General features: G+C 50.0%; 11 protein-coding genes across 17 annotated transcripts; 6 read left to right on the plus strand and 5 right to left on the minus strand.

The window, feature by feature from the left end:
• The first annotated feature begins 25,842 nt into the window (after nt 1-25,842).
• Nucleotides 25,843-27,986, plus strand: Rpl29 (ribosomal protein L29). Its single transcript, XM_057768191.1, has 4 exons — nt 25,843-25,864; nt 26,086-26,130; nt 26,817-26,881; nt 27,530-27,986. The coding sequence occupies exons 1-4, from the start codon at nt 25,858-25,860 to the stop codon at nt 27,872-27,874; spliced, it is 462 nt and encodes a 153-aa protein (XP_057624174.1). The 5' UTR covers nt 25,843-25,857; the 3' UTR covers nt 27,875-27,986.
• Nucleotides 27,987-29,408: 1,422 nt separating this feature from the next.
• Nucleotides 29,409-35,486, minus strand: Acy1 (aminoacylase 1). 2 transcript variants are annotated; one of them, XM_057767999.1, is made up of 15 exons: nt 35,204-35,486; nt 34,708-34,812; nt 34,003-34,067; nt 33,803-33,907; nt 33,040-33,134; nt 32,505-32,581; nt 32,325-32,414; nt 32,180-32,236; nt 31,531-31,604; nt 31,400-31,449; nt 31,118-31,262; nt 30,966-31,034; nt 29,936-30,015; nt 29,745-29,805; nt 29,409-29,658 (listed from the first exon to the last, which is right to left on the minus strand). In XM_057767999.1, exons 2-15 carry the CDS (start codon nt 34,799-34,801, stop codon nt 29,494-29,496), a joined length of 1,227 nt encoding a protein of 408 aa, XP_057623982.1. In that variant the 5' UTR covers nt 34,802-34,812; nt 35,204-35,486; the 3' UTR covers nt 29,409-29,493. The 2 variants fall into 2 exon arrangements, with proteins under 2 accessions (XP_057623982.1, XP_057623981.1); XM_057767998.1 differs by having other exon boundaries at nt 34,708-34,816.
• Nucleotides 35,487-36,776: 1,290 nt separating this feature from the next.
• Nucleotides 36,777-45,998, minus strand: Abhd14a (abhydrolase domain containing 14A). Of its 3 annotated transcripts, none has more exons than XM_057768001.1 (6): nt 45,865-45,998; nt 43,290-43,494; nt 41,624-41,839; nt 41,385-41,500; nt 37,302-37,537; nt 36,777-37,113 (listed from the first exon to the last, which is right to left on the minus strand). In XM_057768001.1, the coding sequence occupies exons 3-6, from the start codon at nt 41,815-41,817 to the stop codon at nt 36,931-36,933; spliced, it is 729 nt and encodes a 242-aa protein (XP_057623984.1). In that variant the 5' UTR covers nt 41,818-41,839; nt 43,290-43,494; nt 45,865-45,998; the 3' UTR covers nt 36,777-36,930. The 3 variants fall into 3 exon arrangements, with proteins under 3 accessions (XP_057623984.1, XP_057623985.1, XP_057623986.1); XM_057768002.1 differs by lacking the exon at nt 45,865-45,998 and adding an exon at nt 45,338-45,833; XM_057768003.1 differs by lacking the exon at nt 43,290-43,494.
• Nucleotides 45,999-48,588: 2,590 nt separating this feature from the next.
• On the plus strand, nt 48,589-51,108 carry Abhd14b (abhydrolase domain containing 14B). The gene is given in 5 exon segments (XM_057766765.1): nt 48,589-49,196; nt 50,348-50,505; nt 50,507-50,590; nt 50,930-51,029; nt 51,032-51,108. Coding segments are annotated over 5 exon segments (630 nt in total). The 5' UTR covers nt 48,589-48,985.
• Nucleotides 51,109-59,023: 7,915 nt separating this feature from the next.
• Nucleotides 59,024-62,714, plus strand: Pcbp4 (poly(rC) binding protein 4). Of its 2 annotated transcripts, none has more exons than XM_057766763.1 (12): nt 59,024-59,153; nt 59,270-59,293; nt 59,389-59,421; nt 59,624-59,740; nt 59,967-60,098; nt 60,230-60,358; nt 60,622-60,696; nt 60,861-60,905; nt 60,980-61,043; nt 61,152-61,204; nt 61,290-61,459; nt 61,848-62,714. In XM_057766763.1, the coding sequence occupies exons 1-12, from the start codon at nt 59,073-59,075 to the stop codon at nt 62,134-62,136; spliced, it is 1,212 nt and encodes a 403-aa protein (XP_057622746.1). In that variant the 5' UTR covers nt 59,024-59,072; the 3' UTR covers nt 62,137-62,714. The 2 variants fall into 2 exon arrangements, with proteins under 2 accessions (XP_057622746.1, XP_057622747.1); XM_057766764.1 differs by having other exon boundaries at nt 62,045-62,714.
• Nucleotides 62,715-62,769: 55 nt separating this feature from the next.
• Nucleotides 62,770-64,704, minus strand: Gpr62 (G protein-coupled receptor 62). Its single transcript, XM_057768544.1, has one exon. It carries the CDS (start codon nt 64,462-64,464, stop codon nt 63,388-63,390), a length of 1,077 nt encoding a protein of 358 aa, XP_057624527.1. The 5' UTR covers nt 64,465-64,704; the 3' UTR covers nt 62,770-63,387.
• A 5,550-nt stretch (nt 64,705-70,254) lies between these two features.
• Parp3 (poly(ADP-ribose) polymerase family member 3) lies at nt 70,255-76,097 on the minus strand. 3 transcript variants are annotated; one of them, XM_057767638.1, is made up of 11 exons: nt 75,807-76,097; nt 75,068-75,246; nt 74,448-74,573; nt 74,101-74,289; nt 73,791-73,914; nt 73,485-73,711; nt 73,134-73,280; nt 72,888-72,974; nt 72,482-72,659; nt 71,254-71,409; nt 70,255-70,908 (listed from the first exon to the last, which is right to left on the minus strand). In XM_057767638.1, exons 2-11 carry the CDS (start codon nt 75,242-75,244, stop codon nt 70,739-70,741), a joined length of 1,581 nt encoding a protein of 526 aa, XP_057623621.1. In that variant the 5' UTR covers nt 75,245-75,246; nt 75,807-76,097; the 3' UTR covers nt 70,255-70,738. The 3 variants fall into 3 exon arrangements, with proteins under 3 accessions (XP_057623621.1, XP_057623619.1, XP_057623620.1); XM_057767636.1 differs by having other exon boundaries at nt 75,068-75,251; XM_057767637.1 differs by lacking the exon at nt 75,807-76,097 and adding an exon at nt 75,441-75,464 and having other exon boundaries at nt 75,068-75,251.
• A 723-nt stretch (nt 76,098-76,820) lies between these two features.
• Rrp9 (ribosomal RNA processing 9, U3 small nucleolar RNA binding protein) lies at nt 76,821-85,780 on the plus strand. Its single transcript, XM_057767841.1, has 15 exons — nt 76,821-76,955; nt 77,203-77,285; nt 81,025-81,134; nt 81,484-81,551; nt 81,634-81,675; nt 82,007-82,133; nt 83,073-83,197; nt 83,281-83,373; nt 83,726-83,826; nt 83,911-84,045; nt 84,131-84,193; nt 84,394-84,539; nt 84,619-84,698; nt 85,280-85,353; nt 85,621-85,780. Exons 1-15 carry the CDS (start codon nt 76,863-76,865, stop codon nt 85,712-85,714), a joined length of 1,434 nt encoding a protein of 477 aa, XP_057623824.1. The 5' UTR covers nt 76,821-76,862; the 3' UTR covers nt 85,715-85,780.
• A 2,278-nt stretch (nt 85,781-88,058) lies between these two features.
• On the plus strand, nt 88,059-93,176 carry Iqcf1 (IQ motif containing F1). Its single transcript, XM_057768413.1, has 3 exons — nt 88,059-88,226; nt 91,152-91,253; nt 92,736-93,176. Exons 1-3 carry the CDS (start codon nt 88,059-88,061, stop codon nt 93,174-93,176), a joined length of 711 nt encoding a protein of 236 aa, XP_057624396.1.
• Nucleotides 93,177-102,435: 9,259 nt separating this feature from the next.
• On the plus strand, nt 102,436-103,461 carry Iqcf5 (IQ motif containing F5). The gene is made up of 2 exons (XM_057768415.1): nt 102,436-102,457; nt 103,022-103,461. The coding sequence occupies exons 1-2, from the start codon at nt 102,436-102,438 to the stop codon at nt 103,459-103,461; spliced, it is 462 nt and encodes a 153-aa protein (XP_057624398.1).
• Nucleotides 103,462-112,934: 9,473 nt separating this feature from the next.
• On the minus strand, nt 112,935-114,760 carry LOC130873580 (IQ domain-containing protein F2-like). Its single transcript, XM_057768416.1, has 3 exons — nt 114,743-114,760; nt 114,488-114,571; nt 112,935-113,321 (listed from the first exon to the last, which is right to left on the minus strand). Exons 1-3 carry the CDS (start codon nt 114,758-114,760, stop codon nt 112,935-112,937), a joined length of 489 nt encoding a protein of 162 aa, XP_057624399.1.
• Between the last annotated feature and the right edge of the window lie 22,150 nt (nt 114,761-136,910).

The following is a 136,910-nucleotide window of genomic DNA, read 5'->3' on the forward strand; positions in this document are numbered from 1 at the left end:
GCTCTGAGCTTTGCTGGTTCTGTCCCCTAGGGGCTCTCTCAGCCCCGCCAGCTCCCACCCCCTCATGCATGCCTCTAACTGCCCCTTGGTTTGAACCTTCTGCGATCCTCTTAGGCCAGAGCCCTAGTGGGTTGGTGGCTTGAGGCTGCTCTGTGACCTGCCCGTGGGAGATGAGAACAGAGGGGCCTGTGACAAGGCTTTTGACTGCACCCTTCCTTGTCCCCTGGCTGGCTGCTCCGTCCTGCATGCCCCTCCTCCAACTCTGGTTCTGCAGGGGCTAGGCTGCCTTGTCCTCAAACGACTGTCTGTTCATGCTCTGCTGAGCGTAGGAGAAGTGGGGAAACTGAGGCAGAAGAATGAGCATCAGGAAAAGGTGCCTGCACACTGTTCAGGTGGGCCACCTCTCGGGGCAGCTTGGCAAAAGGAAAGGTACTCTGGGCTGTGACAGGGGACAGCCCGTAGGCCAGTGTTGCCTCCAAGGCTTTGTGGTCGGGGTGGGCACAAACCCACACCTGTCGGGAGCTCTCATCTTTACTCCACTCTCCCCACCTGTGGCCTTCAGTCTTGGGGGAAAGGGTTGCAGAAACCGGCAACACTGAAGGAGCTCGGTCAGGGCCACAGGTGACCCACAGCTCAGCGACCAGCAATGGAGGCCTGGGGTAAGGGGTATCCTGAGGGCAGGAGAACAGAGTTGGAGCCTCCAAAGTGGGGCCTTGGTTCCAGCCCTTGCGAAAGTTCAACCACTGGAAGCCCCATCTTGCTTAATAGACAAACTTCTCTGTTCCCAGTCTGGCTGATTTATTTCGAGGAACGTTTCAGCATCTCTGAGGGCCTCCTTCTCAGTCAGCAGCGGTCAGCTAGCACAATCCTCTGACCCCTGACCTCTAACCCAACCTCAGCCTAAGTCCTGACCTTGACCCCTGACTGAGCTTATGCCTCCACCCTCACCAGATCTGATTAGCAGTCCTGCCCTCTGACCCCTGACTCCAGATCAACCTCTGGCTGCCAAGCAAGATAAAAACTTGAAACCTCTGACCTCTGACCTCAGCTCCAATTTAAGGCTCATCCCTGCAGCTAGATGTATTCAGGATCGCTGACCCCTGACCTGACTGAGCCTCAAACCAGTGGCAGGCCTAGGGAGACTGGCTCACCCAGCTCCCCAGCTCTGGAGGAGGCTGTGTGCTCCTCACAGCCACCTCACCCCAAGTAAGAACACGTCACACCAGGTGATTTGTGACTTGGGAAAGCAGAGGCCGGAACCGAATGCTATTTCTGGGATGAATCTTTGTGGTTTAGACTGAGGACAGAGAAGAACCCAGTAGGACAGGGAGGGAAGGAGGCAGACAGACCCTCAGACACATAAATACTGACGGGCTATAGTGGCTCTTAGATAACCCGGGGCTGGGACAAAACTCCTGGAGCCAGGAGGAAACAAATTGTAATGACAGACACACCCTCAACTCCTATACCTGTTTTGCTCTCTAGTGAAGGAATATGCATTCCTGGTGGCTCAGAGTGGAAATTGGGTATGAGTCCCGGTTCTTCTTCCTAAGAGCAATGAAACTGAGCCAAACTGCACACCTTCAGCCTATAGTAGCCTCTGTATTCCCATCTGTAAAATGGGACCCTGAGCTACCTTAGTTTCAGGATTTTACAACTTCCAAATGCAGTTGTGGAAGCAGATAGTCTCTGTACATGCCTAGCACACATGGAGCGCTCAGAAGAACTGGTTAGGTATGATGGTCAGAGTTGAGAGCAGGAGGGTTAGTTCATGTCCATCCTCAGCTACATAATGAGTTTGTGGTCAGCCTGAGCTACATGAGATCCTACCTTTAAAAAAAAATATCAAAGAAAGAAGGGAGAGTTAACTCAACTTTGGTTATGCAGTGAAGAGCCACCCACTGCCCTGCTTCTGATGTTTGTCTCGCCCTCTGGGCCACAGGGTCCTGAGAGACACACTTTGGAAGCCTTGAATGAGGTTCTTGGCCTGCAGCAGAAGCAGAAACTGACAATTACAGCAGTTGAGACAAATGGAATCTGTCGGCATGGAATTAGGTCACAGAACTTTTAAAACCAAGAAACTACACAAGTACCCAAACTCAGCATCCCGGGGGACTATGCTCATCAGATTTCCTGACCAAGCAGGAAGGACACAAACTGATCAAGAAAATATGGGCTCCTGCCTGGCAACAACAGCCTGGGTATCTCAGACTTTCCGAGTGACCGGAACATCAAGTGTGGGGGTGGGGGGCTCAGAGAGGAGGAGGGCTCCCTGGCCCCACCATGGTCTTGTTTTAATTTATTTTTGGTTTTTCAAGACAGGGTTTTTCTGTAGCTTTGGAGTCTGTCCTGGAACTCACTCTGTAGACCAGGTTGGCCTCGAACTCACAGAGATCCACCTACCTCCGCCTCCTGAGTGCTGGGATTTAAGGCGTGCGTAACCACCACCCAATATGGTCTTATTTTTTTAAGATTTATTTTATTTTTAATTATGTGTATGTCTATGCATCTGTGTAGGGGTATGCACACACGGGTTCAGGTGCCTGCGGAGGCCGGAAGAGGGCATCAGAGCCCCTGGAGCCAGAGTTACAGTTGTAAACTGACCAGTGTGGGCAACTGAGCTCTGGTCCTCTGAAGAGCAGTGTGTACTCTTAACTGCTGACCATCTCTCCAGCTCACTGCAATGGGCTTGAATCCCCTCACTTCCCGAGGATTCTTCTCTGCCAGTTCAGGTACCCTGACGGTCCAGCTTCTTCTAGACCACCTCCCTGGCCTGCCTACCCTCTTCGGACTCCTAGGATGCCACCCTCCTCTGGGTGAATCCTTGGGACTGTCCCTGCTGCCCTTGGCCTTCATGCTAGTATCCTATGGAGTAGAATTCTGGATATGCCCGTGAGCACAAGCCCTGTGCTCTCTGGCCTCCATCACAAGTGCGGAAGGTGTTGACCTGTAGGAAGAATGTTAGCACCAACAATATGTGGGGACACCCACAATGCACCGGGGTAAGGGAATTACATCCCCAAGACCACTTTGCTGACAGTGACAAGGGAATCCTGAGAGAAGAAGAGGTGTGTAGCGGCTGTCAACCATGTTGCCGTTTAAGGGGCCGCAACAGACTCCTGTGGCCTGATCTCTGGAGCAGGGGAGGGAGTGGTAGCCTCCACCAGGGCTGGCTGAGCCCTGCCCCTTGGTGCCCGTCCCCCATGACCTTTCTAGGTGGCTAATGAGGGCCTAGACAGCGCTCAGTAATTGGCCTCATTAGGCAGCCAGGGCTGCCCAGGGGATGGGGTGGCGGATGCTGGGGCCCTGTGGGGACAGGCCAGACAGCAGTCTGTTAATTACCTGAGAAATCAGACAATTAGGATTTGTGCCACCCGCGCGCCCGTGTCCTGCTGGCCCCTAATTCCCGAACGGCTGCTGAGCAGACCGGGAGTGACCTGGATTTGGACCGGGGACCAGCCTCTGCTATTTCCCTGCCTCCACTGCAGTCTACAGAGACTTGGGATCTTTTCCGGGGATCTATCCCTCCCTGAAAGATCCCTTGACTTCCATTCCTTCCCCAGTCCTGGACCCTCTTGTCCTAACTCTCCTGCCAGAGGTGGCCCTGAAAGAGAAGCGGTAGATGTCGAGGTGCCCACCATGAGGGGATGAAGCATGTGGACTGTTGGAATAGGACCCGTGGCTGAAGATCCCTGTGTATGGCTTCCTCAGGGAATAGGTGCCCGGCCATGCTCCGGAGCAGGAATGAATGTCTGAGGAAATGAAGCTGAACACTCTCATGAGAGCCCGAATGCATCCCCAGAAGATGTGTAGGTGGGGCTAGTCCTGTCCTTGGGGATCCCTTCCATACAGAAATAAGATGGATGGACTTAAAGAGAACAAGCCTGGGGGGGGGGGATGAGGAGAGGGCCACGGTGGGAATTTCTGGAAACCTACCAGAAATGGGGTGATCAGGCTGAGTCAGGTAAGAACAGCTTAACAGCACATTTGGGGGCCTGGAGGTGGATTCTTAAACAGCTGCTGTGCACTAGGCAATTGACTGGAGAGAGCCAGATGGGTTCTGCCCTGGGGTGCTGAGTGGGAAGTTGGGTGGCTCAGTGGGCAGGGCAGAGGCATGGGCAGTGCCTCATCCTGAACATACCAGAAGCTGCTGTCCATCAGGGTCTGAAGGAGGCTGCGTGATCTTGAAGAACCAGCTTGCAGGAAATACCTGGGCCACTGCTTCCCACACTGAAGCTTTTTGCTGGTTCTCTTGTGGGGCTTGAAAGTTCCATTGTCTCCCTGGAGGATTTGGGGGGGTCCCCAAAACTGCAAGCTACTCAGAAATGCACGCCTAGCCTGGAGAGGTCAGGAAGCTGAGTTAGTCACGTTAGAGATGCACTGGTTGGTAGTGGAACTGCATGAAACCTGAACATCCTGGGATCCACATAAACCCAGGAGCGCTGGCACGCATTGTAACCCCAGCATACAGGGTATGGAAGGCAGGAGGACCAGAAGTTCTAGGTCATCCTCAGCTACATGGAAAATCTGAGGCCAGCCTGGGCTACATGAAACTGTCTCAAACAACAAGAAAGAGAAATTAAGAGAAGATCTCCTGGCCAGCTGGCTGGAGGGGGCCCCAGAGAGGCCTCCCAGTGTCATCCTGGCCCAGCAGAGGAGGCACCACAGCACCAAGGTAGGAGAGAGACAGGCAGAGACTAGACTGCACTGAAAGGCTGGACGCTGGCATTTGAGAGTCACAAAGGCCCTGTGGATCCCTGTCTCTAAGTGCAGCTTCATGATGGAGGGTAAGGGCAGTCATCTGGAAGCCCTGCCCCCAACCTCCTCCAGAGAAAGGGGCCAGGAAGCCTTTGTGAGCTTCCTCTACACGGAGGCTGAATCCCGAGACTCGTGGTGGCCTGATTTCTTAGGTACCCAGGTATTTCCTGATAAACACAGGTCGACCTCGGAGATGTGGGGCCTCAAGGCTTCTGCCAACTATTTCCCAGAGAATCAGCCCTGGGACACGTGTGTGCACGTGTACGCACACACACAACCCGTAGCCCTAACTGCCCGTTGGCTTCTGAGCCCGATTGGGTTCAAGCATCACATTCATTAGGCCAGTTTGCGCCCCTCGCACCTTCAGGGCGCCATTCCAGACACTATAGTCACTGTCTCACTCATCTTATTCAACCGGCCCCTGCGTTCGCCTATCTGGCCTCCGAAGGGGCCGGGCCTTGCTCCACATCGTCTCCTTAGGGCAGCTGGCTTGGTGTACACCTCACAGAGGGAGCATCCTGCGTGTTAGGTGAATAGGATGTGTGTGTATCAGGGGATGGGAGCCATGAAGGAGTGTCTTGTCCGAAGCCCCTTAGGCAGTATAGCATATGAAGGACTTGAACCTAGGACCTGCCCTGACAAGGCTGCCTGTCTGAGCCTGCATGGAGTCAAAGTCCCCAGTAGGATGTTCTATACGATGGGGCATCTTTGATCTGTGCTCTCACTTCTAGCTAACACTGGTCAGGGTAGATCGCCAGGTTTTGTGTGTGTGTGTGTGTGTATGTGTGTGTGTGTTTTCTGATGTTTTAATGCCTAGTCAGACTCACCAAAAAGGCTGCCTGGAGAAAGATGATACTGCAGTCAGGCGGTGGTGGCACACACCTTTAATCACAGCACTCAGGAGGCAGAGGCAGACGGATATCTGAGTTTGAGACCAGCTGGTCTATATAGCAAGTTCCATGACAGCCAGGGCTACATAGAGAAACCGTGTCTCAACAAACACAAAAAGGAGGAGGAGGAGGAAGATGATGTTGATACTGCCCAGTCCAGAAGCTCCCATGTGATGTCACTTTTAGGGTCCAGAGCTAGCAGGGAGCAAAACTGGGAGAAGGGCCCTATAGTGAGAGGGTGAAGGGAGGGAGTCAGACAGAGCTGGACCCAGACGGCATGATGGTTTCAGCGCCGACAAACACCCACCCCAGCTCCGCTTCCACCTTCTCCATGCCTCAGCTCACAGCCAGCCAGGCCTAGGTACAGCGTGCCTCTGCCAATCACTGACTCTGCCTGCACTCAGGCAGCCTGCTTCCTGTTGCATCCTCAGCTGACTCACCCAGAATCAGGAGAAGGATGAGACAGACACAGAAGTTCTATGGTCTTGTAGGTGGCCCACCAGTGATGACTGCTGTGCTGGGCACAGACTCCAGGCCTTGCAGGTGTTCACGAATGATGGCCACTCTGTATTGCCCCATTTTCTAGAAGAAAAAACAGAAGCCGGGAGACGTAGGGTAATATCCCCGAAGAGAATGGCAGGGCCAGGACTGACGTTCAGGGTCTCTTGGACATGTGGCAGCATGCTGACCACAGTGACTCCTGGTCTGAGAAAGGCCCAGGGAGGCCCAGCAGCTGAAACCCACAGTTTCACTTGGCTGTGTGGAGAAAAGGCATTCATGTTCAGTGACTGTCTAGTGGCCCCATAAACAGGGCACCTGGTTACGCTCATGAGGACCGCTCTGAAACGAGACTGTCCCACACACGGTTTGTCTACAGTTGTACCTTGAGCAGTCATTGCTGAACCCTGTCCCCACCTCTGCACACCAGGCCTTCCAGATCAACTTCCCAGAAGCTATCTTGGGCCCCACTCTTGGCCTAGAGCATCTGGTGGATGTGGCTAGACACATGTCTTGCCTTTGAGGACACTGGACCAGGATGGACAACACCTTCTTGGCTCATTCTCAGAGCCGCACCAAGGTACAGGCTGTTCCTGGAAGACTGTAACACGAGCCGGGCCTGGTGGGGACTGTGCCCATGGCCCACAGGGCCCAAGGCAGTTCTCAGCCAGTGACTGCAGGCTGCGTCGTGATTTAGGTTCTGCAAACTTGTACCCTGGCAAATCAAGGCCTGGACTGCAGGGATGGTATTAGAACCTTACTCTTTGCTCACAAAAGGGGCTAAATGCCACTAGCCCTATCCCTCAGCTTCATGGAGCACAACTATGGGTACCTCCCTTTCAGTCTCCAGTATCACCTTCTCCGAGTGAGGAGTTGTATATACCAGGGCCTGAGTAATATGGGCTTCAGTAGCGGTTTCTCTGTGCCTGGGCTGTGACCCTGGGAGAAGGGCCATGCCATCATTAGTCTCTTTCCATTGGTCAAGTTGTGAAAACTCAAGAGAAGATGGTCCATAGTCTACAATCACACATTCTTCCAACCAGGCTTAGCCTGACCCCCTGAACAGTCAGGTACCCTATCCACCACCAAGAACACAGAAGGCATAGCCACTACTAGCAGATGGACTAGAAGCCCAGAGAGCCAGGCTGAGTGACAGGGTAGCCAGGGGCCTTGCACTATGGAGAAGGAGGTAGAGGTCACCCCAGGAAGACATCCCAGTTGGACCTATCTCTTTGCCTACTCAGTGGACAGGGTTAAGAGCTCTACATTCTTGTGGGGTGATGGTAGAGGCAACAAGACGGTAGCTAAGAGCAGACGGCCCTCAGGAAAGATGTTGGCTGCATAGACCCACAACTGTCTTGTAATGATCTGAGTCTTGTTCCTGTCACTAGAGAACTGACAAGCCGTGGATGCACCCATCATCCTTCCCAAATGCCTCACTCCTACCGTCAAAGCAGAAAAGATCCCCAACCGGAAACCCTGTGTCTGCCTCCCACTGGGTGGAGAGTTTGAGGCAGGTAGTCACTGTTCTCTTCCACGGCTTGGCAGCTAACGCGGAGACACTCAATATATGTGTTTGTTAAATGCATGGGTGGTTGGCTGGATGGCTCCGCCACGGGCTGAATGAATCGATGGTGTGTGTGGTTCCTACAGCTGCTGGAAGAGATTACCACAAATTTAGTGGCTTGAAACAATGCAAATTTATTCTGAAAAGGGGTGTCTCCATGGGCCGAATCTCCCAGGGCTGCAATCAGAGGCTCTCAGGGAATATCCACTTCCATGCCTTTCCAGGCTTCCCATTTTCCTCGTCTTCTGGTCCTAGTCCTTCATCTTTAGACTCAGACACGCCGGTCAAATCCTTCCCACACTGTCATCTCCCTGGACCCCTCTTTTGAGGCCCTCTTCCCTTCAAGACCCTCTTGATCACATTAGGCCCACTCGGAAAATCCAAGATAATCTCCCTATTTTGACTCCAGACAATGAGCAGCCCACATTCCAACTGCAACCTTAATCCCCTTTTGCCATTGTTAAGTAACAGTCTGGGTTCTGAGGATTAGGACATCTTGGGGAGCCATCATTCTGCCGCTCACACGTTAGCTGTATGGACCTGTGCAGGGTAGATTGAAGGACCAGGTTGTCAGACTGAGTGAGGACGAGCAGCTGGAGACAGGCCACTTCCTCCCGTCTTCTGCTTTCTGTTCAAGCAGTTAAAGAGCCTTAGGCTGTTGAGGGGTGATCAGGTGACCAGACCCTGCTTTTTTTCCATTGCATTTTATCTCCCCATCTGACCCTGGCCCCCTCAGACACAGAGAATTCTAGTCCACCTACTATCCTGACACTGGGAACTGTATCTGGACCTATTAGTGAGTGAAAGAATAGCTTCGTGAACACTCAGCCAGGGTAGGGTACTGGGGAGTGTGGTGGTTTAGATGAGAATGTTCCCCATAGGCTCAGACATTTGAGCACTTGGTTCCCAGCCGGTGGCACTGCTTGGGGAGGGAATGCAGCCTTCATTCTCTCTGCTTTAAGCAAGAGCTGTGATAACGCAGGTTGCTGCTCCTGCTGCCATGCCTACAATGCTACAGCCACAGATGCTCCTTCCTCCGGAACTGCAAGCCCAAACAACCACTTCCCTCTGTAAGCTGTCTTGGTCGTAGTGTTTCATGGCGGCAGCAGCAGCAGCAGTAACCAATACAGTCTGGAGCTGGAGCTCCCCGTGAACGTGATGGAGTATGCTGAGCTCAGGCCTTAGAACCAACTCGGTTGTGCGGGACTTTGGGCTGTCTCTACCTTGTTTATCCGTTTAAATGGAGTGGGCTTGACATTAAAGATACCTGTAATGCCGGGCGATGGTGGCGCACGCCTTTAATCCCAGCACTCGGGAGGCAGAGGTAGGCGGATCTCTATGAGTTCGAGACCAGCCTGGTCTACAAGAGCTAGTTCCAGGACAGGCTCCAAAGCCACAGAGAAACCCTGTCCCGAAAAAAACCAAAAAAAAAAAAAAATACCTGTAAGGAGAAATGGGTAATAGTATAACCGACACTTGCCATCCTCCATAGACCTAAACAAAGACAAGGCAGGAGCCTGCCCTGCCGGGGCACAAGCTCCCTGAGGTCTACGACCAGCTCTGTCTTGCTCACACCTGTGTCTCCCCAGTATTATGAAGGGTTCTTGGCATCTGTGGGCCCTGACAAATGTCCATGGATGGAAGCTTCTTGGTACGCCTCCTTCACCCATCCAGAGTGTCACGAATTGCCATCTGTCACTTCCTGGCCTTTGAATAGGTCTATCGCGTTTATATCAACCCCTCAAACTGTATTTAGTTTTGTTGGGCACTTTGAACTGAATGTAGCCCCTTGCAATTGACCTGTTCCCCTCGCTGATATGGTTTAGGATTTACCCATGTGGCTAGGGGAGCTGCAGCTGATTTCAGAATTCAGCCACTGCTATTCCTGGAGTTTCTACTTTCTGCTTAGGAACAGTGCTGCTAAAAATGTCCCCAGGGCTGGGCTGGGTTGCTGTTCTTAGAGTTAGCCCTGGTCCAGTCCCATTCAGGTAGACACACACCTTCTCTCCCTTTCCCTGGACCCCTTGTATGCACCACCTGGCCCAAGCCACTGCAAGTCAGCCACAGTGGGTGCTAGGGGTGGGGCAGGAGGGCAGTCTGGGTGGAGACACAGAAGCAGGCACTGCCTCCTATCAGAATCCATACCAAGCTGGGTGGTGGGGCCACACACTTTTTATCCCAGCACTCAGGAGATAAAGGCAGATGGATCTCTGTGAGCTGGAGGCAAACCTGGTCTACAGAGCTAGCTTCAGGAGAGTCAGGGCTACACAAAGAAACTTTGTTTTGAAAAAAACAAAAACAAAAAACACAAATAAAACAAATAAGAAAAAAATCGGTACCCAGGCACTCCACCTCCAGTCCTCCATAGACACATCAGGCCCCACTGGTCCTAAGTTCAGAAGAGGAGGAAATAGTAAAAGGACACTTGACCCTGCTTGACCCCGGATGGTGTTGGGTTCAGACGTCCAGCCACCAGGTCAGGTGAGTTCCTCTTCACCAGCTCCAGTGTCTTCACGAAGTGAGGACAGATAACCTCAGGACTGTCCCCTGGGGCAATCAGAGCATCAGCGAGTGCTCAGTCAAAGCTGGGAGCAGATGTTAGCTTGTTGACTTCCTCCCTCATGTTTCAACTCCTTCATTCCAGTCAGCCCTGCAGTGCTTTGGTGGGTGACCAACCTCTTTTCCAGACGACAGCCAGACTGAATAGCCTTGGGCTGAACTAGCCTTCCAACCACTTGTGTTCCTTCCCCATCTGTCCGGGTGGACCTGGCATATAGAGCTGGAGATGGCTGCGAATGAGGCACTGAGAGCATCACTCAGATAGACCAGTCTCAGCAGCCGCCTTGTACCACAGGTGTCCCAGCCTCCAGCCATCACTGTCTCTCCTCAACAAACTCTGCCCCCCCCCCCCCACGCTCCGCATCATGCTTCTCTAGCTGGAGAACTCCGGGTCTGACAAAGCCCCCACTATCTTGGAAGGGTGACCACAGGTCAGCCCCTTCAGCTGGCACCAAGGTTCAGGCAGTAACCAGGAGCCTGATACATTATAGACAGGTGAGATGTGACATGTGACATGCACTACGGGGACGGGATCCAGTGCTTGGTTTCATAGTCGCACCTAATTTTCGGATGAGGATGCTGGTTTCAGTGTCACACACAAGGAACAAACCTAAGTCCAGATGCACGCCTCTGCCTGATGCTGGTAGGCCTGCATTCCGGGCAGAAAGCCAAGGAAAGAGCAGGGGGGAGGGGGTTCCTGCTTGGAGGGAGGGAGGGAGGGAGGGACGGGTAGGAGAGGGAGAGAGAGAGAGATCTTGTCCAGTCTGTGCTATTGGAAAGAGGCCCCATGCCACACCTCAGCTAGACCAGTCATCCCCCTCCCCCCATACAAAAGAGCAGGGGTTAAAGCTGCCTGCCTTTGGTCCTGCCGGGAGTAGACCTGGAGGCAGGAGGGAAATGAGAAAGGCTCAGCTCCCTTCTGCAAACTATACGCTTTCCCACCTGCCAGCACTCACTCTTCTCTGCTTCCTTTCAGGGAACCCCCTCCTGGCTGCTGCCACATTCCCTCCAATACCGCCCCCGCACCCTCAGGCCCCTCCTCTGCGCCAGGGTGGGAGCCGCAGCGATTCAAGTTATTTTTAGACAAACTGCCTCCTCCAGGAGATTCAAGTCAAGGGGAAGCCGCCCCCGCGCCTCCAGGAGCTGCTTGCGGAAAGCGACCGATTAAAACCAGTGGTGCTCGGGCTGGGTGCCAGGCGGGCAGCAGGCGGTGAGACAGTCCTCTCCCCCGCTAGCTCCGAGTGCTAGAGTACGTTGTTAAGAGTGTCGGGGGTCCCCAAATGCCCTTTACTGCCACCCCTCAGCGTCTGGTCTTCAGACCAACCCGTAGGTCCTGCTCCAGCACCCTCCCCTCCCTCGCCCACACCAAGCCACACCCACATCCCTATCCATTTATAAAGCAATGCACCAAGAAGGGGCAGGCAATCTCTCTCTGATCAGGAGAGATTTGAGGGTAGGGCAGGGGAACCTCTATTTTCCCTTTCTGGCTTTCTATCCCTTCCTTCGTCCCTCGCTCCCTCCCTCCCTTGCTCCCTCCCTCCCTCGCTCCCTCCCTCCCTCCCTCCTCCCTTTCTCACCCTCTTCTTGTCTCTCTTCTCTTTCAATAGGGTCTCCTGTAGTCCAGGCTGTATCAGACCTACCGATGAGGCTAGACTCCTTGACTTCTCATCTTCCTGCCCTTAGCTCCCTAGCATTCTGGGGTTACAGATAAAGGGCTCTAGCAGGCCCGAACATGCCATCGACAGGTTTTGCCTTTTACCCTTCTCCCTGATTCCCTCTACCTTGCTAAACCGTTAGGCAGCAAGGTCTATTCCCTTATTTGGCCACTTCCTCCTCCTGAGGCTGACCACCAAGGTCCAGTTATCAAAGTATTGAGGTCCAGCAATCAAAAGCCCCCTTTTGGTCACCCTCACTAACATGACCAATGAAAATTAACCAACTCATCCTAACATTGGGTTTCCCCTTTATAAACTGCCATTTGCCTAGGGGTCAAGTCTGTCTCCTCCCTATCCAGAGGTAGCCCTTTGTCCCTCGTGGGCAAATATCCCTTCTCCCTCCCTCGTTCCTTTTCCCTTCTCCCTCATCCTCTGTCTCCTGTGTTTGTCTTTTATTTCCTCTCTCTGTCCCTCTGGGACAAATCAATCTCCTTTGTGCTGAGCACTTGGTTTTGGGGTGTCTTGTCCGGATACTGTTCCTTTCAGCAGGTGCATTGCACCCCGTATGGTTCATGTCACCCTTTGAGAAGCTGGCTGCCAGGAGTTACCAGGAGGCAAAGGCCAAAGTGGCAGCCAAACATGAGAGTAGCCTCGGGATTAACCATGGCCAGAGAGCACCAGTGTGAGCAGGTCACTGAGTCAGGGTCCTATGGGTGCTTGGAATGAATGGGTCTGGAGAGCTCACCACAACCCGCCATGGTGGGGCGGGGCTGTCTGCTCAAGCTGACAAGCTGCCTGAGAAGGATTCTGGCAATCCTGAGAATATGGAGCTGTTTCTAATGACGGGAATGGGAGCACATTTTAGGGATGAGGGGGCCCTGGATCTCGCAGCTGCCACTGGTGCCCCAGCTCCCTTCTACCTGGGAGCCAGTTCACAGGAAAAGCATCAGCTTCCTTCCTCAAGCTGGCATCAGTGTCCAAGCCCAGAGGAGCACCCAGGAAGAATTTGACAGGGGGGAAGGCTCAGTTCGCTTTCCTCAACCTCAGTCTTCTGCATCATGGGATTATCAAGAGGTCTTGGTGAGACTTGGCAAAGTCAAATCATAACCAGGCAAAGCTCTCCAGCTCCTGTCCCACAGGAAGGCCCTTTTCCCTGTCTGACCCTGGGTTAGGGTTGAGCTCAGGAGAGGTATGACCCCATCCCCAACACAAGCACAAGGCCAGGTCTCTGGAGTCTCAGAAGCTTCCGAAGTGCGGTGACAGTTCAAGGAAGTCCGGATCAGCTGGGAGAGCTGTGGGACACATTGGCCCTTGACCTGCCCATCCTGCTATGTCCTTCCTTCCTGTCTGACCCCACAAGGCCTGCCTTTTCACAGGAGGGTTCCCAGGCCTCTCCTCCATCCCCTGTGGTCCCTTTCTGTTCAACCTCTCCATTCTGGGCCTCGTGTTCCCCAGTCCCCAGCCTCTGCACCACCCTGGGTGGTGGCAGCAGTGACCCTAGCCTAACAAATACAAGTTTGGGACTTGAGCTGTACAAGGACAGTCACCTCACCAATCTGCCTGGTGAAGCCTGAAGGGCTCCCTCTGTGTCTATAGTGTCACGGGAATCTCCCAGCCTGTGTGGAGGGGAATGGCGAAACAAGAACGGAGGTTCAGCAGCCCTTGGGCAGTGTGTCTTACCCAGTGTCACCCCGCTAGGAAAGGCGTGTGCTGGGCTGAGAGCCCAAGGCTCATTGCCACATCCCTTTTGTCAGGGGACACATGAGCTGTTTAGGGGCATTCCCACAGATCCCCAGCTCTTCCTGTAACAGCAAGCAGCCTCTGTGACTAGAGGCAGGCTTAATTCTCCTTTCCTCAGTCCCTATTGCCTTGGGTTGATGGTGGAGGCAGGCACCTCAGAGTCCAGGAGCTGGTGGGGGTAGGGCAGGCTTTCTGAGGACACTGCTTCCTCCTGCTATGTTCCTCCTGTGGCCTTCCTTGCTTGGCATGCCTCAACCCTTTCTTCCCTGCCTGACCTTGCCACATACTTCCCTCCTGCCGCTGGACTGGGTCCTTCTCCCCAGCCTCAGTGTCCTCACCAATAAGCCTGTTGGTCTTGGCAAGGGAGGCTTGCAAGCCTCAGACTACTGGAAGAGGGTGGGGACCCAGTCAGGGCTTGAAGGCTTTGGGCCATGATAGTCCCTCTCATCCATTCAGAGGAATTCTTTGAAAGGTCACGTCATCCTGCCCTCTCTCCCCCTTCAAGAGCCTTCCAGAAGATCAGAAGATCCCCAGGGAGGGGCGGTCCTGGGAGGCCCGCAGAGCTTTAACCCTGGGACTGCTTGGTGAGCAGAGCCCTCCCTTCCCAACCCCCAGGCCCGTCTTCAGCCTAGGCTGGGGTGGGGGGGCAGGCAGGAGGGGAATCCAGGCAAGAAGGGGTTACAAGAGAAAGGGGAACAGGAGGGGGGTTGTGGTTGCCAAGGCAACGGCATTGCTGGGGCCAGTGGAGGCTGCTGGGGAGGGAAGGGAGAGGGGTGTCCCTCTTAGCCCTCTGCTTCATTCTTCCTGTTCTGATGCTCTTTGTGAAGAGTCGTCTTAGCCTCGCTTTGTGTCTGGGGGTGGGAGTGGGGGCCCACTTCAGGGATCCGGTCTGTCTAGCGGTGCTCACCTATTCTGCCCTTCCCTCCCTCCCTCCCTCCCACCTTCCTGGCTGTTCATTTCCTTACTCCGAGCTTCTTGCTTCTCACCTGCCATTCTGGCTTTTATGTCACCTGGATGTCATTACTGTTGGGATCCTTGCATGGTCTCATGAAGGACAAACCATCCCATGTCCTCCTGGATCCTAGTGTGACCATGGGCCACAGAACATTTCCTCTGGGCTGTGAGACCTTTAAAAGGAGCCTGTTTTCCACGCTGTGACTCCAGAACCAACCCTCGGCCTCCGACCCTCGGCCACCGCGGCACACAGTCTGGGCTCTGGCAGACTTCCTGTTCGTTCAGTGTGGGGTGCTGCAAACTGAGGGTCAATGAGGGGAGACGCTCGTCCAGTCAGTGGAAGTCAGAATTTAAACCTAAGTGCGCTGGTTTTAAAGTCTGTCCCTTTAATCGCTGGAAGGCATGGCCTTGGCTGCCTAGTGGTGCCCAGAGTCCCCTTTTCTTCTCCAGGAAAGACATCGCAACACCATCCTAGAAGTCGTTAGTCCAGGGTGACCTGACATAAGAACTAACCTAAAACCCAGGGGCCTTATCTGCACGTTTGTCAGCCGGAAAGGAACGAGAAGCGGCCTCAGCTGGGGTGGCTACAGGATCTTCCCAAGGGAGGGAGCAGAGAGCCTGCTGTAACTGAACTTCATCTATGGTCCCATGCTGCCCCCTTGTGGACAATCTCACATTCCTCATTTGGGACACAAGCCCTGAGCAGGAGGGAGAAATTCAGCGGCCAGGAGCTGCAGGGGTCTGGGATGACCTAGCCTGCACCTTCCTCTTCCACTGGTACTGACAGATCCTGAGCCCCAGGGCAACGTCCCGGGAATGCAGCACTTCTTTCTCTTGCCCAGGAGCTTTGAAATCCAGGTTCTTGACAGAAAGTAAACTTAAGAATTGTATTTTTTGGGGAAAAAAATGCATTTTTTGGGAAAAAATGTATTTTGGGGCTGCAGGACCGGCTGAGTGATAACAGTGCGTGCTGTTCTTCTCCGGACCCAAGTTGGATTCTCAGTGCCCACGTGCCTAGTAACTCACAGCTACCTGTAACTCTAGCTTCAGGGCGTCTGATGCTCTGGCATCACCCACACAGAGATCCACGTGCATTCGCATTATTAAAAATAATAAAATAGGGTTGGAGAGATGGTTCAGTAGTTAAGAGCCCTGGCTGCTCTTCCAGAGGTTCTGAGTTCAATTCCTAGCAACCACATGGTGGCTCACAATAGTTTATAATGAGATCTGATGCCCTCTTCTGGCATGTAGAACCCTGTATACATAATAAATTAATCTTTAAAAAAAATTTTAAAAATTATAAAATAATCTCAGGAGGCAGAGGCAGGCGGATCTCAGTGAGTTGGAGGCCAGACTGGACAGTCAGTACTGTTACACAGAGAAACCTTGTCTCAAAAAACAAAAACAACAACAAAAATAATAATAGTAAAATAAAATAATAATAAAATAAAGAGCTGGAAAGATGGTTCAGTGGTTAAGAGCATTGACTGCTCTTTCAGAAGATATGGATTCAATTCCCAGCATCCACATAGCCATTGTTCACAAATGACTCCGTTTCCAGGGGACCTAACAGCCTCACACAGACATACAGAGATCAAGGTCAACATGGTCTACAGAATGAATTCCAGGACAGGCTTCAAAGTTACAGAGAGAAACCCTGTCTTGAAAGGCCATAAATAAATACATAGTTGCTTTTTTTAAAAAATGAATTGTATCATTCAGCCCTTCATTCCCTGTTCCTGATTTTTTTCCTCCAGCTTCAGCTGCTGTTTGAACACCCTTTGTATTAGGAAGTCACCAGCCCTGGGAACAGACAGTGGCTTGGAAACAATTGGGGGGGGGGGGTCAGGGTCTTTCCTACCCCAAGCTGACGTGGAGTCCCACATGTAGTCAAGGATGACTCTGCAGCTGTGTCATGTGTGGATTTAATTCTTCAGACATTTATTGGGCTCCCACAGACACCCGGTACCGTGAAAGGTATCACTAACATAACCCCAGCTGCCTCCAACCATGTTACTTCGCTGAGCTGGCTCTGCTGAACTCCATTTAGGTTGGGATGTGGATCTGGAGAGGCCAAAGAAGGATGTGTGGTTTAGATAGCTGGCATGTGGATTTTTTTAAAAAAAGATTTATTTATTTATTTATTATGTATACAACATTCTGCCTCCATGTATGCCCACATGCCAGAAGAGGGCGCCAGATCTCATTACAGATGGTTCTGAGCCACCATGTGGTTGCTGGGAATCAAACTCAGGACCTCTGGAAGAGCAGCCAGTGCTCTTAACCACTGAGCCGTCTCTCCAGTCCCCATGCAGATTGTTTAGTTCAAGTTTGTCTTGTCAGTTAAGCTTCCATCCTTCTCCATCCACATACAGAATGAGACTGGCTGAGCCATGCTCTGCTAAGTCAGCAAGCGTTCTGCCTGAAGACTCAGGAAGGCGAGATGGTTTAGGCCTCTCCATGGACTAGAGTCAAGGCAAAAAAAAAAAAAAAAAAAAAAAAAGCACGTATTCAAAGATAATGCTGGACTTGGTGGCACACTTGAATCGCAGCCCTTGGAAGGCAGAGGCAGGTCTGTCTGTATGAGTTTGAAGCCAACCTGGTCACAACTCTGAGTTCTAAGTCAGCTGGGGCTACATAGAGAAACCCTGTCTCCAAAACAAATAAACAAACAAACCCACCAAACAAGACACAAGTAGAAATGGAAGGATGTTGACCATAGAGGACCCTAGAGGAAGGGCAAAGGTCTTCATTGCTGTCTTTGTGCCTGATGCTCCTTTGGCATTTGGTATTGTTCAGTCACCTCTTCTCAGAATCAATGTAATTTTTATGTATTTTTTTTTTCTTTCTTCAAAAAATCTTTTCTAGATTCGCATCAGTATTTTGCCTGTATGTACACCTTATGTGTGCCTGGTACCCACAGAAGTCAGAAGAGGTCATTGGATTCCCCTGAAGCTGGAATTACAGATGGTTATGAGCTATTATGTGGGTGCTGGAAACAAAATTCTCTGCAAGAGCAGCCAGTGCTCTTAAACAACTGAGCCATCTCACTAGAACTGTTACAAAGGATTTTCATGGCCTAGAAAAAGGTGTACAAATTGTACACATTGTAACAAGATGTAACAAATTGAATAGCAACAGGGTTCCCACTAAGATTTCCCTACAAAGACCAGCAGAGGATGAAAGAATAAACTGTTCCTAGAAAGAAAACTATCCTTGTGCCCAAAGCTGGCCTTATCACACATCAGACCCTAAAAATTATGGTCATGCTGGAGAGATGGATCCATGATTAAGAGGATCTAAGTTCTGTTCCCATCACCTAAGTTCTGCTCACAACCATCTTTAACTCTAGTTCCAGGGGACCCAGTGTCATCTTCTGACCTCCCTGGGCACCAGGACAGGTTCCAAAGCTACACAGAGAAACCCTGTCGAGAGAGAGAGAGAGAGAGAGAGAGAGAGAGAGAGAGAGAGAGAGAGAGAGAGAGAGCGCAGCGTGGCTGGCTGGCTGGTGGCTCCTGGTCATGGACCCCTTGGACAGGCCTCACTGAGTTATAGTCAGAGAAAGGTCTTGACTCTGCCTCCTTCCCAGGCTAGTAGCTGGTCTTTCATCTCCAGTCTCTTCATCTCATAGCCCAGGGGTATTGATTGCAGAGCCATCTGCCATCTTTGAATCTGGCTTTCCATCAGACTGTGGCCTTTCCATACTGTTCATTCTACAACTACCAATTTTTAAAAATGATTTTTTAAAATTTTATGCATATTGGTGTTTTACCTGCGTATATATGAGGGCATCAGATCCCCTGGGATTAGAGTTACAGAAAGTTTTGAGCTACCATATAGGTGCTGGGAATTGAACCCGGGTCTTCTGGAAGAACAGCCAGTGCTCTTAGCTACTGAGCCATCTCTTCAGCCCCCAACATTCATTTTTTAAAGAGCTATTGGAGGGCCAACTGCTCACCTGAAAGGTGAGTGTGGATGTGCACATGCCAGAGGGCACGGGCGGGAGCCAGAGGGCAACTCTGGGAAGTTAGTTCTTTCCTTTCGTCATGGGATATGGGGTTGGAACTCAGGTCACTGGGCTTGGGCTTTGAGGAATTTTACCTGCTGGGGCATCTTGCCCATTCCAGCCTGGTTTCTTTAAAGTTATCACAGTTCCCTTTGCTAAACCCTGCCAAAAATAGTTACCTTTCATTCCTCTGTTCCAGTGTCACCACTCCTGCTGATGCTGGTTTCTGTTTGTGCTGGCTGTTTCAGGGTTCTTTCCTGTTTGAAGGATTGAAACCCAAGAGCTGCTGGTTACTACCCAGGGCATTCTTTTGTGACCCAGCAGTAGAAGTTGGCTGCTAGGGGTTACGTCGAGGTATAGGTGGTGCGAGAAGTCCTTCTGTATATGTGTTGCTTTTATTGGTTAATGATTAAAGCTGTTTCAGCCAGTGGCTTAGCAGAATAGATCTAGGCTGGAAAACTAAACTGAATGCTGGGAGAAAGAAGGTGAAGTGAATGAGAATCCATGGAGCCACCACAGGAAATGGATGCCTCCACTAGAGCCCACCGAAACTTTGCCAGTAAGCCATAACTTCACGGTGATGCACAGATTAATGGAGATGGGTTAGTTTAGGATATAAGAGCTAGCTTAGAAATGTGCTTAAGCTATTGGCCAAACAATATTGCAAATAATATAAACTATAATAATAATATAAAACAAATGAGCAGCCTCTGCTGCCATATAGGTGCCTCTTTAAAAAAATGTTGAAGGGCTGGAGAGATGGCTCAGTGGTTAAGAGCATTGCCTGTTCTTCCAAAGGTCCTGAGTTCAATTCCCAGCAACCACATGGTGGCTCACAACCATCTATCTGTAATGAGGTCTGGTGCCCTCTTCTGGCCTGCAGACACACACACAGACAAAATACTGTATACATAATAAATAAATAAATAAATATAAAAAAAAAATGTTGAGCCGGGCAGTGGTGACACACACTTTTAATCCCAGCACTCGAGAGGCAGAGGCCAGTTTGATCCATAAAGCAGATGCCAGGACAGTCAGGACTGTTACATAGAGAAACTCTGTCTCAAAAAAATAAAAAACAAAGAAACAAACAAATATTGATTAAAACAACAACAAACAAACAAAAAAGGGCTGGGCAGTGGCAGAACATTTCTTAATCCAAGCACTCAGAGGCAGAGGCAGGCAGATCTCTTAGTTCAAGGCTAGCCTGGTCTACAGCGTTCCAGGACAGTAGAGGCAGACGGATCTTTGTGAATCTGAAGTCAGCCTGTTCAACACAGTGAGTTCTAGGTCATCCAGGACTATATAGGGAGACTCTGTCTTAAAAAATTAAGTAAATAAATTGAAAGGATTTATTTAATGTGTATTGGTGTGTTGCCGGCATGTAAGTATGTGTACTACATGAGTGCAGTACCTGCTGAGGCCAGAATAGATACCCTGGGTATCAGATACCCTGGGACTGAAGTTACAGATGGTTCTGAGACAAAATGTGGGGCCGGGGAATTGAACTCAGGAAGAGTAGCAGTGCTCTTAATTGCTGAGTCATCTTGCTAGTACCTATTTGGTTTTTTGGGTTTTTTTGTTTTGTTTTGTTTTGATTGATTGGGTTGGGTCATGTATGCCTTTACACACTGTGCATGTCCTTTCCCATGATGTATTTGTTCTTCATTATATGCATATCCCACCATGCATAGGCATAAGGTGGGAAATGGGAGTGTTCCCTAAAAATCCACTTAGAGGACACCATTTACCTTACAGCTTGTGCTCCCAAAACTAGCTCATCCATTGCCTCTAGTACTAGGACATGTTTCAAGATGTTTTTACCACAAAAGAGGAGTTACTGAGAGGAGTGACCAGTTTAGAGAGGAGTGTACCGGCAACTGATGCGGGCTAAGTGCTTGCCTAGTGATCCCCAGCACTGCATAAGACCAGATATGGTGGCTCATTCTGAAATCTTAGCATTCAGGAGGCAGAGGCAGGAGGATCAGACATTTAAGGTCGTCCTGAGCTACATATCAAGTTGGGCCAGCCTGAAACACTTAAGGCCCCTGAGATGAGATGGTTCAGTGGATAAAGGCACTTGGCACCATGCCCGACAACCTGAATTTGTTCCCCAGGATCCACATGATGGGACGGAGAGAACTGACGCCTGTAAGTTATCCTCTTCCTTCCGTATGCGTGCCTCGGCGTTCATCCTCTCTCTCCCCCACACCCCACTCTTTGTCAATTACACTGGCTAGGGGAGATGGCTCAGTGGTTAAGAGCACTGGATGCTCTTCCAGAGTGGCTCACAGCCTTCTGTAATGAGATCTGGTGCCCTCTTCTGGCCTGCAGGCATACGTTCAGACAGAACATTGCATACATAATAAATAAATCTTTTTAAAAAAAATTACATTGGTTAAAGAGATGGTCTTCCAGAGGACCCAGGTTCAGTTCCCAATTTTGGCCTCCCTGGGAGTCAGACATGCACATGGTACAGACATACACACAGACAAAATATTCATATACGCACAGGGAACCACTTCCTAAATATAACCCCAGCAGCATAGACACTGAGAGAAACAATTAAAAATGGGACCTCCTGAAACTGAAAAGCTTCTGTAAAGCAAAGGATACAGTCAACAAGATACAACGACAGCCTACAGAATGGGAAAAGATCTTCACCAACCCCACATCAGAGGTCTGATCTCCAAAATATACAAAGAACTCAAGAAATTGGACACCAAAAGATCACATAATCCAATTTTAAAAAATGGAGTACAGACCTAAATAGAGAACTCTCAACAGAGGAGTCTAAAATGGCTGAAAGACACTTAAGGAAATGTTCAACATCCTTAGCCATCAGAGAAATGCAAATCAAAACAACTCTGAGATTCCATCTTACACCTGTAAGAATGGCCAAGATCGTTTCCTCCTTTCCTCTCTCCTTCCTTCCTTCCTTCCTTCCTTCCTTCCTTCCTTCCTTCCTTCCTTCCTTCCTTCCTTCCTTCCCTTCTTCCTTCCTTCCTTCCTTCCTTCCTTCCTTCCTTCCTTCCTTCCTTCCTCCCTCCCTCCCTCCCTCCCTCCCTCCCTCCCTCCCTCTTTCTTTCTTTCTTTCTTTCTTTCTTTCTTTCTTTCTTTCTTTCTTTCTTTCTTTCTTTCTTTCAAGACAGGGTGTCTCTATGTAGTCCCGGCTACCCTGGAATGTAGATCAGGCTGGCCTTGGACTCACAGAGATCCTCCTGTTTCTGCCTCCTAAGTGCTGGGGTAGTGCATGTACCTCCACTCGCATCTATATATGTATTTTAATACCTGTACAAGCAAAATAAAACTAGACTTTTGTCAAAAAAAAAAAAAAGAATGGCCAAGATCAAAAACACTGATGACAACTTATGCTGGAGAGGTTGTGGGGTAAAGGGAACACTCCTGCATTGCTGGTGGGAGTGCAAGCTGGTACAGCCCCTTTGGATGTCAGTGTGGTGATTTCTCAGAAAATTAAGAAACAACTTTTCTCAAGACCCAATAATATCACTTTGGGGTATATATCCAAAGGATGCCCAATTGGGCCACAAGGACATGTGCTCAACTATGTTCATAACAGCTTTGTTTGTCACAGCCAGAACCTGGAAACAACCTAAATGCCCCTCGATCGAAGAATGGATAAGAAGGGACTGGAGAGATGGCTCAGAGGTTAAGAGCATTGCCTGCTCTTCCAAAGGTCCTGAGTTCAATTCCCGGCAACCACATGGTGGCTCACAACCATCTGTAAGGGGGTCTGATGCCTTCTGGCCTGCAGGCATACACACAGACAGAATATTGTATACATAATAAATAAGTAAATATTTAAAAAAAGAATGGGTTAGAAAAAAATGTTGTACATTTACACAATGGAGTACTACACAGCAGAAAAAAATAACAATAGCTAGAATTTTGCAGGAAAAATGGATGGAGCTAGAAAACATTATTTTGAGTGAGGTAACCCAGACACAGAAAGACAATTATCACATGTACTCACTCATAGGTGGTTTTTAAACATAAAGGAAAGAAAGCCAGTCTACAAACCCCAATCCCAGAGAACTTAGACAACAATGCGGACACTAAGAGAGACTTACATAGATATAATCTACATGGGAAGTAGAAAGTAGAAAAAGACATGATCTCCTGAGTGAATTGGGAGCATGGGGACCTTGGGGGAGGATTGAAGGGAGGAGGGGAGAGGCAGGGAGGGGAGCAGAGAAAAATGTAGAGCTCAATAAATATCAATAAAAAATTTTTAAAATTCATATACATAAGCCAACACAATTTAAAAACAGGCCTCACTGCAACATGGAGTCAGAACTATACAACAAAGAAGCAAAGGGCCACTGAGTTACTGGGATTTTGATCTCTCCCTCTCTGTCTCTGTTTCTCCCCCTGGTACAGGGATTGAATTTAGGGCCTCCTGCATATTATACAAACGGCCCATGTTACCACAGTTATATTACCACTGTAAGGAAAAATATCAGCTCAGGACCCCAAGATCAAGTTCTCAGCACAAAAAAAGATTTATCTGTCCCAGAAGAACAGAGGGCAGGGATAAGGGACAAAGAGGAGATAGAGGGAGAAGGGGAAGGGAACAAGGGAAAGGGGATGTATTCGTCCCAGAGGGACAAAGTACTGCCTCTGGATAGGGAGGAGACAGATGTGGCACATAGGCAATTAGCAGTTTATAAAGGTAAGGAAAGGAGGAAACCACGTGCTAGGATGATGTGGTTAATTTTAACTGGGCATGCTTTTTAGGTGAACCAAACCAAAAGGGGGCTTTTGATTGCTAGACTTCAATACTTTGATAGCTGGATCTTGATAGTCTCAGAAGGAACTGGCCAAATAAATTAATAGACTTTGGATATAATCTAATGGCTTTTAGCCAAGACAGAGAGAATGAGAGAGGGCAGGGCCTGCCAAAGCCACACACTCAAGTGGCTAGTGTCCCTCCGTAACTTGTCCTGTCTTTAACTTTTTTTTTTTTTTTTTTTTTTTTTGACAGGGGTCCTCCGTGTAACAGCCCTAGCTCTCCTGGAACTAGCTCTGTAGCCCAGGCTGGCCTTGAACTCACAGAGATCCACCTGCCTCTGCCTCCCCATGTGCTGGGATTAAAGGCATGGGTCACCACCACCCAGCTAGCTTTAAAATTTTTTTTAAACATTCTTTTTTTTAAAAAAAATATTTATTTAAGTATACAGTACTCTGTCTGCGTGTATGTCTGCTGGACAGAAGAGGGCACCAGATCTCATTACAGATGGTTGTGAGCCACCATGTGGTTGCTGGGAATTGAACTCAGGACCTTTGGAAGAGCAGGCAGCGCTCTTAACCTCGGAGCCATCTCTCAGCCCCTTGCTTTAAAATTTTTAACTTTGTTTTCTTAAAAAAAAAAAAAAAATTGTTGCTGGGCGATTCCGGGACAGGCTCCAAAGCTACAGAGAAATCCTGTCTTGAAAAACCAAAAAAAAAAAAAACCCCCCCCAAAAAAATTGTTGTTGTTAATTACGATAGTTGAGAGTCTGTATGTGGGTGTTTCAGGCAATCAGAGGACAATCCAGGAGGCTGGTCTACCCTTCCACAATCTGATGGGGGTCCCTTCGAATTCAGACTTGAGCAGCAAGCATTCCCACCCGCTGAGCTATCTACCTCACTAGCACGTTGTTTTTGCATTTAGAGACAGGGTAGAACACTGCCCGCCTGGTCTCAGCTATATAGTTGAAGATGACCTCGAACTCCTGCCTCCTGCTTCTGTCTCAGACTCAGGCCCTAGGTGCTGGGTGGATGTGAGAAAAAAAAATATTTTTGAGACAGAGTCTTTCTACATAGCCCTGGTCCTTGAACCCACAGAGTCTGCCTGACTCTTCTTCCTGAGTGCTGGGATTAAAGGCATGGAAGGATAAACTTTTTTTTTTTTTGGTTTTTCGAGACAGGGTTTCCCTGTGGCTTTGGAGCCTGTCCTGGAACCACCACCGCCCGGCCTTTTTTTTTTTTTTTTTTTTTTTTTTTTTGAGACAAAATCTAGCTGAGTTACTCCGGCAGACGTCAAAACTTGCAATTCCCCGGCCTCCAAGTGGCTGCTAGTCCAAGCCTATGTCACCTCACCCAGCTCCATCCCACACCTAATGCATCTATCTACAAAGAAACCACAAAGCTGCCTCCTGTCCTCATCCTGTAATCAGCACCACCATGCACCCAGTCTTTTGAACCAGACTTAGCCTATCGTTGCCTCTTTTCTCTCCCTCATCTTCTGCACCCCCAAGTTCAGTCTATTCTCTTTCCTAGTTTATTTCTCAGCAGCCACAGGCAGCCAGCACCCTTGTGTGGTGTCTACACAGCTTCTTCCTCCTCTTTTCTGCCCTCTTCAGCCCATGGTACACACAGGAGCCAGGTGAGGTTTTTAAGAACACAGATTAGCCGGGCGGTGGTGGCTCACGCCTTTAATCCCAGCACTTGGGAGGCAGAGGCAGGCGGATCTCTGTTAGTTCGAGGCCAGCCTGGTCTATAAGAGCTAGTTCCAGGACAGGAACCAAAACCTACGGAGAAACCCTGTCTCGAAAAATCCAAAAAAAAAAAAAAAAAAAAAAAAAAAGAACACAGATTCGTCGCTCCCTAACATCCATCCCTCAAAGACTCTCTTGGCTTTTGGGTTTTTTTTTTTTTTTTTTGGTTTTTTGAGACAGGGTCTCTCGGCTTTTGGGGTCTTTTAATGAAGAGTAGCCCCCAGAGCGCTGGGGGAAGAGAAGGAAGGCTGGCCCGCCTCGCAGTCCATGGCTGCCCCGCGCTCTTAACCCCAGGAGCAGAAAATTGCAGCCGGAGGATGGAGAGACCCCATCAAAAAGAGAGGGGGAGGAGGAGAGAAAAATTCGTGACGCTAAAGAGGGCGGAGCCAGGCGCAAACCGTGCGGGGTCTACGATTGAGCCCTTCCTTTCTGGTCGCGGAACCTTTCTACCCCACCAACACTAAGGGAAGCTTTTCCGTCGGTCCTTCCGGCGGTGACGGCCCTATTTCCCGTGCTGCACCGCGGCCTTTCTCTTTCTCTTCCGGTCGCAGGCGCTTCGGGAGCCGCCGATTACAGTGAGTGTTGGCCGAGCGGCATCCGATGCCATCCGTGACTCGTGGGCGGCGGCGGGGCGTGCTATGCGGGCCGCAGGGAGGACAGGGCGGCTCGCTGCGGGGCTGTGGGGCATAGAAGCTGCGGGGCGGGAACGGCGTTCGGTCGTCCGCAGGGAATGGATGGTAGGGAAAGCCGCCCCGGGGGCCGGCAGAGTTCATTTCAGGACCTCATTGCCCGCGTTTGAGAGGCAGGGTCGCGTTCGGTGGCTGCTACGAGGCCGGTGGATGTCGTCAGTCGGAAGCGTCTGCTGCTGCCCTAGTCTGGTTTCTCCATGTTTCAGCAGCTCAGGGTGCAGGTAGTCCGCTCTGAGGAGCCCCAGCCCTAATCTTAGTCTCTCCTGCAGGTCCAGCCATGGCCAAGTCCAAGAACCACACCACACATAATCAGTGTAAGTTCCTTGGGCTCCAGCCGGTGCCTGTACCATAGCAAATGTTGGTTTACACAGCTGAAGGGAGAACGTGTCTCCCTTCCGGTGAGCCTGAAGCCGGTAGGGTGTTAGTGAGTTGGATTTTGTTTGTTTTTCGAGACCGGGTTTCTCTGTGGTTTTGGAGCCTTCCCTGGAACTAGCTCTGTAGACCAGGCTGACCTCGAACTCAGAGAGATGCCTCTGCCTCTGCCTCCCAAGTGTTGGGATTAAAGGCGTGCACCATCACTGCCCAGCCCTTGTTAGCCAGTTTTGAGATTACAAGTTTGAGAGCCAGAAAACCCCTTAAGATGCCCACAATGCAAAGGGAGGCTTATTTCTGAGTTTGAGGCCAGCCTGATCTACAAAGAGCTAGTTCCAGAATAGGCTCCAAAGCTACAGAGAAACACTGTCTCCAAAAACAAAACACTTGGTTCCGAATGTTTTCTCAGAACTCAAAAGGACGATGCCTGCTGTGATGTGAGGTCGGTGGTTCTCAACCTTCCTAATCCTACGACCCTTTAATGCAGTTCGTGTGTCATAAAATTATTTTCGTTGCTACTGTTAGGAATTGTAAACAAGGGTCGCGACCCACAGTTGAGAACTATTGTTAGGTGGTCTTAGTAGATGGTACCTCCTTTTTTCATCTGTGGATATTTATCACCCTACAGCCCGGAAATGGCACAGAAATGGCATCAAGAAACCCCGGTCACAAAGATATGAATCTCTCAAGGGGGTAAGTGTATCTTGACCCCAGGTCTACAGTCTAGGGCCTGTTGTAGTTTGTTTTTTCTCTTCTTGGGTTCACCCTCTGGCTACTCTTAAGTGGCCTTTGGCTTAATGTTTTCCAGTACCTTTTGCTCCTTTCTCTATCCTGTCAGAGTCCTGTCATGGCTTTCCTTGACCTTGCCTACCCTGGTGTAACTTGCTCCCGAGAAGAAAAGAACTTGCCTTGCTCAGCAGAAGCCTTCGAGGGAGGGAGGGAGGGATTTTGTGGACTGGGTACCTTGTGGTTTGTCTCTTTGCACTGACTGGTTCTGTGCACTTGATCCTGCCTAGTACCAGACTGCGGGCCACTTCACTGTGTACGTGGGTCCTGGGGGTTAGCTGAGCCTTCACCTGGCCTGCTCTTTGCCTGCAATCTTGCTCTTGAGGTGAATCTGATGGTCTTGTATTTAATGGACTCCCTCCACTGAGGTGGGGAGGGTGACCTAAGGGACTTCAGAAATCATGCAGCTAGATTCTTCATAGATTTTGATGCTCTCCAACCTTCTTGTGGTCAAGGTTAACTTGATGTACTTACATTGTCACTCTTGTGGATAGGGGCTCCACGAGATAACTGGGGACTGGATATATTACTGTATGTGTCTTTTCTATTTTCCAGGTTGACCCCAAGTTCCTGAGGAACATGCGCTTTGCCAAGAAGCACAACAAGAAAGGCCTGAAGAAGATGCAGGCAAATAATGCAAAGGCCATGAGCGCACGTGCGGAGGCCATCAAGGCCCTGGTGAAGCCCCAGGTGGTGAAGCCCAAGGTGCCAAAGGGCCCCACCCGCAAACTCACCCGCCTGGCTTTAATTGCTCACCCCAAGCTTGGGAAGCGGATTAGAAGCTACATGGCCAGGGGTCGTAGGCTCCAAAAAACAAAGCCCAAGGTTCAAGCCAAGGCAGAGGCCTCAGCTGCAGCTCAGGCTCCCAAAGGTGCTCAGGCCCCTGTGAAGGCCCCATAAAAAAGGTCTCAGTCTGCCAATGTGAAAACAGATGGACTGGTGTGAACACCTACACAGTATTTGCAGATGTTCAGGACCTTATGCTGTTTTTACAAATAAACTTGAGGCAAGTTCTGTTAACCTGTGTCTGTTGTCATGGGACTAGGGTAGAACTGCTACCCTTGCTGGAGTAGAGGAAGATTGCAGCTTTGGATGAAGGGGGGCGTGGACTGGAGTCAGAATAGCCTGGACTTAGTAAATGGAATGGTTGGTACTTCAGGGAGCCAAGGCATCTAGACTGCTCTATAAGCTGAGGGAATGGAAGGAACCTTAGCCGCCTTTGTTGGGTAGGGAGAGCATACTCTGGCATAGAGCTGTCATGGGTGCACCCTGCTAACGTCTACCGCTGGGTTGTGCTGGTTCCGGGAAGGGAAGGTGGGTGATGGCACCGCCTTACATCTGATGCCATATCCCTAGTGTTCTGGCTGGGGAGTCACGAAGTCAGGACAACTTGTGGAAACACGGGTCCTGAGGAAGTAAAACCAGCTTGGTGGCAAGTCCCAGGCTAACACTGACCCGTTGCTACATTTGTGTAAGGTGTCATGGGTGCCATGGCGCTCATGGTGGAATGGAGGTTAGAGGACAACTGGAATCTGAACTCAGGATGATCAGGCTTGGGCTGAACCAACTAGAGTAGGCAGCCCCGGCTTTGACAGATCTGGTTTAACCTCCCAGGGTGCAGGAGCAAAGCTGACTGCCAGCTTCAGTAGGGTCTTACTCAGAGCAACCAATTGGTGAAGCTTTCTGCAGGACAGAGTGGGTCCTGAGTACAACTAACCTTCAGAACTAGCCTTGATCCAACCCTGGTCTCTTTGGTGACTTAGGGATGCTGTAATGGAGCAGGTTTGGCCTATGATAGGGTTGCTCTGAGGTGTTAGTATTCTTAACGATGTATGGAAATTGATCCCATGGCTAGAGAGGGCAGGAGAGGTGGCGGCCTTGCTGTTGTGAGAAGGTCTCTAGGGGACAGTGCTCCGACTGGAGAGCCACAGCTCCAGTGCAGAATGTCTTGTTTGGACCTTAGTGCAAAGACTGGCAGGGTTCAACGTGTAAGCAGTACAAAGTGCTGGCCCCTTACTATGAGCCGGGGTCATTGCCAAAAACACCAGGTAGGCTATAGGCCAGGGTTTGGATTTTCTCTACAGGTAGGTGCATTAGCTCCATCTCCCCTATCGAGTGTTCATTCCTGGATAAATTTAGGGCTGTCCAACCTGTTTCAGGAAAATCCCTGTACCACCTCTCCAGGCCCCTAGTACACTTGTGATGGGAACAGTCTCTTGACCTTGTAGGTCTGAAGTGTGCTGCTTCACAGAACTGGGGCCTCCAGCTGGGTCCAAATGTGGCTGTGTGGTACTGGCTGAGAGGCACAGAGCAATTAAGAAAGGGCTCAAAGGCTCAACTTTCCCATCTGTGAAATGGACACAAGAAAGCAACAAGTCCCCAGAACAACACAAATTCCCACTCCGTGACTGTCCACAGTATAAGAACTTCCCATTCAACACCGGCTTTATTACTGGGCAGGGCAACTGATCCTTGGCAGTGGTTGGGCTGAAAGCTGCAAGGGTTGGGAGGCAGGGGGCTCAGCTTTCACCAGGCAAGGAAGGCACACTAGCAAGTGCAGAGATCAGCCGTGTATATATGTCAACCCCGCGGAGAAACACACCCTCATGCAGTCGTTCGTTATGGTCATGTAGCAGCACGGGCGTGAGGTTCATGGGTGAAAAGCCCAGAGCCGGGATCCCCACCTGCAGGGATGGTAAGGTGCTGTCAGGAGGGAGGCAGCCTTCAGACCAGCCCACTGCCTGGCATGCCCTGTGAGTGAGTAGCTCACCGCTCGGATGTAACGGCTATCAGTGGCAGCAGGAAAGATTTCCGGCTCCAGGGTAAGGTTCCTGCAGGGGAAGAGCTTGGTAAAAGAGGAGGAAGGCAGGGGGAAAGCCAGAGGGGCACAGGATGGTGGGAAAGGCAGGAGGCGAGGTTCTGGGGATCTGGGTAATGGGGAGAGGGCTGGTCAGTGCTCACATTTCCTTGCAGGCTCCACTGAAAGCTGCCCACCAGGGATCGGAATCATCAATGCGTGTCATTCGGGGCTCTGTAAATTTCTGGGGAAGGGGAGGGATGACAGGGTAAGGACCAGAACTTTAGGCTCCACTACTCATAGAATGCTGTGCTTGGCACAGGGCACACCCTCCCATCTAACAGGCTTCCAGGTGGCCAGTGTAGCCCAGGAATCCTTCATATCCTAGCCCACAGGCTTGTTGCTCAGGTGCCCTGGTCCGCAGACTGGGAGAATACATGTTCTCTGAACACAAGGTCCCACTTTCCTGAACCACATGTGTGGTTCATATAAGCTCATCAGAGTATTTTTTCTTCCTTCCTTCCTTCCTTCCTTCCTTCCTTCCTTCCTTCCTTCCTTCCTTCCTTCCTTCCTTCCTTCCTTCCTTCCTTCTTCCCTCTGTCCCTCCCTCCCTTCCCTCCCTCCCTCCCTCTTTCTTTTTTTCAAGACAGGGTTTCTCTACATAGCCGTGCCTGTCCTGAAAGGACATTGTGTAGATCAGACTGATCTCAAACTCACAGAGATCCTTCTACCTCTGCCTCCCAAGTGCTGGAATTAAGAGTGTGAGCCACCACGCCTTGCCTTTGTTTTGTATTCTAAGACAGGGTAGCCCTTGCTGGCCTTGAGCTCACTATGTGACCAAAGCAGCAGGACTTACTCCTCCCACATTACCTCTGAGTGCTGGGATCATAAGCATATGTCACTTTCCTGCTTTATGAGGCTTCAGGCATGCTAGACATGCACTCTGCCAACTGAACTACATTACAAATCAAAGTACACGAACATTTATGCCCCCCCCCCGCCCTTCATGCTGTAGGGAACATGAGGCAAGACCCTCATCATCCACAATGGGTAAATAAAAAGGAAACATCTCTTACAGCTGAGGGGCTAGCCAGGTGTATATAGATGCACCAGGCACACACTCCTATCTTATCTTCGGAAAGGCAAGTCTCTAGTGGCCCTGATGCTCCCTCATCATAAGTCCCAAGTCAATACCTGAGCAAACTCAAAGGTGACCCCCTCGCCCGCTTCCTGGCACCAGCTCTGCAGCTGCTTCTCGAAGGCCTGAAGGAAGGGATATGAGCTGAGCCTCTAGGACAGGACTGAGAACCCAGGCTCTCTCCCTCAAACCTGAGTGGAGGCGACACCTTCATGTCTACATCTGGTGCCACCCGGAAGTCAAAGCTGGCACTCATGGCAGCAGGGACCACATTATAGGCCACACCACCTTCCAGCTTAGTCAGATTCACAGAAGTCACGGCCCCTTCCTTCAGGTGAGGGTTCGCCCGCAGCCTGCATTGGTGCAGGAGGGAGGGGGGAGGAAGAGGGCAGGAGCAGCAGATAATAGAAGGTTGCACAAATCTCCCTCCCATCTTGCACAGTCTTCCAGAGCCACCCCCACACCCCACCGCCTTCCTAGGCTGCCTTACCTCTGCCTTTCCTTCTCCCGGAATGCCAAGATGGAGCTTATAACCTTATGCTAGGAGAGGATGAGGTGAGACGTGAGAATGGCCCTGGGTCAGAGCCTCCCGAATGCCCAGACTCCCCGTGGGCCACACACCAACTTCTCTGCTGCTGTATCTTCAATGAAGCGGGAGGCATGGCCTGGCTTCCCAGTGCTAGTAACCCGGATCCCTGGGAGGAACAGAGGTTTCAACCTGAGAGAGCTGAAGACACAGTGAATCCTACAGTGGGCCCAGGTCTTTTCCACATTCTGAACTCTGAGCCCAAGGCATAGTACAGGAACCTGGCCCTGGCCACAGCCAAGGGCTTAGAACCCTTAGAACCCAGGAAGGAAAGAGCTGGAGGCAAAAGTCTGGATGCCCCAGACATCAACTTCTAAAGCCCTAGACCTTTCTGAGCTGCCACCTGGCTAGAAGTGGCCCTTGCGGGGTGAAGTGAAGCCATTTCTTAAGTAGCTGCCAGAAGTAACCACGTGGAGCTGCATAGCGTTAGGAGAGGGTAGTGTGTTGGGCAGTGGTGGCGCAGGCAGACGCAGGCAGATCCCTGAGTTCGATGCCAGCCTGGTCTACAGAGCGAGTTCCAGGACAGGCACCAAAGCTACAGAGAAACTTTGTCTCTAACCTGCCCCCCAGAAAAAGAAAAGGGTGGTGCACAGGGGGGCTTGCATGCCTTGGTCAGCTGACCTAGGGAATGGCTTTAGCAAAGGAGGCAGGAGAAAGTGATTCCCACCCCAAGTCCATACTCACACCAAGGGCTCCGTTCACTATAAAAGACAGTGAAGGCATCGGTGGGGTTGGCCAGGCCTGAGGGAGAGAGCAGGTACACAGAGTGGAGTGACTCAGCTTCCCCTTGCAGCCTCCCTACACCTAGGAGGCTGGCCAACCTGCTCACCCTCATCCAGGGCAAAGCCTGCCCGCAGAGCCTGGAACTCAGGCCGCTTCACGAACAGTTCCATCCCTTTGTGACCTCCAACCTCTTCGTCTGTAAAAGTGTCAGGGAGGTGATATGAGATGCCTCGCAACACACTTTCCTTCCCCTCTTCATAGATGCCCCTCCCCAAGCCACTCCTACCGGGCACAAAGGTCAGGTGGATGGTTCTAGGGAAGTGGTGGCCCTCACTCTTCAGTCTTCTCACAGCCTCCAGGTACCTAAGGGAGCAGAGGCTAAGTGTGGTGTGCAGGGAAATGCAGTGCTAGCGGTGTGCGGGGTAGAGCAGCGCTGTGTGTGCAGGGTGCGCAGGGTAGAGCAGCGCTGTGTGTGCAGAGTGTGCGGGGTAGAGCAGCGCTGTGTGTGCAGGGTGTGCGGGGTAGAGCAGCGCTAGCGGTGTGCAGGATAGAGTAGTGCTGTGGTGTGTGGGGTAGGGCAGAGCCAGCGGTGTGCAGAGTAGAGGAGTCTGTGCCCTCGACACTTCCCTGCCATGTATTTCAGGGACTCCAGAAAAACCCCTGCCCCTTTCTGGGCCTGTTTCCCCATCCATAAATGGTCATGGTAGTAATTTCTGCTTTATTTAGAAAGTCAAGATGATCCTTGTTTGGCTTGGGGGCTTTTCAGTCACATCTGTTTTCTTGTTGAGCCCAGCAGGGGACTGGGAATGGAGGATACTCACTGGATGCTGACACTTTTCATGTCCTGGGCACCCCTGGCATAGATGTAGCCCTCGGAATCCTTGAAGGCTTCAAAGGGGTCATGATGCCAATGCTCCTGGAGGCAAAGGTGGGAAGAGGGGCCCGCCATAGAATTGAAATGGTGAGAGGGTTAGAAGAGGGCTAAAGAAAACAGCTAGTTGATTTCCATCCCCCATCAGTTTCCAGCCTTACCCCCTCCCTAGCCAGAACCCTTACTGGACAAAGGCTGCTTGTATAGAGCCGTGCCATATAAAGGTTGAGAATTAGTGGTGGGCCGGGCGGTAGTGGTGCACACCTTTAATCCCAGCACTTGGGAGGCATAGGCAGGCAGATCTCTGTGAGTTCGAGGCCAGCCTGGTCTACAAGAGCTAGTTCCAGGACAGGCTTCAAAGCTACAGAGAAACTCTGTCTCGAAAAACCAAAAAAAAAAAAAAAAAAAAAAAAAAGAATTAGTGGTAGATAAATCAGGCATAGTGGCATAGTAGCACGCACCTTTAATCCCAGCACTCAGGAATCAGAGGCAGGAGGATCTCTGTGAGTTTGAGGCCAGCCTAACCTACATAGCAAGTTCCAGGACAGTCAGAGCTACATAGTGAGATTCTGTTTCAGGGGTGGGGGTGGGGGAACAAAACCAAAAACTAAAACAACAACGACAAAAGTGGTGGAATCAGCACCATGGGTTCCTGGGGGACACCCTGAACTCTACACTGTCCTCTAGGCCTGCCCATGCCCATCTATACATACCTTAAAGACAGGTACCACATCTGTATGGGAGTTTAGCAAGATGGAGGGGAGTGTAGGGTTGGTGCCCGGCCAGGTCAGCACAGTGATCACATAGCCAGGCACCACCTGTACAGGGTGAGGTCAGGAGGCAGGAAGTCAGCACCAGGTGACAAGGTGTCCCCGAGCCCACATTTCCACCCTGCTCAGGATCCCAGGCTCACCTCTACTTTCTGACAGCTCAGGCCCAGCTGGTGGGCTCTCTCCTCAAGGAAGGCAATGGCAGCCCCTGGGGAAACAGAGCCTTGGCACTGCTTTTGCTGGTACCCACCAGCCCAGGCAGCCCAGAGATGTACAGTTGCCTTCCCAACAGAATTCCAAATCCCCAAAGACACCTGCATCCGTGTACCCAAGGAACACAACGTTTTGGCTCTTAAATGATCCTCTGTGAAGGTCAGATACTATCTTTCTTAAAGACAGAGACATCAGAGGTGAAGAGACTCACCCAAAGTCTCTTGGCTTGCAAATCGTGAATTTTACAACAGGATCTGGATCCATGCACAAGATTCCCAGCCACCAAGCCAGATTCCCCAAGGGCTGTGCCTTTTGTTCAGCTTTGGTAGACTGGGAATGAGGTGTCTCTTTGTGGTTGCCCCAGTCTCCCCACTCCACTCTGGCCCTTGAGGAGGGAGGGGAAGCCATTCTTTAACTAGCTGCCAGGAGTAAACAGGTGTGCTGCAGAGCACGGGGAAAGGATGGTGCACAGTGGGACCGGTTGCCTTGGTCAGTCGATATAGGGATGGCTACAGAAAACGAGGCATCAGAAACGCAGAGTGGGGTCCCATTGGGTGACAGGTGTCGAAAACAGTGTACAGCACCCTCCCAGCCCTTGAGGCCACATCACAGGCCTTAAGACCCTGCATTCTCACCATAGTCGGGATTGGGCTGCACAGTGCGGATGCGTAGGTATTGGCGGAAGAGCGTCACGGAGGGGTGCTCGGACTCGGGACCCTTGGTGGTCATGGTGCCGCGTGCTGGCTAGGGCAAAGTCAGTAGCTAATTAATTACTCCCCTCTCCCGCCGGTAGCAGCTGGACCCGGTGGCTGCGCCTGCACTCTGACCTTTCCAATGCTGATCCCACCTCGGCCTGACTGCCCCATTCTGTGCTGTGCCAGTTACTTTCTAAACGTTTCCTCATTTAATCCCCAAAAGAGTCCTAAGGAAGTAAGTTTGTGCTCTTAGTGCCCACTTGACAAAAGAGAAAGCTGAGGCTCAGAGAGGTTCAGAGACAGTTCAGGAAGTAGGAGAACTTGGTCTGAATCAGACATTCATTGACTCCCTACACCCTCCTCAAAATATTCCTCCCAAAGGCCGGGCTTTTATGCCACGGAGCCCCACCTCAACCCCTCCCTAAGGTTTCCCAACCTTGCTCTCTCCAGGTTTCCGTCGCGTGCTCTCCTCTCTCAGGGCCCTCTCGGAACTGTGGCCAGGTCTCAGGGTCCACCGAGGTCGCTATCTCAAAACCGCCCGGGTACGCCCACCACGTGGCCAGGGCGGGGTGGAGGGGCGGAGACCGGAGACTGTAGGGGCCGTCCCAGTTCCTGTGGCAGAGTCGGCGCCGTTGTCCCTGCCTGGCTCTGCGTGGGGCCTGCACCGGGTAACTACAAGCTTGGATCCGGTATCCACCCCCTGGGTCCTCCTCACTGCGGCCAGCTCCGCCCTCCCCACGCCCCGCCCTGGAGCGTGGACCGCAAGCTTAGGATCGTCCCGCCCCCAAAGGACCCTCCTCCCGCTGCAGCCTCCGGATAGGACAAGAAAAGAGGGCGGGGCCTGGTCCTAAAAGTCGTCGCCGCGGCATTGGGTATTCATCTGCTCTCTAGGTGTCGGGCTGCGAAGTGCATCCTGTCCCCTCTGTCCTCTCTCTGCCCTTTTCTTGCCTCCACTCCTCGGGGAGGCCCTCCCAGATTGCCTCACTCCTTGTGTAGTGAGGACTTTTTTTTTTTTTTTTTTTGCATCTGCTCTCCCCACCCCGTGAGTTCCAGGATGCCTATGTGATCAGGGGGCTCTAACCCTGGCCAGGCAGCGTGGGCGTCTGGGCAAGGCGCCGTAAATGAAAGATAAATGTCTGGGTGGGAGAATGTGTGCCTGTGAACGTGTTACGGTGATATAACCATAAGTGTGACGTTATGAGTCTGAGATGGTAGGGGTGCCCCGCATCATGTGCAATCTTGTGTATCAGGTACAATTATGACACCTGCCAGTATGGGAGATTGGGAAAGAGCACCTTGGCTGACCCCACATTGAACCCTCAGCTCTTCTGCCTCCAGCAGAGAGAGAAACAGAGGCATGGCTGTTCCTCTGGCCACCACCAAGCTGTTTGTAACTGTAGCTGCCCACTTGTGCACCTAGCTGCTCTTTGTACTCCCAGTGAGTTCTGCCCTCTGTTCCAGAGGCTGAGCCAGCTTGGGGAGGGGGGAAGGGTCAGAAGACTTCAACCCTGGGACCAAGGGAGCAGGCGGGATCAAAGAGGGGCCATCCCACCCACTTGGGGTTGAAGTCTCTGGCTGCTCACCCCTAACAAGGAAGCAATCGGGTTTGGTGGTTCAACAACACTGTTTTAATTCTTAAACCACATGCCATCGCCACCTTCTCTGCACTGCTCTCACGCAGTAGGGACATCATTTGTATTCCCGAAGCAATCCCTGTGGAACTGCAGTCACAGGAACAGCTGCCTTTAAACTCCCTTAGTCCTATGTTACCAGGTAATCCAACCCCACCATCATTTCCCCTGGCACTGTCACCATGCCCATTTTAAAGAGGAGGAAACTGAGGCACTGAGAAGGAAGCACAGATTATGAGGAAGTAGCACACTCTTGCTTAGACTCACAGGAGCACCGCCTCCAGCCTCCCCATCCATCCCAGAGCAGGCCCAGACTTGCCTCCCACTCCCAGCTTCCTCGCACAAGTCAGGAAACACAATGTCACTCTCCAAGCCAGACAAAAGGGCTTTTCTTTATTGTGCCTGTGAAATTAAATCAAAAGTCCTGGCTGGGCTTGATCCTCTGTCCTCAATCCCACTCAGGGCCAGCCTCCCTGGGAGAGGAGAGAGAGGGTCCAGACCCTTCAAGGTCAGTTCTGGGAAGTGAGTCCATTCAAGGCAAATGGTCAAGGAATGCGAGAAGGGCGAGGTGGAAGGCTTCCGGGTTGTGGAGGTAGCAGGCATGACCCGCGTTGTGCAGCTTCACCACAGAGTGGTTGGGCAGGTGGTGGAGCTGCTGCAGTGACTCTCGCGCCAAGGTGTGGTCCAGTTCCCCGTACAGGATAAGAGTTGGGGTCTGCAGGGCGCAAGGTCGGAAGTTGTTGGTCCTGGGTTTCGGTGAGGGTCCAGCCCACAAGCTATTCCTTCAAGGAGCCTTGTCCCCACACTACCTCTTCTGGCCGACCCTCTAGGACCCCCCCCCCCCCCGCGATACAAGCCAGGGACAGGGAGAGGGTGCCAGCATCTTTGCAGCTCGCTAAGTACCTTCACAGCCCAGAATTGGTCCTGTGTGTAATTTCGTGTGGAGGTAGGCGCGATGGGCACAAATCCACGTAGCTGGTGGTGTCTTCGCATCAAGAAGGGCAGGGCATAGCTGCCGCTCAGTGAGGGGCTCACCAATACAGCATTCTGCACCTCTAGATCCTGCAGTACCTGCTTCAGCAGCTCTGCTCGCCCTGCCTCTGTGTTCACTTTCGTTGAAGGCTCTGAGTTCCCAAAACCTGGGAACAGCAGCAGTTACTACCTGAGAGAAGCTAGGACGGTTGATTTTTGTTTCTACTTCTTTACTGTAATTTTGCTCCTGTCATGAATCACAATGTAAATATCTGATTTGCAGGATATCTGATATGCGACCCCTGGGAAAGGATCATTCAACCCCCAAAGGGATCCTGACCCACAGGTTGAAAACTGCTGAGGCAGAAAGTGGGGGAAAGAGATGAGGACCAGTGGCACACAGCACATTCTACCCCAGCCATTTTCAGAAGCAAGTTTTCATACTAAAATTGGCCCACTTGAAATTCAGTTTTCCAGAAGGTGAGATGGCTCAGTGGGTAAAAGCACAAGCTGCACAACCCTGGATGACTTATATCTGATCCCTGGAACCCATGTGGTGAAAGGAGGAAACTGACCCCCATAAAGTTTCCTCCGACCTCCACACATGCACTGTGTCCTGTGTGTATGCGCGCGCACACACACACACACACAGACACGTGCACGCACGCACACACGTGTGCACACACAAATACACACAATATCAACCAATCAACTAATAATAATGTTTTTAAAAGGAGAAACATCGGGCTGGAGAGATGGCTCAGTGGTTAAGAGCACTGACTGCTCTTCCAGAGGTACTGAGTTCAATTCCCAGCAACCACATGGTGGCTCACAGCCATCTATAATGAGATCTGGCATCCTCTTCTGGCTTGTGTGGTCATACATAGAAGGAATGCTGCCTACATAGTAAATAAATAAATAAATCCTTAAAAATAATAAACAAACAAATAAATAAATGGAAAAACATCTTTCAGTCATTATATTGGCTAAACTTTTAAGCTAATGACAACCAGTGTCAGGAAGGGGTAAGGGACACCTACATGACTGATGGAAGGATCAATCTATACAGTCTTTCTGAAAGGTAACATAGTATTTGTCAAAAAACTTAAAAGTGTATCCTGACTCATGAATTGTTCTTGATAGCAACTTTAGAGAAAGTATTGCTCTTTTTTTTTTTTTTTTTTTTTTTTTTTTGGTTTTTCGAGACACGCTTTCTCTATGGCTTTGGAGCCTGTCCTGGAACTAGCTCTTGTAGACCAGGCTGGTCTCGAACTCACAGAGATCAGCCTGCCTCTGTCTCCCAAATGCTGGGATTAAAGGCATGCGCCACCACCGTCCAGTGAGATAGGGTTTCTCTGTGTAGCTTTGTATATCCTAGAACTTTCTCTGTAGACCAACCAGGCTGGTCTTAGAGATTCACCTGCCCTTGCTTCCTGAGAGCTGGAGCAATGCACCACCATGTCCAACTCTCCTATACTTAAAGAAACATGTTCAAAGAGGCTTCATTTAGATATTTGGATATTTCAGATAACAATGAAAATTTTAAATCCACCAGCTGAGGAATGAGAATACAAGCCTGCCCGTGCCTCCCATGGCCCACACTTTAACAGTTTAAGCATTAACAGCAAAGGAGGGTTGCAGGACCTGGCTTGCCCCACAAAGTCATGGTGTAGCGAGGAAAATAAACGTGTGTAGAACTTTAAGATGAGGCCTCTCAGCATTAGTGCTCCCTGCTCCCCTGGGAACCAAGGACCTAACAAGTACACATGCACGTACTGGAATGTTGGGGATTTTCCATCTCCCTGAGTCCTTGTAAATGTTCTCCAAATAGAACTCAGTTATTAGAATAGAGGCAAGATAACCCTTAGGTGTTGACTCAGTTCCTGATGTTTTGACTCAGTCCCTGGGAAGGGGGCAAAGTGACCCTCAGATGTTCCCTCTTACCTCACCTGATGTGGCAACTGCTCTTCAGCCAATTATTGGTAATAGCCCTTTGAATAAGCCAATCATAATAGTTTAAAGAACAACCCCCAGACTCCCCCCTTGTTTCTGTGGCTTTTTGCTTTAAAAGTAGCCTGTACCAGCTATTCGGGGTCTTTCTGGCTTCTTGAATGCTAAAAGACCCTGTCGCGACAGAATTAATAAAAATCCTCATGCTTTTACATCAACTGTGGTGTGAGAGTGGCCTCTTGGGGTGACTCCTCCTCGGTGATTGGACTCCGGGGTCCAACAGGTGTAAATATATTCATTAAGTAGGCAGGATGCTCATGCTCCCAACCCCCACATACAACCTGCATGTTGTCAGTCTTTCTGTGTCATGGTGTGTGTCTGTCTGTTTATCTGCCTCTCTCTCTAGGCAGGTCGAGCCCAGGGTAAGGGCTCTACCATTGAATTATATTTCCAAGCCCTTTTTACTTTTTATTTTGAGAAAGGGTCTCTACTAAGATGCCAGGTTACCCCTGAACTCGCTCCGTAGTCTAGGCAGGCCTTGAATCTGGGAGCCTCCTGCTGCAACCTCCTGAGATTCATGAAAGCAGGGCTGTCCCTCTCAGTCATTCGGAGAGGGGAGAGAAGTGTTACTGGCTTCTGGACTTCACTTTTTATTTGTCTCCATGTGGTTTTTTTGGGACAGGGTTTATAACAGCCCTGACTACCCTGGAACTAGCTTTGTAGACCAGTCTGACCTCGAATTCAGAGATTAGCCTGGCTCTGCCCCCCTGAGTCCTGGGATTAAAGGCATGTGTCACCATGCCTGGCAGGACTTCATGTTTTTCAAAAAAATATTGAGTTAGCTGGGTGAGGGCCTTTAATCCCAGCACTCAGGAGGCAGAGGAATGAGAATCTCTGTGAGTTCAAGGTCAGCCTGGTTGAACAAAGCAAGTTCCAAGACAACCAGGGCTATTACATAGAGAAACTCTGTTTCAAAAAACAAACAAAATAGGGCTGGAGAGATGGCTCAGTGGTTAAGAGCATTGCCTGCTCTTCCAAAGGTTCTGAGTTCAATTCCCAGCAACCACATGGTGGCTCACAACCATCCGTAATGGTCTGGTGCCCTCTTCTGGCCTGCAAGCATACACACAGACAGAACACTGTATACATAATAAATAAATAAATAAGATTTAAAAAAAAAAAAAAAGAAAAGAAAAAACAAACAAAATAATATTGGTTTTATTTTTAATTTATATGTGTATCTCTACATGTAGGCTTGTGCACATGAGTTCAAGTTCCCTCAGAGTCCAGAAGAGGGCACTGTATCCCCTGGAGCTGGAGCTACAGGTTGTTGTGAGCTGCCTGGAATGGATATTAGGAAACAGACTCAAGTCCTCGGCAAGAACAGCTCATGCTCAACTGCTGAGTCATCTCTCTCATCCCTGGGCCACCTCCTACCCCCACCCCCACTTTCATTTTTAATTAGAAGAATGACAGCATGGGGCTGGAGGTGTAGCTTAGTGGTTGAGCACCTGCCTAATATTCTCGAGGCCCTGGGTTCCATCCACAGTACTGGAAACAACAATAAACCCGGAGTATAGCTCAGTCCATGGGTACAGTTCAAACCAAATGAAACAGGAGAGTGTGGTGAGGTCTCAGTGAGTGGGTAAAGGGGCTTGCTGTCGAGCCTGACAGATCTCTGGAACCCACAGGGCAGAAGATGAGAAGCAACTCTCTCTCACAAGTTATCTATTCACTTCTGCAGGTGTGCCCCCCCCCCCAAGCCACGAAAATTACATAATCACAAAAATCACAAAAATCTTCCCGGCGGTTGCTTATGAACAAATCACCTTTCTGTTTCCTCTGTGCCATACAATAACGCACACTGCAGTTTTCAAGGCAGGGAATAAAAACGGGCTCTTTTGTGATGGCTTCTTGTGACCTCCGACTTGTTTGTCCAGAACGGGGTCCACACGCCCTGCTTTACCTTGGGCTTTGCTACCTGTCCAATGCTCCCTTCTGGTGACCACGCCTTTGATCCTGCTGCAGCCTGCTTCCTCTAAGCTTGGATGTGGGGGTACTCACCTGGAAGGTCAATGGCCACAGCTCGGTAGCCCCTCTTGGACAGCAGCTGCAACGTGCCCAGCTGCTCCCATATGTGGGAATTAAATGCCTTTCCATGGAGAAACACGACTTCCGCCCTGTAGACATATGGGGAAAGAAGAGACATGGGACCCGGGCAGGCATCTTTCACTGCCCTCCAGTTCCTGAGCCCCATGTGTTGGGCTGGGGTCCCTCCATTAAACCCTTGGGTACTCACTTACCTGTGTGCCTGCTGGATAGGCAGAGCCTCCCGGTAAAAGATCTGAGGGTTGCCTCGGGTGAGACCAGCCAGGACTGTGACATTGGGTCCTCTCCAGAGCTGGGAAGTCTTCTCAGGGGGGCTAGGCAGCCCTACATACAGGAGAAGCATAAGCAGCAGGCCTAGACCCAGCAGGGCTGCCTGGTACCGGCTCATGAAGGGGTTTGTATCACACAGCCTAGAGGAGAAAAGGGAAGAGACAGGCTGAGGAAGACCTTTAGCCCTCCTCCCTTTCTTGATCTGGAAGAATATCTCATACCCAGCTACTACTCAGGCCAGGGCAAAGGCCTGGGACACTCCACTCTGTGGAGAAATGCATGAGATGGCCCTCGGGCACAAGCATGGGTGGTTTGTTTTTGTTTTTATTGCTTTTCGAGACAGGGTTTCTCTGTAACTTTGGAGCCTGTCCTGGAATTTGTTCTTGTAGACCAAGCTGGTCTTGAACTCACAGAGATCCGCCTGCCTCTGCCTCCCAAGTGCTGGGATTAAAGCTGTGCACCACCACCGCCCGACTTTGGCACAGGCATGTTTAATGGCCACCACCATCGCTGTGGGAACTACACAGCTCTTCTGGCTGTGGCTTCCATGCTTGACTTTCTACACTCAGCACTCAGAGGTCCCAAGAAAACACAGGGAGCAGATATGACCACAGTTCTCTGGCACAAAGGAATCTAGGCTCACAGGTGAAATTCTCACCGCAGCAGAAGAGACATGGGACCTGGGGCCAGTTTCCAAAATACCAGGCCATATGTGTTCTGGAAGAAAACACAGCACTGGCAGGAGATGGATGAACTGGAGACACAGTGGTGGATGGAGGGGTAGAGGCTGCTGAAGGCCAACGAGCACAGAGAGACCACTGAGCGCATGCCCAGAAATGGTTCTTTCCTCACGATGACTAGAAAACTGCTAAAAACAGAACGCCTTGCACAATGGGAGCGGATAGTTGAGGGTCACACCAGCCATTATGGATCACTTCACAGAGAAAGTTGGGGATAATGCTGAGGTCTGAGACATTGGGGGCTAGAAGGAGTGTAGCTGGCCTAGAAAAGGACCAGCCTCCACCCCACTTCTGCCAAATGACCTGCTTCATGAACTCCTCCAGTATGGTGTCTTTGTTAGTCCGGAGGGGACCTCAAGCAGGGCAGGCAGGTGGTCTTGTTTTAGAATTCCCCTCTGTCACTAGTTGATTTGGATAACTTGGGATAAGCTCCTCCTGGCATCTGCCCAAGCTTCGTGTACGATTTACATAATACACTCCACCTAAGCAGGTGGGGATGGGATGTCCCCGTCATCATTTATTGGGCCTAAGATGAACATGCTTGTCTTGTTTCTGGGACTCTGAACTCATTTTTTTCTTTCTTGTTTTTTTTTTTTTTTTTTTTTTTTTTTTTTTTTTTTTTTTTTTTTCTTCTGGGACAGGGTTTCTTTTAGCCCTGGCTGTCCTGAAACTCACTCTGTAGACCTGGCTGGTCTTGAACTTAAGAGATCCACTTGCATCTTCCTCCCAAGTGATGTCACTAAAAGCATGCACCACCACCGCCTGGCTCTGGATGCATTTTTACTAAGTGTAAATGCAGTCTGTGGTAGGCCTAGGAGCAGAGCTATGGCCCGCACTGCACCACACCCACCTCTGCTGACTCTGGAGGACTCTTCTGAGGATCTCACTCTCTAGCTCTGAAGTCAGGCTGTGTGGGGGCAGCAGCAGATCCTCCAGTGCTGAGGGGAAGTCAGGAGGCAGGCGGAGAAAGAGCAGGCTCTTCTTCCTAACCTGGAGCAGCCAAGGATGTCTGCCTCCAACGTAGCTTTAGCTCAGGTTCCCACGAGGCGGAGCATCTGTGAAGGACCTCTCTTAGTGGTCCACCAGGGGCAAACCCGTGCTTCTTTTCAGGGTGAAGGGGTGGGGTTTTATTCGTTGCCATGGCAACCCAGGGTGCCCAAGACTAGACAATGTAGGGATTCTGATGCAGATTGCTTCACAGGTGGGGGAAGGGAGGAAAGCAAACTGTTTGCTCTGGATACTAGAATACACAGATATTTACACACACTCACGCAGACAGAAGAGTCTTGCTTCCACAAACTTCAAGAAGCTAATCCCTGGCCGGGCGGTGGTGGCGCACGCCTTTAATCCCAGCACTTGGGAAGCAGAGGCAGGCGTATCTCTGTGAGTTCGAGACCAGCCTGGTCTACAAGAGCTAGTTCCAGGACAAGCTCCAAAACCACAGAGAAACCCTGTCTCGAAAAACCAAACCAAAAAAAAAAAAAAAAAAAAAAAAAAAAAGAAGCTAATCCCTGGGGGCTGGAGAGATGGCTCAGAGGTTAAGAGCACTGACTGCTCTTCAAGAGGTCATGAGTTCAATTCCCAGCTGCCACACAGTGGTTCACAAACATCTAATAATCTGGTGCCCTCTTCTGGTGTGCAGGCATACACGCAGGCAGAACATTGTATACATAATACCTTTAGAAAAGGGAAGCTAGTCCACAAATGTACAGCAGCCTCTGCACACACACTGGCCTACGCAAGTCGTATACATAATACCTTTAGAAAAGGGAAGCTATTCCACAAATGTACAGCAGCCTCTGCACACGCACTGGCCTACGCAAGTGTCATACCCACACAATCACATGCAATTGTTGTGTTAACAGTCCCCTCAGAGGCCAAAACTACAGTGGAGCTCCTTAAGCAGGGAGGCAAAAAAGAATTCCTTGAAACTGACCAGATTCACTAGGCCCCTCCCTACTTGAGTAGACAATAAAGGGTGAAACTCTTTTTCAGACCAAACAATGCTAAGCTGCCAAGAAGACTCTTTAGAGCTCAGGTGAACTGCCTGGAAGAGTTCAGCTGAGCCACTCGGAAAGGACACTCTCCATCCTGTTGAGAGGCCTGCAGGCTGTGCAGGGTGTTCCAAATGTTTCCCAGTTTTTGTGAACTGTCATCCATACTAGGATGGGCTTCCTGTAAATAACCCCTTATCCATATTTCTGTTAAGTAACCCCAATAAAAGTCATTGGCTCAGTGAGTCTGTCATAGCTCCCGATCTGGGGTGTATGTTTTCTCCCTAGGAAAAGTTTTGTCACACAACAGCCAGTTAGCAGGAAGGCAGAGAGACCAACACATGTATTTCAAAACCATATATAAGACAGGCATGGTGACCTATGGCTTTAATCCCAGCACTCAGGAGACGAAGGCAGGAGGATCTCTGTGAGTTTGAGGCCAGCCTTGTCTACATAGGGAGTTCCAGATCAGCTAGGGTTACATAGAGAGACACCCTTTCAAAAAGAAAAAACAAAACAAAAACAACCCATACACAGGCAGGGAAGCTAGAAAGACCAAGGCAAGAGGATTATAAGTTGAGGTCAGATGGGCTATTTGGCAAGACAGTCTCAAAGCAAGCAAACAAAGTCAAACACCCACAGCACCACATGCATACCCTCCTCTCAGTATTCAAACACAAAATCACACCCAACCCTTAAACCACACATAAACACACAGTCCGAGGCTCAGAGTGCAGCACTCAAGGAGAGGGATCCAGGCAAATTTGAGAGGTAGGGCTTCATAGCAAGACCCTGTCACAAACAAAGAACAACAAAAACCCAAAACAAAAAACCAGCAACAACGATAACAACAAAGACAGAAACAAGTGCCCAAACTCAGGAGTACTGGATGGTCAAGACCTACCTGGGCAATGTAGTGAGACCATGAACTAAAATAAATAAGGGACTCAGTGGGTAAGGGCACTTGCTGCCAAGCCTGACAATCCCTGGAACCCACACGCTGAAAGATGAACAGACTCCAGCAAGTTGTTCTCTGACCTCCACCGTGTTCCCAAAGACCCAGGGAAAGACAAGCTACCTGGTAAGAGGGGAGAGGGGACAGGCATGGGAAGAAATGCACCAGCAGAGGGACACACATAAACCTTCAGAAATACACAGTCAGATGCAGAGATAAATACAAAAAAGAAGCATACAAGCAAGCAGCCAGACCAGTGAACACCCCCCGCCCCCACTCAACCCTCGGCAAAAAAGAGCAACACTTAAACCCAGACGTTCAAGAACACACGCAGACACTAGCGCGCGCACAGCGCAGGAACACTGCACACGTGTTGCCCAGCGCTTGCGCCTTCCAATGGACTCTGCCCCAAGCGGTGGGGACAAGGACGGCGATCCCCGGACAACAAGCGGGCCGCCTTCCCGGGAGACACTCACCGCGCTAACAGGAGTGACGGTGACGGTGACGGTGACGAGGCGGGGCCCGGCCGAGGCGGAGCCAAAGCCAAACGGCCTGGCTGGCGAGTGCGGCACTGCCTCCGCCTTGGTAACCAGCCGGTCAGAGTCGGACTATCCCCTGAGCGCTTGCGCAGTACGCAGCTGCATGCCTTGCCTGATTACCCAAGGGGGACTTGGGGCGGTGCCCCGAGGCCCCGAGGCCCGCCTCTCCCGGCCCAGATTTTAGGAATTGTTTTTTTTTTTTTAAAGGACTTTTCTTATTTATTTATTTATTTATTTATTTATTTATTTATTTATTTATTTATTATATGTACAATATTCTGTCTGTATGTCTGCAGGCCAGAAGAGGGCACCAGACATCATTACAGATGGTTGTGAGCCACCATGTGGTTGCCATGTGGTTGCCGGGAATTGAACTCAGGACCTTTGGAAGAGCAGGCAATGCTCTTAACCACTGAGCCATCTCTCCAGCCCAGATTTTAGGAATTTTTTTTTTTATTGAAAAAAAAAAATTTTCCGCTTCCTCCCCGCTTCCCATTATTTTAAGAATTGTTAAGGAAGGGTTTGAGGTTTGAGAGTCTGTGGAGAGCCACCGGGTTCTTCATTTTTAAAATCTGACAGGTCACTGGGAACACCGAGGCCTCCTGGCACCGAGGTCTCCTAGTGTAAATGCCAGATGTTGTTATTGTCATGCGGCAGCTCCAGGCTTCCGCCTAAACACTTTCTTTACTCGCCCCATTCCTCTGCCGGATCAGAGCTTTAGTGGGGCCTCTGAGGTCCCGGTCTGCTCAGGACACCAACTATTGGTTGGCAACCTGTGATCAACATCTGGTCTGCCCCAGGTTCAGGCTTCTGTGTTACAACCAGGCCTCGGGGCAGGGACGCCATGAAGGGTGCAAAAGGTTCACTATTTGTTGATGCTTTGCCAAGGCCGACATTAACCAGAATAGCATTAATCATTCTACAGGCTCGGAAAAGACTCCATGCCACCTGGCTGAACTTTGGCAGAGCCTTACACGCTGATATGTAGGATGTCAGCTTCATGACAGGTGCACAGCTCGTCCTGGATTGTCCTGACTCGGGGTGAGGGCGGTTTAGGGGGGCGGACAGTAGGGATACCAGAAATAGCTTTCCCCCTCATGGCAGGCCACTTCCGTGTGGGGCAGATAGCTAAGAATTTCAAGACCTTCAGCCTGGCTCTTGGGGGACATGGGGTTGGGGCAGGGAAACAGGTTAGGTGGGAGAAGAACGAAGGGTTAAGGTGCGGACAAATCTAGTGGTAGTTTGTGACCGAAAGAGGGCGCCCGGAACCCTCAGGTCTGTCTCCACCTCCTGCTCGGCCTCTCTCCTACTTCTCTCCCCACCAGCCAACAGCACTCGCCATTCTCCTGCCGAAGACCACGCAGATTTCCAGGTACCACTCTGCACTCTCGACTCTTTCTTTGCGTCGCGTCTTCACTCAGAACCCACCTGCCCCAAGTCTTCTCATCTCGGCTCTCCAGGTCACCTCTCTCTGGGCTGCCCCTCCTTCCCGTGCTTCCTTCAGACAGACCCAGGGATCCGGAATTGCGGGGTGCTGTGGACAGACAGACCGCGGGTGACCGCAGCGTCAACCGGTTGGGCTCCTGCGGCCAGCGCGCTGAGAACCCCGCGTCCCTGGCAGTCAGAAACTTCCAAAGTCTTTGCCGACTGGTGCATGTGTTTCTGTCTCTGGAAAATGGGCCTTCATCCCAAACAAACTTGGTCTCACTCCTACCTGTATTTATTGCCAGCTCACCCACTCTATGATAGTGCTAGGCTAGATGGTGCTGATCAAGATAGTATTTAACCTCGATTGAGCACTTACTATGTGCCAGGCATGTATCAAAGTTTTTTTTTTTAATGCATAGCTTCATTTAATCCTCTCCACTGTCTATGAACTAGTATTGAATAGTTCCATACATATTCCAATACAATACGAAATACCAGTTTTTCCTATCAGCAGATATCTCAACTGCTGGTGCGACCCACCCAGATGCATAGCTTTTCTTTTTCTTTTTTTTCTTTTGGTTTTTCAGAACAGGGTTTCTTTTGTATAACAGCACTGCCTGTCCTGGAATTCGCTTTGTAGATCAGGCTGGCCTAGAAGTCACAGAGATCCAATCACCTTTCTGCCTCCCAATTACTGGGATTAAAGGCATGTGTCACCACACAAGGCTTTCTTCCTTCCTTCTTTTCTTCTTTCCTTTCTTTCTTTCTCTTTTTCCCCTGAGACATGGTTTCTCTGTGTAGCCCTGTCTATCCTGGAACTCACTATAGACCAGGGTGGCTTTGAGATTTGCCTTCCTCTGCTCCTGAGTGCTGGGACTAAAGGCTTGGGCCATCACTACCCAGCTCATATAGGTTTTTTTGTTTGTTTGTTTTTGTTTTTCGAGACAGGGCTTCTCTGTGTAACAGCCCTAGCTGTCTTGGAGCTAGCTCTGCTGACCTCGAACTCACAGAGATCCACTTGCCTCTGCCTCCCGAATGCTGGGGTTAAAGGCACGTGTCACCACCACCTGACTAGTTTTTTTTTTTTTTTTTTTTTTTTTTTGGTTTTTTCGAGACAGGGTTTCTCTGTAGCTCTGGAGCCTGTCCTGGAACTCCTTTTGTAGACCAGGCTGGCCTCGAACTCACAGAGATCCGCCTGCCTCTGCCTCCCGAGTGCTGGGATTAAAGGCGTGCGCCACCAACGCCCGGCTTCTGACTAGTTTTTCTTAATATTTATTTATCTATTTATTTATTATTGGGGTGGGGGTTGAGACAGGGTTTCACTGTGTAGCCCTACCTGTCCTGGAACTCCTAGAGATTCGCTGCCTCTGTTTCCCAGGTGCTGGGATTAAAGGCATGCACCACCATTGTCTGACAGCTTGTCTTAAATTCTTAAGTGACATTCCTAATTCTGCCATTGTTCAGTCAGTTGAAGCCCAATATCACATAACAGAGTGGGAGAGGCAGAAATAGTAACTGCTTTTCCTGATCTTAATCCAGCTCCTAGAGACCTGGTGGTCACCTAACTGCTCCCTGCTGTCTCCACTGCTCATCAGCCTGGCTTTGAACTGCAGGCACATCACCATCGAGCATGGCCAGTGTGGACCAGCATGAGGGCACCATCCAGGTGCAAGGCCAGGGCCTCTTCTTCAGAGAGGCTCGGCCTGGCAGTGGACAGGCTGCTCGCTTCTCTGTGCTGCTGTTGCATGGTATCCGTTTCTCCTCTGAGACCTGGCAGAACCTGGGTACTCTGCGTAGGCTGGCTGAGGCTGGCTACAGGGCTGTGGCCATTGACCTACCAGGTACTTCTGGGGGTGGGCTCCTGGGCCAGGGTTGGGGAAAACTTAAGGACGGAGAAATGGAAGGATTTAGCTAGGTAGGGCCCTGAACTTGACAGTTAGGCACACAACGCATGGACCTTTGAACCTTTGTCTAGTCTTGCTTTAGTAGGGTCCATACACTGCCCAGTTGCTTCTCACTGTTACCGAACCTGTGTCTCAATGTTTCTGGGCTTCACTTCCCTCATCTGTAGTGAAAGGTACCACACTCCTGCTGGTGACTATCCCTAGTGAGCACAGGATGAGGTTCTCGGTGTGAATGTATCGGCTAGTACTTGAGGGCTAGTAACGGGTGCACAGGCTGCTGGAAGCACTGTCAGTAAATCCTCCAGAGCCTTGGGAAGCGAGGCAGGGCCTGATGGATGGCTAAGGACCTGGTCACTTACATGCAAGCAGAGTCCTTGGGCACTGCAAAAGGCAGGAATAGCTTCCAGATTGGCTGTCACAACCTGGATCACCAGGCCCCGCCCATCTTAATGTCTAGTGAGGAATTGGAGGCATAGCTATCTGCAGGATCTAATCCCCTCACCGGCTGGGGCTATTGACTGATATGGTTTCAGGTTTCAAGGGCAGATCTCCAGTCTGGCCAGGCTTGCTTCCAACAGAGGGCTGGGCTGAGCTTCAGGCTAAAGGTCTACAGCTAATGTTGTTAAAGGTGGGGACTGACTGACAGGTCCCAGTGTAGAAGCATTCATCTCAGGTTCAATCCTCCAGGAGGGCTAGGTGCCTTCCAAACAGTTAATTTTCACAAGTTTAAATGGCAGGGACGTTCCTCATCCCTTTTCAACAGAGAGGGGAAACTGGCAGCTGAGGAGGGCTGAGAGGCCTGACCTATGGTCATCTTTATAGTAAATGGAGACCTGGGACACAGAGCTAGCCCTGATAGACTCCAGAGCTTGACTCTTTCCAGGACACTGTTAGTATGAATGCAAACATGGAAAGAAATGTCCCGTTCTTGCTGCAAATATCAAACACTGGGCTGTGGGTGTGAATGGATGCAGCCCACTGGTGTTACACGAACCTGGGCACACAGAGATCGACCTAGGAGCACATGCTGGAAGAGGGGATCCTTCTCATTCATTGCCCTTGTCTCTCCTACACCCGAATCCCTGCAGGTCTTGGCCATTCCAAGGAAGCAGCAGCCCCTGCCCCTGTCGGGGAATTGGCCCCTGGCAGCTTCCTAGCAGCCGTGGTGGATGCCTTGGAGCTGGGACCCCCAGTTGTGATCAGTCCATCCTTAAGTGGAATGTATGCACTGCCCTTCCTCGTGGCCCCCTGGGTCCCAGCTCCGGGGTTATGTCCCAGTGGCTCCCATCTGCACAGACAAAATCAGCCCTGCTGACTATGCCAGTGTTAAGGTATCTTGTGTGTGTGTGTTTAAAGCTGAGATGGTATGTTAGGAACAAGGTGGGGGACCATCCCTGGGCCTTCCTCAGCTGGAGGCTGGGTAACCACCGGGGTAGTTTCTGGGGAGATCTGACCACCTAACTCCTTTTGTTTGACTTGATAGATTATTATGCCAAACCCTGTATAAAATTGTGTGGTGGGGAAAGTACAAATATCCCCACCCACTAGACCAGCTTGTCTCCAGGTGGGCAGGAAGAGACTAAAGTGGTGATAAGGACTGAAGCTGACCTTTAAAGGCTGGGGCTGGTGTGGCGAGCTCCTTAATTCTTTCTTCCTTTCCTTCCGCTCAGACTCCAGCTCTGATTGTATATGGAGACCAGGACCCCATGGGTTCCTCCAGCTTTCAACACCTGAAGCAGCTGCCCAACCACAGAGTGCTGGTCATGGAGGGGCGGGGCATCCCTGTTACCTGGACAAGCCTGAGGAGTGGCACACAGGGCTGCTGGATTTCCTGCAGGGACTAGCATGAGACTCAGTCCTGCTGATGGGGTGACAGCCTGGCCGCTCTGGGATCTCTCGCTGGCTTCTCCCGGTCTCACCTGCCACAGGTCTGTCTATTCTGTCTGTACATCTGTCTGGGCTCCTGTCACTTCTGCTTTTCTCTTGCAGCTGCAGATCGGATCAAGGAGGTAAATCAAGTGGGAAAAGCCTCGGATTTAGGGGAGAAACCTGATTGTGGGTAATCCATGAGCTTCTCCTTGCTTGGCTCTCACCGCTTAGCTTACGTTCCTTCTACCTCCTTCTTCAGCTGCAGGCCAGACATTCCCTTAATTTCCCTACCCCTCTTAGGCCATAGATAACAGACATGTATGAATGCTTGTTTAGATTCATCCCACACCCAAACAGGACTGATTCCTTTTTTTTTTTTTTTTTTTTTAAGTTTTTCCAGACAGGGTTTCATTGTGTAGTGTAGCCTTAGCTGTCCTGGAACTAGCTCTTGTAGACCAGGTTGGCCTCGAACTCACAGCGAGATCCGCCTGCCTCTGCCTCCCAAGTGCTGGGATTAAAGGTGTGCGCCACCACCACCATTGTCTTGAGCAGCCTTGCATCACAGGCCTGCACAGGTACATGTGCAATTCCCTGTGAAGGAAGGTGGGAGAACCTCTTTCCAAGCCAGTCTTTGTAAAAGATCCGGTTGCCAGATTAAAGATGAAGCCAGCCCTAGATTTCTCTCACCTACACCGTTGCAACTGGTCCCAGGCCAGAATTGCTTCCTTCCTCAGAAGAGGAGGTGCACTCTTCTGCCTTTCAAATATACCCGTTTTACTTTTCCCCTTCCTTTTGGGGGTTGCACAGCTTCCCAGGTCATCAAGCCTGATTCTTCTTAGCCAGCCTGTTTCCTGCTATGAGGTTTGGGGGTGGGGTGGGGAGCCCGACTGTGTAGGTCCCTGAAATAAAGTGATGCTATTAGACCTCACATGCTTTTGCTGTCTCTGTCTCAGCCCGGGCCGCTCCTCCCCCTTCCCCTAGGGACTGCCACTGCGGGCTCCTCCCCCACTCTGGCGGGACCAGATGGTCCCCCTGCCCTTTGTCCACTAGGCCAGATGGAGGGAAAGGGAGATTGGATTCCCCTCCCCACCCACACACACCCAGGTGCCAAGAGATTCAGTTTAGGCGGGGAGGTGGAGGTCAGTGGGGCCCGCATGAGCCGATTACCGAAAGGGGGAGAATATCTGCTCTGAGATGGGGGAGGGGCGAGCTCAGTACCCCCCCCCGCCACACACACACACACACACACACACACACACACACACACACTCCTATGCCTTTCCTAGTAAAGGATTTAATGGCGCTCTGTCCCTTACAACCCTAGCTCCAAAAGGAATTTGGCAGTAGACTTGGGGGATCACGGGACAGGGTGCTAAGGGCCACACCGCTCTCTCAGGCCCCTCCTCCAGTCGGGTAACCTGTCCTGGGCGGACTAGGGCCGGGCAGTGAGGAAACTGTAGGTGGCCCGTCTTGTTGGGCTGGACCCCAGAGTGAAGGATGGCGAAGAAGCGAGAGCCCGGGCAGGGCGGAGGGCCGTGGGACAGAAGCCGGGAGGCGCGGCCCGGGCTGAGATGAAGGCTGCGGCGAGCTGGGCAAGAGCGCCGGGCGGGAAGGACGGGCCCAGTGAGAGCCACACTGGGAGGATCCTGAGGTCCTGGTGAGCCGCAGGGGAAGGGTCCACGGCTCCCTCCCGGAAGCAGCGGCCGCTCGGGACGCTGGACCGCGCGGAGCGGGGCGGGGCGGGGCGGGGCGGGCGGCTGCGGCACTGGGGCTGCTGGGGCGGGCCCGCCGCGCTGTAATCGGATCCGGGAGGGGGCGGGGCGGGGCCGGGCCAGGCGGGCCGGGGGGTGGGGGTGGGGGGGCGCGGAGCCGGGCTCCGGGCCGGCCGGGCTCCGCGCCTGTCAAACCCCTCATTGTTCGCAGCTGATGTCACTCGCAGTTGTGAGCGGCCGCCTTTCCCGGGGACAATGTGGGACTGAGCGGCCCAGCCGCCGCGCCGCCGCTGCCGCCGCCGCAGAACAACCCCAGCGAGGTAAGGCGAGGGCCGGGCGGGGCACCGCGGGCCATGAAGTTTGGGGGTTCGCTGGGGAGGGGGATCCGCTCCTGTGTGCACCGACCGCGATCCTGGGGGAACTGTGAGGAGCACGGTCCCTGTCCAGTTCGGCTGAGGCCTGCACAGGTGGGGGGCGTTGGTTTTCCAGGGGAACACCCCACTTCAGGGAGGGATTTCTTGGACCTTAGGTACCAGGTTTGAGGCTCCCATCCTATTCGCTGTTTCTGTCCTTTGAGCTTGCTCTTCGTTCTGGACCTCATGGCCCAGGTTCGGGTTCTACTTCATCTCTCTTCTCATCTGCCATTCTCTGCAGCTCCTGGCTCACACACACCCCTTCCCATTCTCTGCAGTCCTTGGAGGAGCCAGAATCCAAGCCGTGGGGGGGGGCGGCGGGATGGAGAGCACAAAGTGGTCCCTCATTCCCTGTGGCTCTTCATCTCCAGCTCTTGGCCTGGGTACTGTGATGGGGCGGAGGTGAAGGGGCTCTGCTACTTCGTTCAACCTGGCCCTCATGCATGCCTGGCCAGGAGAGGGAGGTGCCCACCTCCTCACTCTCCTAAACCAGGCCCGCCATCTTGAGACCTGTAGCACCCAGGGCCCCGCCCCATCCTGGCACCCAAGGGAATGGTCTTCAAGGGGATGTACCATGGTCCACTCACACCGCTTCTCTCAGGATGTGTGGCTGTGGGTCCCCACTAAGCCCAGGATGGTTACCTTTTTTCTGGACCAACAAGGCATGTGTCCCCAGAGACCCTTCTTCCCCTTGTAAAGAGCTCTCAGACCCCAGGCATTGGTCAGGAGTTGGTCTCTGACTCAGGCTGTTCAGGGGGGTCACCCTGGTGGCCTCAGAGCCAGCACCTGGGGGGTCTATTGTTTCTTCATTTGAGGATATTATCCCTCTAGGTCCTGGAACCCCCTCAACTTTCAAAGCACCCCATCCCAGCCCCCACCCCCTAGCCTTCATCAGCATGCAGGCTCAGGCTGCCCAAACACAAGGGGATTGTTCTCTTTGCATGCTCAGGGTGGGGGGCTGGGAGCGGGCGGCCCACACACCCTGGCAGGCCCAGGCCGCAGAGAGGCTGGCCTGCCCCACCCTATGGCCCCAGACAGGCTCTGTCCACCCTCCTACTCTCATCCCTGTTCTCCAGCCTCTATCACCTCTACTTAGCTCTTGATGGAAAGGTCTCTGGGCTGTCCAGGTGGACCCATGGGTTCTCCTGGCCTGCCTGTCACATCCTATGCAGCCTTCTAAACAACTCCCTTCCTCCCTAGGCCTCAGGTTCGCCTCCTGATTGGTGAGGCTTTTATAGTTGTGATTGGTTGAACCCACCTCAATGCTGTGAGACCCATCTCACACCACGGCATTTCTACCCACTCCTCTGCTTGCTGGGGGACCTGTTCTGGTCTCTCAGAACTCTCAAATTCCTCACTTCAGCAACATGCCGAGCGAGCCCCTAGGCCTGGGAGATCAGCAGGAACAGGCTGGGATGCTGGGTCGGAACTTGGAATTCTGATCAGGCATGTCCTGATTCTGCCATGTGCTTACAGCCCCAACACTCTGAGGTGTGATGATCTCCAGTGTTCCAGGGCCTGTGAACCCTAAGTCCCCGCTTCCCTGGGGCCAGGTCCTGTTTCAGATTTCCTACTCTTCTGTAGCAGAAAGATAGACTCAGAAATGCCCACCGGGCCTCTTCTGACTTGTAGCTGTGTCTTTGGGAAGCACAGAGGCCAGAGAAATTTCATTCGAATTGAAAGATTGGAAGGCTCCATGGAGGAAGAGGCATTTGAGAAGACTCTTGCCAGAGAGTGAAGGGGATAAGTATTTCAAGCTGGAAGTGTCAGCCAGGCAAAGACTCTGTCTGAGTTTCTAGGCCTATTTTGTGGCCTGGGATGAGGCAGAGATGCGACAGGAGAAGCTGGTAGGGACTGGACCTTGGAGGCCTCCGTTGCTGGTGCATAGAGGTCAGGTTTTATTCCTTGGGTCCTGGGGATCCATGGATGGTTGGTAAACAGCAGAGTGAGCATAGTCTTCGGCATGGAGAATGGCGATTGGAGAGCTTTTTCAACTTGGATAGACAGTAGCACTGAGCAGGGCCTGAGCCTGCCTTGGTTTCCCTCTGCCATGTCTTGGACGACTCTAGGGGGTATAGCATTCCTGGCACCCACCAGTTTATCATCTTCTATGTTCCTCTTCCCTGGCACTGTACCAGACAGACTTGAATCAAGAAACCAGAGTCTACAACTGCTCCCCTAGTTTCCGTGTCCGCGCCCCCCCCCCCCCCCCCCCCCGTCTCCTTCCTCCTAACTATGGATGATTGGCCATCCTGGGAGGTTGAAAGATTGAGATGGGTGCATGGGTCTGAGGATGCTGGGCAGTTTTGTGGAGATCAGGCTAACTAGCAAGGGTGAGCATGTCCAGAGTATGGGATGAACAAGAGAGCCAGGAGGTCTCAAGGCCGCCAACCCCCTCACCGAGGCCTAGTGGCCACCCTTCTGCCACACCCTGCCATGCCCAATGCTTAACCATTCCCCAGCTTCATCGGGTGTGGCCGGCCTGACTGTTTTCGGATTAAGGGTTGATGGAGGCTACTTAGGAGTGCTAAGGTGGGCATGAGATATGAGGTGAAGTTAGAGACTGGATTCCCCCAACCTTCTGCAGCCCAGGTAGGTCCACAGTCTCTAGTGGTCCAGACACACTGAACAGAGGGAATCCCCCGAGGGGCGGGACAGCCTGCTTGGTTCAACTGGCCCCAGAGCCCTCCCCTCCCCTGGATTGTTCTTGCACTAGAACAAAGCCAGGGAGGACACTTGATCCCTGCATGTGGGGGGGGGCTAAGCCCCCCGGCCCTTTGATTGGACAGCTGTCATAGGAGAGAGACAGCTGGGGGGAGGGGCAGGAAGGGGGCAGCCTTCGCTTACACAGCTGTCACCCCCCCCCAGCCCCTCCAGCCGGAGTGGCAGGAAGCCAGGTTCAGAAGGAGTAGGCACTTGGACTGGGGAGGGGGCCTGGGAAGCAAAAGAAGGAAGAACCGAGGTCAGAGGATTGGTCTGAGAGTGGGATGTTCTGCCAGGGAGCTCTGCTGACCAGAGGGGGCTGGGCACCCTCAGAGGTGAGCTGGAGGTCAGTGTGGCATGATGTGTGGCTGCCACGTGGGTGGCCTAGCAGAGACCTGGGGCCCCACCAGACTGAAGCGGCAAGATATTCCTTAAAACCCCAGTGCAAACAGGGCATCTGGTAATGAATGCCCAGTGGGGCTACTTATGCTTAGGACTGGGAGAAGGGCCTGGAGGAGGGTCAGGAGCCTCCTTCTTTCCAAAAGATAGGAAAAACTCAAGGGTCTCTCGGAACACGGAGATACCAGCAACTAACTCTCCCTTACCCTGACTCCCCAAACAGTGCAGGTGGGTAAATCCAGATCCAGGCCAGGGAAGGCCAAGGTCACCTATTGAATTTGGGGCAGTGGGTCTCTGCTGCAGACCTAGGCATCTTCCTAGCAAGACTAACAGTTTCGCCCACAGTCCATTTTTTCCTGGGGTCACAAAAGTGCTAGGAAGACTGCTTTCAGATCTCCCACAGTTTGTCACCCAATTAAGGGTCCACGGAATTCTGGAGCTTAAGATCCTATGGCCCCAGATAAGCCATCAGTGTTTTCCGAACAGAATGACTGTCCACTGGCCAGGCAGAGGCTCCCCAGGCCACCGCAATCTAGATCCCACTTTAGAAAAGGACTAAAAGACCAAGACCTGAACAGCTATAAATGGGCCCCAAATGGAGCCTGGTCCAGTCCTACAGGAGCTTGTTGGCCCCATTCTTCCCACTACACCCCTTCTTTCTGTGACCTTGGGCAGGTTACAGACCCTCCTGTGGCACAAATTCATTTACTTCTGTCCCTGATATGTCTGAGCACCCTCTCCAGCCTGGCTCTGAACTGAGCCCTGGGGACACAAGGAGAAGGTGGCAGCTTTGGCTCCTGTTCTAAGGGGCTCCCAGGCTTGGCTGTCCAGGGAGACAGAAACTATGCACGTCATCACAGGCGCTTTGATGGGGGAAGTGCAGGCAGCCAGGGGAATGTCTAGCAAGGGCAGCCAGCGCATGGCTGGCCAGGATGCCCAAAGAACACAGGCCCCGAATCTATTGCTGGTCTCCACCCTGTGGCGAGTTCTATGGCTGAACTCAAATGGAAGAAGTGGGCACCTGAGAAAAAACGTGAGGACAATGCTGCCATCCTGACTGTCTCCATCCAAGGAGGAAAGGAGACTAGTTTGGTACAGTGGCTCACTCGGGTATCCAAGAGAAAGCGAGGTTGGGAACTCCCTAGCCACTCCATACCCAAACTCTGGCTGCCACAAGACATTCGGAGGAAGGCTTCGGGCAGAGCTCTGAAACCTGGACCCTCATGTCCGGATAGGACAGAGGGCTGACAAAGTATTCCCATTGGGGACCACTTATCCTTTGTCCCAACACCCTTCTAGGCAGAAAGAATTCCCATGGTTCATGATGTCTGGGTCCAGATTCTCTATTGGCACCAGGTGGTTGCATTGTCCTCCTCGAGTTCTAGTCCCCATGAGCTCACCATCAAGGCTGGGCCATGGTGGGAGACAGCGGCTGCTGAAGGATTTCTGAGGAGGATTAAGGTTCAGGATTAAGTTGAGGCATGAAAAGGGGTCGGGTGGGGAGGGTTGGCGGCAAAACTAATCCTGGTAGCTAATCTCAGGCTCGGCCTTGCTCCATCAGTTAATGGCCTTGACATTCCTGCAGCCCACCAAATCCTTCTCTTATCCATTACCCAGTCCCAAGGAGACAGATCGTCTCTGATGTGTATGGGAATGGAGCCCCGGTGCCATGTCTCTGGTACAGTAGTGTGCTCTAGGTGGGGTATGTGGCCAGTCTTCACACTTCGTGCCTTCTGCGCAGGGGGCCATTCTGAGAACTTAGGAAAGAGATCAGAGAGAGATGTAGAGAGAGCCTACCTTTTCCCCATGTCGTTGTTGAGCGGGTCATGCCTCATGTGGTCTGCAGTGACCTTCTCCTCTTATGGCCCCGAGTCATTGGGAATTCGCCTTATGGGCCTCCCATCCCAAACCTTTGCTAGGCTTCAGCTTCCTCTTTGGCCTCTTCTCCACCACCATTAAGCCAGCCAGCCAGCCCTGGCCTCTGGAAGCAAGTACCTCATATTTAGGGTAAACTTCTTTTTCCTTTTTTGAAGCTGGGTCTCACTATATAGCCAAGGTTGCCCTTGAATGAGAGCCTCCTGCCTTAGACTGGATACATCTGGGTTTATAGGCCTGGGCTACTGTGCCTGGCCCAGAGTAAGGTTTTATCCTTGATTCTACAGTGGAGGCTCAATCTATGGGAATCTTCCCTTTCAAATGAGGGAGGAAGCCGTCCTGTGGTTTCTCATAGCCGTCCAGACCTCTTCATTAAGTCCCTCTCCTCCCATTCTGGTGCCCAGACCTAGGACCACATATATTCTAGACAAGCATTCAACCAGTGAGCTCTAATTCCCTGACATCTTTCAAGACTTGGGAGGAAGGGAAATTGAGTATCTGTCATAAGATTGTCTCATTTTTTTAAGCTCTTATATATTTAGAGGAGAGGATTCGGTAGTTGTTTTTTGGGTTGAATGACTGAGGTCCAGAAGGCTTCAGTGACCAGGATTACACAGCCAGGAAGAAGCGCACAAATACAATGGTCAGAAGGACATTTAGAACTCAAGGCCCAGGCCATCTCCCTCCTCTTTGAGTTTGGCTGGCCTGGCTCTGTGGTCCCCCAGGTGGCAGTGGCTGGGTAACTAGGGCTCCTCTCAGACTCTCTTTTCTGCTGCCCTGTCCACAGCCAGCTGAGCCACAGCCACATCCACGCCGCTGTGGCCCCAGCCCCGCCTGACAGAATGAGCAGTTCAGATGCGGGGCTGGAGGAGGAGCCAGAGCTTAGCATCACTCTCACGCTGCGGATGTTGATGCATGGGAAGGTGAGTGGGTGGGGCTGGCAGAGCTCTGGGGCAGAACATGTCTGGTCTCAGTGGGCTTCCCTGCCTGAGCCCGGGGCATTCATACCCATCTGAGTCCACTCTTGTTATCTCTACAGGAAGTGGGCAGCATCATTGGGAAGGTAGGTGTCCAGTTCTCTGTATGTTCCCCTCAACTTGAGCCTCAGCCCTGGTTAAGGGGCGACCACTTAGGAATCTTGGTTTTTGTCTCCCACAGAAGGGAGAGACTGTAAAGAGAATCCGGGAGCAGGTAAAGATGGGGTCGGGGAGGAGCCCAGGGCCCCTGATGTTGAAGGGAAGGGAGGTGGCCATCCTTTCTTCTGAATCACTGCACCTGGGATAACTGAGTGGCCAGAAGAATGCCAGTTTCTAGTGGCTGGGGCAGGCAGACAGATCCCTGGCACCACAGTGGGGAGGATGCCTGCTGCCCGGCGCTTGTCCCACACCTGCAGAGCAGTGCCAGGATAACCATCTCTGAGGGCTCCTGCCCTGAGCGGATTACTACCATTACCGGCTCTACAGCTGCGGTCTTCCACGCTGTCTCCATGATTGCCTTCAAGCTGGATGAGGTTTGTGCCTAACTGGGGTGGGAGTCTGAGGGTGGCTGCCTGTGAGAAACTTGACCCTGTCTCCAGATAGTGGCTATGGGGGAGGGAAGGTCAAGTCCAAGGCCGTGTTCTCTTGGAGGAGGTCTGGGAAGGACGTTTCTCCCTATCCTTCTTCAGGAAAGTGCTTGAGGGAGGGTGGGGGAGTAGCAGGGGCATACGTGGCCGACTCACTGTCTCTCTGCCCCAGGACCTTTGTGCTGCCCCTGCAAATGGCGGCAGTGTCTCCAGACCTCCGGTGACCTTGCGCCTTGTCATCCCTGCCAGCCAGTGTGGATCACTGATTGGGAAGGCAGGCACCAAAATCAAGGAGATCCGAGAGGTGAGCAGAGAGAGATCACCCATGGGTGTATGTCTTCTTCCCATCAAGGGGAGAGGGAACTAGAGCTCCGGAGCTGCCCTTTCTCTTGGCTATTAGAGTCGACAGAAGTGGGTACTATTTTCTATTTGTAGACTACGGGAGCCCAGGTGCAGGTGGCAGGGGACCTGCTCCCCAATTCCACAGAGCGTGCTGTTACCGTGTCTGGGGTGCCTGATGCCATCATCCTGTGTGTGCGCCAGATATGTGCTGTTATTCTGGAGGTGCTTCCCAGAGTCGGGGGTGGGATAGGGACTGGGGGTGGGCAGCCAGGGGGAGGGCAGGAGAGGGCTCCAGGTGCTTGTCACCATTCAGACCTTATGGCTGTAACATCGGGGGGGGGGGCAGGCAGAGCTACAGCCATGGACTGATTATAAGCTTAAGGCACTCTGGGATACATTTTCATGGAAGCTATGGGAACTCCTTAAGACCATTGGATTCTTGGGGAGGCCTGATCTGACAAAGCTTTTCCATTTGTGTCTTCTAGTCCCCGCCCAAAGGAGCCACTATCCCATATCATCCAAGCCTCTCCCTAGGTACTGTCCTGCTCTCTGCCAACCAGGTGAGGGCAGCATCAGGAGCTTTACTGGAGAAGGGGGATCGAGGTGGAGGGGGAAGTGGACTAGAAAATTGGGGGGCGAGTATCTGCAGAGGGCACAGGGAGTGATCTGGCCAAACTATCTGGCCTGTCACAGCAACTCTCTTTTCGACCATTTTGCCCCACAGGGTTTCTCTGTCCAGGGTCAGTATGGAGCAGTGGCCCCTGCAGAGGTGAGTGACCCACAGCCTGAGACACCCCTTCCTGAATTGCCCCCTCTAACCTCTGACCCTGTTCTCTGGCCCAGGTCACCAAGCTCCAGCAGCTCTCAGGCCACGCAGTTCCCTTTGCCTCAGCCAGTGTGGTGCCAGGTAAGCAGTTCCGGCTAAAGGAGGCAGGAGGGGCTGGGCATCCCTGCAGTGGATGTGGGAGACCCATAGAGAACAAGAACCACGCTCAGTCCTTCTCTTCTGCCTCAGGACTGGATCCCAGCACACAGACCAGCTCGCAGGAGTTCCTGGTTCCCAATGATGTGAGCAGAAGGTGGGGGCTGGAGGGTGGTGAAGGGATCCAGGGGCCTAGACCTCGCTCAGGGTTAAATTCTGCCTTCCCCCTAGCTGATTGGCTGTGTGATCGGACGCCAGGGCAGCAAGATCAGCGAGATCCGGCAGATGTCAGGGGCACATATTAAGATTGGGAACCAAGCAGAGGGTGCTGGGGAGCGGCATGTGACCATCACTGGCTCACCCGTATCCATTGCCCTGGCTCAGTACCTCATCACTACCTGGTGAGCATGGGGCGGGCAGTGGGAGAGCACGGGTGGGAAGGAAGGGATAACCTCCTGTCTCTCTGGACCAATCCCATGGTGCTCCTCAGCCCCTCTCTTTTTCCTGTGGTATTCTACCTAAGTCATTCATGTGCCTCATTTATTACTCCTGTATCCACCCCTCATGTCCTGTCTCCCCACTGTTGGTTTTTCCTGGGTCCTTCCTAGTTTTCTTCTTACCCCAAGTTATATCTGCTTGTATTTTCTACCCTCCCTGCCTTTGTACCTTTGCTATTCTTGCCCGAAACACACCCACCCTGTACCACTGTTCTCCATCTTTTGGCTAACCTCATGGCCCCTGTCTCATCCCCACCTTTCCTTCATCTCCCCTCTGTGTCCCTCTCTCCAGTCTAGAGACGGCCAAGTCTACCTCTGGGGGGACACCTGGCTCAGCCCCCGCAGACCTGCCCACCCCTTTCTCGCCACCCCTGACGGCCCTGCCCACAGCTCCCCCAGGCCTGCTGGGCACACCTTATGCCATCTCCCTCTCCAACTTCATCGGCCTCAAGCCTGTGCCCTTCTTGGCTCTACCACCTGCTTCCCCAGGGCCACCGCCGGGCTTGGCGGCCTACACTGCCAAGATGGCAGCGGCCAATGGGAGCAAGAAAGCTGAACGGCAGAAATTCTCTCCCTACTGAGGCCGGCTGAGGCCCAGGCCGGGGCAGGCAGGACCGCCAGCAGGGGCTGCCTCCACGTCCTTCCTGCCCAAGGAGACTCTACCATGGGGTCTCAAGCGCCAGTAATGCCAGACGCATGGATGCACCCCCTACCCTGCTCCATCTTTGGAGTTCCTCCTCAGAGAGGGGACAGTTTCTGGCCCTGGGTTCTAGGAGCTATGGCAGCCCCAGAGCAGGGGCTCCACCCCTTCAGACCTATGCTTGGATGCCGGGAATGGCCGGGGCCTCTCTAGTGCCCTGAGGTGGGAGGCTGCTCATGTCCTCCATCCCTTTGGGCCTTTGGCCTGCTGCCCTAGTGGGAACTGGAGGAGAGTGAGGGGTGGCTGGGGCCAAGCTTCTCTTCATCCCCTGCAGATTCTGCTGCTTCCACTGATACCCTTTTGACTGGAATAGACTGGCTGGGCTTGTCAGGGGGCAACCCAAAGAGAGGGCTCTGCCTATTGCTGGGGGAGTGGCCTGGGGCAGGGGCCCAGGTCTCAGCAGCAGATTCTCTGTACAGTTTTTTCAATCCCTGTTTTTGAATAAATATTCTCAGCGACCAGAAAGCCATGAAATAATACTGCTGTTGGGGTGACAAAACTTCCAGGGGGAGGGTGTAGCTGGAACCCCGAAGAACCCCAATCTGTGAATGCAGCCCCAGTTGATCCACAGCTCCTTCCACATGTCAGTTCTGGGATGAAATTGCAGGACCCTTTCAGGAGTCATGTGTCCAGTCTCCTGTCTTCAGCACCAAACCAGTCGGGCTATTTGCTGAGCCGTCTGAGTAATGAGTTTGAGTCCGACTGTCCGACGTGCCCATGGCACAGATGGCCGGGATATCTTCTGAATGTCTCTCCACTGGTTCCTCCTGCTGTGGCTGTAACCCGGACCCTCATCCTTTGGCTGTGAGCTCTTAGGACCCTCCTCCCTGTGACCACGCCTGCATTTCTCCCCTCTGGGCCAGGGAGTACCCATGAATTTAAAAAGCATACACTGGAGGGGTCCTTAGGAGATGGTACAGGGTACACATGGGAAAACCGAGGTTCCAGGAAAGGAACACAGGTAGTATTGGGCTCAGAATCAGGTTCCTGAGAAACCTCACTAGACTAAGTTAAGTACCACCCTCTCTCCCGGTTCAGTCAGCAGTCCCGGCAGAGTACCTGCCACGACCTGTGCAGGGGGGAGATGTGGCCCTCTGGTTCCACCTTCCTTCTCCAGTCCAGGAGAAATCTCTCAGGTGGCTTCTGGCACACTTGAGTTCTGTCCTGACAACTCTGGGGTCTGTTCTGGTGCCTCGGAAGGGCCCAGGGCAGGGTCCTTGCGAAGCCCCTGGAGGCGCTGAACGAGTGTCCGCGGGTGCCAGGCCTGCGGCATGCGGACTTTCGGGGGCCTAGGCAGCGCCCGACGAGTGAGGCGGCCCAGAGCCAAGCGCACCGGGCGCTGCAGCAAGCCATAGAGGAAGGGGTGAGCCGCGAAGGCGGAGTAGGCTACCCAGGTGACAGCCGCCTCGGCTGCTGCAGCGCGCGCCGCGGGTGCCAAGCATGCACAGCCATAAGGCAGCCAGCAGGCTGCAAACTGGCCCAAGGCCAGGGTTGGGGCGAGGGCCGCCTTGCCCCCGGGTAAACGTGGCCGGAGGGATGGCAAGAAGGAGAGGCGGCTGTCCAGAGAGTCGGAGCGGAGCCGGGTCCCTCGCGGGGGCTGGAGGGCGGCGCGCCGCGCCACCAGGAAGATGCTACCGTAGGCGGCCAGCAGCAGCAGGGCAGGCAGCGCGAAGGCCAGCAGCGCCCAGAGCGGCCGGAAGGGCCCGAGTCCTCCGGCCAGGACGGAGCAGCGAGCCGGAGCCGGTGGTGGCGCGGGAGGTGGCCCGAGCAAGGAGAGCGCTCCCAGGAGCGCGGCCGCCGCCCACACCGCGGTGAGCACTAGCGCTGGCGCAGGGCGCGCGCCTGGCCGCAGCGGATGCACTATGAGACGGTAGCGCGCCAGGCCGAGAGCAGCCACGCCGAGTGTGCAGGCGGGGAGCAGAGCCGCTGAGAGGAAGCGTGCCGCCCGGCATGATGAGGGGTCCAAGGGCACACTGCCCAGCCCGGGCGGCCCGGCCAGTAGGCCCAGAGGCATGATGGAGGCGGCTGCCAGCAGGTCCACAACGCACAGGTGCGCCAGGTAGAAGGCATCTTGCAGCCCGGGAGTGCGCAGCACCACCACGAGCAGCGTGCCATTGCCCAGCACGGCCCCCACCTCTACGAGAACCGCCAGGATCAACCCCACCGAGCCCACGAGTTCGGTGGCGCTTATCCCCGTGTTGTTAGCCATCTGAGCGCTCAGACTTCTCTGGGGTTGCTATGGGGAGAGCGAAATGGAGCCTCCAGCTCCACGAGTCCCATAACCTGTCCCATGCTCCTCAGGGCCCCTCACCTCGTAGGCTGCCCAGGAGGTGACTCCGACGCCCAGGCTGCGATCTTCTTCTGGGTTTTGGTAGGCCCTATGGGTGGATGCAAGGCTGAGCCTGGCTCGGCTTTCTCCCCCTGCCCTAGCCCAGCTCCAGCAACTCAGACTTTGCGGAGATGGTACTGGCTGTCACTCTGATGCTGTCCTTTGGAGATACACACAGCTAGTAAGGGAGGGGCAGGGCCTGGCGCCAGCCCCCTTGGTCCTAGCAGCTGCCAGCTGGAGACTGGAGGCTCTTCTGTGAAACTGCCCAAGGGTACAGCTTACTGACCCCAGACCCTTTCCTGCTTTGTGTGTGTGTGGGGGGGTGTGCATGGACGGACGGAAGGACGGACAGACGTGGGGATAGTTAGGTCAGGCAGTACTTTTCTCGAGAAATCAGTCAGGAAAACTTTTAGTTTTGTTTGGACCCCCCCCCCAGCCCAGGGATTCTGAGGGAAGGAGAAAAAAAATCTCAGGGCATGGCACGGCACGGAGTGGCTGCTCAGTCAGTTTCCTTACATCTCACCTTGGCAAAAAAACGGATGCCTTAGCAAAAAAACGGATGCTTGGTTGGTCTAGTATTTTCACTGCTGGCAAGCCAGTTCTCTTCTAAAAAGCACCCCCACCCCCACCCCGCGTGCTTTAGGAAGCTACCTCTTCGCAGCCTAGGAGCTTGAGTAAATAAACTCTCCGCATGAAAGTCAGTCCTGCCAGGCAGTGTGCGCACACCTTTAATCCTAGGCGGATCTCTTTGTGTTCCAAGTCAGCCTGGTCTACAAAGTGAGTTCTGGGATAGCCTGGGCTGTTCACACAGAGAAAGCCTGTCTCGGAAAAACAAAACAAACAAACACGAAACCTTTAGTCATGGCCAGTTAGAGTCATTTCTTCTCCCCACTCCCTCCACCCCCCACCCCCCCCCACCCTCACCCCCGCCTGGTAGGTGACTCAAGGAAAGCCCTGAACTCCAGTGGGGCACATGATCAGGTTACAATCACCCATGGCAAAAACTACCTAGACACAGGGAACCTATTAGGTATCTGAATGAAGTGCCTCCTTCCTTGAACCAGACTTCGACTAATGGGCATGTCAAACATCCTTTGTCCTGAACAGAAGCAGGACTCTTGACTGTTCCCTAACTGGCTCCTTGCAGAATCTTAGCAAATTGTGCCTCACAATAGGGCTTCCCAGCTTTCCAGCTGTCCTTACTCTTATACACGGTCTAGTCCGCCAAGATCATGGGAATCCATGCACATCACAGCTCATCTCAATCTTATCACGGTACCTCCCTGCCACTACTGCTGCCCCCAGAGCACCGCAGCCACTACTGCTACCCCCCAGAGCACCACAGCATTCTCCTAACTGGCCTGGCCTTTGCTTCTGCACCTCAAGCTGCTCCTCTGATTTGCCCTTAGGCTCCTTCCCCACTCTGCCTACCTCTACCTACCCTGTCCTCCCTAGGCTTCTGGAGGTATCCAGCTAATGGAAGTTAAATGAGCAGAAGACTGGAGAGTGGGAGGTAGGAGGAAGCCAGGGTGCTTCCCCTTTGGTGCGTAGCCTGGGCTTCTACAGCCCTCTGTGGAAGACAGCTTCTTGCCCTGTCCCTTTGGCTTCCTTCATGGATCCTTCTCTGCGCTCTTGTTCTTGCAAGATGACCTGACTGGATGAACCCATCACTGTCTCCTCCCGTTATCCCTCCAGCCTCCAGATGGTGGGTGGTGATGACTTCCTCGCCATCTCCTGTTTGATAGTTTCTGTTCTTTCTCTCTATCTAGTTCCCAGGGTCTCCATTGTCTGATGTAATCCTGCCTTGCTGGCTGGATTGTTCCAACTCATTCCCTACAGTCCACTCTTAGTAGTGGCTAAAATGGACCCTTTTAAAAATAAATCAGGTGGCATCATAAAAAAAAAACAAAACCTGTTCCTTTCCCTCAAAGGCCTACCTATCACCACCACTGTGCAGTGAGGTGGCCTCCACCGGCTGTGTTCTGCCCACCTCCCACCTCTCTCCTTACCCATCATGCTTCCAGCACAGCAGGCATGTGTGCCTCTCACCTGGCAAACTGCTCTCCAGGATCTGCCGGCCCATGACTTGCTTCTTGCTTTACTGTGATTTATTTGTGTATTTACTATTTTTGAGGCAGGATCTAATATAGTGTAGGCTGGCCTCACACTCATCAGGTGCTAAGGAGGACCTTAAGGTTTTTTTTAAATTATTTTTATTTTATTTTTTTTGTTTATTTTCAAAACAGGGTTTCTCTGTGTAACAGTCCTGGATGTCCTGGAACTCGCTATGTAGACCAGGCTGACTGACCTCGAACTCACTGAGAGCTGCCTGCCTCTGCGTCCTAAATGCTAGGACTAAAGGTTTGTGCCACCACCACCTGGTGACCTTAAATTTCTAATCCTACTGCCTTCTTCCCCTGAGTGCTGGGATCTCAGGCATATGCTGCTGGATCTTATTTTCATAATTATTTAATTTGGTTTCATGTGCATTGGTGTGAGAGTGTCAAATCCCCTGAAACTGGAGTTACAGTTGTGAGCTGCCATGTGGGTGCTGGGAATTGAACCCGGGGTCCTCTGGAAGAACAGTCAGTGCTCTTAACCACTGGGCCATCTCTACAGCCCCCCCTTCTATCTAATTTTTGTTCTGTCATTTACTTCCGGTTTCTACTCACAAGAGAGCGTTCCAGCTTCGGCTCACATTAATCCTTTTACCTTGCATTAGTGCTCTTGCAGGCATTTCCTTCACTGATATTCTGTTTCATATACGAACGTGGCTATTTGGAGCCTCTTTTACTGGGCCTTGTCTGCCTCTTGCTTGGACCAGTGCCTCCAAGGTCATCACAAGAACAAGGTCAGTATCACTTCAGCTCCAGCCTCTTACTGTGACTCATTCCATGATGGAACTGATAGGTCACATTTTCCATCACTCAGATGAGACGTGGGCCAGAGAGGGAGGCATGTGCTTCAGAGCATACAGCTGGAGTGCTGGTCCCGGCCAGAGAGGGGAGCATGTGCTTCAGAGCATACAGCTGGAGCGCTGCTCCCTGCTTCCTAGAGCTCGGTCCACATTGACATCCCATTCCATTCTTGGGCCGAGCTTGGATGTGGCCTTTGCCTCCTCTATGGGGTGAAGCTGAATCTTTGAGGTTTACAATCAGAGGGTGGGAAAAGCCAACTGCTCGCTCCTCTGCTCCCTGCCCTGCCAGGTGTGCCAGTGCGGGGTAACCTCTTGGGCCTCCACAGCTCAGGAAGAGCTCAGCAGGGTCCATGAGAACAGCAAAGGAGAAAAGGAGTCTAGAGAGGACAGTGAACGGGTGGGAACTGTGGTGGGTTGGTGGGTGCATACTTCCTACCAAATCACTATATCTAATGAAAAAAAAATAGATGTCAGGTGTGGTGTGGTGCACCTTTAATCCCAGCACTCTGGAGACAAAGGCAAGAAGGTCTCTGTGAGCTCAAGGTCAGCCTGATGTACATATGACCATAGTGGCTACATAGTGAGACCCTGCATTAAAAAACCAGAATTCTTTGTAGCAAGTGTATCTGTCTGTGTAACTCTGAAGAGAAGTGCAAGGAGGAAAACCCACAGCTGAACGCAGTGGGCTCACTCCAGCAGATGAGTGGGAATGAGGAGAGGGATGAGAGGGTCTCCCATTTGATTTATTATTATTGTGAGGATGTGGTGGGGTGCTGTGGCATACGTGTGGAGGCCATACACCTTTATGTGGGTTCTGGGGCTCAAACTCAGGTTGCCAAGCTTCAATTCTGCAGCTCACAACCATCTGTAACTCCAGTACCAGGGGATCTGGTGCCCTCTTCTGGTCCTGTGGGCACTAGGCACACAAGTGGAACAGAGACACATGCAGGCAAGACACCCATACACATAAAATATAATAAAAAGATATTATATGAAACAACTGTCCTGTACTCTTCTGAATGTGAAAATGAGCTGGGTATGATAACACACACCTGTAACCCCAGCGCTTGGAAGGATGAGGCAGGAGAATCAAGAGTTCAAGGGCAGCCTAGGCTACATAGCAAGACCGCCCCCCCCCCATCTCCAGAAAAGTTAACGTTATGAATGGATAAATGGTTGAGGAACATCTTCTGATTAAAAGAGATACAACAGAAAGCAGCATACAACTCACAGGGGGGATCTTGACCTTGCTTTCTGGGACTTGCTCCCAGGCTAGGACGGGGATATCCAGGTCACAGCTGTTAATCTTTGAGGACTAAGGGCTGTGCCCCTCTGACACAAACTCAGCTTGATTTTAATGTCCAGAGGTGAGACAGACACACAGCAATGCTTGCTTTACCTGGCAATGTTTAAGCTAAGGAGACAGAATCAGGTGGGTTTCCAAACAGTTTCTGAGTTGGTGGTAAGGCTCATCTTTGGATGCTTAGTTATTAGAAGCTACAAGGATAGCCTTGAGTGGGTCGGAATGGGCGTGGCTGTTATTAGCTCACATGACACACACTTCTCGGTGTTCGGCTGGAGCTGCCATGTGGAGGGCCACCATGGAGACAGAGGAAGCCTGTGGCCACTGCTTCATTGAACAAGCTGAGGCTCATGCTTGATAAAGCTGCCTGTGAGGTTACAATGTAGCTCAGTGCTGGAACACTTCCTGTAAGGTGCCCAAGGCCCTTCTCAGTCCCCAACCACAAAAACTGAGATAAAGTATAAGAAAATCCCCAAGTGGCCTGGAGATGTAACTCAGTTGGCAGAGTGCATGAATCAGGTTAGAGGTGGGGCCCAACCCATTTTGGTCTGTACTCCTTTAAATATCGCTTTAGGAGGCAAGGTTCTGGGCCCACAGCCACGACCATTTGAGGTACTAGGAATCAGTTTTTGAGATACACGGGGGGGGGGGGGGGGGGGGGCTGGCAGGAAGAGTGAGATCGATCCAGCAATCACACTATTCCAAAGGGAATGAAACCAATAGGTAGATTTTTTTCAGCACTTCACAATAGCTAAGATAACAAATCACCTTGAGGGTCCCTTGACAGGTGAACGGGCAAAGAAACTGGCGTGAGCATATAGTGGAATACTACTCAGCCTCAAAAACGGAGGGAAGTGTGTGGTTTGAAGCAGCATGGGGGAACTTGCAGGACATTATGTTAAGTTAGCCAGACACAGACAGACAAAGATCACAAGATGTCACTTAACATATGGAACCCAAAACTGTTGAACTCAGGGGCTGCAGAGATGGTCCAGCATTTAAGAGCACTGGCTGCTCTTCCAGAGGATCCAGGTTCGATTCCCAGCACCCACATGGCAGCTCACAACTGTCTGTAATCTTGTTCCAGGGGATCCAACACCCTCACATGGACGTGTATGCAGACAAAACACCAATGCATAGAAAATAAAAATAAATATGTATAAAAACTGAATTTGTAGATGTAAAGCACAAAGGGGCTTAGGAAGATGTGCATACAAAATTCAGACAGGAGAAATGGGTTCAAGAGTCTATTGCACAACGCAATGGCTACCGATAATGACAATGAACAGCCAATTTTAATTCATGATGGTGACACATCTCATGAACGTGCCACTAGGTGATTCTGTCATTGTGTGTAGATGATTTACACAGACTGGGGTGACAACAGTGTCATTAGGCTATATAATCTTAGAGTATATGATTATACTAAGTGCATGATTATACATTTTTTTTTTGGTTTTTCGAGACAGGGTTTCTCTGTGGTTTTGGAGCCTGTCCTGGAACTAGCTCTTGTAGATCAGGCTGGTCTCGAACTCGCAGAGATCCGCCTGCCTCTGCCTCCCAAGTGCTGGGATTAAAGGCGTGCGCCACCACCGCCCGGCCATGATTATACATGTTTGACAGAACATTGACTTTCATATTTTGAGGCAGGGTCATACTCTGTAGCTTAGGCTAACCTGGAACTCACTATTTAGCTTCATGATTGTAATTTTCATTTTGGACATGTCCTACTATGTAGCCCAGGCTGGCCCCAGCTCTCAGGGTAGTGTTTTTCTTGCCTTTGCCCCCTGAGTAGATGAGACTATAGGTGTGTGCCAACGTGCCTGGCATGTATTATATTCTTGGGAGGCGAAAGGAAATATGGGAGCCAGACTGAGGAGAGTGAAGATCAAGATCATGGCCCAGTCTAGGAGGACCTGGGGAGGACAAGCTACTCAGAGGTGAATCTCCAGCAGATAGCGCAGACGGCACTGGCTCTCCTGGTATATGAGGTACTCGCTCTGGCTGAAGCTGGAGCTTTGGAACGATGGGCATGGCACAGGTCGACCTTGAGGGACCACCACCTGCTGCCCATCCAGCTCTAGTTCAATGTCCTGGGTGGGATCTGTAAGGGATGGATTGCCAAGGGGTCACTGGTGCCTAGTGCTACCTATGTCTTGCTCCCTGTGACTTGCCACCTGCTACAGGGAGTGCCACCTTATCCCCATTTCCCCCCTGAAAACCCCAGGCTAACGCTCATCAATGACATGACTTTTTCAGCCCTCTTGACCCCCTGGAGGGATCTGTTGACTCAGTGGGTGTTTGTTGGACGACTAGGGGAATCAGTTCCCCCAGGAAGACTGTATGGTTTTGTCTCTACAGTCCGCTCTCCTTGTCTTCTGAGGATGTCCCCAATCCCTTATGTCAACCCCACCTTTATCTATAGACCCACCCAATATCTGGGGCTCACCAGGCTCTGTTTTGCCTCGGGCGATGACACTGTCAAAGCCAGGGGGTGGGCTCCTCAAGCTGGGATCATCGATGGTGATGTGGTGCTCTTTGCCTAGGGCCACCTCGCCCAGGAACATGTAGCCCACATGGTGGTTCCCACAATACATGGGAGTAACTAGAGGACAAAGAGGTTCATGGCAGGAGGAAACAGCTCAGGCCCCTGGCCAGCTCTTTCCTGCAGTGGCAATGCTGTCTGCGCCAGTTCTGCAGCTCATGAAACACTAGCCACCGTCCAGCACCCCTCGTCCTGGCCTGCTCCTTCCCACATCAGTGGCCTCCCTGTCCCTCCCGTTCCCTTCCCCCACCTCCCACAGGCTGTCCGCTAGTGAATCAGTGATGGTGCCCCAGCCTGGGAGCTGGGAAGGGGCACCTCTCCCTACTTTGTTTACTTTGTCATTGGCACCCCTCAGGCGAGCACCCCCACCCCTGCCAGCCCATCTTTCTTGGGGTCCCCTGTCCTCTTGATAGATCTCTTTATCCACCAAGAACTTCAGCCCCATCTGTTCTTGGTTAAACCTTGCTTTATCGGTCTCGCAGGTGATGGCAGCCTCCAGGGATGTGTTCAGCCTGGGCTGGTGGGGTCACTTGAGTCACTTAAGGACACCCTGACCATGAATTTGGAATGCCTTTGACCTTTTGCCACCTGCTGCCACACTACTGCCTCACACATTCTGCTCACGGGTTCTCTCATCTCAGTTCTGGAGCCCTGGAGCCAGGGCCAGTGTTCATAGGGGCGGAACGGAGACGGAGACAGGGATAGACAGAATCAGAGAGGAAGAGAGGCAGAGAGAGACAGGACCCACCCCCCATCCCTCTGCCACCCACTTCACCGCTGCACCCACTGAGATTCTTCCGTGTGCACATCCACACGGGCTCTCTGTGGCTTTCTGGTCCCATGTCCCTGCCCCTCCTTCCGCACAGAACACACTGGTAAGTCTTGGCACACACAGCCTTCTCCCCTCTCCGTAGTGATTTCTCTTTTTCTGCTCAGAGTCTGTTTGCTGCTCTCATCCTCCCCCACCCCCAACCCCTTCCAGGATGACATGTCCCTGACTGCCAGGTGCTTCTTAGGGCATCTCACTGTGTGCTCAGGTCAGGAATATTTTCAAGATTCCTCCCTCAGGATTGGGCCCAGCACATCTTCGTGCCTTCACCCCAACCCAGGTCTTGACCCAGGGGAACCTCACCATAGCCAGCTGACTTGCTGTTCTCCGAGGCAAAGTAGATACCCTTGCCAACACGGCCACCGGAGTGTGGCATGATTCGGAGACCACTGGTGAGGATAGCAGCCACCACAGCCACATTGGTGCCGTGCCACAGCAGCCTCCGGTTGTTTAGTTTAGAGTGGGCCTTGAACCTGTCTCCCTGAGTGGGGAAAAGTGGAAAATGGTAATGACAACATCACATGACGGCTCATGTGTCCCTCCTTCTCACGGACGGCATGACCAAAGCTGAGGGCCCCACAGGTAGCTGGCATATACTAGGCCTGGTGGAAACGGATCAGAGATTTTGAGCCAATTTAGCAAGGGGCAGGTAAGTAAATGTTATCCCCTAAGGGACAGGGTGGTGATCTAGGGGCTGAATATCCCTTACCTCCCCTTCTCTGTTCACTTTCCAAACATGTTGCAGAGTTGGGCATCTGGAGCTGTTGCCAGTCTGTTCCAGGTAGGTCTGTATTGCCTGGGGGAGAGCAGAGCCTGGTGACCAAGGTTGGGAGACTCGGGGCCCAGTGCCCTGTGGTCTCTCACTTTACAGCTCTCCTTAGGCCTGGGCATGCAGGAGAGAATGCGGAGAACCAGGGCTCCCCAGGTACCTCAAGGGCGGGTGGGTAGAGCTTACCTTGTACTCGGGCCCCCCATTGTCCAGCAGTTGAAGCTGGCACCTGAGGAGCTGGTAGTCCCTGTCCAGTGGGTGTGGCACTTCTTCCAGTTTCTCCTCCTCCCCATTTGCCTGCAAGGTCTGGGCCAGCTCGATGTCTGCCAGCACCTAGGATAATGAACACCGGAGCTTGTCTGCCTCCTGGCTTCCACCTCCAGCCTCTCCCACCTGTCTGTCCCCACCCCATCTCTCTGTCTGGCTTTCTCCTCTCTTGGCCCTCAGCCTGCCCATTGTAACCTGGAGTCCATGACCATCTGCTCCTCTCCTCTTTGCCCAGTCTGTCTGGTACCCTCGGGGCCCGCCATCCCTCACCAGCAGCATGTCCTTCTTGGCCTGAAGGATCTCAGGGGAGTTAATGGGCGGAGGCCGGCTGCGGCCAAAGTTGTGCGGAATGACGGTGTAGAAACGAGACGACAGCTCCTCCAGGCTCTGACCGCCACCAGTGGGCTTTTTAATGGCCTCCTCTAGAGTTTCCAAGACCTCAAAGCCCCGTGCAATCTGCTGCTTGCTCAGCTTTCCCAAGGGCATCTTCTTCACATCTGGGGGATGAAGGGATAGTCTCAGTCCTGCACCCCCTGATATTGGGGCCCTGCCCCTTCCCTCAGAGCCCCTCTTCACCCAGGTTCATGAGGGTCATCGCGTTCTTGAACATCTCTTTGCTGAAGATGTTGGTGATGAGCTTCTGAGTGGCAGGGTCCAGGGAGCAGGGCTTAACCACAGTCCTCACTGAGCCTCCATCCACCTGCGGAGAGAAAAACTGTGTGGGCAGGAGCAGCTGGGCAGGATGCTCTCACCAGGGGAAGGGTGGGACATTTGTAAAGGCCCAGGCTGAGGCGAGAGAAAGAGGCCAGTATTTGAGTGTACACTGCCTGACAGGCAGGCAGGCAGGCAGGCCCTTCCCTCTGCCCCACTGCCCCACCCCTGTCACCTTCATTACAGCCTCTTGAGTCTCTGCCTCTCCCTGCACTTCGATAAGTGTGTACTTGTTAGGATGGGCCACAAAGTGTTCCCGCTCCTCCCATTTGTTCTTAGTCTTCTCCCGAAATTTCTTCTCAAAGTCCTTCTTTGCGTCTTCCAGGCAGACGAAGGGGTTCATTTTGGTCTGGCCCACCTCTCCCTGTAAGTGACAACTTTCAGGGGTGTGTCCATCAGAAATGTGTGCCGGCTAGCAGAAGGCGAAGTGGGACAGCCAGCTACAGTGGCTCTTTGGGGACTCTTGAAGTGTTTGCAGAGGAGGGCGGTTTGCGGGAGGCACACTGGTAACGGGTCACTCACCACCCGGCCCCAGCGGTTCCAGCAGAAGAAGTGACCATCCTCCTCCAGCAGCTGGATGATGTAGAACTTGTTATTGTTGTTGCCGATGTTGGTCTGGTTCAGGGTACAGTCATAATCCTCGTGGACCTGTGTGGGGTGAGGCCGGAAGGCAGCTGGGCTGGGTGTGCACACTGGGCATGGGCTGGGTGTGCACACTGGTGGACATCACAAGGGGTTCTGTTTTGGCACTTGGTATAATGACTGTGCTGTTGGGGACACAGTCTGACTGGATTTGAATAAGGTCTGCTGTGGGAGATGGAATTTGGAGAACACGCATCTATTTCCTGGGTGGGGGAATCTGAAAGATTCCTGGCTCTGTCCTGAGGGCTGAGTTTGAGGGAGCACCGGTGAGTCCTGGGGAAACCGAGTCAGACCCCATCCCTGAGTGTGATGCAAGAGGCAACTCCCTTGTCTGGTGGTCAGACCTGACACACCTTGATCTGATAGAATACAGTCCACCTCTGTGGTCTTAAGAAGACATGTAAGCAACCCCTAGCTTCCTTAAAGACTTTGAGCTACTGGGCTAGAATGGAGACCCCCAAGGAGGAGAAGGTTGTGGCCTGAACATGGGTGGAGCTCACCTGAGTTTTGGGATTGCGGCTGAGTGGGCATATGGGGTCCACACGGATGATGCGCTGGTCTGCAGGAGCTGCTCTGAGAGCCTCAGCGGTGGAGCGGAAACTATCCTCCTCCCCTGCCCCCTGTTGCCTCTTCTTGGAGCCCTCAGCCTGCACCGAAGACTTTCGTTTTGGAGCCATGGCTATCCTGGGGCATGGGGTAGGGAGTGTTCAGGCTGGCGTTTTTAAGAGACTGGCCTCCTCTTTTTGCTATACAAATCCACATTTCTAAAACCGCACTTTGTACCTCAGATATGCTCCCTCCCTAGGTGGTAAGGGCACGGCTAAAGCCTGCCCAGTCTGCCCACCCTGGGCTAGGAAGAAGTCGGATCCCTACCCTCTCAGCTCGCCTGCATGCCCCGAGGTAATAGAAAAAGTGAAAGCGGACTAGCCACTCCCACTTGTTGGCATCTTCCTTTCTTAGAGCATTTCCTCCTCCTGTGGGAAGCAGGGATCTGGCAATACTGCTGACTGAATCTTCTGAGCTATGGGGGTTGGGAGGTGGGGGAGGGCAGGGCCCTTACAAGCAGCCAGATCTACTCCCCTAGAGCTGAGGTATAGAAGCCTCTTCCTAACACTCCAGAGTTCAGGGGTGCTAGCCAAGGTCTCAGATAAGTGGCCTTCAACTGCCACAGATAAATCACCTTTACCCACCCTTCCCTGTCCCGTAGAGGACTCCGGGGAAGGACCACAGGACACTCACCCAAAAGAAGCAGGACCCTTGAAGTGGTGGCTGTCACCCACCCAGCCTGGTATCAGGAATGCTGGCTGAGTGCACCACCCAAGAAACAAGTTCCAAGTCCGGGCTTGTCTGGTGACCCTCTTCGAGCCTTCTGCTTCTCTTATGGTAGGGATTTCCCAGCAACCACCAGAGGAGGGGGAAGAGCATAAGAGGGTGTAGAATTCCAGTTATTTGGCTACTAGTGGGGTGAGTCAGAGACTGGGCAGGCCGAAGTTGGTGACTGTGCCACAGATGAGAGGACACTAATCTGGACACATCTAAAACCGCAGGGCCTGACACACCCTTCGTGCAGCCTCGACCAGGCTCTTGCCGCACGTATCCGTTATCTGCCCGACTTTGACCCTGGGTTTATTTATTTATTTATTTATTTTGGTTTTTCGAGACAGGGTTTCTCTGCGGTTGTGGAGCCTGTCCTGGAACTAGCTCTTGTAGACCAGGCTGGTCTCGAACTCACAGAGATCCGCCTGCCTCTGCCTCCCGAGTGCTGGGATTAAAGGCGTGCGCCACCACCGCCCGGCATGACCCTGGGTTTAGATACTGTCTACTTTCCAGGGTTGCCTGGATTCCATTCTCTGTGTATTAGAGCTTGGCTGAAAAGCCTTGTGTCCCCTCCCCAGACTGGAAAAATTGAATCACTCTCGGAACGAGGAAATCCGCACCTCTGTCGCCCTCCAGTGGTTATGAGGCGCAAACACAAAGAATGGCCTCCTAGCCCCACCCCTCCCTGGAAACCGGGCGGCAGCAGAGCGCAAGCGCCACAGACCCAAGCCGGAAACAGGAAGAGAGACTAGCTTTCTAGTCCCGTCGGCGCTGGAGCTTATAGAAGCTTTTGGGGGCGTGGCCAACGGGTCGGCCCAATGGGCAACTGGGGGAGTGACAGGGTCTCCTGGAGGGTCCAATGGAGCTGCGGGAGGCGGGGCCCGCCGCGCCGTACGAACCTATCAGGGCTCAGGGTCTTGCCATGCGGCCGGGGTTTAGCTGCCATGTGAGTTCTCCTGCAGCCGCAGCAGCACCCTGATGAGCATGTCCACCGCCGTGGCAACTCGTAAGCGGGCAAAGCCGGCCCCCGGGCCCGGGGCTGCTGCGGGGGCCGGCAAGCGGCGGCGAAAGGTGAGCATGGCGTTCCCTCGGGCACGACCGGTCTCGCTACTGCGACAGCCATCGTTCCATCCCAGGGCACTCATCGGGGCTCATACCTTCGCCCAGGGCCCCATCCCTTCGCTCAGGGTCCCATCTGGATGCAGCCCCAACCTCTTTCTTCTACCCACCGAATCCTGGAAGGCCTTCCGTTTGGCCAGGGCCAAGAGCCACTGCCTTTCTCAGGGTCTTGAGCAAGAAAGGGTCGTATTATTTCCAGGTCGACTCTGCTGGGGAGAGAGGCAAATCCAAGGGTGGCGGCAAGATGAATGAAGAAATTTCCAGTGATTCTGAGACTGAGAGGTGAGCATTTTTTCCCACCGAGGGGAAGGGTAAACTGAGGCTCACGGTGAATGGACGACTCAGTGAGACTAGTGATAGAGCTGGAGAACTCAGGATTGCCGTTGGCTCACACAGATCGTGGGTCTTTGCGCGGGTATCTGGCTGTGAGATGTCTTTTATCTCTGTGTGACTATGGCGAGGGCCCTGGATCCTTGTGGGAGAGCCTGAGACCTTTTTTGTGTCATGGAGAGGACGCAGGCAGAAGACTGGATTGAGAGGCAAGGGGAGAAGGCTGCAGGGCACACCTGCAACTTCATTCCATTTCCACGCAGTGTCACAGTTACTGATGTCCTTGGACTCCTTTCTGAGATGAAGTCTGCTGTATTGCCAAGGTTGTCCTGGCCTCCTGGGCTCAAATGATCTGACAGCTTTTGCTTCCTAGTTAAAAACGCAGTGTTTATTGGCACATATCTAGCCTTCCCTTGACTCTAACATTAGGGACTGGTTTTAGTGTTGGGGACACAGATGGGCAGCAAGGGGAGAGAGGTGTTGTAGGGAGGCGTGGATCTTGCAGGTATGTGTTCTGAGGAGTGAAGAAGCTTTTTAAAATAGGTGCCTGGCAGTGGTGGCGCACGCCTTTAATCCCAGCACTCGCGAGGCAGAGGTAGGCGGATCTTTGTGAGTTCGAGGCCGTTCTGGTCTACAAGAGCTAGTTCCAGGACAGGCTGCAAAGCTACAGAGAAACCCTGTCTCGGAAAAAACAAACAAACAAACAAACAAAAACAACCAACCAAACAAAAAAGATAAAAGGGCAGATGACAGGTTCATATACAATTCAGAAAGGGGTTCGGACACTTTCCAGTCTCCGTAGGCAATGGGGGTGGCTTTATGGTTTCAAAGGACTGGAACAGGGTGTCATCCCCAGGGGTGGAGGTTCTCAGTCCAGGAAATCCTGACAACATTTTCATCAACTGGACTTAGATGTTCTTTGTCCCCGTCTTCCCCCACCAGGGTTTCTCTGTGTAGCAGCTGTCCTGGAACTCTCCCTGTACACCAGGCTGGCCTTGAACTCATAGATTCACCGGTCTCTGCCTCCTGAGTGCTAGGGTTACCAGCCTGGCTAGCAATTCTGCTTCTAAAAGTCAATGTCTGTTGCCTTAACTCATACATAGAAACAGTCTCTTTTGATATAAAGTTTTTCCATGTAGCTCTCCTGGAACTAGCTATATAGATCAGGCTGGCCTCAAACTCAAGGACATCCACCTGCTTTTGCCTCCAGGACCTGTGCTAAACATTTTAAGTTTGTTTTTATTTATATGCATATATGTGTACATGCATGAGTTTGTATGCACTACTTGAGTGCAGGTGCTCCAGGAGGACTGAGGGCATTCGATCCCCTGGAACTGCAGTGACAGGTGTTTGGGTGCACCAGTGTGGGTGCTAGGGATTGAACCCAGGTTCTCTGCAAGAACAGCAAGAGCTCTTAACTGATGGCCATCTTCCCAGCTCACTTAAGTATTTTACAAAGTTGTATAACAACATGTATTAACTATAGAAGTACCTCTCAGTTTTTTTCTGTTGATCCTCTATCATGGACAAAAATAAAGAGAAATGTATAACACATAAAATTCAGGTCTGAAATATCTTTTCTTACAAAAGCTACTTTTTAGCAAAAAATGATGCCAGATGTGGTGGCCCACACCTTTAATCCCAGCACTCTGGAGGCAGAGGCAGGCGGATCTCTGAGTTAAAGGCCAGCGTGATCCACAGAGCAAGTTCTAGGATAGCCAGGGCTACATGGAGAAACCACCTCTGGGAAAATGGAGAAGAAAGAAAAAGCAGAATTGCTAAATCCAGTTTATAAGTTTTGGCATTCTGCTGAGCCTGTCTCCTCTACTTTCCTCTTAGTAACCCTTAAATAACTGACTAGTTGGTTTGGGTAAACTCTGTATAGTCAGAACTCTGGGCTGTGCCCTGGCTTTGACCTTCCTGAGAGGTGTCTCAGTTTTGAGGCGGGTGCTTACTGTGTATCCCTGGCAGGCCTGAAACTTGCTCTGTAGACCAGGCTGGACTCAGATTCAGAGATCTGCCTGCCTCTGCCTCCCAAGTGCTGGGATAAAACAGAGGTCGGGTAGAGGGAGGGACTGGGAGGAGAAGAGAGAGGGGAATCTGGCTGGAATGTAAAATATACAGGTAAATAACTTATTTAAAAATTTCATTAAAAATAACTAGATTAAGACAAAAAAGGCATACTCCACCACACTGGGCTTCCTGAAAGGTTGTAAGATCCCTTCTGATGGAAGTCCTGGGCAAGATCTTGATTGGGTGCTGGGAAATAGAGCAGCAAACAGACTGGATGTCTTGTGATCAGAGGACCAGAAGCCCTGCACTTCCTGCTTATGAGCTCTCAACACTTCCTCCAGCTCCCAGGAGGAGATCGAAACCTTTGAGTGAAGGGAGCGTCCTCAGCTGGCCTAGGGACCGGGGCTTGGAAGGGACAGCCAGAAACTCACCAGTACAGGGCTAAGTCAGTACTACTTAGGATTCACTTGGAGCCTAGTCCTCGGGGTCCAAGGAGGATGCTGGGGCAGCGAGCCTAGCCCAGCATGTCTGTCTCTTGGGTTCTGCTAGAACTCGCTGCCCTGTTTCTTGGAGCAGTTGTCACCCTGGCATCGCCTTTTCTGTTCTGCGTGTTGCGTCTCCTGTTTCTAGTACCTTGTTCTGCGTGTTGCATCTCCTGTTTCTAGTACCTTGTTCTGCGTGTTGCATCTCCTGTTTCTAGTACCTTGTTCTGCGTGTTGCATCTCCTGTTTCTAGTACCTTGTTCTGCGTGTTGCGTCTCCTGTTTCTAGTACCTTGTTCTGCGTGTTGCGTCTCCTGTTTCTAGTACCTTGTTCTGCGTGTTGCATCTCCTGTTTCTAGTACCTTGTTCTGCGTGTTGCATCTCCTGTTTCTAGTACCTTGTTCTGCGTGTTGCATCTCCTGTTTCTAGTACCTTGTTCTGCGTGTTGCATCTCCTGTTTCTAGTACCTTGTGCTTTTCTCTAGTTTTTGAAGCTCAGTAGGAGGAAAGGATCAGTTCTTTGTCACTCTGTACATCTGACAATCCTCAGCAGGGAGTTTGAGATAGTCTTACTCTGGCTTGGGCTGACCTTGAGTCTTACCTTCCAAATTCTAGGATTTTAGGTATGCCACTGTCCCTGGCTGATAATGTGGTTTTTTTGGGGATGGTGATTGAACTCAGGACCTTTATAGGCTAAGCCCATGGTCTATCACTGAGCCATACCCATTGTGGTATCCTTATTTGTCACTGTTTTGTCTAGGCACCTCCTCTTCCTCCTCCTCTTTGTTCTCTTCTCCCCCCCCTTCTTCCCTCACCCCACCCCATACTGGCTGTTTATTCCAGGACCTCAAGCATGTTTGTCTTCCTTTGCCACTGAGCTAAGTCTGCAGGCCTGCCATTGTTATTTCTGATCTTTTGTATACAACCTGGTTTCTCTTAGAAGCTTATGGAATCTTCTTTTTCCCATATTGTTGAGCTTTTATAATCATTTCCTGGTGTTGGGGGGAGGTGGCCATTTTCACATTGTGCTGGATGGCCCTGAGTGGGATCTTCAGTTGGACAAGTCTCAAGTCGCATCTGTTTTCTGCATGTGTCTTTGGCCTGGGGTTGGCAGGGGCAGGGTTGCCATTGAGGAAGCCCAGTCTAGAGGCCAGATGCGTAGGGCCAGCCCCTTAGGCCTAGTCCCTTCTTTCCATAGTTTGGCTCCAAGGAAAACAGAGGAAGAGGAGGAGGAGGAGCTTGAGGAGACTGCGCAGGAGAAGAAGCTACGTTTGGCCAAACTCTACCTTGAACAGCTTAGACAGCAAGGTGAGCTGGGGGAACTAGATGAAGGCCGGGGTCTCTGCCAGAACTACCTGTCTCCCTGTTGTAGCCCCAGCCATCTGATGGGCCACTCATAGGTTCCCCCTGTTTGCCAGTGCTGCTGATCTTAACCACCTTGTGGAGGGTGTCTAGGATCTCTATTGGGCCAGTATTCCCCGGGACAGACTAGGCTTGAGGCGAGCTAAGCCCAGTCTGATAAACGAAATCAGGAAGGGACTGTCTAGTTTTCCCTAGAAAGTGCTAGAAGTGCCCTGGGGTAGAGGGCTAGGCATGGGATGGGAGGAGGGAAGGGGACCTTAGCCTTGGGTTATGTGGACTGGTCTGTCCTGCACAGAGGAGGAGAAGGCTGAAGCTCGTGAATTTGAGGAGGATCAGGTGGCGGGACGCTTAAAAGAAGACGTGGTGAGTGTGGAGGGCAGCGGTGAGTGTGGAGGGAGACGGGGCCTCCTTCCAGTTCCTCATTCCTCTTTCTTCTCCTTTGCAGCTCGAGCAGAGAGGCAGGTTACAGAAGTCGGTGGCAAAGGAGGTGAGTGGGCAGGGCACTTTGGTATAACGTTAGAAAGTCAGTGCACTTACCTGGGTTGACAAGCAGATGGCTTAGTGCCCCTCAGGCTGTTGGAGTCTTTTTGTGGAATACAGTGGTAGATACTTGGGCAGATATGACTAGGTAATGAAAGGTCTTATTCTCACGACCTTGGGTCCTGTTTTCCTTCTGGCTAGGGTGGGTGGGTAAGAATAGTTCTGGGTGGGGAGTGTCATCATGGTTCCAACTACAGTGACCTGGTCCTGTAAGAATAGTTCTGGGTGGGGAGTGTCATCATGGTTCCAACTACAGTGACCTGGTCCTGTCTGCCCAGATCCAGGCCCCGGCTCCCACCGACATTCGAGTTTTACGGGGCCACCAGCTCTCCATCACATGCTTGGTTATCACTCCCGACGACCTGGCCATCTTCTCCGCCGCCAAAGACTGCACCATCATTAAGTGTGAGTAAGACCTTGAGGGCCTGTGTCTGGTGCGGAGCCCCGGTGATGGAAGCTACCTAGGAGGAGCTTTGTGAGCGACAGTGGAAGCTTCCAACCAGCGGTAGGGCCTCTGAGCTCCGTGGAGCAAAGACAGGATGAGGATAGTGCTGGGGAGTTGGCCAACGTTGTGCTGGATGGACACTGAATGGAATCTTCCTGTAGGTCAGGTCCCATCCTTCAGTTTTCTACACACGTTGAGGATGGGGACTGAGGCTCAGATGGGCAGCTGGACTGGGAGGTGTTTGAGGCTCTACACTGACCGATGCAGTCCTTGGTCCTTCTAGATTCCTAGTCCTCTGCACCTGAGCCTAGGCCTCGCCTCCCACCTTCATCCGAGGAAGGAGTCATGCCAGCAGTCCCAAAGCGCTTCTATCTCCTCCTCCTCCTCTCTCTCTCTCTCTCTCTCTCTCTCTCTCCCTCTCCCTCTCCCTCTCCCTCTCCCTCTCCCTCTCTCTCTCTCTCTCTCTCTCTCATTCCCTCCCTCCTTTATCTTTTTAATGCTGTTTATTTTGTGTATGGGGTGTGCACCTATGCCACAACCCACGTGTTGATGTCAGGACAACATGTGATAGTCGAGCGAGTAGGTTCTGGGGACTGAATTGAGGTTCACGCACATGGCAAGTGGTCCCCACTGAGCATACTCAATCTCCAAGGCATTTTTAAATTCTTCTCCCTCCCTTGGGGGGTCATGGCTGCCATTGGGGACTATTGCTCCCATTTGGCAGATGAGACCAAAGTGATTTGTGCAGACGCTCACAGCAGCTGAACTGGGTCCCCTGACCCAAGTACTGGGCTCCCTCATGACACTTGTCCATACAGCTCTTTCATAGTGGGGAGGCATGGCTGGCTAAGCCAGTGGTGTCCCCCTTCCCAGTAATCTCTTTCCTCTCTTGGTGGCAGGGAGTGTAGAGACTGGGCGGAAACTGCATGTAATTCCTCGAGCCAAGAAGGGTACCCAGGGGCAGCCTTCAGGCCACAGCAGCCACATCCTCTGCATGGCCATCTCCTCTGATGGCAAGTACCTTGTAAGACTGGGCTGGCCCTGTAGGCAGGTGGGCGGTTTGGCTGTGCAGTGTGTACTTGTGGCTATTAATCTTCATTCCCACAGGCCTCTGGTGACCGAAGCAAACTCATTCTAATTTGGGAGGCCCAGAGCTGCCAGCACCTGTACACCTTCACGGGACACCGGGACGCTGTGTCGGTGAGGCTCTGGGTGTTTAGTGGATGGTGCTGGGCCCCAGCTCATCTTCTGGGGACCTCCTCTCTGGGTAGTGAGTGCTGTGTAAGGGACCTAAGTGTGCTGAAGACACTGGGAGGGATGGAGGGAGATCAGGTCTGGCTGATACAGGGGCAAGGAGGGCCTGAGGGGGGTCCAGCTATTTGAGTACAGGCAAGCATGTTCCTTATTCCACACAGGGCCTCATGTTTTATCTTCAGTGCTCTGTGGGAGGAGGCTTCCTGTGTCACGTGACTTGCTTTAGGAGAGCCTCTGGGCCTGTCTTCTGTTTCCTCTGCTTAGTCCTGACCCTGCTGCCCCTCCCCATCTGCTCTAGGGACTGGCCTTCCGAAGAGGTACCCACCAGCTCTACAGCACTTCCCATGACCGCTCGGTGAAGGTGTGGAATGCAGCCGAGAACTCCTATGTGGAGACCCTGTGAGTGCGCTCGGGCAGATAGCATGTGAATGCTGGTTCATGCGTCCTCTAAGTTCACATGTGACGCTCTCTTCTTCCCTCCAGCTTTGGGCACCAGGATGCTGTGGCCGCATTGGATGCCCTGAGCCGAGAGTGCTGTGTGACCGCTGGGGGCCGGGATGGGACTGTGCGTGTGTGGAAGATCCCAGAGGAATCCCAGCTTGTCTTCTATGGCCACCAGTAAGGCAGTCTGCTGTGGCGTGCCGGGGCTCTATGGGCTGGCGAGAGGGCTGGACCTTGTCCCTCACACGCTCTCTCTCTCTAGGGGCTCCATTGACTGTATCCATCTGATCAATGAGGAGCACATGGTGTCTGGTGCAGATGATGGGTAAGAGTTATCCTCTGATGTGACTGACCACTGCTGCTATGACCATTCCCGCCTGTCAGGGCCTGGACTTGACTCATGGAATCCATCTGGACCAGTGACCCTATCCATATTCCTCAGCTGGCCTGTGTGCTTGGTCCTCCCTGCTCTTTGCCTCTGTCCTGCTCTTGCTCTTGCCCTCAGACTCTCTTCCCTACCCACAGCTCCGTGGCCTTGTGGGGCCTCTCCAAGAAACGGCCGCTTGCCCTCCAGCGGGAAGCTCACGGACTGCATGGGGAGCCAGGCCTGGAGCAGCCCTACTGGGTGTCATCGGTGGCGGCCCTGCTTAATACAGACCTTGTGGCCACAGGTGGGTGCTCTGTGAAGGGGGAAGAGGGGCACAAGGTGACTTGGTGTAGGGGTTGCTCATTGACCCTCTGTCTTCCAAGGCTCCCACAATGCCTGTGTGCGGCTTTGGCAGTGTGGAGAGGGCTTCCGACAGCTTGACCCTCTTTGTGACATCCCCCTGGTAAGTGGTAAATGCATAAGCCTGTCTTTGCCAGACTCTGGGGGCCCGTGGAATGAGCTCTTTCTGCTCTTCCCACAAGCAAGGCCACTTACTGTCGCAGGTTCTGGCAGGGACTCCCTCTTTCCTCCTGCTCTGTCCCCCCTGCCTCTCTGCCCTGTGCTGTCCTGGCTTCAATATACAGGGTTGAGAGTTGCATGGCCAGGGTGGAGGACTGCACTGGGGTTAGCTCTGCCTCGCTTGTACTGGCTTGATTATCCACATTGGAGTGACCTGTGGGGTTGTGGCGGGATATGTCAGGGACAGCTTGAGTCGGGATGGCTGTTCTGGGGTTTCTCGTACCCCACTGCCAGGTGCCAGGCCCTAGGCAGCTCTTGACACACTTGATGGGCACTGCCTCCTGAATCCATTCCCTGCTAGGCTGGCTCTATTTCCCTTGGCTCAGATTGGGAGGCTAAGGCTTCAGGGAGAAAGGACTGGTCCGCCTGACCAGAGACAGTGGGCAGCAGGTTTTCACCAGGCTCTTGACTGATGTTGGCAGCTGTGGTGAGGACTGTCCTGATGTCTTTCCGTGTCCCCCTCAGGTTGGTTTTATCAACAGCCTCAAGTTCTCCAGTGCTGGGGACTTCTTGGTGGCTGGAGTGGGCCAGGAGCACAGGTGTGTGGTGGGGTGCGGGGCTGAGGGCAAGGTGATGGAGGGCGGGGCTGAGGGCAGGGTGATGGGCGGGGTTGAGGGTAGGGTGATGGGGGGTGGGGCTGAGGGCAGGGTGATGGAGGGCGGGACTGAGGGCTGGGTGATGGGCGGGGTTGAGGGTAGGGTGATGGGGGGTGGGGCTGAGGACAAGGTGGCACTCTCCGGCTGGGATTAGGAGGGGGCTGGAGAGTGGGGTGGGTCTGCCTCAGCTGGCGCTCTCATTCCTCACAGGCTTGGCCGGTGGTGGAGGATCAAAGAGGCTCGGAATTCAGTCTGCATCATCCCTCTGCGCAGAGTCCCTGCTGCTCCTGTTGCTGGCTCCTGACACTCGTCCTTATTTAAGTGCTTTCTAGACCCTGCCCCTCTTTTTGTATTAAAGCCTCCTATTTTAGACCTTGTTCCTCTGGTTCCTGGGAGGGTAAGCAGCAGGGGTGTGTGTGACAGGGACTGGAGCTGGCAGAGCCCTGAGGAAGGGCAAGCTGTCAGCTGAAGGCCTGTGGTTGTTTTCAGAGGGCTGTGGGTGGGAACCTCTGCTGGCTCTTGCATGACCTCATCAGCCAGCTGCTTTCAGAGTCTGCTCACCCATCAGCCAAGAAGCTCTGGCTTTCAGTTCTGTGCGCAAGCTCTAACTGGGGTCTGAGGATTTAATGGGATAGCAGGGCCTACACGGCAGGCTGACCCTACTTCCCTACCCTCAGGAAGCTGGAAGGGATAGATGGCACCCCGAAGTGGGAGTCTGCCATGCTTGGGGCAAGGTCAGCACTGGGGAAGAGATCTTTGATCTGATAGCAAGAGCCAGGCAGGAACCCGCTGGAGAGGCATCAGAGGAACACTTGCTTCTGCATGTTGGGTGGTTCACTCCTGCTGTAGGGGTGCAGCAGTGGAGGGGAGGGGAGACTGGGGAGATAGAGGAGTGGGGCAGATGGTCAGGTGCCCTCCAAGGCTTTTTTGAGGAGTGTAAGAAGTGATGGGGAGGACACTGCCCCACCCCTATCCAGGATAGCGGAGTACCGGCTCAGAGGGAAGCCGTGAGAGGGTTGAGAGCTAAGTGACCCATTCTGGGTCCCATTAAAAAGATAACCAAGTGGGTGGAGGCACTTGCTGCCAAGCCTGATGACCTGAGTTCTGTCCTCAGAAGAACCCAGATGGTGGGAGGAGAGAACTGAACCGCAAAAGTTGTCCTCTTGACTTCACACACATGACACGGCACATGTCATCTCGATAAATACAATAAACAAACAGAAAACAACCATCTAGCAGCTGTAGGGGGCGGGGGAGGAGTGCTGGAAGGTGAAGAGGGGGGCCGGGAAGCTGAAGTCACAGGTAGGGTGATGGGAGAGGTGAGGGAATGGCAACAGGCAGGGGCACAGCTGTGACTGAGGTAGGGGCTTGCGGACAACTCACGGATCTTGCTGATGGATGGTCTGGGGATGTGATTTATTTTTTATTTAGTTAAAAATATGAGCAGATAGAGTAGCCAGAGCATAGAGTGCCACGGAAGACGATAGGTAGCTAACAGGATCGCAGGTCAGATGGGAGCAGGTCCCAGGAGCAGCCAGCCTGTGCTTGCTTGGGAGACTGAGGGAGGAAGAAATAAGAAAAAGTACGTGTGTAGGTCTGCGTTTGGCGGACCTCTTGGTGGCATAGCTGAAGTGCTGCCTGTGGGTTTGTGTAGGCTTCACCACTGGCTGTGTTACTAAAACATGGTCTTTCCCAGAACACCTACCTGCTGCTGCCAAACCTCCAGGCCTCTAACGGTGGTGAGGGGCTTTCCTTGGGAGGTGTCCATGATATTTGGGCTTGAGCATTAGTGACCTGTGAATGGGAATGTGAGGGCACAGCTCTCTCGGACCCTCACTTGACCCTGGGCTCAGTGATGGAGGAACAGCAAGTCCTCGCCCTCTGGTCCTTCAGGACTTGCATAGCTCCGCGTTGCTCTTGTCCTTGTTCAATCGGGTAGAGAGAGCACTCCGGGGTGGATGACTGAGACTGTTTTGTCTGGGCTCATTGCCCACATGCTGGTGTCCTGGGGAGTGAGGACAGAAACCTGAGCGGCTCATTTCCAGCTTGTGCTCCTCACCCCAGGCTCAGACAATGGTTTTCCCTTCCCAGTTGGTAAAAAATTCTAGAATGTGAAGAATTCCCCAGAAAGAAAAGTGGTTTTATACTCTTCCTTCTATATCGAGGCTTAGTAGATTCCTGTCTTTATGATTTCAAGGCCAGACTGGGTTATGCTTGGAGTACCAATGTGTACTCAGGAGACTCCTTGGGACGTAGTGTGTGGAGCGTGTGGATGGCACCCGTGTTGGCTGGTGTGTGGAGCGTGTGGATGGCACCCGTGTTGGCTGGTGTGTGGAGCGTGTGGATGGCACCCGCATTGGCTGGTGTAGAATATGGAGCGTGTGGATGGCACTCTGTTGGCTGGTGTGTGGAGTATGTGGATAGGCACCCCGTTGGCTGGTGTAGAATGTGGAGCGTGTGGATGGCATTCACGTTGGCTGGTGTTTGGAGCGTGTGGATGGCACCCGTGTTGGCTGGTGTAGAATATGGAGTGTGTGGATGGTACCCGTGTTGGCTGGTGTAGAATATGGAGCGTGTGGATGGTACCCGTGTTGGCTGGTGTAGAATATGGAGTGTGTGGATGGCACCCGCATTGGCTGGTGTAGAATATGGAGTGTGTGGATGGCACCCGTGTTGGCTGGTGTGTGGAGCGTGTGGATGGCACCCATGTTGGCTGGTGTGTGGAGCGTGTGGATGGCACCCGTGTTGGCTGGTGTGTGGAGCGTGTGGATGGCACCCATGTTGGCTGGTGTGTGGAGCGTGTGGATGGTACCCGTGTTGGCTGGTGTAGAATGTGGAGCGTGTGGCTAGGCACCCACGGTGGCTGGTGGTGTAGAAGACATTTTCTTTGGCAGCCACTCAGCCCTTGACTAATGCCACCTGGTCTTCCAGTCCTCTAACAGCTGTGTGACCACCTTTGTCAGTTCAGCACCTTCTCCAATGCCCGCAAACCCAACCTTGAGGATTCTCTATGGGAGAACATGGTTTCCTTCCTGTAATCAAGCTGCAAAGATGTAGGCATCAAAGATGGAGCCTCATCAACAGTTCCAGGAAACAAATTACAGAGTCCTAGAACTGAGAACAGCAGAGGATATGCAATTCATCTCCACGTGTTTTTAGAAATATAAGTTGGCCTCTTCTAAAATTGTTTTGAAAATACTGCACATATATATAGTTTTTGTTTTTTTAAGACACGTTTTTTTCTGCGTACCCTTGACTGTCTAGGAACTCACTCTGTAGACCAGGCTGATCTTGAACTCAGAGATTAACCTGCCCCTGCCTCCTGAGTGCTGGGATTAAAGGTGTGCCCCACCATTGCCTAGTCACTAACTTTATTTATGTGTCTGCCTATATGTGGATGTCCCGTGGGTGCAGTGCCTGTGGGAGCCAGCAGAGGACACTGGTTGCTTGGAGCTGAAATTGACAGGCAGTGAGTTGCCGGGTGTGGGCTCTGAGACTTAAACTCAGATTCTCTTTAAGAACAAGTTCCACCCAGAAGGACACCCAGGTATCTGAATGACACTAGGCCAGTGTTCTACCCTGAAGCAGGTCCCTGTAGGTGTTTTGATCATGATCTCAGTGTTTTCTTAGAAAGTGAGATTTCTCTGCTGTTAATGTAGCTCATTGCCAATGTCAGCTGACCTCTGGTGAGGTTTTCTTTTTTAGATTTATTTATTTATTATGTATACAGTGTTCTGTCTGCGTGTATGCTTGCAGGCCAATTGAGTACCAGATCTCATTATAAATGATTGTGAGCCATCATGTTGTTGCTGGGATTTGAATTCAGAACCTTTGGAAGAACAACCAGTGCTCTTAACCTCTGAGCCATCTTTCCAGCCCTCTGGGGAGGCTCCTGTGGCAGATGGCAAGTGCATATGTAGAAGATAGTGATTATATCACCCAACAGGAAGCCAGAAATTCAGGGGTGACCCCTGCAATAGTCCTTTCCAAGGGTAGCAACTTCAGTGACATAAGGACCTCCAAGTAGACTCTGACCTACCTCTTAAAGATCTTTTAAAATTTTAAAAATTTTAAATAGCACCCCCACCCATGTATGTGTGCTGAGAGTTTAAAAAACAATGGTCACAAACACCTGTACATTATCCTTTCCAAATTGAGGCTAATGGATCTTTCTGTCACTCTGCACCCACAACCTGCCTCCCGCATCTCATGCACCCCATTAATTTCACACTGACACTTCTAGCCTCACGTGACCCCCTCCTTTTCAGTATACTCCCCCTATTCTATACTAACCATATACATTCTGAAAGCACTGCCCAGTGACTCCTGGGACCGGGCCTCTGGTGGACTCCTGGCCTCATGCTGTCAAAGTGGGTCTTTGGGAAGTAAGATCAGCAGAAAGGGCTCCCTCAGGTAGCAACTGCCTTTCACCTGTCTGGCATTTTCAAGGGCAGAAGAAGAAGACTGAACCCAGACCTGAGATGGAGTCCAGGCTGGTTCTTGGGGTCTTCTGGGCACCGAGTGGTTAGGGTAGGTGCCCTCTGTCGTCACCGTTTGTGTAAATGCCTTTCACCTGTGTTCTTGTTCAGGTACGTCCGTCATCACGCTCAGTCTGCAGTGATGTGAGTGCAGTCACAGTGATGCAACTTCCTCTCCTAACAAATGCCTCTCAGTAGTGAAGATCAACTCATCGTTTCTACTTTTTGAGACTAGCTCAGGCTGGCCTTGATCCCAAAGCAATCCTCCTGCTTCAGCTTCCTAAGTGCTGGAATTACAGGCATGAACCACCATGTCTGACTTAACTCACTTACATTTTAATAGTTATATAGTATTTGAAGGCATAAGCAATTTGCCTCTGTACCTCCCTGAATATGCCCGATCTTGTCCGAAGTTATGAGCAGACTATAAATTATTAAATAAACCCTCCTCCATTGGTGAATATTTAAAAATGCAGGGGCTGGAGAGATGGCTCAGCGGTTAAGAGCATTGCCTGCTCTTCCAAAGGTCCTGAGTTCAATTCCCAGCAACCACATGGTGGGTCACAACCATCTGGAATGAGATCTGGTTCTCTCTTCTGGCCTGCAGACATACATGCACAAAGAATATTGTATACATAATAAATAAATAAATATTTAAAAAAATGCAGGTAAGTGTTGTTACCAATGTTTCATTACCCACCTTTATGTCAATGGGCCAGTGATTCTGGTGATTTGGCTTTGATTTGATTTGATGTGGTATTTATGGCAGAAAGAAAATGGACAGCACTCTGTCTTTTCCTTATACAGGACTCCATTGCTGCCTGAGTCACAGCTGCCCTTGTGACATCATGAGTCACCCTCTGCTCTCAGCTCATGCCAACCCTGGAGCAGCACAAACCTGAGGGGATTTGAACCATCTACACCCACTCCATGTATGGACAATGGTAAACAAGAAAGGGCAGACACATCAGGCTTGTTATGTCTATAAATCTCACGATGAGGGACCCCTCTGATAACTCAAGAATCTAGGAAGCAACCGGGCAGTGGTGGCACACGCCTTTAATCCCAGCACTCAGGAGGCAGAAGCCAGCCTGGTGTACAGACTATGTTTCAGGACAGCCAGGAGTATACAGAGAAACCCTGACTTAGAAAACCTAGGGGGAAAAGAGTCTGGGATGCTCTAGAAGCTGGGGATGTGTGGGGTGCAGAACAGTGAGGGAGAGATGGTAACCCTGCTCTTGATTTCCCCAATTGCTGGTACAGGATAAAAAACAGTCAAAGCCTGAAGACCTTAAAGAACCTACTGGCCATGTTCCTCAGGAGAAGCAGCCAGATGATCTATCCTCAGACACGAAGAAGGCAAAGGTAGGAGGAGATTTGGCTTGGGTGTCTCTGGCCCTTGTTCTTGGTGTGGTACCAAGCTAAGCATAGGAATAAATGATTTCCCCATGTTCCCGTTTCATTTTCAGCCTAAAACTCTGGTTCAGAAATGGAAAGCAGGGGGCTGAAGAGAAGGCTCAGCGATTAAGAGCACTAGCTACTCTTCCAAAGGACCCAGGTTCAATTCCCAGCACTCACTTGGCAGCTCATAATTGTCTGTAACTCCAGTTCCAGGGGATCTGACACCTGCACACAGACATACAAAACAAGGAAGGAAGGAAGGAAGGAAGGAAGGAAGGAAGGAAGGAAGGAAGGAAGGAAGGAAGGAAGGAAAAAATGAGAAGCATATGTTAGTGTGGAATTGAGCAAACTATGACCTCCCAGACCAAAGGCCTGGGACTGAGTCTGGGATGTGCTTGTGGAATGGATGTAGGGAAGTTGGTTTAGACTTGAGTGTGTATTGGTTGGGCGTGGTGGTGCATGTCTTTAATCCCAGCACTTTTGAGACGGAGGAAGGTGGGTCTCTGTGTTCAAGACCAGCCTGGTCCAAGGCTGTTAAACAGAGAAACCTTGTCTCAAAAACAAATAAACCCCAAACCCCCCAAACCAAAACCAAGCAAGAATTGTGTGTGCTTGTTTACACTTGTGCACACAAGTCTGTTTGTCAAGATGAGAAGTGTGAAAGTCATGAGGAAGCCAAACCGGCCTGATGATGCACTTCGGTAATTCCAGCACTTGGAAGAGGAGAGTGAGATGGAGGCCAGCAAGGCTACAGAGACCTTGTCTCAACACATCCCAACACACGCACGCACACACACACATACACACACATGCACACATACGCATACACACATGCACGCACACACACACACGCACGTGCGCACATACACACACGCATACACACATGCACACGCACATACACACACACACGGCAGGGGGCAGAGTGTGAAGAGAAGAATTGAGAACGAGAGAGAGATTGAAATATATGAGTTGGGGGAAATGTAAGAGGAGGATTCAGCAAGAGGAAGGGAAAAGGTCAAGGACAGGGGTAGAGTCAAGGAAGAGAGGAACAGATGAGCTACCGGACTCCAGGAGGGCCTAATGGGATGGGACATGGTCCTGGCTAGGTGGGCAAGCTCACCAGGACATAACCATTTGATAAGTATGTGAGTTGCAGGTTTTGATCCCAGCATGCTAACCTAGGCTATAGGAAAACTGGAACACCAGGGCGGGAGAGACAGACTCCAGGAACTAGGGAGCTGCTAGTGGCCTGAAGCCGGAGGTGACAGAGCAGTAGCGGGACATTGGTCCAGTCTTCTAGTTCCCAGCCAGTGTCCTGAGCAAGGCTATTCATTTCAGCGGGAGAGGGCGGCAGGTACTGATAGGGAATCAGGGCCTTTCTTGGCATATCCTTGGGCTGAGGCAGATGAGGAAATTCACTGAGTATCCCCTCTTTTTCCTTGCAAGTCCCAGAAAAACCAGGATCTCTCTGACAAGACCCCAGTTATAAAGATCCAAGCATGGTGGCGTGGCACACTGGTCCGTAGGGCGCTGCTGCACGCAGCCCTCAGGGCCTGGATCATCCAGGGCTGGTGGCGGCTGATCCTGACGAAGATGATGGAGAAGAAGCGTCAGTCGGTACTGGATGCCTTCCAACGGGAGCAGTGGGCAGTGGTCAGGGTGCAGTCCTGGATCCGCATGTGGCGAGTCCGCAGGCGGTACTGCCAGGTGCTTAGGGCTGTCCGAGTCATCCAGTCTCACTGGAGGTACCACATCTGCGCTTCACGGGGTGTCATCAAGGGCCACTACCGAATTACGGCCAGCCAGATGCATCTTGAGCTGGAGATCTTACTGGGCTCGGGGCCTTGTATCGTGTCTGAGTGTATTCCCCTCCCAATAAAGCAGTGAGGCGGTCTTATGCGGTTTCTCTGTCTGACAAGTTTCTGGAGGGCATGAGGGAAGACACTAACTCTGAAGAGTGGCAACCCTGGGACTAGCTCTTCAACCTCAGCTTCTGAGTCATAATTAGACACCTCAACAGGAAGCTGTTAAGACAGTCCTGCAGAATTCTTATTCCCACTTTTCCCCTGAGCCACCAATAGAGATTAGCCACTTCTCCACATCTGGCCAATGTGGGAGATTCTATGGCATTCTGCTGCAAGTCCCATTCTCTGTGAGTAGCCAGGCCTCAGGCTATACAGACCCAGGAGCTGAGGCTCAGGTCTGTTTTCCTCTGCAAGAGATGTCCAGGCAGTGCTGGGCTCTCTGAAAGTCTCCTTCTGTGACATATTATTCCCCAGGTTGGGATTCGGGCCAGGTGATGGTAAAATGCCAATGACAGCCCAAGCTAGTCTGCCTGCCCCTCTTCCGGTCTGGGTATTGCCGTCCCAGAGACTCTTACAGAAAGGGAGGGTCTCTGAGACCTGGGTTTTTCCCTGTAAGACTGTAGGCTCGGAGCCCCTGTCCAGCTCTATCTTACTGACTTCCCTGGCCAGCTGGTCCTTTGGCACGTAGAGGTTCTGAGGTGCTGCCCAGAGGTGTCCCGGGTCAGCTGTCCTTATATTTAGGCATGGTTTCTCTGTTCCTGTCTCTGCCCTGTGTCTGTTCAGAGCCTTGGTGTTTTCTTCCCACTCTGAAGGACTTCTCTGGCCTTGCCTCCTTTTGTCTTGTGTTCAGTGCAAGGAAAAGCCCCCTAAGAGCCTGAGTAAAATCATGGGTTCTGCCTCTCACTGTTATTTGGGCATGGACATGTCAATTTTTTCAGCTTCCTGAGCTGGGGCTTATGATCCCTGCATTTCAGGATTGAATATCAGGTACAAATTTTTGTCTCTTCCAAACTTCTCATTGTATTCTCTTTTAAAAATGATTTTTAAAAGGGTTATTTATTTATTATGTATACAGTGTTCTGCCTGCATGCCAGAAGAGGGCACCAGACCCCATTACAGATGGTTGTGAGCCACCATGTGGTTGCTGGGAATTGAACTCAGGACCTCTGGAAGAGCAACCAGTGCTCTTAACCTCTGAGCCATCTCTCCAGCAGTTTCTAAATGCATGTTTCAATGATATGACCTTGGACCCCTCCTCCCATAGCCTGGGTCCTCTGCGGGTCATTCCTCCCATGGCAGTGCCTTCCTGAAAGTATCTGGCATCTTCCTTGGCTCTGAGCCATTGTGATTCTCTTTTCCCATAATACCACCTGACTCAGTAACTTTCAGGATTGTTCAAGGAAGGGACAGGCAAAAAAAAGAAAGGATAAGAGACAACCAAACATTTTGTTACAAAGCAGAATCATGCCATCTACAGAAAAAACAAAACAACAAAAAGCAAACCAAACTTGCTGCTGGCATCACCTCTCCAGCAGGTCAGAGAAACTGGAGGGAGATGTGGAGTTGGCCGCTCTACAAACACACAGGAGCCTTATCTGAGGGGACAAAACTTAATTCTTCTACTTTCTCTTTCTGTCTTAATCCTTTTATACCTCCTAAGACAAATATCTCTATGCAAGAAGGGAATCACCTCACAACCACAAGTTACACATTTTCCAAAAACAAATTGAAATCTTTACATAGGAAGAAATCACATCGTGGTCACAAGTTACATGTTTTTCTTAGAAGCCCACAAGGAGTTAAACATTTCCCTTTATATTATTTCTCCCACCGTAACATCTTCACCCCAATGGTTCTTTTATTATTGGTTAACAAGGTTTTAAGCCAGCCGTGTGTGCTTCAGCCAGTTCCTTTGTACTGGCAGGCAGTTGTTTGCGGTTCCAGAGCAGCAGAATCCTAGACTGTTCCTGCTCTACAAAACCTTTAGACAAGTGCTCAGATGGCCATCTGATTTTCTTTACACAAATAGGGTCATTTGGTTTCCTTTCACAACTTTGTTTTTTCAAGGTACACACCGAAAACTGATTAATTTTGTGAGCCATATGATCAAAGACCTCAGACCTAACTGTAGCTGATACTGTCTTTGGTCTGCCAACCAGCTCCCAAATAAAGACACGGACACTTTTTATTATAAATGCTGACCTTAATTTAGGTTTGTCCCCCTAGCTCTTTTTTAAATTAATTTAACCTGCTTCTATTCCTATATGTTTTGCCTTGAGGCTTTTATCTTTCATTCATTCTGTGTGTCCTACATTCCTGCTGCTTCTGTGTCTGGATGGCTGATGTCTGCCTAACTGGCTGGCCCCTGATGTCTCCTTTTCCTTCCTCCTCCTGAACTGAATTCCATCTCCTATTTATTCTTCCTGCCTGGAATTTCCACCTACACCTCTTCCCTCACTATTGGCCATTCAGCTCTTTATTAGACCAATCAGGTGCCTTGGGCAGGCAAGGTAAAAGAGCAACACATCTTTACCTAATTAAACAAATGCAACACATCTTTGCTTAGTTAAATATTCTGCAGCACCTAATCTTGGGTGCAGGGATAGAATTGCCTTTTTTGATCATCAGCCTGTTTTTTTTTTTTTCCACAGAATTCATGGGTCTATCATGTGTGAAACTTCCTTGTTTTTATTTTCCATCCTTGACAAATCTTACATCTCTAAGTGTCCTGTGCTATAAAAAAAAAAAATCTTCATTATGATCTGCAATTAAATTGCCCAGTGAGAAGTGAGACTTTCCCATGAAACAATCACGCCATATTAGATACAGTGGGTCCTTTCACATAATAATCACACCATGCCCGATACAGTAAAATCAACAGCAGCAGGTAGGACAAAGCACAGCAGAAGCAAGAGGCGCTCTGGAGACATTCAGGGCTTTGTCTCTCTGGGATGCTTTCATTATCGCTGTGCTATCCAGGAAGCTTCACTCCACAAGTTCCATTGCTGATTGCAGCTCCCCCCAGTATGGCCGCTACCGAAGAGTGAAACTAATATCCTCAGTGGATATCTCTCCAGCCCTTGTGTTTTTTTTTTTTTTTTTTCCTTTTAAGACAGGGTTTCTCTGTGTAGCTCTGGCTATCCTGGAACTTGTTCTGTAGACCAGGTTGACCTCAAACTCAGAGATCCACCTGCCTCTGTCTTCTAAGTGCTGGGATTAAAGGCGTGAACCACCCCTATCTGGCTATGTAGTGAGTTTTAGAGCAGCCTGGGCTGAATGAGACCTTGTCTCAAAACAAACAAGCAAGCCACCACCCCAAGAAAACCAAGAACAGGGTTGGGGCTCAGTTGGGAAAGTGCTTGCTCCACAATAGTGAAGACTTGAATCCAGCCTTTAGCACCCACTAAAAAGCCAGGGGCGGTGACACAGGTGTGTCCTTTAAGCACTGGGAAGGTGGGGACAAAAATCCCTGGGGTTTGATAGCCAGTCCATTTAACTGAATTGGTGAGCTTCAGGCCAATGAGAATCTAAAGACAGAAAAAAAAGGTGGGGTCTGTGAGATGTCTGGTGGGTAAAAGTATTGGCCTTGTAACCGGGACAACTTGAGCTCAGTACCAGAACCTGTGTAAAAAAATCAAATGGATTAGTGTTCATGTGTAATCCTAGCACTGCTATGGAGAGAAGGGGCACAGAGAAAAGAGAATTTCCTTGTAGTTCATGGGCCAGGAAGCCTAGAGCATGCAGCGTGGCAGAAACAGAGAGACCCTATCTCAACAAGGTGGAAAGTGAGAACTGAGTTATCCTCTGACCTCTGGCAGGTACACCTGAACACACCACACACACACACACACACACACACACACGGAGGTGGGGCTCATAGGCAGAGTGTAGTGGCTGGTGCCTTTGATCCCAGTCAGCACTTGGGAGGCTGAGGCAGGTGGGTCTCTGAGTTCCAGGCCATCCTGATCTATGTAGCAAGTTCCAGGCAGCCAGGACTACACAGAGAGACCCTGTCTAAAAGGCAAATCAAGGGGTTAGAGAAACAAGAGCCCTAGCTGCTTTTCCAGAGGTCCTGGGTTCGATTCCCAGCAACCACATGGTGGCTCACAACTTTCTGTAACTGTCGTCCCATGGGATCTGATGCCTCCTTCTGGTGTGCGGTTGTACTTGCAGACAAGACACCCTAAAACATAAAGTACATAAATAAATCTTTAAAAAACACACAAAACACCAGTAACAAAACAACCCCCCCAAACAATACAACAACAACGAAACAATTGAGCCAATTAAGATCAAGAACACAACCGAAGGAAGACAGCTTCTGAGGAGCTGATCTAAGGTTGATCTACAGCGTCTGCATGTGCATGTACATCTGAACACACATGTGCCCTTGCACATACTTCTGCATGCACGTGTGTGCATGTGGGCACACACACACACCTGTATGAAAATGTCAAAAAGGAAACTCATTACTAGGCATACTAATTGTATTTATTTATATCTTTTTATAACTTTAAAAACAAGGTTTATTTATTTTATTTTATGTGTCTGTTCATTTTGCCTGCGTGTATGTCTGTGCACCACATTCATGTAATGCCTATGAAAGTCAGAAGAGGGTGTCAGATCCCCTGGAATTACAGACAGTTGTGAGCTGCTATGTGGGTGCTGGGAGCTGAACCTGGGTCCTTTGGAAGAACAGTTAGTGCTGTAACCTCTGAGCCTCAACCCTTTCCCTCATGCTAATTTTAAAAAAATCCTAAAAGATCAAGAACTCTAAAAATGGAAAAGAAACATGAAGGCAGGTGTGGTAGTTTGCATGTAATTGGTCTCCATGAGCTCATAGGGCGTGGCGCTATTAGGAGGTGTGGCTTTGTTGGGGTAGGTGTGGCCTTGCTGGAGGAGGTGTGCCACTGTGAGGGTGGGCTTCGAGGTCAAACCTATGCCCAAGCCACACCCAGTGTCTCAGTTTACTTCCCGTTGCCTGTGGCTCTAAGTGTAGAGCTCGCAGCTCCTCCAGCACCGTGTCTGCCTGCACACCACCATTCCCGTCATGATGATACTGAACTGAACCTCTGAGCGATAAAGCAAGCTTCTCAATTAAATGTTTTCCTTTATAAGAGAGTTGCATGATCCTGGTATCACATCACCATAGAAACCCTAACTAGGACGGAGGTAGAATACAGTCTCTTCTCAGGGGTCAGTGTTTGATACTAGTAGCCACAAGTGGTTTTTCTCGTTCAGAAATTTTGAATCTTGTTTCAGTTAAATGTTCTCACTGCTAAGCCATGGAACCCCAGGGTGGTTGGGCAAGGAAGCTTATCCAGCTTTGATTTTGACAGACATTCATGGAATTGATGATGGCTAAATCGATGACGTTAAGTAGTTTCCTAGTGGCGTGCAATTCCACAGTTTTCTATAACTCACCTATTAATGGATATGGATACAGTGAGAAGCCACGGGCTTTAAGCACCACATGCTTTGTTTGTGATGCTGAGATCAAATCCCCAGGGCCTTGCACAAGTGAGGCAAGTATTTTGTCTCTGAGCCTCAGCCCAAGCCTTTCGTTTCATAAGCTTGTCCCCTTAAGCCTTCCACTGCCCCCCACTCCAATTTTTGTTGCTCTTAGGCTTATCACTTCTAGGAAGAGTCCGCGTCAAGTGGTGTTGAGTTTTGGCTTTTCTTTCCCTTCTACAGCAGATCTCCTCTCATTGTTTCACACACTCTATTTATAGCTCATTCTCAGCCACTTCAAGCTGGTGTCCGCCCTGTCAGTGGCAGCAGCTGGTCTACACTGGCACGTCTGTCAGCTCATCACGAGCCAAAGAAAACCCCTTGGAAACATTCTCCTTGTTTTAAAATTGACTATTGGTGTTACCCCCTTAATGTCTTCCATTCTCTGAGCAGCCGTTTTAATTGAAAAGCTGACACTGTTTGTTTTCTCTGGACATGTTTCTCCAGCTGCTGCAATCAAGCTGATTTCATTAAAGCCACTCCCGGCAAGCGCTTCCCTGTTTAGTTAGCAAAGGAACAAGTTGGAAATTCATTTTCTTTGCAGTCTCATTTTCACATTTTGGTTTTTGAAAAATTCTGCTGTGATAAGATATTCACTGAACATTTCCAGACTTTTTGAAAACCGCTTTTCTGCAAGCCCAGAAGATGGTGCTTTGCTTTACCTGCTAATATTGATCTATCTTAGTTTCTTCCGATTTCTTTATTACTTTGTATGTATGGGTGTTTTGCCTACATGTGTGTCTGTACACTACATGCATGGAGTGCCCTTGGAGGCCAGAAGAGGGTGTTGGAGTCCCATAAACTGGAGTTACGGACGGTTGTGTGTCACCATGTGGGTGCTGGGAATTGAACCTGGATCCTCTGGAAGAACAGTCAGTTCTCTTAACCACAGAGCCATCTCTCGAGCCCCCTTTTTTTGGGGGGGGGAAGAGGTTATGAAAGACCCCGGTAGGGACCTTCCCTCAGGTGGAGACCCCTGGATCCAAAGACCAGGCCGAGACCACGGGTCGGATGCAAACTGCAAGAGGTTTATTAGGTAGACACAGGTACCTGCGGGCGGCAAAGTCTTTTGGAGGACTTGCGCGCCTGCAGACTGGGAGGAGGACTTTTTATAAGAAAGAGGGCAGCAAAAGCAAGTTTTATAGAAGCAGAAGCGTGGTTATCGGAATGAGGCGGGGGGCATGAATGGTTTTCCTCTCCCAGCATGGATGTCTGGCAGCAGACATCCTGTTCTTATCTTATAGATATCCTACTTTGCAGTCATCCTGCTTTGTAGATGTCCTGTCTTATAGATATCCTGTTTTCCTCTCACGAGAGCAGGCTAGCTGCTGATCCTGAGAATCTTTCAAGCAAACAGGACTTTCTCCCGGGAGCCTGCTAGCTGCGGGTTCTGAGGAGGGGGTCTGTAGGGTCTTTCAGTTATTGTGGTTCCAGCTCAAGGAACAGCTCACCCTGACAAGAGACCAGGGCAGCGGGAGCCTGAAGCAGCCGGTCACATTGCGTCTAAAATCAAGACACCCTGAATTAAGCCAGTTGCTGCTCTGTTCCCTCTACTCACTAGTACAGCCAAGGATCCCCTTGCCTAGGGAATGGTTCTGCCCTAAATTAAGACGGCACCCAGTGACCCTTCTCCCAGGTGATTCTAGATTCTGTTGCGTTGACAACACTAATTTTACACTGATAAATTGTGATAGCAGAAGAAACAATGCACCCATCCTGGTGCCCACTAAAAATAAATAAATCTTTAAAGAATTATTATTTTATGTCTATGAGTATTTGACTGCATGTACGTCTGTGCACCACATGTATGTAGTGCTCACGGAAGCCAGAAGAGGACATTGGTTTCTCTGAAACTGGAGTTTGGGCGCTGGGAATTAAAACCAGGTCCTCTAGGAGAGCAGCCAGCACTCTTAACCACTGAACCATCTTTCCAGACCCCGAAAGATGCTTGTGGAGGTGTGAGAACTTCCTGCGGGAAGCAACTAGGTTGGAGTGGTGTAAAGAGATGGGTTATGTGGATTTGTAGTGTGTGGTGGACCCTCCCTTCCTAGGCAGTGACTCATCACACGGGCTGAGAATACTGGCTGTCGGAAGCTCCCCCACCCCCGGTGCTTGTGTCATAGATGCCTCTGTGACCTCATCACTCTCTCCTATCAACTCTCTCTGCAGGGCCAGAGCTGGAGGAGAGCAGACCGGAGGGTGATGGAAACATCTAGCCCCTAACTATGGGTAATTTAGTAGAATGTAGCTCTGAGGGGGGTTCAATCATTGTTGTGTGATGTTTTTCACTCTTTTGGAGTTTGGGGGGGCCCACCACCCAGCCCCCAAATAAGCACACATGGAGGCTTATTCTTAGTTATGAATGCCCAGCCTTGGCTTGCCTTGTTTCTTGCCAACTTTTTTTTTTTTTTTAAGATTTATTTATTATGTATACAACATTCTGCCTCGATGTATGCCCTCACGCCAGAAGAGGGCGCCAGATCTCATTACAGATGGTTGTGAGCCACCATGTGGCCGCTGGGAATTGAATTCAGGACTTCTGGAAGAGCAGCCAGTGCTCTCAACCTCTGAGCCATCTCTCCAGCCCCTTGCCAACTTTTCTTAAATTATCCTGACTACCTCTTGCCGCTGGGCTTTTATCTTTCTCTATTTCTGTATTCCTTTCCCTCCTTCTTTCTCCGTGGCTTGCTGTGTGTGGCTGGGTGACTGGTCCCTGATGTCCCCCTCTCCTTGTTCTCATGCTTTTCGTTCTCGTTTCTCCTTCTATTTATACCCTCCGCCTATTAGCCCCGCCTGTCCTTGCTCCTGCCTCACTATTGGCCGTTCAGCTCTTTATTAGACCATCAGGCGTTTTAGACAGGCAAAGAATCACAGCTTCACAGAGTTCAACAAATACAGAATAACAAAAGTAACACGCCTGAAAATAATATTCCGCAACAAACCATGCCTGCCTAAATCAGGGCATTATGCTTATAAGAGACTGACCTATCCAGATGTGTTCCACCCTTCCCACAGGCAGCGTGCAGATGAGGAGAGCTGAGTGGGGCCCAGTATAAAGCTGTGAACTGCCTTAAAATGTTATGGGATTTACGTGTGTGACTGCTTTTGCTTTGTGCGGGGTTTTCTCATGTGACCTTTGTAGGTGGTGATGTTATTCACAAGTCTAAAGGTAGGATACATTTGATAGGAAGGGTAAGGTCTCCTAGTTACCGTAGGAGGCGATTCCCCCTCCACGTCCAATATTGTTAGAAAGGCCAGAAATAGCTGGTGTGGTGGTTTGCAGCTTTAATTTCGCACTCAGGGAGGCAGAGGCAGGAGGATCTCTGTGAATTCAAGGTCAGCCTGTTGTTGGACAGCCAGAGCTACATAGTAAGGCCCTGTCACAAGTAAGCAAGCAAGCAAACAAAAAAGGCCAGGAGTGGGGTCTTGTTGACTAGGAACCAGGAAAAGCATTCTTACCTTCTCCCCTGTTTTCCTCCCAGATACAGAGAGAACTTTAATATTGATCACACAGGCCATGAGCAATCCAAGTGCCTGGGAGGTGGAGGCCGACAAACGGCTATGAATCTGAGCTAGCCTGGGTTACATAGTGAGTTTCAGATCAGCTTGGGCTATAGAATTTGAGATAGTCTCAAAAAAAAATATCATTGGGCTGGAAAGGTGAAGATAGGTAAAGGCAGACAGGGTACTCATACACATAAAATAAATCTTAAAAAATGAATTATCATTAAAAAATGAAGCACATTCTAAGCCTGTCATATGCTTTGTGTGTGCAGGCGTGTATGTTTGCAGTGATGTACATGCTAACTGATGTTTAAGCTGCTGATTACATGGGTGGGCGACTTTTCTCTGGTAGGTTGTTGAACAGAAGGTTCTGGGTACCAGAGAGGTGGTCCTTCCCAAATGAATCTTTTTTTTATTTAAAGATTTATTTATTATTTTATGTATATGGTGTTCTTGCTTTCTCTGCATGTACCCTAGAAGAGAGGGAGCATCAGATCCCTTTACAAATGGTTGTGAGCCACCATGTGGTTGCTGGGATTTGAACTCGGGACCTCTAGAAGAGCTGCCAGTGCTCTTAACCGCCCAAGTGAACCTTAAAACCATTGCACTTCTAAATCACTGGTGTCTTGCCCCGGACTGATCAGCGGGACAACCCATGGGAAATTGGGTGAGGTAGCTAGAGCAGATGTGCCCCTGTTTTACTTACAGGCACATGCCCAGGCACTCAGGGGTCAGGTTGATGTATTCATGCTGACCAGTCAGCATCTTCCAGAGGTAGGCCAACCTAGTTGGTCACCTGGGTACAGCTGTAGCTTTGCCGGGTCCTGCACCACCTTAATGGAAGATCAGGATTCCTGTCTGGTACACCCTGACCTTCCTACGCGTCCTAAGTGGTCTTTTCTCTCTTGCAAGGCCCAGAAGTTACCGCCATGACAGAAACATCCGCAGCTGTGCTCATCCAAGCATGGTGGCGTGGCACCCTGCTGCGACGCTCGCTGCTGTATGCTGCCCTCAATGCGTGGATCATTCAGTCCTGGTGGAGAAAGATACTGGTGAGCTTGCGGGAGAAGAGACGGCAGGCGGCTCTGGAGCTGTATGCTAAAAAAACAAGGGCAATTGTCAAACTACAGTCATGGTTCCGGATGTGGCGCATCCGCCAACGGTACTGTCGATTACTAAATGCTGCCCGCATCATCCAGGTTTATTGGCGTTGGCATAACTGTCACACTCGTGGCTTTATCCAGGGCGACTATGAAATCAAAGAAAATCGACTGAATATTCAACTCGAAATTTCCCTGGGCTCACAGGCATGCAAGGTGCAGCAATGCATAACCCTACCAATAAAAGAGTGATCAGGTCTGCTACCCCCGTGTCCTCAGCTCTCTTTATCAGAAGGATTTCCAGGTCACTATTGAGTCAACACAGCAGATGCCGGGTGCCGGGCAAATCAAATCTGAGGGACACAACTGAGGAGGAGCCTCAGTGCTGGAGGATAAGGATCTGGGATGGATTAGTAATGTCTGTCATGGGCCTGGGGCGGTAAAATTTCAGATTTCCAGGTATCTCAGTTCCAAGGACAACATATAAATGATCTCCCTTAACAACACAGCATGCAGGCCTGTATTTTGGGGCTTTGTGTTTGCTACAAAATTTTAAGACTTATTTTAAAAATCATGGTAAAAATTTGACACAAAGTCATTATTTTAAACTAGGTAGAAAGGTACTTACATTGTGCAATTGTCACCTTCCATCTCCATAACATTTTCATCTTGCAAAGTTGGAAATTCCTACCCATTAAATAGAAATTTTTTTTGTTTCTCCCTTCAGCCCCGAACAACTTTTGTCTCAATGCATTCAAATTTATATATGTGGGACCCCCCCCCAATTCTGGAAAACCCATACAAAACCTATGTTGTCGTGACTGGCTTATTCCAAGTTCATTTGTAGCATGTGTCAGGGTTCCCCCCCACCCAAGACAGGGTTTCTCAGTGTAGCTTTGGGGCCTGTCCTGGAACTAGCTCTTGTAGACCAGGCTGGCCTCGAACTCACAGAGATCCGCCTGTCTCCGCCTCCTGAGTGCTGGGATTAAAGGAGTGTGCCACCACCACCTGGCCAGGGTTCCCTTTCAAAGGTTGAATAATAGCTCGGAGACTGCATAGACTGCCAGTGTCCATCGGTGTCACTCTGCCTTCTGGCTGTTTGAATAATGCGACTATGGACACAGATTGACAAGAAGCTCTTTCCTTCTTTTTAAAAAGTTGTGTGTGTGTGTGTGTGTGTGTGTACTATAGTGTGTGATGTATGCATGTGTGTGTAGTATATGCATGTGTGTATATGTGTAAACATGTGTGTGCATGTGTGATGTAAGCATGTGTGTATTGTGAGTCTGTATAATGTGTGTTCTGTGGAATAATCCTTCTGTATACTGTGAGCATATGTTGTTAATAAAAAGCTGATTGGCTGATAGCTAGGCAGGATTTTCGGAGCAGGGAGAATGCTGGGAAGAAGGGCAGAGTCTCGGAAGTCATGGGTAGGACGCAGAGCGGAGCAAGATGAATGTGCTGTGCTGAAAGAAGGTACTGCCATGTGACAGAGGAAGGAAAAGAAATATGGGCTAATTTAAAATGTAAGAGTTAGCTAGTAACAAGCCTAAACTATCAGCCTAGAATTTATAATTAATAATAAATCTCTAAATGGTTATTCAGGAGCAGCTGCTGAAACACAGAAAAACTCTGCTTACAAGTATATGCATACGTATGTGATGTATACGTGTGGGTTGTATGCATACATATGTGCATACGTGGTATACATGTATATATGTGGTGTATGTATGTGTGTGAATCTGTGTGGTGTGTATGTGGCAAATGCATGTGTATGTGTGTATATATGGTGTAAACATGTATGAGCATGTGGTGTGTGTGTGATGTTTGCATGCTCATGCACAGACACAAGGCTACACTTAAACTCACTCTGTTGTTGAGGGTGAACTTGAACTTCTGATCCTCTTCTGCCTCCTTCTCTCCGGTGCTAGGATCACAGGTGTTATCATCACACCTAGTTGTGGGCATGTTTGCCTTTTGAGACCTGTCTCAGTGTGTAGCTGGCCTTGAACTCAGGTCCTCTTGGTGTGCAGATCCTCCTTTGAGTGCACGTAAAGGAATGGAAAACTTTCATTCCCATAAAACCCCAAGCATGTGGGATTTCAGAAGCTTCATTCATAACTGCCCAAATTGCAAGCAACCAAGATGTCCTTCAGCATAGGAGGGGTTCAATAAACTGTGGTATGTCCCCCAAGTGAGATTTTATGTGGTGTTAAGGTGAGTAAGGCATGAGAACACATGGAAGAACTTGCATGCACGTGACTCAAGGAAAGAAAGCTCCATGCTGCGTGCTTGTGCTATGTAGCAGTCTAGAAAAAACCAAAACCAACCAAACAAAAAACTATGGAGGAAGTAAATAAAATAAATGTCAGAGATGTAGGCTTTTTTAGGGGGTTGAGGAGGGAGTAGTATGTGGTCCAGGATGGATTTGAACTTGCAATCCTCTAGCCTCTCCCTCCTGAGTACTGGGATTACATGTGTGCACGCCATAGCTGAGGACAAAGGAATTTTTGCTGTCAGTTTGTAGGCTTATTATAACAGAGGTACTGTTCTGGTGGGGGTGTTGCTAATGAGCAAGGCTAGGGTGACTGGGGCCAGGGGGAAATCTACGTACTTTCAATTTATTGTGAACTTAAAACTGTACCAGAAAGTTAAAAAAAAAAATAGCAATAAAAAAACTAAAGCACTTGTAGGCTGGTGAGAGGCTCAGTGAATAAACCGTCACCAAGTCTAGTGACCTCATCTTGATAGCGAGCGGATTAGACCTGCCTGCCCGGCTAGTGAACACGTGACATCTTTCTTCTGCTGTCATTTAGCTTGTGAACATATTTTCCTTCGTTGATCCTGCTGTACTTTGGTGTTTCATATCAATATTTTAAATTTTCAGTATATAGATCTGCATCTACTCTATTGATTATCCAAATTAATTTTCTCTTTTCCTTCTTCCTTCCCTTCTCCCTTCCTTCGTGTTCCCTCTTTCCCTTCCTTCCTCCCTCTCTTTCCACCTTCCTTTTTGGGTAGGGTCTCATGTAGCTCAGGCTAGCCTTGAATTCACTATATTAAGTTCCATCCTTAAGTTAAGGATGACCTTGAACTTCTGACCCTGATGCTTCTACTTCCCAAGTGCTAGAATTACCAGCATGCACCACCATGTCTGGTTTCACGTGGTACAGGACTTTGTGTGTGCTGGCCGTGCGCTCTACCGATGGAACTACCCCACGTACTAAGTCTTTTGCTTTGGGTAGATTTTTATTTGTATTTAGATTCTTGAATCTGTAATTTCAAACCTATAATCTGCAAATAAGAGCAGTTTTGCTTCCTCCTTTCCTGTTTCTATGCCTTTTATTTCCCTTTATTGACGAATTGCATGGGCTAGAACTCCCAGTCCCATGGTGAGCAGCTTTGAGAGTGGATCATGTCTCACTTGCGGTCTTGCAGGGAAGTGGGGGTGGGGTCGAGTGTGCTCGGTTACTATTATGCTGGTTGTAGGCTTCTCACAGAATCTCTTTATTGGACTTCTGAAATGCTTAAGAATTTTCAACATGAATTTGCCATGTCATTTTTCTGACCTGATTAATGTAGTCATACGTGGACTGATGAATTTTAATGTTTAGCCTTGTTTCCTAGAGTTAAATTTGGTTTGATACGGATATATAATCATTTTTATATATTTTGGGGGTTTTGATGTGTGGTTTTTGAGTGTGATGAGTGATGAGACATTCTTTTTTTTTTTTTTTGGTTTTTCAAGACAGGGTTTCTCTGTAGCTTTGGTGCCTGTCCCAGAACTAGCTCTTGTAGACCAGGCTGACCTCGAACTCCAGAGATTCGCCTGTCTCTGCCTCCCGAGTGCTGGGATTAAAGGCGTGCGCCACCACCGCCCAGCTGATGAGACATTCTATAGACCAGTTCTAGGTGACCAAGTACCTAGGGTGCTGGACACCCATCAACCTCACGGATCAATCTACGGCAGTGTTCTGGGTTTGGCGTCTCATGCCAGTGAAGACTCAGATACTTGTGGGAGTCTGAAAAGCAGAAGCAGGCTTTATTAGAGTTACAGGAAGTGGGAAGTCCAGGAAAAGTGAGAAACTTTCAAGAGTGGGAGGGGCTCCCACAGAAGAAAGAAGCCATTGAACTTCCTGGTCCAGTAATTCTTAGAGGGCTACAGCAGAAGCTGGAAACCGGCTGAAGTGACTGTGGTTTGATCTCTGTGCTACCATGGACAGAGACGCCCGGTGCACGTCGTCCTGGCCCACCCAAGGACCTGATCATTACTGTTCTTCCAGTAGGGGTGGCGGACGCCTCCTCTTCACCCATGTCTGATTCTGACATTGTTAGTTGTTGCCCATGACTGTCTGCTGGCCCTTAGACACTGGCTGACATTGCTACCTCTGAGTTTGCAGGTGTCTCAATTGCTATTAACTAAACTAAGCTACTTTTGCTCCTCAAACTTTCCAAGAGGGCTGGAGAGATGGCTCAGCGCTTAAGAACACTCACTGATTTTCCAGAGGACCTAGGTTTGATTCCAGCCCCTGTATGGTGGTGTCTCACAATCACTTATTACTTCAGTTCTGGGGCATCGATTGCCCTCTTCTGGCCTCTCTGGGTACTAGGCATACATATGGTACACAGACATACATGTAGGTAAAATCAGACAGTCAGACAGACAGACAGACACACACAAAATCAAATAAAAACCTACCAAGAGCTAGCTGTGTTTGCTTAGATAACTCCTTGTGTATGAGATGGTCTGGGTTCTCTTTCCTGAAATGGGGATGGGGGGGGGTGGAGGAGCTTTCTTAGAAGCTCACACTTAAAGTTACAATTAGCTGCATTAGAAGCAAGGCTATGCGTCTGGACAATGGTGCCTTCCTTGCGCTCCTCGGGGGACACAGGGTTGTGCACACCCAGACTGCCGTTTTAACACTGCATCTTCCTTCAGCCACAGCCTCCATCCTCCAAACTTGTACGAGTAACCTCAGTTTCTCCATAGGCTGTCTTCTCATACCGCGAGCTGGGAGCCAGCTCTGCCTTGCAGTTGAAACGCTAATATTTTCTGTGGATTTTGGCGGACACATCCCCGGGAGCTATTGACCTATGGCTCCTTCTTCACTCTTCCTTCTTGCAGCCCCCGGTTTCACTTTGGTCTGAACACTGGCCTCAAAAAGTCGATTTCTGCTCTAATTTCTAATTACAAATGAAATTGTGTAAAATTGATTTTTAAAAATTATTTTGTAAATGTGTGCCTTTGTATGTACATGTGTGTATGTATGTATATGAATGCGTGTGTGTGTGTTTTCACACATGTACTTGTAGAGGGGAGAGGTTGACTTTAGACGTCTTTCCCCTTTCTTCTCCATCTTAGTTTTTGACTCAGGGTCTCTCAGTAAACCTAGAATCTACCAGTTTAGCTGGATCAGCTGGCCTTTCAAACCCCAGGTGTCCTCCTGTTTCTGCCTTTCCAAGTCTGGGATACAGGTGTGTCCCGCCAAGCCTGTTTTTTTCTACGTGGGTGCTCGAATCACACTCAAGCGAGCACTTCACTGATTGAACCATTTTTCTGTCTCCCTTCTTCCCAAAGGGTATGCTGCTCTTTTGTTTTGTTTTGTTTTGAGACGGGGTCTCTAAATAGCCTCGTCTTGAACAGGCTGGCCTTGAACTCACAGAGATCTGCCTGTCGAAGTCAGATGTAGGATGATAGGAAACCTAGTCCTGTGAAGCATCCCCTTTCTTTCTGCTGCTCTGCTCTTCTTTATATCCCAGTAAGTTCTTTTGCTCCTGCTGTTTAACAAGCAGTCACCAGCAATAACAAAATGAAAATCTTAGCATATCTTGTTCAATTGGAGAATTTTAGAATTTCCCACTTATCACTGAGGCAATTTCATAAAATTTTTGCATATGGCTACTACATATAGACAATTGACTTGGATTTTTCTGTTTTTTGTTTTTTTGAGACAGGGTGTCTCTCAGGATAGCCTGACTATCCTGGAACTAGCTCTGTAGACAAGGCTGGCCTCAGACTCACAGAGATCCACCTGAGTGCTGGGATCAGAGGCACGCACCACCACACCCTAGGCAATTGTCTTTAAGTAGAGATAAACAGCTCTAACAAACCAGACCATAGATCCCTTCAAGTCAAGAGTACTCTATATACACCTATGTATACTTTTATGCCAGAAGAGGACATCAGACCCTACTATAGATGGTTGTGAGCCACTATGTGGTTGCTGGGAATTGAACTCAGGACCTCTGGAAGAGCAGATAGAGCTGAACCATCTCTCCAGCCCCAAAAGTTTATTTTTGACTATGTGTTTATGTATGGCCCTGTTCGTGGTTATGTGCCATGTGAGTGCAGGTACGTATGTGTGATGGTCAGAGGCTTCACATCTCCTGGAACTGGAGTTACAGGCAGTTCTGAGGCAGCTGGTGTGGGCTCTAGGAACTGAGCTTGGGTCCTCTGCAAGAGCAGTGTGCATCTTCAGCTGCTGAGCCACCTCTCCTGACCAACTTCTTTAAAGTGTGTGTGTGTGTGTGTGTGTGTGTGTGTGTGTGAGAGAGAGAGAGAGAGAGAGAGAGAGAGAGAGAGAGAGAGAGAGAGGAGACAGAGACAGATGAACGAGAGACAGAGAGACAGAAAGGTGGGGTGGGTGTGGACTGGAGGGAAAGAGGAGAGAGCAGACGTGAAAAGAACAGTAGCATGTCTTATTACGAGGAGAAGCAGTATCTAGAACAGAAGCTAAAGAAAACATTTTTAAAAAGGATTTTATTTGTATAGTATTATCTTAAAGTTTGTGTGAGATCCTGTGTATGTGTCTTTGTATGAGTATGTGCACGTGAAAGCAGGATCTTCAGAGGTATTGGATCTCCTGGAGCTGGAGTTACAGGTGATTGAGAGGCCTCACCTGGGTTCTGGGACCCCACTTGGGACTTTTAAAGGAGCAGGACATGCTTCTAACTGCAGAGCCACATCTCTGGTCACACCTCTCCTCGCCTAGGTTTTGAGACAGGGTTTCACTATTCAGGTCTTGCTGGTCTGCAACTTGCTCTGTAGTCGAGGCTGGCCTTGAACACTCAGAGATCTGCCGGCCTCTGTCTCCAGGGTGCTGGGGTTAAAGGTGGGTGTCACCATGCCCAGTGTGAAAGAAATGCTTTTAAGGAGAGGCCGATTGATAATTTGGACAGCTAGGCTCCATATATTGCATTAGGCAGCTTGAGAAGGTAGAAGCTTGTTGTAAGGGGTCTCTTGTTTGTTTCCAGGCTGCCCGCTCAGACCCGAAATAATCACACAGAAACTATATTATTTAAATCACTGCTTGGCCCATTAGCTCTAGCTTCTTATTGGCTATCTTAATTTAAATTTTATCTCTTTTTTTATAGATTTATTTATTTATTGTGTATACAGTGTTCTGTCTGTATGCTTGCTGGTTAGAAGAGGGCACCAGATCTCACTACAGATGGCTGTGAGCCACTATGTGGTTGATGGGAATTGAACTCAGGACCTCGGGAAGAGCAGTCAGTGCTCCCAACCTCTGAGTCCTTAAATTATATCTTAATTTAACCTATTTCTAGTAATCTGTATATCGCCATGAGGCTGTGGCTTACCAGGTAAAGTTCCAGCATCTGTCTCCAGCAGGGCTACATGGCTTCTCTTTCACCCTGCTTTCCTTTGCCCAGAATTGTTTAGTTTTCTCTGCCTACCTAAGCCCTGTTCTACCCTATCAAGCCAAGCCAGTTTCTTTATTAACCAGTGGTATTCACAGCACACAGAGGGGAATCCCACATCAGAAATGTAATCTGAGGGGGTGGCTTGTGACCAGGACAAAGACTTTTAATTTCGCTGGAGAGAAAGCAGTGAGTGTGGGTCGGGCCAGGTAAACTCTGAACAGGATGATAGGAAATTGGGGATCCAAGTGGAGGAGGGAAGAAGCAAAACTGGGTATTTGGAGAGGAGAGGTTTTAGCTTATTCAACCCATAAAATGGAAATGCAAACATGAGAGAAAATTTGGGGACTATTTAGTTGAGATACATAGTCTTGAATATAGACAGTCTTGTTCAAATTACACTATAGGTAAGGGAGCAGGAAGATAGGTGAGTTCATCCCACATGTGTTGAGAGAGAAGGGGAAAGAAGGAGAGACAGGGAGGAAAACTGAAGGAGGAAGGAAGAGAAGAAGCCAAACTGTGCAGAGAATTGACCACAGTTAAGCAGGACAAGTGACCAAGTGACCGCCTGAAAGACTAGCAGAATTGAGAAAATGAAGGTTTTTTGTTTTTCTTTTTGAGACAGGGTTTCTCTGTAGCTTTGAAGCCTGTCCTGGAAATAGCTCTGTAGACCAGGCTGGCTTTGAATTCACAGAGATCCGCCTACCTCTGCCTCCTGAGTGCTGGAATTAAAGGTATGCGTCATCACCGCCCGGCTGAGAATGAAGATCTTAAAACACAGGAAGAGACACTCTTGGTTACTGAGAAGCTGTGCCGGAAGGAAAGGAGGAAGCAGGCAGAGATGGGGCTCCAGAGAAAGCAGTTTGAGCAGCAGTCAGAGCCTCATTCTCCAATGCAGTAGCCACTAGCACGTGCAGAAACCCACGTCCTCACCTTCACTATGTCTCCAGGGGTTTTCCATACCAGACAATGCACCTAAAGAAGGTGCCACACAATAGTGATATTTTAGTATGGCCGTGGGAGCAGAGTTGAAGAGGTTGGGAAGGCTGTTTGGGGGTTGGAGAAGGGGTGATATTAGAGGGCACCTCATTTGCCACACAACCCTTCAGGAGAGAGGAGTTTGGGTGAGAATTGTGAAGAAGGAATTGAGGGGCCTGGAGTGTCCTTTTTTTTTTTTTTTTTAAAGATTTATTATGTATACAATCTTCTGTCTGCATGAAACCCTGTAGGACAGAAGAGGGCACCAGATCTCATTACAGATGGTTATGAGCCACCATGTGGTTGCTGGGAATTGAACTCAGGACCTCTGGAAGAGCAACCACTGCTCTTATCCTCTGAGCCATCTCTCCAGCCCTAGAGTGTCCTTTTTAAAATAATTATTTTTATTTCATGCACATTTGTGTTTTGCCTGCATGTATGTCTGTGTGAAGGTGTTGGATCTCCTGAAACTGGAGGTTTAGGCAGCAATGAACTGCCGTGTGAGTTCTGGGAATCAAATTTGGGTCCTCTGGAAAAACAGCTTAACTGCTGAGCCATCGCTCTAGCTCTATGAGTGTCCTCGTCCATTTGTTCTCAGGGTCATCTCACTGCCTGTTGATATGCCCAGCCCCAGCACTAAGGCCAAGCTCCTGTCTTCCCCTGGGGCCACACTGTGATGCCCTCATTCAGACACTGGCATTTTCTTTAGATGCTACCCAATAAGGAAACAGAGGCACTCTGGATCCCAGCCAACCCTGACTGCAGACCCCAGAGTCAGTCTGGGCACACAGGGTAGTAAGAGTTTTCATGGGATGTAGTCTTCCAGTCAGTGATGGGGAGAAAGGAACGGACCTGGGAATGGGAACCGGACTTCTGACTGGGTCATAGGTTGGGACCTAGCTGATGCTTTGATGACTGAGCGGCGTGTGACCATTACCACCCCGAGACGCAAGCCCAGGAAATCCTCACTCTTGATCTCTGAGAGAAACAACAGAAGTCAGCAAGGCCCAAGCTGGGAACAGAAACACACACCAACCATTTAGACCTTTACTGGGGACCGAATGCTGCGCGTCCCTTCTAATCAGTCCTCAGTGGTCAATGATTTCAATGTGGAACTGTAGGTGAGTGGTCGTGATCACACAGTGGCCCCGCAGGAGGGAGCAGGACTGGCAGTTGTGGTATTTCCAGTGGCCCTGGATGATGTAGATGGCACTGAGGACCTGGCAGTACCGCCAGTGAATGCGCCACATCCGAATCAGCGACTGGATCTTGACGATCGCTCTCTCCCTGTTTGAGAAGTCAATCAGCGCTTTCCTCCGCTTCTTCTCCAGGATCTTGCAGAGCGTCAGCCGCCACCAGCACTGGATGATCCAGACTCTGAGGGCTGCGTGCAGTAGGGTCCTGCGCACCAGGGTGCCACGCCACCAGGCCTGGAGCTTAATGGCTGCTTTAGTTTTTTTCTTCTTTAATTTTTTCTAGACAGAGATAAGAGAGATTACCCAAGGATCTTCCTGCTACCAACTTTCAGGGTATTCTTGGAAGGGCACTGGGTTGTCCTCTAAACACTGGCTCCTCCTCGGAGAGTTCTGGGATCTAGCAGAACTTTGATGAGGAGCTGGACCTTGTCAGGACCTTTCCCTGTCATTGTGGGCACATCACCCCATTCTCAGTGTCTCAGTTCCTTTCTCTCTCTCTCTCTCTCTCTCTCTCTCTCTCTCTCTCTCTCTCTCTCTTTTCTTCAACATAGGGTTTCTTTTTGAGACAGACAGCCTTGGCTGTCCTGGAACTCACGCTGTAGACCAGGCTGACCTCAAACTCACAGAGATCCGCCTGCCTCTTTCTCCTGAATGCTGGGATTAAAGGCATGTGCCACCACTGCCTTGGCTGTTCCTCTCTTTTTCATCCCGTGTATTCTACACTGGCTTTGAACTCCTTATGTAGTGGAGGATGACCTTAAATTTCTGTTCTTCTTTCCTGTCTCCATCTCCCAAGGGCTGGGATCACAGGGGATGTACCTCCATCCTTGGCTAATAAAATCCTTCTCTTGCCTACCTCATTGCTGCCTAAATCAAGAGAAAACCAGAGTCACCAGAAGGGTGTGCTGGGGATAGGAGGAGCTTTGGTGTGTCCTACCACACGGTTAGCGCTTGCTGATTCGGGAACATTGGCTCTCCTAATGCTTTTGCCTGGGTGCCTTCCTTCCTTCCTTCCTTCCTTCCTTCCTTCCTTCCTTCCTTCCTTCCTTCCTTCCTTCCTTTCCTTTTTTTGCTGACTCCCCCTCCCCCCATCATCTGATTGCTCTCTGTGACAATCATGTGTTTTCACTCTACACTGTGACTTGTAGCATTTCCTTCCTGTTCTACAACCAACCTGTCTGTATTTAGACCATTCTGCTTAATTCACAGTACTGGTGCTCTGGACTTCCAGCCCCAGGCAGTTTCCGATGGGTTTCCTTCTTTCCAGTCAGCAAGTCACAGTCAGACTCAGATCCAAGAGCCCAGACCAAGGAGGAGGAGACAGAGGGAAATGAGCAAATATTGGTCATTTAGACTTGGATGGATATGAGGTGGAATCCCACATCCTTAGCACATGGATACAACTGACTTGGAGTTCTCTTAACTGTGTGTGTAATTCAACTCACTTGTTCTCTTACCTTTAGCTTCTTCTTCTTTTGAATAATTTCATTTTCTTCTTCAATTACAGGCACAATCAAACTGCTCTTGGACTGTCAATGAGATTAAACAGGAACACCTGTGAATGAGTAAAGGCTTTCTCTGGATGGCCCTGTCAGAAGCGCCTACCGCTTCAGTCTCTCCTTCTTTCCCTAGGCCTGTGAAGCCTAGTGTGATGCACACGCCTACCCTGACCGCCTGCTAGGTCTGGTCCTGGCTCTTACACAAAACTTAAGCGCCATCACCAGCCTGCCTCTAGATGGTTCATTAGCCCTCATTTCCTGCTTCCCAGCATCAGGTATTAGTGACCCAAGAGAGGGGAAACAGAATTTACAATGGCTTTGTGATACAAGATTAAGATATTTGTCTCAGCCTCTCCCCCTTCTACTTCCTTATCACATATATTCTATTGTCTCGCCTCTCTTAAGTCCCTTCTCCCAGAGGCCCCTCTCTAACTTCCTTACCTCTACAGGCATTCCAAGGGGCGTGCGTGCGGTGGGGACCACAAATCTAAAGAGTCAAAGCTAGTATCTGCATATGCGAGAGAACATGCATTTGTCTTTCTGAGCCTGGGCTACTTCACTCAGAATTTTCTAGTTCCACCTATTTACCTTTAATTTGATTTTTTTTTTTTTACGGTTGGATAAAGTTCAGTTCCGTATCTACCACATCTTCACTGTCTGTTATCAGCTGGTTGGAATCCAGGCTGACTGTTTCCTTGCTAGTGTGAGTAGGATATTGGTCAACACGAATGTACAAGGATCTCTGTAGTCAAAACTAGAAGCTTCAATTCTTCTCGCTAGCTTTCATAATCCTCAAAGGTTGTATGCACACTGAATGAATGAAAAAAAAAACCCTGTACACTAGCAGGGGAGAAAAGTAATCAATAGTCTTATTCGGCTGTGAACCCTGCAAGCTACAAGAACAACTGACCTTCTATGCACACATACAGATATACACTAGTGTAATAGTGCAACCAACATTATGGGAATAACCAACCACTTTCAGGTTGGGTTTTAAGCCCATTCTACAAAGATGGAACTCATATCTGGCATTGTTAACTGGGTCAAGAGTCCAGAGCAGGACAGGTCATAGGCCCCAGGGGAGGACTTAGTAATCTTCTTCTGCTAAATGGTCATACTAATAAACATCCCCCTAAGCTCTTATTTTTATACCCACAGATTAGTGCAACTCTCAACCCTTATCAAAGATGCTTCTTTTTACAGTAGCTGGAGACGAATACAGAGACCCAGAACCCACTGAGAAGGCCGTTAAAGTTCTACCATAAATAGGCACCAAGACTTGATAGGTCCAATCTGAATCTCTCAAAACTTAAAAATTCAGATGTTACTCATTAAAAACTATCCTAAAAGATAAGATTTTTTTATCAAGAATTTCACAGGGACAGTTTGACTTGGTGGCAGACATCTGTAAGCCCAGTACTGCGGTATTTCTTATTAGAATCATGTGTGTGTTCCATTTTGTCTGGATTCTTTCTCTTACTGAATGTTTTCATAGATTTTCTGTGTTGCACTGTGCATCAGTACCTGATAATTTTCTATGGCCAAGTAATATTCCACTGCAAGGGCATGCCACGTTCTGTTCATGTGCACACCCTTTTCATGGGCATTTATGCTATTTGATTTTCATTTGGGACTATTAGGAATAGTGCCTCTATAAACACCCATGTACAAACTTTCTGTGAATACCCTTTCATTTCCCAATAGCTAGGACTTGAACTTCTGGCTCCTGATGAACTCTGAGGACTCATTTGAGGAACAGAGGCCTGTTTTACGTATGGATCAACCACTTAAAATTTATGCTAGCGCGTATGTAAGCTCTTATTCTTTCTTATTTGTGTCAGCACTTGTTACTGCCTGATGTTTTGGTAAATTATCCTCTGTAGGGGTGTCATCTCAAGTTTTTAATTTTTCTTTTTAGAATTATGTTTTAGATCAGCTGGGGATGGAGTGGATCTGGGAGGAGTTAGAGGGAGGGCTGGGAAGGGAATGATTGAAAACAGTGTAAAATTCTCAAAGAATTAATTTAAATTTAAATAATTTAAATAATTTCTCCTTTACTTCTCATAATTAATTCCTTTTCTTGTTTCATGACCCCCCTAGCCTTATAAATACACATGTAGGTATTGATACAAGCACATGGGTTTTTTTTGTTTTTTCGAGACAGGGTTTCTCTGTGTAACAGTTCTAGCTGTCCTGGAACTAGCTCTTGTAGACCAAACTGGCCTTGAACTCACAGAGATCCTCCTGCCTCTGCCTCCCAAGTGCTGGGATTAAAGGCGTGCGCCACCACCGCCTGACTTGTGTATTTTTAAATCTAGGTTCTGTATGTATTTAATTTTTTTTAAAGATTTATTTATCTACTATGTATATAGTATTCTGCTTGCACGTATGTCTGCAGGCCTGAAGAGGGCACCAGATCTCATTATAGATGGTTGTGAGCCACCATTGTATTGAATTTTTTAAAAAAACAAGTTTTTACTATGTATCCCTGGATGTCCTGGAACTCTCTTTGTAGACCAAGCTGGCCTTGAACTCACCTCTGCCTCCCCAAGTGCTGGGATTAAAGTCTCATATTGCCTCCTCTGGTATGTTTTAACTTTTTAAAAAATTATTTTATTTATTATGTATAAAATATTCTGTCTGTGTGTATGCCTGCAGGCCAGAAGAGGGCACCAGACCCCATTACAGATGGTTGCTGGGAATTGAACTCAGGACCTTTGAAAGAGAAGACAATGCTCTTAACCTCTAAGCCATCTCCCCAGCCCTATATTTTAACTCTTTTGGAACTGATGATGTTAAATATACTTTGTGTGCTTATTGGTCATTTGTGTGTCTTTGGAGAAATCTCTTTTTAGATCTTTTCTATTTTACTCATTAGAATCTTCTAAGAGGTGATTAAAATAACTAAAAAACACGGTAACATAGGATCAATTAGATAGATGGCTGAGGGTAGAGGCACTTGTACACAGAGCTGATGAGCTGCACTTCATCCCTGAACCCACAAGGTGTCAGCAGAGAACTGATTCCCCAACTCTGGAGGCTGTCTTCTGACCTCAAGCCGACACCTCACACACCCTGACAACATCCCACACACACCTAAAATAATAATGTATGAATCAAATTTCAATTCAAGCTTAAAACATAAATGGCAAATAGCAGCACAGAAGAGTTAGGAACCTGATTCGTCCAATAGTCCCATGGACACTTTAAAGCGAATAATCACATTTTAAAAAATAGCAGTGTTGGGGCTGGAGAGATGGCTCAGTGGTTAAGAGCATTGCCTGCTCTTCCAAAGGTCCTGAGTTCAATTCCGAGCAACCACATGGTGGCTCACAACCATCTATAATGAGATCTGATGCCCTCTTCTGGCCTGCAGGCAGACACACAGAATATTGTATACATAATAAATAAATAAATATATAAAAAAAATAGCAGTGTTATCAAAGCACAAAAAACAGGCTTTAGAAATTAAGAACTACAAAGTGTTGCGGGAGGTCCTTCCGCTCCTCCAGCCAATATAGCTGCTGAGATACCAGCCCATTGGGGCGTGGTTTCTCTCCCTTTAAAAAAGCGGCCACTTCCCTCCTCGCTCTCTCTTACTTCTTGCTCCGCTTCAGGCGACTAGACTCCCTTCCTGATTGCGCAGAGGGCTGTTTTCTGGGACGATCTGTAAGTTTTTTCCCCTTTAAATAAATAACCATTATATTAATCATAATTTCAAACTAGCGTGGGATTGTTTGTGACTTACGCCTTCGCCTTCAACAAAGAATTAAAAAAAAATTGCTGGCATATTTAGTGATTCTGTAGAGCAGCTGAGCCAGGGACCCCCAGTAGCCCAAAGGCTCTTCCAGCACATTTTCTTTGTCCCCCTTTTAAAATTAAAAATCTTTAAAATTCCAGACACGTGCCCTGTATTACATCATCTTCCCTTCCCTTTCCCTCCCACCCTTCCTTTATCCTCCTTGCCCTGCGCCCTCTCAAATTCATGGCTTCTTTTCCTTTGTTACATGCATACATACATCACGCATACACATTTATAAACACTGAGACCATTTAGTGTTGTTTGTATGTACGGTTTTCCTGGCTGAGCACTTATTATTGGATGGCCAATTGGGGAGCTTTTCCCTGAGGAAGACTAATTTTCCCTTGCTGTCATTAATTGCCCATAGCTTTCCATCTAGGGGTGGGCCTTATGAGATTTCCTTAAAGTCACAGTAGTTTGGGGGCAGGGGAGAGCAGGTAGAGACAGCAAGTGAAGTTGAGGCAGAAGGGGAGGGGCAAAAGGGAGGGGATGAGTCCTGTTGTAAAGCTGGACTCCAGACAGTCATTCTCAGTGTGGAAAAGGACTCCTCCATCCTGTCAGGAGTCAGCCTGTGAGGTCCTCCTGGGCATCGGACTCCTCCATCCTGTGAGCTGAGTTCAGTATGACAGACTCAGTCTTAGTGAGACACAACCCTGTGAAAGCAACAGTGGATCTTATTCCTGTTCCTTCCATCCTGTTTGGCTTTCCACTCTTTTGATAAGAGTTTAGGTTTCCTCTCCCCCTTCCTCATGAAGAAACTGTTTAAAACTACTCAAAACATGAATGGGTCTTAAAAAATGGTTTCCAGTTTTAGGTCTGGGTTTTCAATATGATTCGTCAGGACTTTTCTCACTGGAAAATGAGGAGGGACACGAAGACGAGAGATTTTCCAAAGGTCAGGATCATGATGTAACGGGTTCACTGCCTGACCCAGCCTTACACAGCAGAGAGTCTCAAGCTCGCCAAAAAAATGCTGCCCCTGATGGCACACACTTCCACACAGATGCACAGCATGTGTGCAGTGGTACCTGGGCGAAAGTGGGTGAGGCTGATGGTTATCAAGTTGATAGCCTCTTCAGTGGGATTTGCTAGGTATACTCTTGCCAAGTGCATGAGCAGCATCCTTGGGGCTTGTTTAGAAGTCCCTAAAAGCCAGATCCTTCATGATCTGTGTTCTATGGCTGTGCAGAGACGCCATGGCCATGGCACCTCTTGTAAAGGAAAGCAACGAGTTGGGGCTTGCTTACAGTTTCAGAAGTTTAGTCCGTTATCAGGTCGGTGGTGCACGGAGGCACAAAGGCAGACATGGTGCTGGAGAAAAGGGCAGCCCGCATCTGGATCCACAGGCAGCAGGAAGATGGAGGGGAGGGAGCCACTGGGCCTGGCTTGAGCTTCTGAAACCTCAAAGACCACCCCAGTGACATTCTTCCTCCAACAAGGCCACACCTACCCCAACAAGGCCATGCCTACAACTCCTTTCAAACAGTGCCACCCCGTAAGCATTGAAATACAGGAGCCTATGGGGGACGTTCTTATTCAAGCCACCACAGTCATCTTTCATAGTTCGGTTCTCTCAAGCATTTGAGCATCACTGTGCCTAAAGCCACCTTATTCAGCAGCTTCTGCAGAGAGATGCAGGAACTGCACGAGCATGCTGCTCTCCAGCAGCCCTGGCCCAGGTCCTCCTGGCAGTCCATAGCTGTTGTGCAGGGCTGGACTTTGGTACATTATGAGTTGTTATAGACTAGACACAAGTTCATGGTCAGATCTAAGATTTGTGGAACATTTTCTGACATTCTGTGGGTAGACTAACACATGCACAAGCAGGAATGACCTGTGTTTGGAGCTCCGTCACTGACATAGCCAAGCCAGGATGGTGGTACACCTGTCATCTCACTGCTGGGGCAATACAGCCAGGAGGATCCCATCACGTACATGGGAGTGAAGTCCTGTCTTCAGGACACTCCCTTCCTCTGGATATGTCCCCTGAAGCCTGGTTTTGGGTCATATGGTAGTTCTATTTTGATTTTTATAAAGGATCTTCCATATTGTTTCCCATATGGCTGTCCCAATTTTTCTCTACACCCTTGCCCACACTTTCCCCCCTTGTCTTTGGATGATAACCATCCTAACAGATGTCAGGTGATGGCTCACTGCGATTTTGATCTCGGTTTCCCAGATGGCCAGTGATGTTAGCTACCTTTTCATGGACCTGCTGGCCAGCTGTGTTTTCTTTGGAAGAAAATGTCTTTTTAGGTTTTTCTTACTTTAATTTTCTCCCCCCCCGACCCCAATTTTTAAACTCTGAATGTGTGTGCCTACAGCAGCCTCTTTCACAGCGTGTTTTGTCTGTTCAGGGTCTTTTGTGTATGCATTTTAGTTGAGATCTTTTTTTAAATGCCGAGAACATTCCCATTATATTTTGAAATGCTGAATTAAAAAAATAACTCTCAGTTTTAGAAATATTGTATTAAGGGTGAAATGTCATTTCAGGAACTTGAGAAAGAATTCTAATATCAGATAAAGCTCCAAAAAATAGACAGAGATGGAAAAAAAAGCACACAAAGCAGTTAAAATTATCTCCTCACTGCAAAAAAAAAAAGTTGATGCTGCTATTTAATTATTTAATAAGGAGTGATTGAGCTTCTTGGTACCATTACAGATGAAAGTTTTTTAAAACATCTATGGAGGTTTTGCTGGGATCATAACTGGGCTAATGTGATCTTGTGTGTAGTCTGCAGCCGGATGGAAATATGAAAGGGGAATACCATGGCTCCGTTTGAAATGTCTCCCATAGGATCATATTTTGAATGCTCGGTCCCCAGCTGGCAGAACTCTTTTGAAAGGCTGCAACTTTGTTAGGGGCTGGGTCTTAGCTGGAGGAAGCAGCTTGGTGTGGTGAGTGAGGTTTTGAAGGTCATAGCCTGGTTCCTGATTCCCCTTGTGGTTTGCCTCCTGATCTGCACGATGGTAGCAGCCTCTACCACACAGTCCCCTGCCAGGAGCTGAGAAGCCCTGCCATGCCTTCCCTGCCATGATGTACTAAAACCCTAAAATGGTGAGACCTAAAAATAAACCTTGAAATAGGGTCTCTCTACGTAGCCCAGACTGGTTTTGAACTTGTAACTCTCCTGCCCCCACCCCCATAGTTCTAGGAGTATAGATATACAATACCATGCCCAATGCTTTTTTTTCTTTTTTTCTTAGTTTAGCTTTCAATATGTGTACTGGGAAGCAACCATTCAGTTTGGGACATGGCTAGGGTAGCCCAGCATTTGAATTTGTCTATTTGATGGACACTACCAAAGTGTCCAAGAGTGGCCAGTAAGTTATATAGCTATACTAGGTCAACACTCTTGTCTCTGAACTTGGACTAAAACTCAAAGAATGATACCTCTGCTGAACAAATAAGCTATAACCATTTAACTTATAGACTGTCAAAATTTTAATTTAATTTAATTTTATTTTTTTAAATTATTTATTTATTTATTATGTATACAATATTCTGTCTGTGTGTATGCCTGCAGGCCAGAAGAGGGCACCAGACCCCATTACAGATGGTTGTGAGCCACCATGTGGTTGCTGGGAATTGAACTCAGAACCTTTGGAAGAGCAGGCAATGCTCTTAACCTCTGAGCCATCTCTCCAGCCCCTTAATTTTATTTTATATTTTGAGGCAGAAGGTCATGTAGCTGGGGCTGGCCTTGAACTCCTAATCCTCTTGCTTCTACCTTCCACATGCTAAGATTCCAGGCATGTGTCACCATATCTGTGACCATATTTATTTATTTATTTATTTATTTATTTATTTATTTATTTATTGTTTTTTTGAGACAGAATTTCACTATATAGCTCTGTATGTCCTGGAACTCACTATGTAGACCAGGCTGGCCTCAAACAGAGATCCACCTGCCTCTGCCTCCCAAGTGCTGGGATTAGAGGTGTGCACCACTATGCCCAGTTCTATATTTATTTTATTTATTTATTTATTTTTGGTTTCTCGAGACAGGGTTTCTTTTTTTTTTTATTTATTTTTATTCTTTTTTAATTAAAATTTCCACCTGCTCCCCGTTTCCCATTTCCCTCCCCTCCTCCCAAATATTGCCCCCTCCCCCCGCTCCCCTCCCCCTATCCCCACTCCTCTTTTCCTCCCCCCACACCATTCCCCCTCCCTCTCGATACTGAAGAGCAGTCCAAATTCTCTGCCCTGTGGGAAGACAAAGGTCTTCTATCTATGTCCAGGAAGGTGAGCGTCGAGACAGGGTTTCTCTGTAGCTTTGGTGCCTGTCCCGGAACCAGCCCTTGTAGACCAGGCTGGCCTCGAACTCCCAGAGATCCACCTGCCTCTGCCTCCCGAGTGCTGGGATTAAAGGCGTGCGCCACCACCGCCTGGCTATATTTATTTTTGAATAATTTTTAGGGATAAAAATATCTTAACAAACTTAGCAGTATAAAATATTTATAAAATAAATTAAAATACATGCAATAGACCATTTCTAGAATACCATAATGCAGCTTTTTTTTTGGTTTTTTTCGAGACAGGGTTTCTCTGTAGCCTTTTGGAGCCTGTCCTGGAACTAGCTCTTCTAGACCAGGCTGGCCTCGAACTCACAGAGATCCACCTGCCTCTGCCTCCCGAGTGCTGGGATTAAAGGCGTGCGCCACCACCGCCCGGCCCATAATGCAGCTTTATAACTATATAATAATATGCATTTTACCTATACAAAAAAGGGCCCCTTTCTGGGTACCCTTAGTACATGGAACAGAAAGTTTTCTCTATCAGTGTCCAGGCTATGTCATAAAATGCACAGAATGCCAAAGATACTAGCATCTCAAGAAGAAGCCATGATATAGACAACTCATGCTTGGGGCTTTGGAGACAACTCAGTCAGTAAGCATTGGTGTCACAAGTATGAGAACCCTAAGTCCCATAAGTAAAAGCCAGCTGTGGTGTTGTGTGCCTGCAATTGCAGTGATAATGAGAGAGGAGGCAGAGATCACACATGTGGGGCTGGTGGGGCGTGTCTGTAACCCTAGTGCTGGGACAGCAGAGGTAGGTAGGTCCCTGGAGCTCATCAGCCAGTCTGTTTAGCCAATGCATGAGCCTCATGTTCATCGAGAGACCAGTCTCTAAAATAATAGGTGGAGAGTGATGAGGCTCCCTACTGCTGGCTTCTAGTTCACATCCACACATGTGTGCAATGTCTGCATACACACAAACAAAAGGTACCTAAGTGAAAACACCAAGTGAAAATCCTTTAGAGGAAGGATTAACGAGGTTACTTCTTGAGGCATACCATCCTGCAAGAACAAACGAGCATGAGCCTGGTTTGGATACCTTCACTTTTCTAAAAAGCCTCATGGTATGGCTACCGCTGAAGATGAGAGTTCATTCCTCTCTGCGTTACAATAAAAGTAGCATTTATATAGTTTTAGAGAGTATTATTATAGAGTAACTGACTAGTAAAAATCATTCTTAGTCCTGAGTTTTCTCTGTTGTTTATGCTCTAACTTTTTACTTTATTTATTGTTTTTTTGAGACAGAGTTTCTCTGTGTAGCCCTGGCTGTCCTGGAACTCACTATGTAGACCAGGCTGGCTTCAAACTCAGAGATCTCTGCTTTCTTCTGCCTCCAAGTGGTGGGATTAAAGATGTGCCCCCCCCCACACCTGGCTTCCAATTTTTAAAAAAGCTTTAAAGGTTTATTTTATTTTTAATCATGTGTTTATGTGCGTGCTGTTCCAACAGAGGCCAGAAGAGTGTCAGATCTCTTGGAACTGGGGTAACAGAGGGTTCTGAGCCTCCAGACACGGGCACTGGGCACCTAATTCCAGTCTTCTACAGGAGTAATATACGCTCTTAAGCACGGAGCCATTGCTCCAGTGCCTCCTGTTCTAATTTAACTAAACTAGTATCTATCAATGAGGTCTGCCCTGAGGGTTGTTTTTCATGTGTTGCTGAGGACAGCGCTCTTGTGCTGGAAATGCATTTCCTCATTGAGCTGCATTTCCCAGCCCCTGATGATGTTTTTAGTATGTACACTAAGAGTTTTAGAGACTGTGCCATTAAGAAAACAACTTCCAAAAGAAAAAAAATAAATTTTCTTGCTTAAAAAATTGACTTTTAAAGTTAGTATACAAAGTAACGGATTCTACTACTGTGTATTATTGTATTATCTTTATCTTCCAAAGTTTGTGTGTGTGTCTGTGTTTATGTGTGTAGATTAGAGGACAATTTGCAGGAATCACTTCTTCCCTTCCACCATGTGAGTCTTGAGATTGAGCTTGGGTTGACAGGCTTGGCAGCAAATGATTTTACCCAATGAACCATCTCTCTGGTCCCATACTGAGGTATGAAGAAGTTTATTGGATCAATCAATAGAATATCATCTTGCTCAGAAAGAATATGAAAAATGGTACAACCTGGATTCAGTAAAGGTTTTAATCATCAAAGCCCATGAGAATATGAAGAACAAGTAATCATTTCCCCCAAATCTCCATATGGGCAAGGTGTGTAAATTTGGCAAGACTTAGTATGGTTGGCAAGAGAGGCAACCTCTGGACCTTCAGTGATCTGAAATAGGTAAATACAACATGCAGCATCTCTGTGTGCAGTTTTATCTTTTCTCAGTACCCTTGGGACCTTCTGCCTTCCAAGGCTTGCACTGAGTTCTCTTTCCTCCACTTTCTTTTGTTTTGTTTTGTTTTTTTTTTTGGATTTTTCGAGACAGGGTTTCTCTGTAGCTTTTTGGTTCCTGTCCTGGAACTAGCTCTTGTAGACCAGGCTGGTCTTGAACTCACAGAGATCCGCCTGTCTCTGCCTCCCGAGTGCTGGGATTAAAGGCGTGCGCCACCACCGCCCGGCTTCCTCCACTTTCTTCATGTTAAGGAGAGTTTTTATCTTTGCTTTACCAGAGAGTGAGTATCTTGGTTACTTTTCTATTGCCATGACAAAACACCATGACCAAGACAATTTATAAAGCAAAGTATTTAACTGGGAATCACAGTTCCAGAGGGCTACAGTCCGTGTTCATCATAATGGGGAGCACAGCAGCAGGCAGGCAGGCATGGCATTGGTATCGGCCACTGAGAGTTCACATCCGGTCCGCTAGCATGAGGCAGAGAAAGAGAGCTAACTGGGAAACGCACCTCCTTCAACTAAGTCCCTCCTCCTTATCCTTCTCAGACAGTTCTACCGGCTGGGGACCAAGCATTCAAACACATGAGCCTATGGGCCATTCTCGTTCAGACCACACATTGGGTTGAGAGTCTACACATGAGCCTATGGGCCATTCTCGTTCAGACCACACATTGGGCTGAGAGTCTACACATGAGCCTATGGGCCATTCTCGTTCAGACCACACATTGGGCTGAGAGTCTACACATGAGCCTATGGGCCATTCTCGTTCAGACCACACATTGGGTTGAGAGTCTACACATGAGCCTATGGGCCATTCTCGTTCAGATCACACATTGGGTTGAGAGTGTACAGCCTCACCTCACTTCCATCTTGCCCTCTCCGCTTCCTCTTGGTGGTGAAAGATGAGATTTTCAGCTTCCTGCTCCTGCCACGGTGCTTGCCACTTGATGCCATGCTTCCTCCGTGACACGCTGGACCTTAATCCCTCTGGAACTGTAAACCCAAACACACTCTTTTTTCCGTAAGTGGCTTTGGATCATTGTGTTTTATCCCAACAGAAAAGTAATGAATACAGTGACCATGGCTGTGCCCTCCTTCTGCGACATTCTCATCGGTCAACAGGAAAACAGGAGTCGCCGCCAGCAGCAAGCCTGTAGCGGCCGCTTCTCTCCTGCTGATGCTAGCAGCTACTAGTTTATTTATTACCTCTCTTGGGCATTTTATATAAATTTTATATAACTCTGCAATATGTCTGTCTTTCACTTCACATAATGTTTTCAAAGTTGGCTTATGTCGCAGAACTTCTGTTTTCCACATTTGTCCTCCCCCCTCCCCCTCTTCTCTTTCTGTGTGAATGTGTGCACACGTGCCACAGTGTGCTTGTCGGGGTCAGGCGGCAACCTTTTCCCCTCATTCTTACATGTTTTTCTAAGAATTGTGGGCCATATATTTTGATCATATTCACCCCCTTCTTCCTCCTAAATCCACCCCCACTTTCAACCGACTCAATTATGTCCTCCCCCCCCAATCCAGTACAATCTGTGCTGCCGTGTGTGTGGCCCTCCCTGGAGCGTAGTCAGCTCACCAGGCCACACCTCAAACACACGCTCGTCCTCCCAGGCGCTAACAATTGTTGATGAGCTCTCTTTAGCCAGGGGTGGAACTTCATGCCCACAGCTTCTTTGCATGCTGGAATTTTGTCCGACACGGGCTTACGCAGGTTTTGTACACGCTGTCTCAGCTGCTCTGAATTCATGTGTGAAGTGCCTTGCTGTGTCCAGAAGCACTATTTCCGGGTAGTCATGCATCACCTCTGAGTCTTGTAATCCTTTTGTCCTTCTTGAGCAGTAATCCCTGAATCTTGGGAGGAGGGGCTATGCAAGAGAAGTTATAATCAGGGTGGAGCCTTCTTCAGGTGTTCTCTGTGCCTTGCCCAGTTGTAGAACTCTGTGCTAATTGGTATCTACTGCCAAGAGAGACTTTTTCAATGAGGACTGATAGATACACTAGTCTAGGGATATAGCCACAAGCCATGCGGAGTCAGTTTAAAACTGTGTCTATTTACCAGAGTCATAGTGGTAGGTTTGCCTATAGGGGCTATGAATTGTCTAGCCCTAGGTTCAGGGCCCCAGTAATAATGCCAGGTATGTGATTCAACTTGTGAAGTGGGCCTTAAATTCAGTAAGAAAGTGGCTTCTCACTCATGACGGCATCTCTGGACGGGCCAGTCATTGTTGTAGCTCACAGGGTCAGAGACTAGGTGAGAATGGTGGTTCCTTCTGTTCTCTGGTGTGTGTGCAGCATCTTCCAGCTCCGTGAAAGCTGGATGGTGTGGGGGATGCTTCCTTGTGAGTAGCAGCCTGATAGTTCCTTTTTCTATGACTCAAGTGTGTGGTAGCTTTCCTCCTGTCTTACCGGAAGTTCTGGAGGTAACCAAGAGCGTTGGTGAGATCCTGTGATATCTGGGGGCCCGTGTGACTCATTGCCAACAACTTCAAAAGATGTGACCCATTGCTAGCGTTGGGCTTTTTTTATCCTGTTGTGTCTTGGTGGGGCACTTTTGCCCTGGAATGGGGTAATTCAATTTAAACTCTATATATATGTATATGTATGTGTATATGTATTTGTGTATGTATAGATTTCAGGACGCTTCTTCAGTAGTAGGCTTCCATTAGTTATCCCTCCTGTATTCCTTCCTCTGCCCTTTCCTCCGGTCTGCCTCTCAGAGGACAACCTATGGGAGTCAGTTCTCTTCTTCCAACATGTGGATTCTGGGAATTGAGCTCAGGTCTTCAGGCTTGGAGGCAAGTGCTTTTATCTACTAAGCCATGTCACCAGCCTACCCTCCTCACTTATTGATAAGGCTTCTCCATGTAGCCCCGTTTGGACTCCCTGACTCAGCCTTGCAAACACTGGCATTGCACTATCACATGTGGTTTCTGTTTAGCTTTTCGAGGAACTGACAAATGCTTTCCTCCTATCGAACAGGACTTTCCTTTTCGCTCATCTGGTGTAGGGATGAAGCAGGATAGAGCAAGGCTCGTTCAAAGATGGAGAGAGAGGGTCACGGGGATAAAGCTGTCAAGGATACTGAGGGGCAAGAGCATGAATGGCATGGCCGAGAGTGCAATTGTTATGTCTGTCTCTCAGGAGTTCTAATTAGATTTTAGAAGATACTTGCCTAGCGTGTAACAGTTAGCAAGGGCCAGATAATATGTTGGGCTTAATGTTTAGTCTATTGCAACAACCTTGCTTTACAGGCCCAAATATTCTGACCTTTCTCCTAGAAGAGAGGAGGCAAGAAAACAACAAAAAAATTGGAGCTGGAGTGGTAAATGTATTATTTCTGTGCTATGAGGGGGTGCTTATAATGATTATGCCAAGTTCTCAGTAGTAGGCAGAGAAACTGCATTTCTCATATATTGCGTTAGGAACGTGAAGCTTAGTTCCTTTATTCCAACTTCAAAAGACAGGAATGGTCCCAGGGTTGTGTAGTGGGATGCCTGGCTCTGCGTGGATACAGACATCTTGAGCCTCATTTCTTGGTTTGGAGGTACCAGGCTCTGTGGGGATGGGGAAGGTCTTCTCTTAGAGAGGAAGAGATGTAGTCTGAATCCTTGGGGTGGGGGTGCCCTATGGCACGACAATCACTGAGACTCACCAAACCAGGTTAGGTATTTATTGAGGCACTGGAGCCAATTCTTTGTGCTGCAGGCCTTTAGAGGGATAGGATTTCAATGTGGAACTCAGGCTGCTTGGAAACAACTCCATATTGAACCTGAAAAATGTCATCGTTCCGAAAGGTAATGCGGCTCTCGAGGGACTGGACCACACAGAGCGTGTTGCACATTTGACTGAAATAACGACGGCACTGCCACATGCGAACCCAGGCCTGGAGTCTGACTGCCGCCTCTTCCTCAATGACGTATATCCTCAGTAGCGCCAGCCGCCGTTTAAGAAGCTGCCTGTGCAGGATGTTCCTCCACCAGCACTGAATCACCCAGGCATTGAGGGCAGCAGTCAGCAGAGTTTGCCTCACCAGGAATCCGCGCCACAAGGCCTGGATCTTACTGGCTGCTTGGGTCCTTTTTCCTTGGCGTTGTTTTGGATGTTGGCGCTAACCAAGCAAAGGACAGGATGCTCAGTGGATGGGGATACAGGAGAGGTGGATAGAGCTTTTGTCTCCACCTCGTCTTGTCCATGGCTGTGGCCGTATCTACAGCTATGGCTCATCTTCTGAGCCACAGTGGCCTCCTTTATAAAGTGAGGGATGTTTATGCTGTGGTGTTCACAGGGGACCCAGGGGAAAGACTTTCTGACCCTGAAGACCTTATGAGGTCTTCCTAAAGAAGAGCCATAGGATTATAGCCTGAATCTCAGTTCTGAACCAGTACACAATCCCGCTAGATATCACAGTTCCCAGGTTCTTCTCTCACCTCGTTTCCACCTCTCTCAATCACGCGGGCCCACGGCAACCCATCTACTTTCTTACTTCCTACGGCTCTATGTGCAGGATAGAGGGGATTTAAGGGACAAGAGAGAGAAAACCTGAGCTGACTGGATGGGAATGAAGATGGTGCCTCCTTTCTACAAATACTGAGGTCAGGGTTTTGGGGGTTCTGGTTCATTTATGGTCTGGGTCACACTCACCTTAGGTTTCCTCTCTTCCTCAAATCGACTGATTTCAGATTCAGACTTCTGCAATCAAAATGGGGAGGCATACATAAAAGCCAGCACCCACGCAAAATCCCTGCAGCCCAGCTCCCCAGTCTTTCCCAGGGGCCCCTCGAGTAGCCCATGACTTCCTTCTGCCAAGTAGCATCCCCCAACCCTAGGCCAGTGAACCCGACGACAGTCTTACACAACATTGAGCGCCCATAGCAGAGAGAAGGGACTCAGGTGATCATCCCCCTTTGGTTGCTGCTCATCCGACTCCAGCAGGCTCAGGGTTGCTGATGGGGGTGATGCCCATGATGTCATAAGGGCAACTGTGACCCAGGAACCAGGTTGCCTTCTCCAGTATCACAGGTTTTGGATGAAGAAGAAATATCTTTCTGTTTCTAGCCAGGAATGAGCTAGGATCTTTAGGGTGTGAGTATGTCCTATCCCAAAGATGAGTTATGGTTTGGTTACACCAGGCATATTCTGTCATTGATCACTAGGGCAGCAGCTCATGTTATGACAAGAAGGTCCATGGGTCTCCGACTTCCCTGACTGATATTCTTCTATTCTCTGCCTTTCCTTTGGGGTGGGGGAAATCCTTCTTTTAATGGATACAGAATGTGTGTAGAGAGTGTTTTATTCATCTCCTCATTGCTGTGGTGAGACACCTGAGTGCTGGGACTCGGTTTTCTGCAAGAACAATAAGTGCTCTTACCTGTTGGGTCCTGTGTTGCTTGGTTTTATGTCAACTGGACACAGGTTAGAGGAGGGGCCTGAGATGCCTCCATCAGATCAGGCTGTAGGCAAGTCTGTAGGGCACTTTCTTTGAAATTGATGTGGCCCAGCCCACTGTGGGTGGTGCCATTCCTGGGATGGTGGTCCCGTGTTCTATATGAAAGCAGATTAAGCAACTTATGAGGAACAAGCCAGTAAGCAGCACCCCTCCATAGCCTCTGCACCAGCTCCTGCCTCCAGGTTCCTGCCCTGTTTGAGTTCCTATCCTGACTTCCTTCAGTGATGAGCAGTGATGTGTAACCATAAGTCAAATAACCCTTTCCTCCCCAACTTGTTTTTTTTTTTAAATATTTATTTATTTATTATGTATACAATATTCTGTCTGTGTGTATGCCTGAAGGCCAGAAGAGGGCGCCAGACCTCTTTACAGATGGTTGTGAGCCACCATGTGGTTGCTGGGAATTGAACTCAGGACCTTTGGAAGAGCAGGCAATGCTCTTAACCACTGAGCCATCTCTCCAGCCCCCAACTTGTTTTTGATCATGGTGTTTTGTCACAGCAATAGTAACCCTAGCGAAGATAGAAATTGGTACCAGGGGTGGGGTACTGATGTGACAGACCTGACTATGTTGTTTTTAGGAGGACTGTGGAAGGACTTTGGAACTCTGGGTAGAAGAGCCATTGAGTGTTGCGAGCTCAGTGAGCTGTTCTGTGGAAACTTGGAAGATAAGACTGTTGGGGGCAATGCGGATGAAGGAGTCCTGGCTTGTGAAGTTTAAAGATTCTATTGGGGCCATTTGTTATTTTGAATTAAGATTCTATAGGACAGAAAAGCTGCTACAGAGGTGGCCAAGGTTGTACCTTATGCTGGCAAGTGAACCTAGTAGTGTAAGAATCACCCAGGTGAGACTGGTTTTGAAGGCATGAAGGAATCACAAGCTGAGGCTTGGCACTGTGAGAGGCAAGGATAGGTCATTGGTGAAGGTGCAGCTTCGGTCGCCGTCGAAGGATTGAAGGAGTCATGTGAAGAAGCTGGGACTTGGCACCATGCAGAGAGACTATTGGTGAAAGTGCAGCCCAGTTGCAGCAGAAGACCCCAGCATTTTGGAAATTCCAGTACCATGGGACGACCACTAAGAACAGTGGCAGCGGTGAAGCAGAGCCAGTCAGAGCCTAGATGACAAGCTGTGCATGCTGCAGGGGGTGGAGCCAGAAAAGTGACCTAAGCCCTGCTGTGGAATAATCCTTTTGTACACTGGGAGGATGTTTTGTTCTCATTGGTTTAATGAAGAGCCAACTGGCCAATAGCTAGGCAGAGAGATTCAAGAGCTAGTTAGTAATAAGCCTAAGCTATCGGCCAAGCATTTATAATTAATAAGTCTCTGTGTATTTGGGGAGCCAGTGGTGCTGATGAAAAAACTTCACCTACAAAGCTCCTTGGAAGATCTGATAAGACAGTGAGTGGATACCACACATTGAACATCGAGTTAGTTACACAATTTGAACTTGGTTTTGCTTTGATTTGATTGTGACTGTGCCCTGGTTCTTTCCTCTTGAAATAAGAAAGCCCAGACCACTGATGTCAACTTGGCCTCAGGTGGCAGTGCAGGTCACTCATATTGACATGTCATTGTCTCCACTGCCCCACACCCCCAGCATGACCTCCAGTGGTAATGTGGACCATACATGTGTTTCGAGGAGGCCCAATTCAGAAAATGAACTGTTCTCCATCTCGGACATCCTGTTGTTGCTCAGAGTCATGGCAATTGTGCAGCTGGGTAGCAACTTCTGGAGCAGAGCTTGCGAGAGCTTTAGGCTACTGCCACCACCTGCCGGCCCTACTCCACAATGACATGCTCCCCAGCCACCATCCAGCATGCATTGCTGCACCTCCCGGCCATCTTTCCCACATCTCGATTGCTCGTTTACTTATTCCTCTAAACGGCACTGAGGACTGTAGTGTGTCACATTGTATTTTTTTTTTTTTTTTTTTGCCCAAACAGGTTTACATAAAAATACTTATTGCAATGAATTATTGGTCTGGTTCAAGGTTTCTGGTTTCTGAAACACTATAAATACTGGACTATCGATGGGATTCCTCTCAGATATTCTGTTGGTGCCCAGAGTCAGGGAGATCTTGTGGCTTGGGAGGGCATCTGGTGACAAGATCCTTAAGTGCTCTAGGCCACTTGGATACCTCTCTGCTCTTGATAAGGCCACCCTGCCACCTCACCCAGTACCATATCATTGTGCTTGTGGGCCTTGGGCAGCGCTGTGGCCCCATGCTCTCCTCCACCAAGAAGGGCGTGCAGTAGCCTCTCCAGGCTGTGGGACCGGTGCACTGGCCTGAGCATTCCAGAAGAGGACCAGCTCTTTAGTCCCCAGATTGCCAGCAACCCACCACCATCTTGAATTGATCTTCAAATATTTTTTGAAAAAGGTTCTAGTAACAGATGTGCTGGAACACATCTGCTGGAGATACTGCCGTTCTCTCTGATGCTCTTCTCTGAGTTTCTTACCTCAAGGCAGCGCTCTGGCTCAGCAGGCTGGTGCAGCTCCTCCACTACAGTTGCAGGGGTAACCGTGAGAGCCGATTCTCTCACTTTGAACCTGCAGTATCACAGACCAACATCCCCATTCCTAAGGAAAGGAACAGGAGACTTCCACAGACCAAGGGGACACTTGCTGAAGGACTTCAAGACTGAAACCCAGTAGGGTAAATGCTACCTCTTGTAGCACTGTGTCTGGCACTTGGAGAATGTGCTGGCAGGGTGCAAACCTCAGAAGGTTTGGGTACCATCTACCTCTCTGGCTGCAACCCACCTGTCTCAGGCTGGCAGACTTGCCCTATTCTTGGGTCCTCTGACTTCTGGGGTCTTCGCTGCAGCTTCTCCCGCTGTCCTCTTGGTGTCTGCCCACAAGAATTCCTACCCTGCCACATGTCGCCTGCCCTCCCATGTTTTATTTTGTTAAAGATCTCTTTGTGTGTTTGTGTATGTTTCCTGCATACATGTATGTATACTGCATGTGTGTCTGGTGCCTGTGGAGGTCAGGAGAAGGTGTCAGATGATCTGGAACTGAGGTGATGAATAACTGTGGGAGGTACTCCATACCCGAACCATCAAGTGGGCGGGGCTGAGGAGAGTCTAGATGGAGAGCCTCAGCCCATTTCTATGCCTCCTTGTCTGTTGCTGTCAGCCCAACTGGTCCTCTTGTATACCTTTGTTTCCCAGCTGAACCCTTAAAACAGGCCATTCCATCCTGTGTCTGAATATTTTTTTTTAATGGGAATTTTTCAAAGAGAAGCCATTGTATAAGAGAATGGTGCCCTGATCACTGTAGAAACCTCTTTGAAAGGGTCAGATACTTTTCCAGGCTGATGTCAAGCCAGCATTACCAGTTTGTCCCTGTTGCCACCTCTGATTGTATCTCCTCCTTTCAAGGCATTGCTCATTCCCTTTCTATATACATAGATTCATCCTACCAGCTCTGTTCCTCTAGAGAACCCTGCTTAATACAGTACCTCATTCAAAAATTAAAAAAAAACAAAAAATGAATAATAGCACCATACCCATGATCCATGGAAAATTTCTAGGCTCTAGTCCATATCAGCAACTCATTGAAAGGCCTGACTCATGCATGGACAAGCCAGCATCCTCTGTCTGTGCTGGCTTTATTTAGCTCCAATTGAACCCACCTTCCCCTACCCATAATATTTTTGCCTATAACACTTATGTCCTTTTCCTGAGTCTTATCCTAATGTCACTGAAATCGAAGTTCCCTCCTGTCCAGTGTCACAGGAAAGGCACCACGAAGATAAAGACCAGGTCAGACCAAACAAGGTCACATGGACTCTGGGGAAGAGTTAAACCCAGAAAATGTTGGAGGATGAGCTCTTCTTCCATGGTGCATAACTTGAGGGACATCAGTGGGGCAGGGTCTCTGGAGTTGCTCATGCAACACCTGAATCCTATAACACCGAATATTCCAACCAGCAGGCATTGCTAATCAGTCCTAGATCTTGATCATGCAGCTTGAAGCTCTCACATTCTCTGCTGCCGGGGAGTGGAGACTGTAACATGAGGGGCCTGCTTGTTGGGGTTTCTGTCCCACCAGGTACCCCACAGCCGGCAAGCCCCAAAGAAAATCACACAGAGTCTACATTAGGTTATAACTGATTGGCCCATTAGCTCAGGTTACTTATTAGTGAAAGACCTGGATAAATCCAGACTCCTCTAGCAGGAAAAATAGAGCCAAAAATCTAGGTTCCATGACTCTGTTTCAGGAACTATATGAAGATAAAGTTAGATTATAATCTTGAGAATAATCTTGAGAAACAGAATTTTCAATGACACCCTCCCTACCCCCTTTGGATTACTGGGTTGTGGTTTCTTCCCTTAAAAACCCCTTCTCCCAGTTACTCGAGGTCGAATTCCTACCCCTGTGTGGGTTATGAGTCTCGGCCCCAGTGCACTGGTTCCTGTCTTGTCAAATAAACCTCATGTGATTGTAGCAAGGACGGTCTCTCGTGAGTTACTGGGGGGGGGGGTCGTGTTATCCCAAGACTTGAGTGAGAGTCTCCCCACACCAGGGGTCTTTTCTTAGCTCTTGTAGCTTATATTAACCCATTGTTCTTATCTATGTTAGCCACATGGCTCGGTACCTTTCTCAGAGGAGCAGGTCACATCCTGCTTCTTTGGTGATCTGGGCAGGAGTGCAAAGGAATGGGCCTCCTCCTTCCCAGCATTCTCCTGTTCTCATCGCCCCACCTCTACTTCCTGTCTGGTTGACCCACCTATACTTCCTGCCTGGCCAATTAGCATTTATTTAAAACATGATTGGGAGAACATAGACAATTATCCCGCACCAGCAGACATTCTCTCTTGGTTCTCCAGAGCTCATTTGTGCTTTAAGTCACAGTCATTTTCCTGAGACATCCAGCAACCTGTCTTACAGAAAGCCAGAAACAGTTATTAGGAGCAACCTTGGTCAGTTCTTTATTGGGAAAGGAATGCAGTCTGAAATCCGACAAATCTGTGATTCGAAAAAGATGTCAACCTGAAGTTTTAGCTCGTTTCCTATGAGCTCATAGGAGCCTTGGATCGTCTTAAGACCTTTACAAACGTAGGGATTCCTGGAGTCTTGCAGTTTTTGGACAGTGTTGAGCAAATGGAGGTAACGCTTCCGGACCAGCCACATCCGCACCCAGGACTGCAACTTCACAGCTGCCTGTGCCTGCCTCAGGTTGGTGACCATCACCTTCTGTAACTTCCTGTCTAGCAATCTGGCCATTGTCTCCCTCCACCAGCACTGAATGGTCCAAGCACTGAGGGCAGCAAGCAGCAGGGTCCTGCGTACCAGCGTGCCGCGCCACCAGGCCTGGATCTTTATGCTTGCCAGCTCGACGTCAGTAGGCAGCTGCTATTTGGAAGAGAAGTGGTTGCATGAAAAAGAAAAGACACTCAGGAAATAGTCCTCAGGTAGCTCAGCCTCAGGATGGGAAACCAGGGGGACTCAGCTTACCTCTTTCTGTCATGTTTACTAGTGGTTGTGCGTGCATCACCTTGAGTCTCAATGTCCCCATTTATAGAATGGGGTATGTCTGCTCTTGATACTCTTCTGGCTTTCCATGGAACTGGGCTGGTCAGTTTAGGACAACAGCCCTATGTTCTACAGATCTGTCTTGGATCTGATAGCCACCAGGGTCCCTTGACCTCTTCCTTCAGACCTCCCCCCTGCAAATGTGAGCTTTCCTGTTACCTTCTCCATGACCGTTTCCCTCCTCTGTGTGGTCTGGCTCTTTCACTTCTATTTTTCACCTCTACTTTGTTCACTTTCCACATCTTACACACACACACACACACACTCACGCACACACACGCACGTGCACGCACGTTCCATACTCTTGCATAATTTTGGACATGAGATTCTCTGTTTGGCTATTCATTCACAAACACATACCATCCCCAAGCTTCACAAGTCCTACCCCCGCTCTCTGGGATTTCTCTCCTATGCATCAATCTTTCTACGTCAGTCACCTGTTGTAGAAAATTATTTTAAGATGTGTTACTTTTGTTTATGAACTGTGAAGCTGTGATTCTTTGCCTGTCTAAAACACCTGAGGGTCCTAATGAAGAGCTGAATGGCCAATAGTGAGCCAGGAGAAAGGATAGGTGAGGCTAGGAGGCAGAGAGTAGGAATAGGAGGAGAACTCTGGGTAAAGGGGGAGAGCAAGAGAACAAGGAGAGGAGGACACCAGGGGTGATCCAGCCAGCCACAGAGCAAGCCAGGAAGTAAGAAGTAAAGTATACAGAAACAGATAAAGGTAAAAGCCCAGAGGCAAAGGGGAGTCGGAATAATAAGAAAATCTGGCTAGAAACAAGGCAAGCTGTGGCTGGACATTCATAAGAAAGAACAGACTGCATATGTGATTTATTTGGGAGCTGGGTGGTGGGCACCCCCCCAAAAGCCTAAAGAGCAAAGAGAAAAAGAGCAACAAGAGTCATCCTTGTCTCTGAGGCCAATCAGGTA

This window comes from Chionomys nivalis, chromosome 4, assembly GCF_950005125.1.
Source record: "Chionomys nivalis chromosome 4, mChiNiv1.1, whole genome shotgun sequence".
In the NCBI taxonomy this organism is placed as follows: Eukaryota; Metazoa; Chordata; class Mammalia; order Rodentia; family Cricetidae; genus Chionomys; species Chionomys nivalis.

Coding starts and splice junctions, on each gene's coding strand:
- Rrp9 (XM_057767841.1), top strand. CDS start 76,863: ATGAGCATGTCCACCGCCGTGGCAACTCGTAAGCGGGCAAAGCCGGCC. Junction 84,046..84,130: donor CTTGTCTTCTATGGCCACCA/GTAAGGCAGTCT, acceptor CTCTCTCTCTAG/GGGCTCCATTGACTGTATCC. Junction 84,540..84,618: donor TACAGACCTTGTGGCCACAG/GTGGGTGCTCTG, acceptor CTGTCTTCCAAG/GCTCCCACAATGCCTGTGTG.
- Iqcf1 (XM_057768413.1), top strand. CDS start 88,059: ATGGAGTGTGTGGATGGCACCCGTGTTGGCTGGTGTGTGGAGCGTGTG. Junction 88,227..91,151: donor AGCGTGTGGATGGTACCCGT/GTTGGCTGGTGT, acceptor TTGCTGGTACAG/GATAAAAAACAGTCAAAGCC. Junction 91,254..92,735: donor CAGACACGAAGAAGGCAAAG/GTAGGAGGAGAT, acceptor TTTCCTTGCAAG/TCCCAGAAAAACCAGGATCT.
- Pcbp4 (XM_057766763.1), top strand. CDS start 59,073: ATGAGCAGTTCAGATGCGGGGCTGGAGGAGGAGCCAGAGCTTAGCATC. Junction 59,422..59,623: donor TAAAGAGAATCCGGGAGCAG/GTAAAGATGGGG, acceptor CCACACCTGCAG/AGCAGTGCCAGGATAACCAT. Junction 61,205..61,289: donor AGTTCCTGGTTCCCAATGAT/GTGAGCAGAAGG, acceptor CCTTCCCCCTAG/CTGATTGGCTGTGTGATCGG.
- Iqcf5 (XM_057768415.1), top strand. CDS start 102,436: ATGGGTGGGCGACTTTTCTCTG. Junction 102,458..103,021: donor GGGTGGGCGACTTTTCTCTG/GTAGGTTGTTGA, acceptor CTCTCTTGCAAG/GCCCAGAAGTTACCGCCATG.
- Abhd14a (XM_057768003.1), bottom strand. CDS start 41,817: ATGAGCCGGTACCAGGCAGCCCTGCTGGGTCTAGGCCTGCTGCTTATG. Junction 37,538..41,384: donor TGTGGCCATTGACCTTCCAG/GTGAGTACCCCC, acceptor TGCTGTTCCCAG/GTTTTGGGAACTCAGAGCCT. Junction 37,114..37,301: donor ACCAATTCTGGGCTGTGAAG/GTACTTAGCGAG, acceptor TGCGCCCTGCAG/ACCCCAACTCTTATCCTGTA.
- Gpr62 (XM_057768544.1), bottom strand. CDS start 64,464: ATGGCTAACAACACGGGGATAAGCGCCACCGAACTCGTGGGCTCGGTG.
- Parp3 (XM_057767638.1), bottom strand. CDS start 75,244: ATGGCTCCAAAACGAAAGTCTTCGGTGCAGGCTGAGGGCTCCAAGAAG. Junction 71,410..72,481: donor CAGCAAGTCAGCTGGCTATG/GTGAGGTTCCCC, acceptor TTTGTCCTCTAG/TTACTCCCATGTATTGTGGG. Junction 70,909..71,253: donor CCGAGGCAAAACAGAGCCTG/GTGAGCCCCAGA, acceptor CATCCCTTACAG/ATCCCACCCAGGACATTGAA.
- Acy1 (XM_057767999.1), bottom strand. CDS start 34,801: ATGACCACCAAGGGTCCCGAGTCCGAGCACCCCTCCGTGACGCTCTTC. Junction 33,908..34,002: donor TGAGCTGTCAGAAAGTAGAG/GTGAGCCTGGGA, acceptor CACCCTGTACAG/GTGGTGCCTGGCTATGTGAT. Junction 30,016..30,965: donor TCACCTTTGAGTTTGCTCAG/GTATTGACTTGG, acceptor CCCCTTCCCCAG/AAATTTACAGAGCCCCGAAT.
- LOC130873580 (XM_057768416.1), bottom strand. Junction 113,322..114,487: donor AGCTAAAGGTAAGAGAACAA/GTGAGTTGAATT, acceptor ATCTCTGTCTAG/AAAAAATTAAAGAAGAAAAA.
- Rpl29 (XM_057768191.1), top strand. Junction 26,131..26,816: donor CCACACCACACATAATCAGT/GTAAGTTCCTTG, acceptor ATCACCCTACAG/CCCGGAAATGGCACAGAAAT. Junction 26,882..27,529: donor GATATGAATCTCTCAAGGGG/GTAAGTGTATCT, acceptor TCTATTTTCCAG/GTTGACCCCAAGTTCCTGAG.